General features: G+C 50.6%; 2 protein-coding genes and 5 non-coding genes across 16 annotated transcripts; all 7 read left to right on the top strand.

The window, feature by feature from the left end:
* The first annotated feature begins 12,921 nt into the window (after positions 1 to 12,921).
* On the top strand, positions 12,922 to 104,347 carry PHACTR4 (phosphatase and actin regulator 4). 9 transcript variants are annotated; one of them, XM_090056571.1, is made up of 21 exons: positions 14,053 to 14,193; positions 44,292 to 44,335; positions 46,504 to 46,576; positions 78,041 to 78,217; positions 78,777 to 78,857; positions 82,320 to 82,484; positions 82,623 to 82,973; positions 87,537 to 88,113; positions 88,957 to 89,183; positions 89,702 to 89,858; positions 90,872 to 90,927; positions 92,320 to 92,381; positions 93,224 to 93,361; positions 93,782 to 93,858; positions 94,949 to 99,445; positions 100,216 to 100,331; positions 101,232 to 101,259; positions 102,156 to 102,184; positions 102,784 to 102,811; positions 103,127 to 103,384; positions 103,675 to 104,347. In XM_090056571.1, exons 4-15 carry the CDS (start codon positions 78,076 to 78,078, stop codon positions 94,962 to 94,964), a joined length of 2,049 nt encoding a protein of 682 aa, XP_089912697.1. In that variant the 5' UTR covers positions 14,053 to 14,193; positions 44,292 to 44,335; positions 46,504 to 46,576; positions 78,041 to 78,075; the 3' UTR covers positions 94,965 to 99,445; positions 100,216 to 100,331; positions 101,232 to 101,259; positions 102,156 to 102,184; positions 102,784 to 102,811; positions 103,127 to 103,384; positions 103,675 to 104,347. The 9 variants fall into 9 exon arrangements, with proteins under 9 accessions (XP_089912694.1, XP_089912697.1, XP_089912695.1 ...); XM_090056568.1 differs by lacking the exons at positions 14,053 to 14,193; positions 46,504 to 46,576 and adding an exon at positions 12,922 to 12,995; XM_090056569.1 differs by lacking the exon at positions 46,504 to 46,576.
* Positions 99,086 to 99,291, top strand: LOC149859257 (small nucleolar RNA SNORA73 family). The gene has a single exon (XR_016443706.1). It is a non-coding gene; the product is annotated as a small nucleolar RNA SNORA73 family (small nucleolar RNA).
* LOC149859256 (small nucleolar RNA SNORA73 family) lies at positions 99,743 to 99,948 on the top strand. Its single transcript, XR_016443708.1, has one exon. It is a non-coding gene; the product is annotated as a small nucleolar RNA SNORA73 family (small nucleolar RNA).
* Positions 100,840 to 101,043, top strand: LOC149859255 (small nucleolar RNA SNORA73 family). The gene has a single exon (XR_016443709.1). It is a non-coding gene; the product is annotated as a small nucleolar RNA SNORA73 family (small nucleolar RNA).
* LOC149859254 (small nucleolar RNA SNORA73 family) lies at positions 101,808 to 102,013 on the top strand. The gene has a single exon (XR_016443707.1). It is a non-coding gene; the product is annotated as a small nucleolar RNA SNORA73 family (small nucleolar RNA).
* Positions 102,464 to 102,669, top strand: LOC149859253 (small nucleolar RNA SNORA73 family). The gene has a single exon (XR_016443705.1). It is a non-coding gene; the product is annotated as a small nucleolar RNA SNORA73 family (small nucleolar RNA).
* A 2,443-nt stretch (positions 104,348 to 106,790) lies between the features above and the next one.
* Positions 106,791 to 113,057, top strand: RCC1 (regulator of chromosome condensation 1). Of its 2 annotated transcripts, XM_090057617.1 has the most exons (10): positions 106,791 to 106,934; positions 107,261 to 107,345; positions 107,465 to 107,652; positions 107,966 to 108,145; positions 108,232 to 108,328; positions 108,928 to 109,050; positions 109,568 to 109,723; positions 109,933 to 110,052; positions 110,377 to 110,529; positions 111,567 to 113,057. In XM_090057617.1, the coding sequence occupies exons 2-10, from the start codon at positions 107,273 to 107,275 to the stop codon at positions 111,740 to 111,742; spliced, it is 1,266 nt and encodes a 421-aa protein (XP_089913743.1). In that variant the 5' UTR covers positions 106,791 to 106,934; positions 107,261 to 107,272; the 3' UTR covers positions 111,743 to 113,057. The 2 variants fall into 2 exon arrangements, with proteins under 2 accessions (XP_089913743.1, XP_089913744.1); XM_090057618.1 differs by lacking the exon at positions 106,791 to 106,934 and having other exon boundaries at positions 106,950 to 107,345.
* Positions 113,058 to 123,281: the final 10,224 nt, after the last annotated feature.

The following is a 123,281-nucleotide window of genomic DNA, read 5'->3' as shown; positions in this document are numbered from 1 at the left end:
AGGCCTTGTGACATCTTTCCTGACATAAATCCCCATGTTGGCCCTAGATTTTCCTCCCTGTGTTTCCTGCTGCAGATTTAAAGCACACAAATCAATACAAGATAAAACACCTTGATGATGCCTGATTGCACCATGGTCCATTATTTCATTTGACTTCTACCAGCTTCGAGTCACAAAGTGGAAAAACATCTGATGCCGCATTATGTGGGGGGGAGGGCTTTTTAAATGATTGCGGCTGCCTTTTTCTTTTTCTCCTTAGTTTTCTGCTGGTAAAATCAGGAGGCTAAACAGTTCGTCAGGGATCTCGGTCTACGGCACGATGATAACGATACGATAGGCCTACGGCACGATGATAACGAACTGCTTGGCCCACTTTGCTAGCTTAGTCCCTTTTTTCCTTCTGAGACCCATTATTATAAATTAATAAATTTCTCACTTCGCATCTAACCGAGGTCTGCAATTAGTCTGAATGTGTATTATTTATTGATAGCTTTATTGTCTCTTGCACAGCAGAAAGGGTTTGAATAACCTTGCTAGAGAGGCCCGATGGTTGTAACCGTTCGGCGCAACGTGAAGATGACTACGATTGCCCTTCGCTGACAATCCGGGGGAGTCTTAGCGCGCCGGGAAAGCAATGGGAATACTAATCTGAAAGAGCAGCTCTGAAAGGGCCCGAAGCGCTTCGCACACATGTGGATTACAAACACTCGCAGGCCATTTTCTTCTCCCTGACTAAAGCGGAGCCATCTGTGCTGCAGAGCTATGTGGTTATTTCGCCAGCACCCGGCAACACGACACAATAGGCCGGCTCTGCTGAAGAGCATCCCAGCAAGACGAGGCTGCAGGAGGAATTTTAAGCAGATGGTGGAATTCCCTGGGCTGGGAGTCAGCGCCGGGTGACGGATGCAGGGGTGAGGGGGAAGCTGGGGCCTCCGAGACCGGTGCCTGGTTTTGGGGGTTTTTGCAAGTGTTATAAGCAGTTACTGGAAGGCATCTCGGTGGGTGGAAATTGAATCGGGATAAATCCAGACTAGTGATGAACAGGGAAAGTTGGGGCAGCGAGGGGGATCAGCTAGGAGAAAAACTTAGTGAGAAGAGCTAGGGATTTCTTTATTTTTTTTTTATATATAGTGGATACTTGAAAGTCAAGCGAAGATGCAACTGCTCTCGTTGGGCTCCAGCAGGCGTTCAGTCAGGGTTATGCAGGTGGTCGGGGGAGGCGATCACACCGGTCCCTTCTAACGCCAGCTATGCCTGGCGACGGGTGTTTGTGCCCAAAAGCTTGCAAAGAATTCCTCTCCAGCTATTTAGCTGGTCTAATAAAAGATATCGCACCTACCAAAAGATGGGGTCATACGAGCCCAGGGGTCGTTCCTGCCCAGGGCAGGGGGTCAGACTTGATGGTCTGCTCAGGTCCCCTCCATCCCTACATCTATGCACCTATGGGCAGACGGTCTGCCTGTGTCCTTCGACCAACACGGCTACCTACCGCCAACACCATGCACGGTCCCTTCTTGTGGGGGAACGGGAAGGACTTGGTCTGCCACCTCCAGGACACGCCGTCATGCCATGCCCCCTGCAACCATCCCCAAGTCTGTCTTGCAACTCGGGGAGCTGACCGAGGAGCTCGCTGCATGTCTTGTTTTTCATTCTTTCCTAGGAACAGATGTATTTCCCCTCTGGGCTCAAAATAGGCCGATGCACCCTTTGCGTCCCAGGCAAGAAAAATACCTGTTTTCTTAAGCAATCAACATGATCTTCAGGCTGGATCCGTGAGTAACATCCCAGCTGTGTCACCGCATAGTTTCTGGGGTACGTGCCAGCCTTCATTATGACCACGCACGTGCAAATGGAGCTGACTGCGCCGTGCATTTTAATGCCGGCGCGAGATAAAAGCTCCTCTGACAGTTGCCAGGAACCTAATGCCTTGATATTGTAGCAGGGCTTTGAAGCCAGGCTCCTTTGAACCTCTCCGCCAACTGTGGCAGGCACTCCAAAAACGCCCTAAGCCCCAGTCCATCAAAGAGGTAGGCAGGTGTTTGACTTTCCTCCCCGAGAGCAGCCCGGTTGGAGCTAAAGGGGTGCTCCCGGTGTGCAAAGGTAAGCGTGTATGCAAATCTTCGCAGGCTCGAGGCAGCACCTCGGCCGTCAGTGCCCAGCACCTGTGAAACCAGTGCGGTAATAAGTTTGGTAATAATCTGCTCAGAGCCAGACTGTCGTGTCCAGTTCTGCTGGGGTTATTTAATGGAGCCGTCATGATGGGTGACAAATAAGCAGAAGGGGGGCACAGGAGACTTCAGGAAGATACGGACTATAATCCCCACGTGGGTACCAGCGTGTTTTATTGTCTGAGAAACGGCATGGAGACAATACAGAACCCGGGGACCGCCCGCAAGAGATCGTGTGTCCCGAGTCTTTCTCCTGTCGAGTGAGATCTCCGTGCGCCCGTGGCCAGACAGGCAGCGCTGACGTGTCTCCGGTTGGGCCTTTCCACAGTCTCAGCGTGGATCTGACTGTGGTCACGGGCGGGGAGACCCCGGGTAACGGGGCAGGGGATGCGCTCACGAAGAAGCCTCGGTAAACCCCTGGGGCTGTGCTAAGGTATTGAGTGGATCGTGCAGAATAAATTGCTGTCCAAGTTGCAGCAAGAGAAGTTGAGGTTGGATATTAGGAAAACTGTCTCCCTAGGGGGGCGGTGAAGCACTGGGACGGGTCACCCAGAGACTGGTGGAGTCTCCATCCTTGAAGACCCGGCTAGACAAAGCCCTGGCTGGGATGATGCAGTCGGGGCTGGTCCCGCTTGGAGCAGGGGTTGGACTAGATGTGACCCCCGGAGGCCCCGTCCCACTCTCATCGTCTGTGCTGGCCATGATCCTGTGAAACAGGCACAAAACTACCACTATCGTGGGACTGTAGACTTCGAACCTCAGCGAGCCCCACTGGTTTCGCCCCTCCGCAGCCCTCGCCTCTCTGCGTTGCCACGTTTGTCGTTCCAGCGTGCTGCTTCGTCCGGTCCGGAGGCGCTGGGCCGTAGAGAGGCAGCTCGGAGGGTGCCGCCCTATTCCCAAGGGGACGCATGAAGGGAACCGGACCTGTGCATTGGCTGCTGGACACGCTGAGGGCCCTGCCAGGGGCTCTGATCGGGAGCCGATGATGGGCTGAAATGTGGGAATTTTCTTTTTCATTCCCATTGTTTCCAAGGGGATTTAGGAACCAAACCGGCATGGGAGGTATGGCAAAGCCCACCCTACAGGGGTGAGCTAATTCCCACTGGGAAACGTGCCATGTTCCTGAAAGGGCGGCAGGCAGGCGGAGGTCAGAAACCCCCTCCCCAGTGTCTGTCTGTGCTGGCCCCGAGCCGGCGAGGCCGGCGCTTCCCTGGTCCGGCAGAGCCACCTGCTGGAAGCTGGCCGCAGCGCTGCGGCGGGGCTCAGCACCCGGGGGGCTCAGCGCCGCCCCACAGACGGGCCTGGCCGGCATCCCCGGGGGTCCTGAGCCCCGGCAGAGCCGCCCTTGCACCCGGCATCGCCCCCCCGAAAGCCCCCGCGTCTATCTGTGGGGCCGCCTGGGTTTTGTGGCCGTCCCAGCTCCCCTGGCACCCAGAGCTGCGCGTCTGCCGGGCCAGGGCTGCCCCCGTCTTGACAGAAAGCAGGTCCTGTGGCTCAGGCATGACAAGGACACAGGACGAGGCTCCTCGCCCCTTTCTTGGCAGGCCCAGCTCCTCCTTTCCCGACCTGCGGAGGGAACAGGGAGCTCGGGTTCGATTCCTTCCTCCAGCTCGGCCTCTGCCCTGGCCCCCATGCTGGTTTGGGAGGTGGGGAGGGACGCTCCCCTCCCCTCCGCCACGCAACAGGAAAGAAATGGAGCCGCTCTAGGCCAGGAAGGGCAGGTGGGTTTGGGTGCTTAGGGCAGCCCTCGCAGAGGGAAAATCCTGGCCTCCAGCTCCTGAGACTACATCAGGCAGGGACTAAAACAGGGTGATGTGGGGGCAGAACACGGGCGCCCTCCCCGTGCCCGGACCGGTCTCTGGTGCCCAGGCATGTGATCGCTCTGCCGTCGTGGGCTCTGAACATGTCTGCGCCGTGGCCCCGATTCCCCAGGAGCGTGCTGCGCCTGGCACAGCCTGCAGCTGGTGCTCTGCTGGGAGGTGGGAGAAGGGCTTGAATCTTCACAGGCAGAGGAAAGAAGCCTAACCCGGGTCTTCTGCATCCTGGATTAGCAGAAGGGAGGCTTGTCCCCCAGCCCTATTTTAAAAGCTAGGATGTTGGCACCTATCCTCGGGAGAGCATCTGGCTCCCACCACACGCTGCACAGGCAGCCAACACGCAGCTCTCGACCTTACCTAGCACCTGAAGTGCCCAGTGCTAAAGTTTCGGTGCGAGACGCCTCGTCGGGCCTGCCCCTAGCTCTCCCCGCGGCAGCGTTTCGCCGCGAGCGCGACAGGGTTCCTTCCAGCGCTGCATTTTTGCAACGCCTGGTGCTTCTGTTTTGGCCAGCTAAAATAGTTGTGCTTCCTCTGTGGCTGATACAGATGTCAGCGCAGCTGTGCTGGCACTGCTGAAGCTGTGACAGGGGCACAGCAGTTGATGAACTACCTGCGATCCTCGCCTTTGTGCACGGGAAGACGCTGCTCAGTATGCAGAAGCGGTCGTCGGTTTTTATGCCACCTTCTCCCGGCCTCCTCCTATGATAATGTTCCTGTCGTTTAATCACCCACAGGGTGTGCTATGAGCTGGAAGCCCGGTGCGACTCATAAAATATGGATGCTATTGATCTGCTAAATGCCAGCTAGTGCTTAATGTTATTGAGGAATATTTCAGAGATTCAGCTGGCTCAGTGCTTCTCAGCTCGTCTTGTCCCAGGCGCCCCTTCTCCAGGCAGATCCTCTAGCGAGCGCTTCATCACCCCGTCCTCTTCCCAGACCTTCCCTGCAGCAACTTATAATGCTTGGTTGCACAAAGAAGTCACATGAGGACAGTACCAGGGGAACGGGCACTAGCTCGAGTGCGACAGGCTCGGCTGTTCGGCTAGGCTGCTTCCCTCCCTTCCTTCCATTTTGTATCGGTGCCGATTGCTTCGCTGGAGGGCTTTATGTTGAATACGGCTGTATCTCCCCTCGTTGCCCGCAGCCCCTGCTGCTGTAATCTCTCCCAGGTCCCCCCCTCTTTGCAATTTGCTCCTGCTTTAGGGTTGCCACCTTGGATTGAGTCTATTCCGGGAGGTTTCCCTGCTGCCAACGTGCCCGCGACACACAATGCCAATATGCCCGTGTGCTTGCGTCGATCAGTCATGGCAGTCTTTGTACCTAAAGGTAGACGGCACGTTACTAGTGCATTTTAAAAAACCCACGGGACTACTGTGTACATCAAATTCAACATTTTAATATTTATTTTAATCAATGACCTATCATTTATCTCCCAGGTGACTCTCAGCAGTCTCCTGGAGATTTATATCTAGTTCCTGGGCAATCCTGGAGGGTTGTCAACTCTGTCCCACGTGTTTTGTGTTCATTATAGCTCGGGTGGTGTTCGCAGCTTTGATTGTGGTTGAAGCCAGGCCAAGGGAATAGTCAACAGAGAGAAGCGCATGGTGGGCAGCTGTGCCAGGAACAGCGAGTGATGCGACATTTCTGACTTCAGTTGTCCTCGGAGGCTTCTGGAGTCCTTTCGAGGCTCTTGGGGTTTGTCCAGAGTCGTTACCGGTGTTATGGAACGAGATATTCTGCAACAGTGGGTGTGTTTACACATGCACTTTAATGCACATTAGCCTATTTTAATCCCCATTAAAGCATCACAAAAAACTGGGCTCTAGCTAATGCATTGGTATTAAAATAGGTTAATGCATTGGCAATGCATAGTGGATCTGCCCCTGAGATCAGCCATGTACCCCTGGAAGTGCCAGCTGCAAAACTGGAAGTGCCACCAGAAGTGCACTTCTGGCTCGGTGATGGGCCACTGGGGGACCCCTCCCACCCCCCACTGCTCCCTCCTGGTCAGCGATGGCTGCTGGGGGATCCCCTGCCCTCCCATTGCTGATCTGGTGTCCCCAGACTTGGGAGGCACCAGTCACCCACGGGCTAAAACACATTTTTCTAGTATCCAGGTACTAGATTTAATGGGCATTACCATAAGTGCATTAATGAACATGTACATGCGCCCACCGTTAGTCTGCAATAACTTCCTCTATTAAAGTGATTTAACTCTGGAATAATTAGTACCTGGTTATTAGATGTCAAACCCCATGCCTCCAGTGAGACCCAGTGGCCTCGCTTCTTTGTTCAGAACCACGTGAGTGGTCTGATTCACGGTCACCTGTTGTGAGAGTATAAGCAGTTTTACTGAAACCAAAGGATTTGAGTGTTTACACCAGGGCTAAATGTAGCTTGCAAGGACAAAAATAAAAAAGGAATCCAAATAAGTTAATTATTGAGTGCTGATACTTCTGTAAATCCCATCCCCTTATTATCTGAAGCCTTGAGATATTAGCGGATTTGAAGAAGTGTTATTGCTCCTATTGTATGGAGGAGGAGATGAGGCACGTAGCTGGGTGGCAGCACTTGCGCAAAGTCACCCAGTAGTTGTTGCCAAACAAGTGTAGGCATCCTTCATATCCACACACAGTGATTTAATGATCAAGAAGAAAGGACAATGGGAAAATGCAAGAAAGCTTGATAGGAGTCATCCCTTTCCACCCCCCCAACTTGCAAACTCTGATTAATGTATTTAGATCAAAAAAGTCTTTGGGCAAGGGCTGCCCTTTATTTGTGTACAGCACCTGGCACAATAGGACCCTTTTCCTGAATGCCACCTTCATCTGCCACCATAATGCAACAGGCAAAGACACTATTTCCATGGGGTGGGACATTTCCTGTCGTCCTCTGCTCCTTCACAGTTTTGTAGCAGATATTACTGACCATCAACAGACTATCGTCAGATATCTATCTACTCATATGGCTCCCAACGCTACAAGACGTGAGTGCCTTTGAAGGCGAGAGTGATACGTGTTTATTAGGTTATCAAACAAATAGCTCTTTCTTTGGACAAGCTTTCTAAACCATTCCCAAACACGAACTACATAGAATCCATACTTTTTCACTGTGACACTAAACGGTACAATTATTTAAAAAAAATACATAACCCTAAAATAATCATAATGTATTACATGCAGTACACAATGCACTCCGCAGCGAGCCCTCTTCTAACGGAGGGGTTATACAGACCGCTCAGCTGTGCAGATCCTCTCCAAATCTCAGTGATTTTATAACTCTACCAATTAGTCCTTTACTTCCATATGTGGCTGCTGGGATCAAGGAAGTTGTAATATAATAATATTGCCACGCTGGCCCAGGCATCACCAGAAATGTGTGGGATGCTGCGATAACGAATTGACTAGGACGTGTGCTTAAAATATTCCTTTCAGAGCCAAGCACGTCTATCAGGTTTTTTTTAAAAAAAAAACAACACGGGCATTTCTGGGAAGACGGTCTCATGTTGTGCATCTTCAGAGCTCTGCTGTAGCTCTACAAGGATCTATCCCATGTAAGAGGACGCAATGGAGAAAACTGAAGTGAAAGAAATATGCAGGGGCAGCAGCGGTAGACGGAAAAGGTAGAGAGCAGATCGTTGGGTTACGTCTGCTGGTCTCTGATTTTTATTCCCCCCCCACAGAAGCTGCAGCAGGAAAGGTGAATGATTATGGCACCAGCCTGGGACCCAGGAGATCTGGATTCTGCTCCTTGCTCTGCTGCAAACTTTTTACATCGGGATAAGAGCAGTGCTTCGTCTTGCAAGGGTGCTGGGAGGAGAGATGCATCCAAATCCATAACCAGCAGGGTACAGGTGGCCGGACAAGTGTTTGATATAGAGACCCTACACCTGGCTTTTCCACCCCCTGGGGACTCTCAGTGTCACAGGAGAGAAGGGAAGGCTCTGGAGATCAGGAATGCATGCCTGGCTTTTCCCGTCTGACCTTGGACAAGTCGCTTCATTTTGCCGGGGAAAATCCTGGCCCTGTTTAAGGGATAGTTCATTCCAGTGGTTCAAAGATTTCAGCCTTTATGCCTCAATTGTCTAGAAAAGGGATTAGAGTATCTACTTGACAAGCCTTCGCATCAAATCCTTTAAGCACTCTGAGGTCTCCTAATGCACGGTTTTACCTAGCTGCATCTCTTTGCTATTACCTTTTTGATTGATGACGGGGTCCTTGCTTCTCTTGTCATGTCAGCGAGGGCTTTTTTGGTGCTGGATGCAAGGCTGCGGGGCCTAGGCCAGGGAAATTCATACGTATGCCATCCTTGTGTTGCATGATCCCAGGAGTCCGGGGCTGGGGGCGTAGGGGGAAGCATCACGAGAACTGCAGTAAGAATACTGGCAATACTGTTAAGCTGCAAGATGGCCAAGAGCCAAGCTGCGAGGAGCCCTGCAAAGAAATGAAGACATCTCCTGCAGAGCCCATGAGAAAGCTGAATAGTGGGAGTATGCACAGGAATTTCAACAGACTCCAATCCTTTTTTTTCCCCATCAGGGTCGTGCTGCAGCTAGTGACAGGCTCTGCTTTATTTTCATTTGATTCCGCGCTATACCCTCCATCCCGTTGTCCCTGCCTGGCCCCGTCCCCTTTAGCTTCCAGCTTGCTTGCTCTTCCTGCAGGCTGAGATCCACAGTGCTCACTGCTGCATGAACAAGGTCAAATTGTTTGCCCGGCTCCTTGAATTCTGCTAACAGCGGCAAGTTACTCATTGACTTGCCTGGAGAGAAAGCTGTCCTGAATCTTCAGGCAAGACCGTTGCTGCCCCAATAGGTCACCTTTGTCTGCATTCCTGAAGCTGCCAGGCATACAGATAAGGTTGGAGAGGGGTTGCGTGGGATCAGCAGCATACTGCTGATGTAAAGCCTGCGGCTTTTGCACCCAGGAGATAACTCTGCTCTCCCCAAAACCTCCGACAGCAAGAAGCTGGGAAGTTTCAGGATTTTAGGTGCCTGCGGGGAGCTGGGCCAGCGAGGGGCCTGGCAGGGGAGAAGGGATGCAATGGAGTCTGCGTTCAAGAACTGGGCGGAGTGACGACAAACAGCAATGGGAAACCAGTGCATTTGCAGACATACCAGGAACCAGCTCTGGAAAGCTGTTCATCCACCACTTGTATCCTAACATGCACGGCCCGAAAGCAAGATCCAGCTGCTTTGCAAAACCGTATCTTGGACACCGTATTTTTTATATTTTGGAACATTTTTCGTGTCCCAGGTCCAATTAGCCACCACCTCCAAAGCCTTATATGGCCTTACTACCGGTGACACCTCAGGGACAGAGCCTTTATGGTTTTCAAACCTCTGTGCTCTGGATGCAGCCAGGCAAAGTGCCTCCTCATTAAAGCTGCAGTGGCTTGTGGCAGGGATGGGGGGAGAAGTCCACAGAGCCGGGGCCTGGCTAACATTTGCTCCTGCACCGCCTTCTGCTCCTGTATTGAATGAGAATCTGCAGAGGGATCAATAGAGCAAAAGGCTACTCCGGGGTTTCAAAGGCAGGCTTTGTACCTAAAGCCAGCTCTGCGCTACCGCCCTTTGCTGGCTAGCTCTGTCTGTCGGTGCGGGACGAAGTGTGACCCTCGACCGACAGAGTTGTGCAGGACTAGTCCTTATTAAACAGAAGCAACGGTCGGTATGGTTGGCTGTTTTGCATCACGGGAGTGGGGCAGCTTGTCCTGTACCAGCTGTGTCTGTCCTGGGACGTCTCTGCCAGCCCAGAGCGCTGGGAGCAGGGCCGCAGGGCACCACGGTAAAATCGTCCCTGCTCTCCAGAGCTTGCCGTCTAAATAGGTGTGCGGTGGTGGGGACAAAAACAAAGGAAATGTTTTCATGCCCTGTTTATCATTTGAGAAGAGTAGTTTAAAAAAAAAATACATTGCCTGAAAACAAATGACCCTTTCATCGCTCAGAAATGGGCACGGTGAAAAGTTAAAAATTCGCATGTAAGGCTCGTGCCCTTTTCCAAGCTCATCTGGGATCTGTATCATGTTCTCTCACCGACTTCTCTCCTAGTCACTTGGCTCTTGGTCTTGTTTAATCACCATATTGTGAAGGCTGAACAGGTTCGGGTCCCGCAGTCTCTCACTGTGAGAGGCTGCCCCCAGGGCTCGGTCCTCGGGCCCGCGCTGTTCAATCTCTTTATCAGCGATTTGGACAAGGGGGTGAAAAGCACCTGTTTAAATTCGCTGATGATACCACAATTTGGGGTGAGGTGAGCACACAAATAGGGAGGGAAAGACTGAAGACCCGGATAGGTTACAGGGGTGGGCTAGCAAAAACAGGATGCGCTTCAACACTGACAAGTGCAGGGCGCTGCACGTGGGCAGGAGTAATCAGCAGCACACTTATAAGATGGGAAACTCCCTTCTTGAGAGCATGGAGGCAGAAAGGGATCCAAGATGAACATGGGCCGGCAGTGTGGGGACGCGATCAGGAAGGCCAACCGCACCTTGTCGTGCACCCACAGACGCATCTCGAGCAGGGCCAGGGAGGTGATCCCCCTCAATGTGGCACTGGTCAGGCCGCAGCTGGAGGACTGCGTCCAGTTCTGGGCGCCGCACTTCAGGAGGGACGTGGACAGCATGGAGAGGGTCCAGAGGAGGCCGCTCGCATGGTCAGGGGGCAGCAGGGCAGGCCCTACGGGGAGAGGCGACGGGACCTGAACCTGTTCAGCCTCCACAAGAGAAGGCTGAGGGGGGACCTGGGGACCGTCTATAAACTCACTAGGGGGGACCAGAAGGGTTTGGGGGAGACCTTGTTTCCCCAAACACCCCCTGGCACAACAAGGAATAACGGCCACAGGTTGTTGGAGAGGAGGTTCAGATCAGACATCCGTAAGAACGACTTCACGGTCAGGGCGGCTAGGATCTGGAGCCAGCTCCCAAGGGAAGTGGTGCTGGCTCCTACCCTGGGGGGCTTTAAGAGGAGGCTGGATGCCTACCTGGCTGGAGTCATCTGAGCCCACTTTTCTCCTGCCCAGGCGGGGGTCAGATTTGCAGATCTACGAGGTCCCTTCGATCCCACTTCTGTGATTATATGATCAAATCCATATTCTTTTTATTTGCTATCCATCTGATGGATATTTCATTTTTATTAATCTTGTGATTTCAAGCCTTTTCATGTTTCAGGCCTAGCGCACTTTTGCTGCTCGGGACTGGCAGGGCTGTAAATATGCTAAGCACTCACGTGGCAGAGCTCGCTGCCCTCAGGTGGGGGAGGCACGCCTGGTAGAAGGGTTTTGCGTGGGAAGCACTTGAAATGCATGGGAGCTTTCTAGGAAAGGAGGTATGGAGCTCAGGTGCTCCCGCGATGCAGCCGAATGCACCTGCCTGAAAGGGACCCGGGTCACCTGTGGACAGGGCATCTCTCTGCATTGCGAGAGGCACGCTTTGAGCGCATTAGAAAGGTGTCCTGTACCGGAAAAAGTAAAAACTTTTATTTCTCCCTGGAGCCTGTTCATACACAAAATTTCTCCTATAGGAAAATATGATTTTTGTCAAATTTTTGATTTTCCAGCAGGGAGAAATAACCACAGCTCATCATTTTGCAATACCAGCTGGTTCTGTTTTGCTCAGGCGGGTTCAGCTCTTTCATTTCAGCATTTCAGACTCAACTGTTTTACTCTCTGAAGCTTTTTGTGTCTCCTGTTCTGATTTGGAAAGGCAAGTCATGTTGAAAAGTCAAAAAATGTGTAAGGATTGAGCATGATCTCAACACATGCAACTTGTTTAAATGCGTCCAGTGCAGCTTTTCCAAGCCAGTCTGAGATTTACGGTGCGTTCTTCCACCAACGTCTGTCCGACGCGGTTGGCGCTTGGCCTCGTGTAGCAATGCACCTCGCTTTGCATTCCCCCGCTCCTGACCCCGGTGTAGAGGAGAAGGCAGTCAGAGCGTCTGGCCCGGGAGTGATTCATGCTCTTTCTCAAGCGACTCTAATTCAGAAGGATCAGGGTGACAGCTCTTCGCCTTGAGACGCAATTGAGAGATTGGGCGACAGGATAAAGAAATGGAAATGACCTTCTGGAGGCCTCCTCCCAAGCCTGGCGCAAATCCAGGGTCGGAGGAGCCGCCTAGGACACAGCTCCGGCAGGGCTCAGCCTCCGCTGTCCCTTGCGCCTGCGCCCGAGGAGCTGGTGCCGCTCGGCGCTGCTCCCCTGCGCCCCGGCTCGTCTCCTGGCCCCGGGGCATCGTGCAAAACGATCCGCCCGGACGCCAGCCCCGGCGCCTGCAGGCAGAGCGGTCACCTCCACGCGCAGGCCGGGCGGTGCCCGCAGGCCCCTGCGTTTGCCTCCGGGCGCCCTGGTGCACGGCCGCGCTCCCCCGCCTCGCCCCGGGGGCCAGGCCCATCCGGCACCGCTGTTCCCCGTATTACCTCGTGCCCCCGCCCCGTAGTCCTGCACGGACCCCGTGGCCTGTTTGGCGTCATGGATTCCCATCCGCCCTTCGCGCCCGGGCACGGACTACGTCACCGCCCCCCACCTCGCCCGGGGCCCCAGATCGCAGCCCTGGTCCCGTGTGATCTCATGCCCTAGCTCCGTATGACGTCGCAGATCCCCATATTACCCTAGGCCCCGGCCCCACATGACATCATGGTTCCCCATATGACCTCATGGCCCAGCCCATCACAGACCTGCATATTACCTTAGGCCCCAGGTCCATATGTCATCCCAATTCCTCATATCGCTCCATACCTTAGCCCCCTATGACATCACAGATCCCCGTATGACATCACAGATGCCCATGCAACCTCATGCCCCAGCCCAATAGGACATCACAGTTCCCCACATTACTCCATACCCCCACCCCCACCCCACGTGCCGGATGACGTCACCGCCCCCGCCCCCGCCCCACGCAGCCCTGCCAAGCCCCGCCCCCGGAGGACTACAAGTCCCGGCATGCCGCGCGGCGCCGCCCCTGCAGGGCTTCCGTGGGCTGGGCCCGGGGCGCGGGCGGCGGCGGAGCGGGCGCGGGCAGGTGAGCGGGTCCCGTGCGCGTGTCGCGCTGCTGCTGCGCGGGTTTTGTGCGGGGCTGGGCTGAAAATCGTGACTTGCCCCATTTTCCTACGGGGGGGCTGGGACAGCCCCTCCGTGTCTCGGGTGCGCGGCGCCCCCCCACCCCCGCGTGCTTTATAGACCCGAGCCCGAGGGGCTGGACTGAAAATCGCGACTTCTCCCCATTTTCAATCGTGGGGAGCTGGGCCCTGGCGGGGGGCAGCCCCTGGGGGCCTGGGTGGCAGGGCTGGCATTGCCCCCCAGCTTCCAGGGGGTTTGAGACCCCAGGCATAGGGGCTGCTCTGAAAATCCCAACTTGCCTCCCATTTTCATCCGTGAGGCAGCCCCGCTGCCCGTCTGGGCTGTGCGGCATTGCGCCCTCCCGTCCTCCCCCATCCCTGCGGCTCTTAAGGTATTTGAAGCCACAAGTCCCAGGGGCAGGTCTGAAAATTGCGCCTCGCCCCCCATTTTCATACGGGCTCGCTGTGTCCCTGGGCTACGTGCAGCGTTCAGCCCTGACCTGCCCAGCGCGGTGGCCCATGGCAAGCGCCTTCCCTGCCTTTGGGGTCTCCCCAGACGTCGCGGGGGAGCCGAAACACCACGGCCTTTCCTCGCCACCCGCGCCGCACCCCTCGTCTGCTTGCCACTCTCCTCCAGACTGCCTACCTCCATCTGTCCGGGTGCTGCTGCATCGGGTGGGGGTGTGCCGATGAGCTCTGCGAGTGGTGCTTGGTCATTATAGGGACCTGAAAAGAGTCATTTTTATTTAAATGGGGAATTTCCAGGATCAGCGACAGTCCCGTCTTGCACAGGGGCTGTGCGAGGCGCTCCCCTGCGGCCCCTTCCACGCGCCCCCCCCCAACCAGTTGTTGCACCCATGGACACTTGCAATTGTTGCACTGTTGTCAGTTGTTGCACTGATGGATACTTTTGAAATGAAATATTTCCCCTCTCTTGATCCCTCCCCAATATCCAATTGTGGATTTGCTGTGTTGTAAAGAGAACCTGTCTTTATTTTTATTCTAAAAAAACCCGAGAAGGTCCCATCCAAACACGGACGAGGGAGCGATCAGCTTTTGTCCGTGAAGTGACGAGTTTTCTTCGATGAGGCAAAGAGAAACCGCCTAAAATCTGAGAGCCGGTGCCTCTTAAATCAGGAGTTCTTCGTCTTCGAGAAATAGGTGCGTCCTTGACTCGTCGCCGGTGGCTCTTGCCTGGCTCGGAGGGAGGCACAAGGCCGAGCTGCACGTGCTTCGGTTAAGTGATAAGGATGCGTTGCTTTGTGGAGTTAGCAGGTCGCCCGGTGCTGGCCTAGTTATCTCGGTTTTACAAAGGGGGAAATCCTTCGAGGTTTTTAAAGCCGGGCTCGACAAAGCCTTGGCTGGGATGATGGAGTCAGGGCTGGTCCTGCTCTGAGCGGGGGTTGGACTAGATGTGACCCCCTGAGGTCCCGTCAACCCTCATTTTCTACAAGTCTGTAGGATCTGTAGTTGGTAGTGGTTGAGCTCTGACCCAGGGCTGGCACCTTTACCCCCAGATGAATCAGGGCTACATATCTTTTCCTGGGGAAATTACTTCTGATGCTCTCAAATATTCACTCCGCTCATTTGCAAGTAGCGGTCACAGCACGAGGTGCTCTAGCTTTGCATTTCTTATTTCATTTTTATCTTTATTTCTTTTATTCACTCTTCCCTCACCCTAGGGATTGTCCAGCTGGGGAAGTTCGGCTAGTTTTGCCACTATGGGGTGGACTGGTATAACCACTCGGGCACGCTTTGACGGCAGTGCGAGAACCCATCGGAGCTTGCAGCCAAATGATTCTGCATGTGGACGCTTGTACAGCATAGGAATACCTGTGTGTGGTTAATTAGGAACAGCTATTATGCTTTTAAGCAGGCAAATTTCACGTAATCCAGATTTAATTATAAAGTGGGGAAAAAGCCTAAAGAGGATTTTTTTTGGTGTGGTTCACACTTCTCCCGAGAGGACCCATGTTAAATGTAGAAAGGTACTCTAATGCCAGGCTGTTTCTATTGTGAAATAATGTTGGCATAATTATCTTGGTTTAAATTCATACCTTGGATTATACCCAAAAAGCCTGTGGGTAAAGAAGACCTTAACATGACTTTTCTCACAAGATTGAAAGCATGTAATTTGTCTGCTGTGGGCTAACATGGCTTCAAGTGGGTAAGCCTGAATTTTATTGGAGTTTAACGGGAGGCTCACATGTTAGGAAAGATGTACCTTTTTTGGCCTTCATGGTACACTTCATTTATGTGCAAGGTGGAACAGATTGGTGCCCTGGGAGTGGGGGGTAGTAACACAACTGTAGATCGGGATTGCAGGGGGAGGCATCAACACAGACAGGCAAAATGTGATTGCGTTTTTGTTTTTGTGCTGATGGCTTGGAAATCTGTGCTTACACAGCCTTCTCCTTCCTTCAGGCAGTGGTAAATGTGATTTCCAGTTGAATTTGCTCATCTTGAGAGCTGCATTGGTTGCATTTAAACAAGTTGCATTTGTTGAGCTCGTGCTCGATTGCTTTAGCTGCATATGTAGGCATTACATGTATTAAACATGGCAAATGCTGCCATTTCCAGTTGCCCATTTCAGCAGTGTTGCAGTTGCTTTTCAGGTAAGTTGGTCCAAGCGGGGCTCAGGTATGAATGAGACTGTCTCGATGACGCTTGGAGAAGACCTGCGCGGTGGTGGAAGTTATTCGTACGTTAGTCTGCTGTTCTGACATAAATGGATGCTCAGCCGAGCGACGTGCACGTGCAAGCACGCGGAGGATGCGCTCAGCCATGTCTTTGGAGCAAAGCAATGGTAATGGACTGGGTTGGAATGGGCGGAAGTGCTGTAAATTAGATAGGAAACTGAATGTGGCTGAGGGGAAAAGTTAAGCTCTTGGCGGCCTATTAATTGGACTGAAGTTGATGGGAGAAGGTGGTTAATTAGGAGGCTCTCCGTATTTTGTGGGAGCGGGGCCCTCATTGCTCTCTGACAAACAGGATGACAGAATCCATGGCTAGTGGGTGGGCCTGGAAACCAGCGTGCTGTATGGGTGCAGCGCTTGCTTGGCTTTGTGTAGAGAAAAAAGCCCTTTCAGAGGTCTATTTTTATCAGTTAATTAGTGGCGCTTGCTGATTTGTCATTGCTGGGCGATGACTATTTCCAGTTCTTTCCTGCATGGTGGGGTTAGTCCAGCACTGAACGTGCAAACCAGCCGTTGCACCTTTGTGACTGCTAGCGGCTGATGCGGGGGCACACGCTGGAAGGAGCAGAGGAACGTCTGTACTAGAAACAAAGTCAGCTCTCGGAGTCCTTTTTGCCTTCTCAGATGAGGTTTCTGTGGCCTCCGGTTACCAAAATGTGAGTCTGTAAAACTATGTAGATGCAAAAGCATGCAGGTCTTTCACTCGGAGGATCTCACTGACTTTCGCTAAGCGGCAGAATTAGGAAGCAGAAACCTCCTAACGTGTGTCAAGGAGCTGGTGCAGGGCTCGTGGGCTCCTCCAGTGATTGCCGAGCCCCTTGTCAAAGCAGAGAGGGCAAGTCCGCCAGTGCCGTCCTCCAGCTCTGCCCAAGTCAGGAGCTGCTCTTCTCGTCTCACTGGTAACTAGCTTTAAACAATTAGCAGGCCATCCGAGGATACTGCTCTGCGCAGATTTTTCTGTTGCCTTCTCTGTTGACCATCCTTGGATCTGGGGGGTGCGCAGACCCTGAGGTGATGGGCGCCTTTCAGACCCAGCTGCATCCTGGGTGACGGTGTTGTTTGAATGCCTTCGTGCTATTTCCAAACCGCAGTAGAGGACGGCTCGTCTCCTGGCATGGTACCAGGCCGATGAACACGCATCGTCTCTTGAAGAAGGGTGTTTGTGCCTGAAAGCTTGCAAAGAGCAATTTTTCCGACTGCTTAGCTGGTCTAATAAAAGAGATCGCATGCACCCAAAGAACCTCATCGGCCCATGCTTCGTCCCTTAATTGGATGATAAATGAATGAAGCGTCCCTTCCAAAGGGATGACCCGTCTAAACGAGTATTTTCTCTTGCTCCCAGTGGTTGCATAGCGTGTTATTACTTGGTTAACCCCGTTGGCTGCCTGCAGGGCTGCGGGTGAGGGGGAAAGGGCTGGAATATGGCTTGTTCACTCGATTCTTTTGTGTTTTGTGCCTTTGGCATGCTGATTTCCAAACACAATGGAGAACCGCTTGCCTAACAGCTGCGAGCCAAGTCGGAAGTGGAGATGGGCTAGCGGCTATCTATGCAGTGACCCGGCCTTTTGAATGTCAGGGGGCAAAGCAACACATGGCAACGAGAGCCTGGTCCTCAATCGCACTCTCCCAGGTATTTGTACCCGAAAGCTTGCAAAGAAGAGTGTTTCCAACTATTTGAGTTGGTCTAATAAAAGATATTGGATTTGCCCAAAGAACCTCATCTGCCTCTGTCCTTCGATGGATGTGGCTCCAGCTTACACTCTCCTAGTGTTTCAGTCTGGGATCCCAGGAATCCTATTTTAGGGAAGGTCGGGATTTTTATTTTTTTTGCAAGGGGGAGGGGGAAATGTGGGGAAAAATGTCTATGTGATGGAAAAGCTGAAGTCAGTTTTCAAGTTGGGCACTTCAATCTAGTTCAGGTGCCCAAGTCACTTTTGCAAACGGGACTCTAACTCGCAATTCACTTTGTATTTGCAAAGTTTACCCATGACGTCTGTTGGATTTTTTTTTTCACTTTGTATTTGCAAATTTTACCCACGATGTCCATAGGACTTTTTATTTTGTCGCACCATTTTTACATTGGCAAAAGTGCCGATGGAGGTGTCATTTATATCCCCCAGGAAGTGCTGGTGCTGGTCTGAAGTGGCGTCCCTTGTTTTCCAAAGGCACGTAAGCTGTGCTGGTAAAGAAGCCTTTTGCTGGTACCCGTGCGAGGAGGATCTGCTGAACCGCCAAAGCTTTTCTGGCATTGAGCTGGCCTCGGTGCGGTTACTTAAGAACACGCGTGGTGGAGAAGAACGTCAGCCTAGGGAAGCGATTGATCTTCCCTGAACTTTTTGGAGAACTTTAAAGTGTCTCAAAGCTCTTCTGCTAACGCGATTCGACCGAAAGTGTGGGTGGTGCCAGAGTGTCTTAATTGCCACCCATAAATGTCACCGGTGATACTGGAACTGATTTATCTGGCAGTAGCTATGCTTCATTTTCAGCTGGGACCTATAACAGGATGATAATTGCTGAAATAAACTTAATAGGCCAACTGGCTCAGGCAAACAGAGTTGGTCTCTGCTGTCACGGCTGTTAGTGTAGCCATCTCCTGCGAACACGGTTTAATTAAGTGTTGGATAGGAAAGGGCCTGTTACCCATTTGGGTTCACTTCTGTGTACAGGATGTTTGCACAGTGCCGAGAGAGAGGACACAGACCTGAACGTGGAAACAAAACGTGTATGTGAACAGGTCTGCTTGCTAAGTGATGCCGTATGTCTTGAATTGCTGATGTCTCACGTGTATCTGGCTGTGAACTCGGATTTAAAAGCCTGCTGCTAACCTGGGGTGCCACCCTTTTCTCACCGGTGATACGCCAGGCCCCTGGTTCGGTAGCTGGCCTGGACCAGGTTGGAGCGTGGTAGGATGCGTTGTAAAAAGAAAAGTGGTGATGCGTGGCCTTGTGCATGCGGGCCAGCTATGCCGCTGTGAAGCTGGGACGGCTGACATGCTCCAACATGATTTCTAAATTCTTCTGTGGTTCACGCGCGCTTTTGATGCGGACCATCGGACTTTGTGTGGACTTGCCAAATGAGCAACGTGCGCTGCTCTCTTGGTGGCTCTGCCTTGCAGCAGTTTTGAAACGTGGCTGGGGCTTCAGGCTACGGGTTTTCTATTTGCTTTCTCTGCTTTGGGCTGATGTAGCAAGAAAGGCCAGTCCAGGCATGGCTAGTCCTTTTTCAGGAAGTTCGTGACTTAAAAACACAGCGCAGCGCATGTGGTCAGAAACGGTGGAGCTTGCACGGGTTCTGCAGTTCTGTTGTTGGGTTTCGTCTGTACGAGATGTTATCTTGTATTAGACCAACAAGATTTTTGCAAAAAAATTGTCTTTAATTGCTAGGTTTTGGGCACAAACACCCTTCATGTATATGAACTTGAATCTCCAATCTTATTACTGCAAAACTTCATATATATATTCATATATATATATATATATGAATTGCAGCCTGTTATGTCCCCTGTGCTCTGGGTCAGTAAGCCTGCAGTCTGTGCCAGGCTGTGTTGCTTGCCGTGTTGTTTGATGTTCCTCGGGTCATTTCTCCCCGTGCCTCGGTTTCCCCGCCCAGGCGGTGTCAGCTCTTCATAACCTAGGTCTTACCATTTGTATCCGGGGTGTGATGATTATTCGAGGCGGTGTGTGATCTCCACGAGGCCTTTAGGTACCTGTTCGCATCCTGACAGTAAAACAAATGTGCATCCTAGTGAAAGGGATGCTGACTCTTTGAGTGACTAATATTTTAATTTAAATTCCTCTGAAGCATGTTTAGCTCTAAAATATTTCTTTCTGTTTTCTAGTATTGGTATTGGGTTGAGGTTTCATGTTTGATTTCTCAGCTTCCCTTGCATCTTTCTTTTTGTGTCATGACACGTTTTCCTTTTATTGTCTCTGTCTCTGAAGTGGGAGGTATTTTGAATGCTATCTGTACTCTGATATAAATGTGTTTTATGATTATGCTTTTATTCATAGTGATGTTATGCAAAGTGAGGGGTTGAGTTTTTTCTGGTGCTGTCTTACTGCATTTCAGACCGAAAAGAGAAACCTCCCCCCTCCTTAAGATTTCCCACAATTTTTTTAAAGTTGAAATATATCTAGAGAGAAGAAAGCTTCTGCCATAAGCACTGGTTGCGTTAGCATTTCAGACTGGTAAACTCATGGATCATCTCTTCTTTTTGAAGGATTTATTTCGATGCGAGAGCATTAGTCTCTTGGGAGGGGGAAAATAAAGCTTTTTAAACTCAGCTTGCTGTCCAGCCTGGCAAACTCTCTGAATGTCTCCCCGCTGGGTTGACCGGCAGTGCCTTGTGTTGAACCTTTAGACAGGACACCTTGGTGCCAACAGCCTGGCAAAATAGAGGTGGAAATTTGGGAGGCAGCAGTTCTGCGCTGTTGGTTTGAGGGAGGGAAAAGGATGGTTGTTGAACACGTCGAAGTAATGATTCAGTGGCAAAGAATCCCAAGTGGTCACATTGATTTATTTTAATTGCATGGAAAAATAATCCTGATGCAAGCTCGTGCTGGAGCTGGAGCTGCAGATGGACTTCCAGCAAAAACTCAATTAGCGACAGGAATTGATGATCATTCGGTTTGCTTGATACTTGCCCATAATTCACCTTGTGGAAATTCTTAAAAAGTAGGCGTGTTTTGTAGCTCGAGGCGATTCTTTTGCTGGTTGGTGAATCTGGGCTGTTGAATCCGGCAGGACAGGAAGAAAAGGAACCTTTCTGTGGACGTGGTACCAAACCCCTTTGAGATATTGGGCAGGGGATGGTTCCCAGACCGGAAGCAGGAGAGGACTCCGCTAAGGAGGGAACGGAAATAGTGAGTATCTCGATTTCTTGGCTGTGGCTTTCTTAACAGGATAGGCCTTACTTCCCTGGTCTCGTGTCTGGTGTTTGTAGTCTGTATTTGCACTTCGCTTGCCGACCATTTGTTAAAGGGATTGCGTTGGAGGTTAAAAAAAAAAAACAGCCCGGGTGGCGGCAGGGGATAGCGCCGAGGCTGGAAACTTTATTCCTGTTTTGCTGCTACACTTGTGTAGTGCGCGGATGTGATTTTGGACACCGCTGTTCCTGGGTTTCTTGTGCGACTTGGGAAAGCTAACCGGGTGCTAGGTTTGATTGTGTTTCTGCAGGACTGTTCTCCAGCCCCACTGATTTCGTGGCTGCACGCTGCCTGGGGGGGTGTTTGATTTTAAGATCGGATAGACATGAAATGTCTCTTGATGGCTGCTAATCTCAGGTATGTCCTTGATCACCGAGGCGCGCCTCCGGTTCGGGTAGTTGATTCGTGGCATGGCACATTTAATCCTAGTTTCTATAGCAGCAGCCTCTTTAACAAGCGGGTGGAGTTCACCGTTCATATTTTATGGCTCTTGCGTGTGGTGTGGCTTGCTTTTTTTAATACAACGTTTGTGATGTATGTATTGACCAGAGTTAGATACTACTGACTTTTGGTAATTGGTGAGCAATCACCTGTTGTGTGGGAATTGTACGTAGTCCTGGGAAGTCTGCATGGCGTGCAGGTGAGTAAACGGCTCCGGTTTCCTTATGTCTGTGTGGCGGGGCAGGACTAGTAGGACTACGTCAGTGCATTTAGCTGAATGACTTTCTGCAGATCACGTGTCTCTCCGAAGGGTTGGGGTGTTTTTTTTTTTGCTTTTGCTTGCCCCTTTCTCTTTTTAAAGTTCTTCCATTTTTATCATAAGATTGTAAAGGACACTGCAGAAACTTGCTGGATTGAGTATTGTAGAAAACAGCCCCCACTTCATATTGGCGTGAAATATTTGCCACGCTACTTCTGCAACCCTCACTTCAGCTCTGATTTTAAACGGCAGCAGGAAGCATTTCCACATGTCAAATCAAGGGGATCTGATGGGTGAAGTATGCCTTTTGCATATTTAAAACTTGTAGCCTCCGTGCTATGCTGTGTCCTGTCAAAAGCCTGGTGCTGTTCCTGATCTCGCGCTGTGCGCCTGCCCACGGTGTCTCGGTCAGTGCATCTCTTCATGTGGGACAAGCCCGTTAGCTGGATCTTTTGAATATGGGGAACAATTTTGAGATGGCTAAGAATATTAGCAATGAAATGCTAGGTTAAATGGGGCTTTGGGCTGATGCCGTTCGGACATGAATGGAGCTGGTGGTCGCCGCAGGGAAAACATGGCTGCAGGTGTCCACTGCTACCTACATTTTGAAGGTGCTTGTCTATCAGCCTAAAAAAAAATGCCTCTTTTCCTAGTTTCTTTGGGTAAATGTGATATCTTTTATTGGGCCAGCTAAACAACTGGTTCTTTGCAAGCTTTCAGGCACCCTTCTCCAGGCCTAGGGAGCGTCTGCTGGTGGTTTGTGCTCTCCTGGGTAGAATAAAAGCCACGACGCGAAATGCAGGTCTGTGAAAATGCAGATGCATGGCCGGGAGGATGAAAGGTGCTGGCCAGCATGTGGATACAGGGGAATAATAATAAATAACTCTTAAAAAAAAAAAAAAAGATAGATCTAGGCTCTGAAACCAGTAGGTTTTCCATGCGTGTCTCTTGTTCCTGATAACGCGGAGGAGTGAATTACGGATCTGCTGGGGCGGCTCGGCTGGTTGCACGAGACCGGCGCAAGGGAGGGTTCATTCTTTGCGCTCTTCCTCATGACTCGGGGTTAATTGCTACAGGTAGGATCCTTACTGCTTTTGCTTTATTTGTGGGTTGTTTTTTGTTTTTATTTAAATAAGGCTAATCACTAGAGGTAGGATGCTTAATACTTTTGCTTTATATGTTGGGGGTTTTTTTTGTTTCTTTTTTAAATAGCTTGTCTCCCCTCCAGGAGCTTGAAGAGGGAGGTGCCTCCTCTTCCCGAGCTCTTCTGGGGGCAGCTCCCAGGGTAGCAGCCTGACTCTTGCCCAGGTCCCACATCTCACCCTGCCTTTCTCATTTCTTTTGGCTGACTCGGCTCAACCTGCCTCTGACACCATCAAGGGGCTGATGTGCGTGAGGAGCCGCTGTGGTGCCAGTCAGCATTTTGCCCGGCTGTATTAATTTCTCCTTTTTTAATGAGCCTTGGCTCACCTATGTATTGTTGCATAGCAGGTGTCTGGTTCATGCATTGCTCCCCAGCAGCTTCAGAGCTCATCTGAGAGTTCTGAGCTCTGTTATATTTTTCTCTTACCTTCACTTAAGTTGTCTCTGACCTTCAGTTTTTGTGCTGAGCTACTATACCGGTCTGCTATCCCCATAACTGATTCAAACCCCTTCATTTTGGTACTTGGCATGCAGGGCTCCCGAAGATCCTTTTATTTATTTATTTAGTTATTTTTGAAGAAAGGTGCATTGCTTTTGGTCTCCCAACAAGAGGAGAGGTTAGACCTGGTGCTGCTTTTCTGCTTTCTGCATGTGCTTTCTTCCTGCCACTGTCTCTGGTGGGCTGAATCTGTTGTTCACGTTTTGCACTTAATAGACAGGCGCTATCTGACTTGAGTTTCCTGCTCTTCTGTATAGGAGCATATAGCACAGCCCCTAATGTGTAATAATCAAGTCATGATCTTCTACACCTTTATTTGCAGTAGCGGAAAGCATCAGGGAGGTGCCTTACACATGGCTTTGAAAGCATCTTCATATACATCGTCATATTAACACAGCGATTTTCAACCGGGATGCTGTGAGATGCTTTCAAGAGTGGTGTGGGGAGTTAGCACTGTTAAGTGTGCAAGCACAGCTCACTAGAGAAACCCAGATTTCAGTTACCAATCTGTAGCGTTAAAAATCTCCTGGTCTCTTGAGTTCTTTGCAACAGAAAAATAGGTTTTTTTAAAAACTTTTCTGTAGTCCCAAAAGAAGAGAAAACCAAGAGCTGGCTTTTTCGGAGAGGTGTCTTGCGTCTACAAAGGTTGACAACTGTTGTATGGGCATTGTGCATGTGGTGGGATGATTTCGGTGCTTAAATTCAGCATGCTAGCAGAGCCATTTGGACAAATATTCATTGCTAGGGAAGGGCCAACATTCCTGGGGCTGGTATTATGAGGCGGACGTCGGCGAGCCGCGTTACAATTGCTCTTTGCCCATGTTGACACTGGCCGGAGAAGCTGTTTGCCTTTTCCTAGCTGAGTGCTGTTCAAAGGCTGTTTGAATTCAGTGCACACACTTTCTTCGTAATGTGGCTAGGTTTCTTCACACTGCATGCTGAATGCGATAAGGCTGTTTTGCAAACTTGTACTCACCCACTCAATGTGCGAACTTTTAATTTTGACAGGCAAGTGAAATGCCATTCTGTTTTCTTATGACTCAGTGTGGTTGAAGAATGGCAACTCTTTTGTGCTTGGGTTGGGTCATCTTTATTTTTTCTTTCTTTCCATCTGTCTGTGTTTTGTTTGTTTGTTTTTGTTTTGTTTTTTTTTTTTTTGCAAGGACATTTAAGTCTGAAAATGAAGCTTGAAAGCAGCAAGGTAACGGAAACCATTTTCGATAGGAAGCAGCATCTCGTGCGTTGCTCAGGATGCATCGTCTGTTTGCGTGGACCAATAGAGTTTGCTCTTGTGAGACGGGAAAGCTGAATCTAAGGCATCACGAGTTCTCCCTCTTGCCTGTGCAATGGTAGGGGGACCTTGCCCATAAGTACTGAAGGCAAATAGAGCTGCTCTACCCACTCCAGCGTGTATGCAGGCCTGTCGCAATTCCTACTGCTCCCCGTTGCCGCTCTCGGTGCGGTTGTGATAACATGGTGCCACTTTTTTGGTTGTCTGTAACATGGGATAGCAGGGTAACACAGTAGTATCACAAGCAACAATAAATGCATGGCCCAGAAACATTTGGGAACAGCTTTTTAAGAGCATCTAATGAAAAGGGATATGCATTATGCAAGGATCGCTGTTCTGTCGTGGTGGGGAGATGGGTTACGCCAATATGGTTCTGCCTGGGGTACGTGGGCCCCTTTACCGGTCAGGGCTCTGGTTACGTAACAATGATTAGCAATTATATTGCAGCTCTCATTAACTTAAGCAGGTTGCTTTGTCTTTGTGCAAGTCTGAGCTGGGCTGTCACGGCTGGCGTGGTACAATGTTATAAAATGATCCCTGAGCAAAGCAGTTTTACTAATGTTGTCAAGCCCTGGTGCTTGCGGCCTTCTACCTCTGTCCCCTGAAGTAGAAGTTATTTGCTGGGTATGAGGCAGGATTTCTGTGCAGGGGCTCCTCATCGCATCCACCTGTCCACAGTTGTTGGCCCAGAATTGGGATTTGGAGATGCTCCATAATTATGTATGTCAGGATCAGCATTTCGGTGCCTCTTTGCCGTGTGGGTTTGAACGCAGCTTGCTTAATTAAGTATGGGCGATGCATGGGTCAAGTTATGGGCGATGTTTTGGAGCATGCGGGGAGAAAGCATAGGACTCTGGGTTGTGGTGGACCTTTCGAATTGTTTTTGATTACTCTTGAGATCGTACCAGGAAGCAAATCCAATTCAAAACATGGGGTTTGGTGGCCAGGACTGGGCAGGCACTCCTAGAAGTGTTTGGGTAGTTTATTTGTATTCTCATGTTCATTTAATCATAAGTCTACAGTAAAGAGCTCAGAGGTTTTTTCTTCTTCCCCCAGTGGTAAAAATTCTGATGTGGGAGAAGGTGCAGGATCCTGTCTACACCTGCATTGTGCTAAAGAAAGGCTTGCATTGATCCATCTTGATTTTTATACAGAGTTTATCAGAATATATGGATCTTGACTTTGGCTGGTGCCGTATAAGCTGGATCCAACTGCCTGGTAGATTAAGGATGATAAGGTCAGTGAGCTACTGGACTCTCAAGGGGCTGAAGTCAAGGGCTGATTAAGGTAATCAACTTTATCTGCTGACTTGAGATTGTTATCTGCGCCTCTTAGGGTTTTTTTCTCCTTTGTATTGGGGCTTCTTCCCATACAGATTCTTAGCTGGGCATTTCCCCTGCTTTTATAGTATTATAACTTCTCTGTAGTGGTCACAGAGTAATCCTGCTCCGCGAAATATCAGCGCTCTTGGTACCGAGGGCAGATTTGCTGTCGAGTAGGTGTGTATGTATACATACGGCCACTGGGATTTTACCATGGGAGACCTACCTTAAATAAAGAGCGCTAATGCAAGAACAACTCCAGCTCTTTGGCTGCAGCCTGAGACTAGACTGGAGTCTCTTGCACTGTTAGAGGTGCCAGCAGAAAAAGTAGGACTGTCTCATCCCTGGGGCACAGACATTGGCACCCCGCCGGAGAAGCAGTACGGTTTAGCGGTGCAGCGCTGTGTCTTCCCTGCAAAGTTAAATTGAGGATTACCCTGAATTCAAGCCCTAACCATGCATAAACCCTTCCCTTGGGTTGGCTGACTCATCACTTGGTTACCGTTTTGGTTAAGAAATCTAGTTTTTTATAGAATTAAAAATTAATGTAATTAAAAATAATTAACTAATAGTTTTTAATAGAAGTCTAGTCTAGTTTTTCTCCAGCGATCCATTCATCTGTGCAGCTTGAATGGATCGAGTACACACCAAGTTGAGTAACTCTGTGTGGACACACTTATTAAGGAGTAACTCCATCCCTAGGCAAGTACCAAGACCATTTCACCTGGATGCTGTATGTAACTCAGAATGTATTGCTTGACTAACTTGGTGTAAAAAGGGAGAAAGAGATGCAATTCGAAGGTGCGGAGTAGAAAACTTGGGGATTTGTGAGACAAGGTTCTGCCTGGATCCAGCTTCGGTCGCTGTCTTACAAGAAAACTAGCACGATGAAATCTTTTAGTCTGATAACCCAGGACTCTGAGTTGCGCATTAAAAAAGTGTGGCGGGGAAGAGAGGCAGGGGGATTTCGGGGATCTCGTTGCATCCAAATACAAAGTGCCCTTGGAGGGGAGTCTGACTTGACTTGCAAGAGGTGAGAAATGATGGTGCTCTCAGTGTCCAAATGATGGAGGGGCAAAGGAGATGGGAGAGGATGGGCTAATCTGTCTGTTGGACTAATAGGGTTACTCCGACTGCCTGTAGGGTTGCTAACCTTGTTTGTGTGTCCGGTTGTACCGCGCATGGTTTGAGCTGAGCCTGCTCCCAGGGTCTAGATGGCCAATTTTCTTCCGCAGCAGAATATGGTTTTCTGAGCCTGTGGGATGGAGAGGCTAGGAGTCTCGGCTAGAGCCAGGACCACAGCTTTCTGCGAGTGCCACGGAGGCCTTTAACAGCATAAAGCACCAAGACTGGGCACGCGAGTTGTAGAAAATGTCACCGTAGCAGAGGATAAATCCCTTTGGAAGTCTGGTTTATGCATTGTGCCCGGGGAATATTTCTCCGAAAAAGAAACTGCTTCCCATTTGCTGCCCTCCCTTCTGAATATTTGCACAAGGAGGAGGCATGGAAACAGAGGGCTTCATTTCCGTAGGCTGGCAAACAGATTGCTTTTAAAGCCAGTTCATTCTCCACCTGTTGATACTGTGCATTATTTCGGCTTTCTTTTAATGAGCCCAGCTGTTGTGGTCGGATGCTTTCCTTGGGTGCCTGAAGTCAAGGCTGCAAATTAATACTTGGGCGCGCAGACCAAGTGCCTTCATTTCCACAGGTGCAGAGGAGCTTGCAGCCACCCTTGAGGTTTTGAGAGTTTGGATTTGCTGAAAACCATTGGACTTGGCTGTTAAACATAGAGGAAGCAAAGAAGATGATAAGTTCATTGACCCCCTGGTGAAATTTCAAGTTGTATGTTAGGAAAAAAACCTAATTTTTTCCATCTTGGGCACTTTAAAAATGGTCAGATCGTGGTTCAGATCGCAGTAGGTAGGTTTTTTGTTGTGGTTCAAGTCCCATTCGGAAGGATTTAACAATAGCTCGAACTATACTTTGTTTTAATTTTCTTTTGGGAACATGACTCTAGGTTGGAAGGAGGCGTACAATTGTAACTGGCCCTGCCTGCTGGCATACATCAAATTGGCTTGTTTGCTGAACAGGCTTTCAGTTTTCGGCCTTGTCGATAGTGATGCTGGAGAGAATGTGTTTAGGTCAGTTGGGTTTTTTTGTGAACCTGCTCTTTTGTTCAAGGACGCAGCATTCATGGGGAACAAAAAGCCTATTGAGAGGGTCTGCCTGCAGAAAGATAAACTGGGTTTAAAAAACCCCATTGCTACAGTTCAGTTCTTTTTTTGTTTGTTGGGGGGGGGAGGGGGGGTTAGGATCACTTTGCCATTTTTTCCATTTTAGTTTGCCTTTGTGCTCTTGAGGCTTCCTGCAAATGTTGAGACTTGCAGTTGCCTTTGGAGGCGGTGGGTCTGAGTCTTGTTTTAGCCCAGGTGAGTTGAAGCGACGTGCCCAAGGGCAGCCAGGGAGAAGTAGATGTGGGAAAACCGTCCAGCTAGCCCGATTCCCAGCTTCCTGCAGCAAACTGTTCGATGTAGCTGGTGGGTTTTTAAGTACACTGATTCATAGTTGCTCTTGCAAGCCCCACATTGCGAACCAGGGTTGCTCCTCCGCAGCAGTTTCTGTCCCTGAGTTGGATCTCAATCTGCAGATCTAAGTACAGTTGAAGAGGCGGACTTTTCCCCCCGTCCTATCTCGCTGGGTAATCAGCTGAGTTGCATTTGATGTCGGCTCTTGGGTTGAAACTCTGCTCCTTCTCAGATGATAAATTCTTGCTCGTGGGACCTGCTTATTCTGGCAGCACCATTTTACCTGCCTGCCGGGCAGGCTTCCTCGTTTGCATACCGCGGGGAAGAGCCCTTGTAGCAGGAAGGGGCTGTGATCGCTTTGAGCTTTTCCTGTTCCCGGGACCTGTAGTTTGGAGTCTCGTCTTGCAACAGCGTCATTTAGGGGTGTCTGAATAAAGTACCTTTAAAGAGCAATTGAGTAAAGTATATTTAAACGAAGGCTTCCTGTCTTTGAAAGGCATTTGGGAGGTACCTGTGCACGGAGGAGGGATGGGGTTCTTGCTGCCAGTCTCTTGTTTCTGGGAGGCATGGCACCATGAAGAGGGAGGCTTGTAATGAGCAGGGGTTTTGGGTGCCTTTCTAAACGGTTCGGGCTGCCCTGTGCTGAGCAGCTGGACGTGGCTCTTCCAGGAGTCACAACAGCCTTGAGACATGCAAGGTGCCGGCTTGAAGTACCAGACTCGCTCTGAAGTATTAGATTTGGTCTGACGGATAGATTGAGATCAGATATTGAGCACGCCGCATTGATCATTACCAATACTACAGGCTCGTCGGATGGGTTGCATTATTGCAGCAGCTTTATTCTTGTGATTTGAGCATCCCGTTGACTATGCTGCGTGGGTTGAAGGAACAATTGTGTTCACCGCATTGCTTCAGATGTGTTAAACTGAGGGGGAGTTTAATTTCCATCTGCAACCTTTCACTACCCATTGCGTTTTCTCTGGTCCTAGGCAAAATGGGTGGCAGTGCACAAATAAACATGAAGTTCATGTTGGGCTGGGTTTCTTTGAAAGGTCACTTATTATGATATCATAAAGTCGTTGCTTGGGTAAATCATTGCAGGGAAAGAAGTGGCATTAGACCTGACTGGCAAAACCCAGCTGAACCCTTTAGCCGGCTGCTTGGAGCCCTGCTTTACTAGCCAGGTTTGCAAACCCCTGGGTGCTGCCTGGCACCCTTGCACAGAATTGGTGACAACTTCCAAACACCCAGGATAGAAAATTAAAGTTCCCACAGGCATTGTTACCTGTTTGCAGCATGCTTCCTTGTTAAGGCATGGAGGTGTGGCCAAAAAAAATAGCTCAGCCGTGTCCAGCCAAGGGATAGGGACATGAATATTTTGTGTTTTTTGTTTTGTTTTGTTTTTTTTTAATTCAGCTGCAATGAGCAGCTTTCTGGCATGAATTTTCTTCGCGTGTGCAAGCGAGGGTGCCTTGTTGCTCTCACGTGAAACTCGAGGAGACGTGCCCTTGTGCTTATTTGCATGCGTAGGTCACGCGGTCTACTCCGATTGTGTAAGCCTCGGGGGTTTGTACGTCCCAGAGGGCTGTCTTGTGTGCAGCAGCGGAATATGCAAACTCCGCGGTGTCCCAGATAAGGGAGCTGGCGTGCGGATTCGGTCTGAGCGCCCGCCTGCCGATGCCGAGTCCGGCCGCTGACTTCCGTTTCGCTTCCTGGCGCTTCGGGATTCTCCTGGAGTAGCGTGGTTGAGCATGAGCTGCCGCTGGACTGTGAGTACTTTCTGGCATGGCAATTCTCACTCCATTTTTTTTGAATCTCCATACATTGCTTGCTTCTTTCTGGGCAGAGAAATACAGGGTTTCCTCTTGTGCCTCAGTGTAATATGAAGTGTAACCAACACTTTCTGGAGGGTGTGGCAAGGCCTTATTTGCACACTGGCTCTTTTCGTGATCTGGCCGTTTTGGCTTCTCCTTGCCTGCTATACTGCATATCCGTAGTGGTATCGATTGCATCTGGGGTAAAAGAAAATCTAGGCGACTCTCTCTGCTCTGTTTCTGCTGCAGTCAGAAGTGGAGAATTGTGGGTTTGCTTCTACATGGTGCCATCCTGTGCACGAGAGCTGGCTGACCTGGTTCCCAGGACGTGGCAAGCCTGGCGTGTGTAGACACTAAGCACCGCCTGGCAAGCAGAGTTGATCACTCTGTCCTTCGCTTAGAAGCCAGGTGTTAATGAAATACCGTGCCTGGATGCAAACGGTTTGGAGCGGACTCTGCTAATGCTTAGGGAGAATCAGATGATAAGGTTGTAAAAGAGGCAACGTGCCGTGCTCTGCTGCCATTACTGGGTTATGCAGAGTGAACATCTTGCTATCCTGGAAGTGGCACGGGGTAGGGGTGCTTGGGAACCGCAGCCTGTTTGCAATGCTCTGACAATTTTGGCTGAACTAAGTCTCAACACAGGCAGCCAGCTTGACGTGGTCTGAGGGCGGGAATGGAACAATTTTGGAGTGGAAACTGTGGTTTCAGATAAAATGGTCTATCCAGTCATCACTTGAGAGCCAGTGCCACGGCATTCGGATGTGTACCCAGCCACTGTATTTTCACTGAGTTTGACGAACATGGAAACCACAAAACTGAGGCTAGTGTGGTTTGTGCAAGTTACCCCAGAAGTAAATATGCAGCCCTCCTATTATGCACACGTTGGGTGCACGCTGTCGTGTCATGCAGGAGTGCACAGGATGTAGCCCAAAGGGCACATGTAGCCCACACGATCCTGAAGCACAGCTGAGTAATAGGAGGTTGTGGATGGATGTACAGCTGCAGATTTTCATTGCTGGTGTCATCAAACCAAGACATTTCTTGCATATGGAGGCAGACGAAAGGGTGAGTAAACACTGGGGTTGTGAGTGCAGTTTCCAAAGTACGCATGCACATAAAACTGATTTTTGGCAATTCGAATGCAGCCTTCAGGTTCCTGGTGAGCTGTGTGTGCGATCACCCTGTTTCAAAGGCAAAAGGTTCCTTCCGAAATGGCAGATCTTGCCTTTGTTCCAGTGACAGACAAGGTTCTTGGTTAAAATGTGCTGTCTTTTATTAGACCAATTAAATTGCTGGAAAAATTGTTCTTTCATAGATTTCATAGACATTAGGGCTGGAAGGGACCTCGGGAGATCATCGAGTCCAGCCCCCGCCCAAAGGGCAGGAAGTCAGCTGGGGTCATAGGAACCCAGCAAGATAAGCATCCAATTTGCTCTTGAAGGTGTTCAATGTAGGGGCTTGAACCACCTCCGCTGGCAGACTGCTCCAGACCTTGGGGGCTCGGACAGGAAAGAAATTCTTCCTTATGTCCAGCCTGAAACGGTCTCGCAGGAGTTTGTGACCGTTCGACCTCGTCATCCCTTGGGGCGCTCTGGTGAACAGATGTTCCCCCAGATCCTGTTGGTCACCCCTGATAAACTTGTAGGTGGCCATCAGATCACCCCTGAGCCTGCGCTTTTCCAGGCTAAAGAGTCCCGTGGCTCTCAGCCTGTCATCGTAAGGTCTGTTTTCCTGACCTCTGATCATGCGCGTGGCTCTCCTCTGGACTCTCTCCAGCTTCTCCACATCCTTTTTGAATTGTGGAGCCCAAAACTGGACGCAGTACTCCAGCTGCGGCCTCCCCAAGGCCGAGTACAAGGGGAGAATGACGTCCCGGGATTTGCTCGAGAAGCATCTCTGGATGCACGCCAGCATTTTGGTCGCTTTACTAGCCGCAGCATCACATTGCAGGCTCATGTTCATCTTGTGGTCAATGATGACCCCCAAGTCTCTTTCTTCTGTAGTGCTAGCCAGCGTAGCACTGCCGAGCCTATAAGGATGCTGCAGGTTTTTCCTCCCAAGGTGGAGAACCTTGCATTTTTCGGTGTTAAACACCATCAGGTTCTCGTCTGCCCATTTGCTGAGCTTGTCCAGGTCAGCCTGGATCACTGGCTTATCTTCTGGCTTTGCAAGCTTTTGAGCACAAACACCCTTCTTTAGGCGTAGGGAAAGTCTGCTCGTTTGTGCGCGCTCTCCTGGGTAGAGCAGAAGCCACTATGCAAAATGCACAATGAGAAAATGCAAATGTGTGGCGGAGGATTGGCAGCCATGGGAGAGGGTAGGTGTGAGATGGGTAGGTGGGGAGGGGAAGAAGAGTGGGGATATTGAACTGGTGATGGAGTGTAGCTTATAAAATGTAGAGAGGTTACCTGGGGTTATCAGATGACTGGCAGGTTATAATATGCCATAAATCCAATGTCTGTCTTTAGTCCGTGATTTTTTGTATCCAGACTTGTGAAGTGAAGTTCGTAGGCTTGTCTAAGAAAAGTGTTTTGTAGATATCCTTGGAGGATTAGAACTGAGAGACTGGGGAGAGAGGGTTGTCTTGTGAGAAGCGTGTACCCACAGGTCACTGGGGATTTTTATTTGATAGATTTCCGGTGTGCGTTCATTCTGGTATACAGTTTTTTTTAGTTTTTCCTACATATTTTCCATCGGGGCATTCAGTGCACTGAATGAGATGTATAACATTTCTGGAGGTGCAGGTGTAAGATCCAGGAGGGGTGATGGGTCTGTTGTGGGGTGTAGTTATCGTGGGGGTGGTGGAGATGAGTTGGCAGGTTTTACATTTCTGATCCTGGCCTGGTCTGGATGCACTCGCTGCGTTTTGGACCATAGGAAGTTTTCTTCTGGGGATGAGGTTGGTGAGGTTCGGTGCTTGTTTAAAGGCTAGGATGGGTGTTGCAGGGATGCACTCGACAGTTGAGTGCATCACTGAAACGGTTCCAGTAAAGCACTTAACATTAACTGGAAATGAAGGCAAGGGGGGGAAAACATCTGGCCTGTATTTCATGGGGCAGGGGAATACTTGCTGCAGCTGTAAATGAGAAAAATTACCTTTCTAAGATAAGCGTGCTGCATATGAAATTGCCTTTTCAGAATACAGTAAGGGGCAATTATGTTCTGCTGGAATGGATCTTGTGCACTTGAACCTTGTCGAAAATACGATTTAAGGGGAGGGGGGGTGCTAGATCAAACTGGTGAGGGTGATCTAACTCCTTCAAACCCAGGTGAGCTGTCGTGCTGGTCAAGTTGAAAAGACTAGAGGGGTTTTGGGGGTGTTGGTTGTAGTTGTGTTGGTCTAAGGACAAGGCAGACAAGGTTTTTTGGGTAAATCAGGTATCTTTTATTAGGCTATTTAAATAGTTGGAAAAATTGTTCTTTGCAAGCGGTCAGGTACAAACACCTTCTTCAGAGGTGCAGTTGAATCCAGCCATTTCAGAAGCTGGGCTGATTTTTCTTTACCTATTTGCAACAGCACTTCTGTGACCTGAAGAAGCGTGTTTGTACCCGAAAGCTTGCCAAGAACAATTTTTCCAAGTATTTAGCTAGGCTAATAAAAGATGTATCACGTCTACCCAAAGACCCTTGTCTGCTTACAGGGGCTTTGGACGCTGGGTATAAAATGCATCCGTGACATGTGATATGTGGGCTGGCCTGTGCATGCGGGTCAAGCTAGGGCAGTGGCATCAGAGGGCACCTCCAGGGATTTCTAGTACAGGAAATGCTGGGGGTAATGTGCTGAGTGACATTTTTCAATTGGTTTTTAGTGCATAGTTGGTGCAGTTAAAGTTAACTGGTCAGTGCTTTGATTTTTTGCATAGATTATCCCTAACGATCCAGCAGGTGTGTACGTGGGAACTGATACCTCCGCGGTCCTGGTAGGAGTTCTGGTTCTGATGAGCTCTGCAGACCTCCAGTTTCCCCGTGCTCTGACTTGATACTCCTTATTTCTGCGCGGTGCTATGCTCGGCTTTTAAACTGCTGCCTGCTACCTTCGTTTTAGGAGTAGCAGCAAGTGGGACCTATAACCCTCGCCACCTCCGTCAGGTGGGTCGAGGACAGCGTTGGTACCGTGCTATGCAAGAGTGCGCCAAGTCATGTGGCTGCTCAAAGAGGTGGGATTTGAGCTTCCAAGCAAATCCTAGGAAGCCCTGCTTCCTGTGTTGCTGCAGTCTGCATTGTTGTTTGAGAAGATCGGGCTATTTTAGATGGGAGCGTGACATGTAAAAATCAGTATGTTATCTGGCTGCATATTGATGTTGAATCTGAAATGGGGCGTGTTGGTCTTCATGTTTCAGGCATGCCAGTTGTAGCCGTGCTGGGCTGCAGGCAAAAGGAATCCGAACTCTTGGTAGAGATGATATCTTTTATTAGATCAACTAAATATTTGCAAAAAAGGGCAAATAAAGACTTTATTTATTTATTTTTTGCAAATATCTAGTTGGTTTAATAAAAGATATCGCTTCTACGAAGAGTTCTGAGTCTTAATGTTTGTGCTATACCTCTTAGCATATGCATTCCTCTTAAGTCTTTCAAGGCACTCTGGTTTTTAAGTACTTTTCAGGCCCGTAGGAATGGGTGGCTAGAGAAGAAATCCAGCACAGGGTGCCATTTTACAGAAGGTATTTCCTGATCATGTATTAACAGTTGGTTTCCTTTGTGCTTCTTATCACGGCACTGATTGATTGATTTATACAACCTGTGCTCAGGTGGAGGGCTGGGCTCCGGCTCGAGGATTTCGGAGGCTGGGCTGATTTTTCTTGGCCTGTTTGTAACGGCACTCCTGCGTGTCCCAGCCGCACCTCCGAAGCGCCGGTGGCTCGTTTCTGAGTTTGTACTGTTGGGACTTGCAACCCGGGGGTGAATTTTGTGCTCTTTGGAAACGGGAGGGGGATGAAAGCGCGACTTCGATTTTGGGCAAAGAACTGCCCTGAAATATTTATCCAGTGGCGTTTAGTTACAAAGCAGCGAAGCGGCCGTTGACAATCTGGAGGGGCCGTGCTGTACCGTTACGGTCGGCTGTGCAGAAGGGAAGAGGGAACGTCACATAGGATACCTGGTCGTCTGCGCGGAAACGTGTTAAATCTGTCTCTTTCCCTTCCTCTTGCTTTGGGCCTGCCACATCCGTTCAGGACAGGGATGACACCCAGGAGCTAGGTGGTTTCCTAACACAAGTGTATCCCAGCGTGGTTTTCCAGGGAGAGCAGGAGTTACTGGGTAGCTCTTACGGCCACCCTGAGATCCTTGAGTAGCAGATCGCAGCATCTTCACGCACGTTCATGATTTTCTTTCCACAGCTTGAGCTTGTTGGCACTTTTGGTTCTGATTTCTGAATGTTTCTTTAAGTTACTCATATGTTTCTTGCTCTGTTTTTTTGCTCTGTTGAAAAGAATTTAACCTTGCTGTATGCGGGTGTTTTCTTTGAGCATTGTGATTTGCGTATGCTGCGCAGGTTAAGCTTCCGCAGCCGTCAGCTTAATCCTCCTCTGTTATGAAATACTTTTCCCCACTAAAAACGTCTGTTTTTACCACCTGTTTGTCCATCCATCCCTAAATAAAATAAATAATAATAAAAAAAAAAAATGAATAAAACAAAGCACACAAATAAATACATAAATAAATTTAAACGCGTAATAAAATAGATGAATAAATTAATAAAATAAAGCTCACAAATAAATAAATAAATATATTTAAACCATAAAATAAATGAATAAAATATGTACTAAAGTAAATACATAAATGAATAAAATAAAACGCATAAATAAATTTAAACGCATAATGAAATAAATGAATAAATAAAATAAATGTAAACGCATAATACATAAAAACAAATAAAATACATGCAGTGAACACAATAAAACACAGTAACAAAGTAATAAAATAAAAAATACAATGCATAATAAATGCATCGATAAAACAAAATTAATGAAGCAACATGCATAATATATAGATAAAATCAAATCAGTACAACAAAATGCATAATAATTAAAAAGATAAAATTAAAATAAAGGCATAATAAATACAGATGAATGAAAATCAGTAAATTAAAATGAAAATAAAACTAATAAAAATCAATTAAATAAAAAAATAAAATCAATAAAAATAAATAACATGAATAACAGAAAATAAAATTGCATAACAATGAAATAAATTAACATGGGACTTGAAGAACCTGGTGCACTCGGTCTCACGTGTCGTCTCGGATCGCTCTTGTGCTTTGCAGGTTGTGCCTCCGCCTCAGTTTGTTAGAGAGGCTTTTCTAGATCTGCTCAAGAGACTTTAATGTTTTTCAGTTTCCTTCTCAGTCAGAAGAAGGACACATGGAGAGACTGTTGATGGATTTAAATGATCCTTTGACTACGGGTCAAAAATTTATTTCATACTTCTTGGGCAGAAATCATTTGCCCTGCGGTGCTTTGTAAAGCCTTTCCTGTCTAGATCAATAACTAGTTCACGTGCCCTCCTGGCTGGTGTCCATCTCCAGTACGCCGTGCAGATCTGTGGTAGTGCAGAAATGGGACATTGATTGTGTCCCAGTAACTCTTGAAGCCAGTGAGACCTGAACTAGGGTATAGCCTGCACTTGTGTCGGTACCTCCGTTGCATGAGTCCCACACAACCGCTGGCGTTAGTGTAGCGGGGGTGGAAGAAGCCTGGAGCTACCTCTTGCTCAGTGGTTTCTCCTGGAAGAGATTCAGGGTTTATTTCCATCGTGAGCTTTTTTGGAATAGCTATTTTTGGTCGGCTTCCTGCACACATGGTCTTATTCTGGAGTCCTTATCTAGAAATAAGGATCAGCGCATTCACACAGGAGTAATTTAGCTTCACTCTGCAATATTGTTCGGGAGTAAGAGCACCAACTCCTGGAAGCTAATGAGGAAAAGCTAGTGTTTAATTTCACATCCTACCTTTTAATGCCGTTAACTTCCTGCTCTAGGCTTCTCCTTAAATTACAGTGGCAGGAGAGTGTACAGGGAAATTTATACTGCTGTCATTGTTTCCTAGGTAAATCCAGAACCTCAGCCTCCGAGATGATTAATTCTGTCATTCATCAGCCCCAAATCCTTATGCATGCTTCAGAAAGTATTAAATGGAAAATTTTGATCGATTTATAAAGTGAGCTAGTGACAAATCTGACAGTACTGCCAGCTAACCAAGAGTCTGGAAAGGAGATCGAGGGTTAATTTTGTGTTGTTCTGTCCTTTTAAGTGTTGATTTCTTATTTCAAGACTTGGTCTATGTGGCTGGTGCCGTGAACTGGAACACGTGTGCACTGCAACTGCTGGACAAGGGAAATTGGTTTTTTGTTTTTTTTGTTTTTTGATGGAGACATCCAAAAGCTTGTCGTCTTGATAGGTATGAGCAAAATCTGGTTTGTTTAAAGTGGAATTGTACGCAGCTAGAATCCACTGTGTGTATTTGGCTTATAAATTGAATAAGCCATTCGACACTCCCAGCACGCTGTGCGAATCCCCTGCAGCGTACCTACTAGAAATGGCCCATGTACAAGGCCCTTTACTTTCCGTGATGTGCTGTGCACTAAGCCCTAGCTGCTGTCTAGCGCTTTTCATGAGATCTCAAAGTGTTCTACTGAAGAGGCTGGAATCAGTATTCCCATTTTACAGTCGACACAACTGAGGTGTAGAGGGAGGACATTACTTGCCCAAGGCTGCCTAGCAGGCCAGACCAGAGACCGAGCTTGGTTCTTGCAAACTCCAGTTCAGTGCTCCTTCCAGCATGTGCTGTTAAGTAGTTTCTCTTAAGCTGGTGTTGGTTGTATGGCGAAAACCAGGATCTAAAATCCATTGGACCAGCGAGTGGGAATGCAAACACCTTTCGGTTCAGAGCTGATTTGATCACCTTTGTGTTATCGTGCCACCCACAGGTAGCTGCTGTGCTGCTGAAAGGCGATGTGTGTCGTTTGCATAGGAAGTCAGTGATCGGACTGATCTGTTGTGGAAGTGCTGGCTTAACATTTGGTGCAACTTGCATCGTTTTCAGGTTTCTAAAGCCTGGTTCCTCTGGCTGTTGGACTGGTGCGTGTTGGTGTGTAGCACTCGGGTGCCTCTCGGGTTTACGGTAGCAAGCGCAGCCAGATGTGCTCTTGGCATCTAAGACCCTGCTGTTAAGAACTCCATCCCATCCCCAAAACTTGAACGTGAGGTGCAGATGTGCCTGTTTAAGTGCTCTGAGTTCCCTTAGGTCGGAAAGTTTTTAACTATCAGGTTCTGGTGACTGGATTTGTATTATTGTCAGTGTAGGCTTGGAGGAGGGGAGCACTGCATCGGCAGCCAACCTCCACCTAGAGCAGGGGCGGGCAATTATTTTGGGCAGAGGGCCGCTTACTCAGTTTTAGCAAGCCATTGAAGGCTGCGTGACAGGCAGCCCAGGGCAGATTAATATTAATTTTCTAAACTTTTTAGGGGCTCCATGGGCTGGATTGAATGGCCTGGTGGGCTGCATCTGGCCCCCGGGCTGCATTTTGCCCACCCCTGACCTATAGCTTCCCTACCATGTTGTGTCTCCGCTGACAGCTCCTCCCTCTGTTGTTAGATTATGTGAAACTATCCCAGTGTCCTCGTATGTGGCTAGGCATACCAGGGGGCAAAACTACGTGGTTTGAGAGATGTAATCCTGAAGATAAAATGCCAGTGTGGAGCAGTACCGTCAACGCTGCCTGCGGAGGATCCTTTGAATCCAGGGGGAGGACGGACACGGCAACATTTAGCATCCTTTTGCAAGCAAACCCCTCGAGCATCAGGACCTCAACTTTGCTGGACCAGCCACCTCATCTGGGTGTCTGGCTCCAGACTCCTGCAGCAAGCTTTGTTCTCCCAGCTCAGTTGAAGCATGCGCTCAAGAGGAAGGCAGAGGAGGCGTTACAAGGATGTTCTCGAGGCCAGCTTGAAAAAATGCACCATCAATAGCAACTCATGGGCGATTATCGCCCAAGACCGCCCCAAAGAGAGGAAGAGTTTGTTGCAAGGATCTCAGTACTTCGAAACTTTGCAATGACCACGAGAGATGGAAAAATGGGAGCGGTGGAAAGTCTTGCAGACCGAACCAAGAACCCAGAGCCACCCACCCCGCGTGGAAACGTGCCTGAGCTGCAGCAGAGGCTGATCCCGGGTTAGCCTCATCAGCCATCTTCACCCCTACAGATGAGACGAGCATGGAAGACCATCATCCTCGACTGCAAGGAATTGCCCAGGATGCTGATTTCCAGTGGTTTGTCCATTGGCTTCTAGCAAACTGCCTCCCTTTCCACGCATTAGGCTTGCCTCTGTGCACCAATGCCAGACGTTGTCTCCGGGGAGTATTCGATGCTGCTGAGCTACTCGCCTTTGTAGGGCAGAATTTTAATGTTGTTTTCTCTGTGTTTAATCTTACAGCTGGCAGATTAATTGAGTTATTACAGCCCCTTCCCGTGAGGGCTGTGCATGGTGCGCCGTGGGCAGCATATCTGAGCATGATGCAAGTTATCTCAGCCTTGCAAAAACCTCCTCGCCCGCCTTCCTGTCACGTGCAACCAATTGGCAAGGGAGCGAGATGTCATTCGTTTAGTCACCGCTTGCATAGGAGCGGATGGGCGAGCGGATCTAATGCTTCGGCTGGCAGTTTTTTCTTGTCGCGCTCTTTTTTTTTTTTTTTTTTCTTGCAAGGCTGAATTATCTGCTGTTGGGGGCTAATGCAGTGAGGAGGGCTAGTTGAACGTCTTAACCCCAAGCTGTAGGATGAGACCTTGGAAGCTGCCTCGGACCTCTACGCAGCGTCGAGCGAGTCACTTGGTCTCCGTGCCTCAGTTCCCCTGCTAGCTGCAACCCTTTCCTCTCCCCATTGTCTTGCAAATGTATTTAGTTCTTCCAGGAAGGGGCAGTCTCTTACTTGTGTTTGTCCAGTACTTCATGCAGTGGATGTTGTATGGCACCTCTGGCCACTATCAGAATATAAATACCTTTTAAAATCAGCGTGGTGTGTATTGTAGCGTAAAGCCTGTGATTGAGCTAGCAACACTTAGTTAACGTGTCTGTCGGCACCGCATCAATTGCAAGTGAATCCCTCTGTGGGTGGACCCGGTTGTTATTTGAGAGAGCAGGCTTCTTTGGTAGTATTAACATTTATTAAAAGGTGCTGTTCAGCTTAATGATGTTGCTGTGATTGTGTCTTTCATTAGCTACCGCGATCCATATCGAAGCAAAGCCCTACTTGCCAGGATATTACCTGTTTTCACGGCTTCCTATCATGGCAGGTTGCTAGTGCATCACTACAAGCTTTTATGTGAGCTTCAGTGTGTAAAAAATTGATACTATACCATGGGGGCAAAGAGGCAAAATTTGCAGCTATCAGAATGCCTTTGGTTAGTCAAGGCTGGAGGCAGTTGTGAGCCCTCCGACGGTCCGGACCCAGTTAAATGAATGGGCAATGCGAGGCAGAGCGGACTCGCTGACCATTGGAAACTAACCTGGGTCAGGGGGAACAATTTAAACTGCTTGTGCTATGGTCTAAACTCCCAATGTCAGCTCGAGGGGAAAAATAACTGAGCATCGGTTGCAGAAGGAAGACTCGGGATTACAGCAGAGCATGTTAAGATGCATAAGGAATAAAGTGGAGAACCGTGAAAATGGTGCAGAGCTATTATAAATCAGTTATGCCCTCCTATGCATGACACGACCATCTCCAAATGGTTCTTGCATAATAAGAGGGGTTCAGAAAGGGCTGATGGGAGCAAGACGCCTGCATAAACTGATTAGAAGAGACTGACTCCCGATGATTTGCTAAGGTCCCTTCTGACCCAAGCATCTCTGGAAGACTGAAGCAACTTTATCTTGGAGAAACCCATTAAGAGGGGATGTAATACAATAATTTCCTAGACAAGGAGGACGTGCTCCATTTACCCGGATTCATAACGCAATAACAAGGGCAGCCAATAACGTTGCAAGGTGGTGCATTTAAAACTGATTTAAAAAAAACAAACCTTTTCCATTCAACATACAATTGAACCTCATAGCTACAGGGTGTCATTGAATAGTTGGTTTCTAAAAGTGATGCAACACTTCTGGAGAGCAAGATTGTCCAAAAAAACCCGAACAAACCCAGCAAGACAAACCATGTCTTAAGGACTGTATATGCAGTGGCTAAGGCAACCTCTGACTTTTAGAGGAGGAGGCATTTTCCCTTTGGGGCACTTTTTATGTCTTTTCACAGAGCTCGAATAATTTTGGTAGGAAACCTGCGTCTTTTGACTTGTGGAACAGGCTGAAAGACCCGGGCACCAAAGATGCGAGGTGTGCCCACTACTGCAGGACTGCCATAGGAAAGGTGATAAAAGCTATGCTATATATCCTCTCGCCATTCACGGCTGGCCGTGGGCCCTTGACCATCAGCCTGCGGTAGCAGCCCTTGTGCGCTCCCAAACTTTGAGCCCTGCTGTTGCAGTTCAGTGATAGAGTCCTTGTCTGGCTTAGTGAGACCCAGGTTTGATTCCCAGATGTGCATGTAAATACAGCTGTCGGGGTATCAAACATCTGGACTTGGTCTGACCTCAGTGGTCTGTAGGGGGCAAGGTCTGGGCAGCCTCCACCCCTCCATGCTCCTGCCCAGGCAAACGTGTTGAAGGTCCTGGTGACCTCTCATGCATACGCCATGATCCAGACGGCACAACTGTTGCCTACTAGATTATTTTAGGACTGTCTTTCTGCAGAAGTCCTTCTGAAGTAGTGGATGCTATTGGAGACAGGGAGCTCAACTAGCCGGACCGCTAATCCAGCCCACTAAGGCATTTCCTGGGTTTCTAAATTGAGGCATCCTATTCCCACTCACATAGTTGCATGGGAGATGCAGGAACTTCGGCATCCTGACCCAGCTGTAGCAGTAGACCTCTGTGCCCTTCCCTACCACGTTGTCTTCTGCAGAATAAGAAGACGATTTTTGCCTCTCTGCTTTAGTGTTGTGCTAGGGAGAAGCCTCTCCTCTTCAGGCTAATGTGACTTCCAGCCGTGCTCGTCTGCGGCAGATGTCCTTGGAGTGCAGGCGCTTGGCAATCGGTGGGGCGAGCGCTTGAAGAATTAGTATTCCAATCACAAATGTGCCCTTTGTAGTAAACAGATCTCAGGGAGCAGAGCCAATGCAGAAGCGTCCTTGAAAGGGAAGAGAAAGCAACATCCCTTGGGGAGTGGTGGCGGGAGGGCGGCTGTTTGTCTGACGATGCCCGAGTCGGGAGGGGGCCGTCTCCATTCCTCTCCTGCCTTCGGAGACTGTAGGTATGGAGGCTTGATCTACAGATGTTCTCTACTGTGCCAGCTGAGCTGTGGGGGGATGACGACCCATCCGGTTTGCGGGGGAAGGAGGGTGTAAACCAGCCGGGCTGTCCCTGGTGGGAAGCTGCGTGTGCAGTTCATTCGAGCTCTTGTTTTCTGTCCTTCCAGGTAGTGTCCTCTCCGCCGAGCCCAGCGAGAGCGCGCTTTTGTACCGGTGCTAGCGGGCAGCCTCGGCTGGAATTGCTGCAGAGATGGCGATCTGGAGCCAGGGGACTGACTAACAAAGTGTTTAGCGTGCTCTGCCCTGTTTAGGCCTTGGTGTATTCTGCTTGCTGGGTAGGAGGTGCTATTTCCTATCCTGATACTGTGCTCTCGCCACCCCCGCTCTATGGGTCAGAACGGCTCCAACAGGGAGCTGGGCCCTGGGCTCTGCTGCGGTTTCCCTTGTTCGTGGTGGATTGATTTTCCTGTTGAAGGGCACTGCTGGAACGGCATCACAGAGCATAAGTAGTTTGGCTCTTTAGACCAAGCATAGCATCATAGAAAATGAGGGGTCAAGGGACTGCAGGAGGTCACATCCAGCCCAGCCCCCTGCTCCAAGCAGGACCCGCCCCAACTACATCATCCCAGCCAAGGCTTGGTCTACCCAAGTCCTTTAAACCTCCGAGGATGGAGACTCCCCCACCTCTCTGGGTAACCCCTTCTAGTGCTTCACCTCCCTCCTAGTGAGAGTTTTTCCTAATATCCAACCTCAGCTTTCCTCGCTGCAACTTCCCTGCTCCTCAGTTCAGGGAAGTTCTTGCAGTACCTTGTGAAAACTCTCCTCCAGCCAAGGCGCCGTCTCCTTTGGTAATGCAGCCTTGTGCGGCTTCATGCACCCTGTTGATGCTGCTGCACCTTGTGAGATCAAAAGCAAAAAAAAAAACAAACCCTTAAAGTGGAAAACCTCCTGGGATTTCTGATCAGTAAACTATTAGTGCTTCTTGGCTACCAGAGACCAAGGTGAAATGAGAGTATTTTTAGTTGGTTACTGCCGAAGGTTTGAGCAGAAAAGGCGGACGGTGGCTAAAAGCTGTCTTCTGGAAATCGCTTGTCTAGTTGGGTCCTGAGCTCACTGTGACTCTTGAAATACCTCTCTCCATACCTTTCATTCACTCCTGACTCTGGTTTTGTCATCAGTCCCTATGAATTTGTACTGTAAGCTCCTTTGAACAGAGACTCCAGCCTCTTAGTTTTGCACAGTGCCGGATTTAAGCTTAAGCTACTTAAGCTCCAGCTTAAGGCCTCACAATATGAGGGGCCTCTAAATAAGAAAAAAGAAAAAAGAAAAACTAGACATTTTCGTCCTAATATGACAAACATGGACATGTATATGGCTCCACGGTTCCTATGCATACAGAGTTCTGAAATTTGTGCAGAAATAACAATGATTCATCTTAAAATTTCGTGAAAATCCATTTTCATGGATTTTGTGCTTTATTTTTATCAAATGGGGCCTCTTAAGCTGGACGTAGTTTAGGGCCTCAGCGTGTCATAATCTGGTATTGGTTTTGTGCTTGTTTTTTTGTCCCACTGGCTGCATAGTTGCTTTTGCAGTCAGAGCACATTGTTGTGAAGGGACTTGGAAGTTGCATCTTAAACTTCTTCTTTTTTGAAATGTTGCATGCGTATTATTCTGGGTAGGACTGGTGGTGCACCTAGTACCAGGGTAAGGAGGTGAGGTTTTCTGGATGTTACAGACATTGAACCCATCCCATTTGGATTTGTAACATGTAATGTGTAGAAAAAATGATTGTTGTGCTGTAGTGATTATTTGAAGCTATCTGGGATTAATTTATCATGCTGGGGCTTCCCATTCTGTTACTGCAAATGACTCCTTCATCCCCAACCTTACCGAGTGGGACGTCGCCCAGGTTTTATGGGGATGTACGAAGACCTCTTCTGACAGTGAAGCTAAACTTAGGTGGTGCCTTTGGTAAAATGCAAGGTTTTCTTTTATCACCTTGTGCTTCAATTTTGGTTTTCCTCTTTCTTTTTTTACAGTTTTTCACAAAACGAGCGTACGAGAGAAATGGAAGATAACGCTGGTAAGTATTGTTCTGTTACTTTTATTATGAAATTGCTTATATTAATCTCTCTTCTCTTTGCCCTAGCTATCATGTATTTTTTTTTAAAGAAGTTTCCTTCATTTTGAGGCCTGCTGTAGGATAAGACTGTCAGAAAAGCCCTGGTTAGGCAGAAATGTTAATGTTATAGGAGAGACTAGACTAGGCTTCAAGTAAAAACATTGCCGATCTGGAATGGGTTTATTTACCAGATTTCACAGGCGAGAGATCAGAATTTGCTTCTGCATTCCTAAAGCACGTTATAAATTGGAGCACCTCCATTTTATAGCTGGGAGGAACAGGGTGTGTCTATATGTGCGTTTTAATGCGTATTAGCCTACTATAATGTGAATTAAAGCATCACAAAAAAGTGTGCTTTTGCTAATGCGCATTAAAATAGGCTAATGCGCCCTTTTCTAGTACCTCACAATGGAAGTACTAAATTTTAATGTGCATTAACAAAAGCGCATTAATGAACATGTAAACGTGCCCTCGGGGAAGTGATGCATCCAAGGCCAGACTGCAGGTCTGTGGAAGAGCAGGGATGAGATCGTTAGCTCCTAATGCCTAGTTCCATATTTATTTTCATAGATTGCAACAGGTGGGTTTCTTGCAAAAAAACCCAAGACTTGTAAAGTCACTTCAGGCACTACGTGACTTGCTTGGAGGTAAACTGATCTGTATCTTAGTTAAATCTAACCTGTGATACAAGTAGGATTTTGGCCACAATTAAAACCAGCTGACTTCTGGATAGAGTAAAGACTTTAATGGCACTTCATTCTAGCTTTTGCTTGAATGGCTGCAGATATGCTCCGAGTAGCCGGACGGCTGCTTTTCCTATGGAAACTGCTTTCTTGCGAGTATCTTATCTTCCCTGCTTTGTGAATAGTCTCTCGCTACAGGCACGTTCACCTTACCTCACTCTGAAATGGGAATAGAGGGTTGCCTTGCTCCATTGCTGCCAGCCAACAGGAGAAATTATGAATCGCTTGAGGTGAGGTCAGAGCAAATTCTTCTCAATTCGGCACTAGGGGAGGAGAAAACCCTTTTAAATTTCTGTCGTTAAATTCCATTTAAATGGCAGCCACGTATTTGGATAATTGGTGCCTGTGCTGAGCTATGATATAAGCTAAGTATCCAAGTTGCATGACCACAAAAAAACCGTCTGTGGATCGTGCTCGTCAAGGCAAACGGTGCCACCCTGAAACGGGTACGGCGCAGTCCTCAACTGTCTGGCATTTTGTGCCGCGAGGGCAGCAGCCTGTCACGGAGGCTAATTTAGGACTGTGGAAAATCGGTCTGTTGGATCTAATGGCCCAGCTGGAGCAGTGATGGCCCCCTACCTCTGCCAGGGCAGATGTGCAAATTGCTCGTCGCACTAATGTTCCCGGTGACAGGGGTTACTGCTGTGCCCTGTAATTAGTGAGCGTTTAATTTCTGGTGATCCTGCCCTGTGATTAGGCTCCTTTAGTGAAAAGAGAGCTGTGAATTTAGCTCGGGTTATAGGTGCTTAGTCGGCTGTGGATATGGAAGCCCTTCTTTTATCCACAAAGCACAGCTGAGACGGGGCCGGGGCTGGTATCTGCCATCCCAGCGGCGAGCTTCAGCTTGCACCGAAGGTGCTTCATGGGGACGACAGGGATGGATGTGTCACCATCTGATCAAACCATAGTTGCGAGCAGTTGCAGTTGCTAAGACTGCCAGTGACCAACTGTGTCCGAATGTCATAATCCATCATTGCCTGTCCCCTGGCAGTGGGGCTCGGACCTCAGACTCATTTCACCGAGGCCAGAAACCAACCCTCAAACTGCAGCCAGTTTAGCTTACTCCTGGGTTGAAAAAGTGATCTGAAGGTGAAAAGCTCCAGCTTTTTTTTTTTTTTTTTAAATATATTATCATTTTGCTGACCTGTTTTGTAGCATGACTCCTGTCCCTCCCAGCCCTGAACAAATTTCAGGGTGCGAACACAAACCAAAAGCACCTTTGTTGCACCAGGATTTCTTTTCCTATGTCTTGCTTCCATCAGTTGTGGAGCTCTACACGATAGTTTGCACTGCCCATGTCCGACACACTGGGCCTCTCACATGAGCGGTAGAATAAGCAGATGGGTCTTTTATTATCTATTTTTTAAAAATTACTTTGCTTTTAAGGAGGTTCATTCTCCAAGTGCTGCTAAGTTCAGGACTCGTGGGTTCTGTTCCCGGCACTGTGACCGGAGATGAGGTAAGGCTGAGCCGTGCGGAGGAGCTGTGCGACTAGCTGAAGTGAGGCTGACGCCCTTTGTTCTTCCAAAGCCTGGTGATGTGATGAACTTCTGTCCTTAACCAGTTGTATGTTAACCACGTTCACAATGTTGCATGGCTGGCTTGTGTTTCGACTGCATTGGCACGTGTTCAGAGCTGGTGCACTCCAAACTGCATTGCAACACGCCCCGGCGGCCGCTCGGGCCATACCGTTGATCGTGATTCCTGTGTAGTCTCTGGGCTTTGCTACCAACGTGCTAGATGGGGGAGCTCCTTTTGGCTGGCTGCCTTGGCTGTTGAACATTGGGATTGGCTGCTGTCTTCTGATTTTAATTCGTTTTCACTTCTAAAGGCTGCCCTGTGTGTATAGACAGTGATAGGAGAGTCTTTGGACTAATTGCGGGGCATTAAAGGCATATGGTGTTTTATTCTGGATTAATATTAATGGGTTTATCTGGACTTGTTGGAAAACCTGAGCTCTAATGAGGCAGAGAGGGAGGAATATAAATGCACAGAATAGCCTTGTAGGAACAGTACTAGTGGGTGAGCGATGGTGGGGAACCTGTCAAAGATGGGAAAGAGCTGTAGGAATGGACCCAGGATTTTGTGTAGGCACCAAGGTACTGCCATGATTGGTTTATCACTGTCTCGTGAAACGGGCGGGAACTTGCTGGCGTTCCCTTAGGTGTTGCCCAGTGGAGGAGGAGGAGAGGTGCCAACAAGTGGAACAAAATGTATAGGCAAGAAATGGTGGAGCAAGTTGTCTCCCTGAGAGAGCTTCCAGGATTGCATTTAAATGAGAGCTGCCAAGAAAAGTGACTTCAGAGTCCTCGGCCAGCTCTTCCTTCCCTCCCTCCGCCTGGGATCCTTCCTGCTGGTGCGTAGGGGTGAAGGATTGCCACCCTAACGCTCTGCAAACTGAATATAGATTTCTGCTGGTTGTTGCAGCTCACACATGGCAGTGTCCTGTCCAGTCCACTCTCCAGTCCCTCCTGCTCACAGATAACTTCCTTTCTTTGTTCTGGCCACGCTGCTCTGAGATCTTTAATACAGGGATCTCTTTTTTCCCCTCTGGCATTGAGCTCTAGAATAAGACCTTAAGAAATAAGTGATTTAAGTGTCTGAGGGGGCAGTGGGAATTTTGCCAAAAGCCCATGGTTATTTGGATACATTGCTATGGTGTTGGCGTGAAATAACGTGGGGACAAACCTTATATTCACTTGCCAATAACAATTGAACTGGTTATAGTTTAACAGTTGCATATAGGGCTCATCTGGTCCTTTTAAGCATTTGACTGGTGTGTGGGAAGCATCCCTGTTGGATCCACCTGCCTAACACTGTAGCCTGTAATTATTCTGATGTCAGCTTCTGCCTCCTTCCTCAGCAATTATTAGGATGAACTCCCTGTAGCTTTCCTGTCTCGACTGTGAGCCTGCCTTTCCTATCCTGCAAGGAGGCAATCATGATGTACTGTTCATCAAGCAGACAATACCTACCAGGATTGTATAATCTTGCACCTAAAAGCGGCTTCTTGTGCTCTGCAAGTGGCACTGCAGATGTTCAGTGTATTTATTTATTTATTTATTTATTGGGGGGGGTGGTAAGGGGAGCTTCTTTTCTGTTCCTTATTCAGGATCAACTTTCTCCTCTGTCCTTCTTGGCATACTGCTGTATCCTGTCTTTCCCAGCTTAAAGGATGCAAGAGGACAGGCAGCAAGGAATACATTTTCAAGTGTCTTCTATCAGCACCTCGTGCAAATTAATGAGCAATTAGTTTTGGAATCGTGCATCCTCAGGAATCGAGTGCAGTAAACATCTCTTGCTTTTGGAAGCTTAAACTCCCAAGACTAGTTAAAAAGGGGAGCTAGTTAGAGAGTCGAAACGCCCATGTGATTTTGGTTGCTCTGCCTCTGATTCTGTGCTTGATATTTGGCAAGCTGCTTAATTCCCTCTAGTGTGTCTTCGCCTGTAAAAGGTGGCAATGTTTTGAGGTGCTTTAAGACCACCCCCCTGGGGGAATCAAGAAGTGGGGTATATAATTTAATATACATGTGTGGATGGGATACTTTATTTTTTAGAATCAAAACTTGTGAAAGAGGTGATCTCCTTTTATTAGACCAGCTAGATATTTGTAAACAAATTATGGTATTTATTTACAAGCTTTTGGGCACACTCTCCCTTCATCAGGCATAGAAGAGAGCAGAGGTTGTAAAACTTCTCCTAGGTAGAAATGAAGATTCATATTTTTTAGAAGCTTTCTAATTCAAAATGTGCATGGGGAAGTTGTACTCCTCTAAATACATAGCCACTGCTCCCTGATGCTGAGCGGCCTTCCTGTTTAGAGGGGGGCTTGAGAGTTTGAGAAGTATGGACCTGTTTTGCTTCTACTGTGTCAGGGGAGCTCTAATTGCTGGTTTTGTTTTTGCTTTTTTTCTTCTAACAGAGGTGATGTGACAGGCAGAGTGATGTGACTGGTCAGGTTCGGTTCCAAAGATGCATTGCATTTTATTTGCCTTTGCATCCGGTAGTTAAAAATACCCTTTATTTCACGCTGCTGTTGCTGCCGGCTGCTATGTGGTATGTCTGTGTGTGGGTTTGATCTTGCTTCCCACTGGGATTTCTCACTGCTGCTGCTTTGCCAATATGACCTGCCTGCTTGGTGTCTCTTCCAGGTACAGCAGGGGATGGAGCAGAAGCCCCCAAGTAGGCAAAGTCTGTTCCCAGCAAACAAAAGCCTGCTAGCAGCAAGTGGGAGCCTGTTTGCTGCCTCCGCTCCAAATGCTTTTATGGCTGTTCCTTTGTGCGTGCTCTTTGCATAAGGAGAAAAACCAACATAAAGGTAGATTTATGAAACCCTTTGTTTAGCAGCAGTAAAAAAAGAAAAAAGAAAAAGATGGGGCAGAGGAGGGGAAGTGGCTGGTAGTGTATAAAGGATAAGTGTTGTAGCTGTGTTGGTTTCAGAAATGGAGACGGCAAAACTCGGGTTACAGGTAATAGCTTTTATTAGACTAACTAAATAACAGCAAAAAACCATCTTTCTTTGCAGAATTTTTTTTCTTTTCTTCAGTAGAGTATAAAACACTTGATTTCTGCCTTGCCAGTCTGAATTCAGCCCAGGTGACTGCAGACTGCCGTCTGATGACTGTCACGTGGCCTGTATGAAATGAGATGGGGCCGTGGGTGCAGAGTCTGGTAGTGAAGAAGCCGCCACTTGTAATGGAGAGTAGGGCTAAATTCTCCATGTAGACTGGACCTCCATGTCTGGAGCAGTGCACTATAGGGTCGGGGGGAGATGCTTTGAGCAGGAGAGTGTAAGAAAGCTCACAGAGAAGTAAGAAAATGTCTGTTCTGCTTTCTTATTTAAAAAAAAAAAAGAAAAAGAAATAGAAAAGTCATTCACCTCCGGGGCTGTCTTTGTGACACTTTTGATCTGCACTTTAAAGAGGTGGCCTTTTTCATGTGAAATGAAATGGAAAGAAACAGGGGCAGGGCATAACATTATGAATCACTCCCTGCTCTTTGCATTTGTCGGAGGGATCAGGTGAACTTGCTGCCCTCTGACTTCTGAAACCAGGAGTTTCTTAACTCTGACTTCCGCCTTGCTTTGGTATGGTGAGCAGCAGAGCGGGGATCCCCTTCACCCTGCAAGGGTAACCATCGAGTCAGCTGCCTGCAGGTTCAGACAAAAACAGCATATATATTTTTGCTAATTATGCACAGCTATCTGGAGGAAATCTGGGGGAAAGCTTTTGCACGGAGAGCGTGGGGATGCTGTTCTGAGTTGTTCGATGAAAGTCCTGGAGATGCTGCGAGTCGTCTCCCGTTTTGATCTGTAAAGCCATCCGACTTCCACACCAGGAGAGCGTTACAATACCATGCCTCGTTTAAAATCTACCAAAAGACGATGGCTATTTCCATTGGACTGCGTGGCTTTTTAACAGCATCGTGATACAGAACGTCCTTGGAGGTGTTGCTGCGAGTAATAAAGTTGGCTACGCTTCTAAAATCGGCGGAAGCACATTGCAGCACATTGGCCACTTGGATTTCTGTCAGTCCTTTGAAGCATATCTTCTAGTTGGCTTAGATGATTTGCTCGGTCGTGGTACGCTTGGGGCAGCCAGCTGAGAACTGTACAGCCATCGCTGTCGTAGTTTCGAGCAGAGCAGGGCAGTTATGCAGTAAAATCAAGCCTTATGGACTGTGCTTTTCTGTCTGGATCAGGGTTGAATCTCTAGAGATCCTGAAATGCTCCTGGACCCCATCTCAAGTAACTGCTTCAAGGGGTAGCCGGTGGTCAGGTCTCCACAGCACATGCAGGGGGTTCGCCCTGGGGAAAGGGGTTTAATGGCCAAGCGGTAGAGATGCTGGTGTCCTACGTATAAGTTTTTAATACTTCAGAAATATTTGAAGTAGTGAAAGTAATTTTGGAAGGGAAATCTTGCAGATGCTGAGCAGTTTGTCCAGTGCATTCCCACCTCATTCATGATACTTCAGGCATCAGAGGCCTCTACTAGTAGCTGTAATCTGTTTTCCTGCGGACTCAGGCCTACTCCAACCACAGTTAGGTAGCTGTCATAGCCCTGTAGGAGGGTGTTGGGAGACCTGGACTCTGTTTCTAGTTTTCTTTTTTCACCATAGTTGACGCTGGTTAGGGCGCTTTAGCTCCTGGTGCCTCACTTTCCCCATCTGTAAAATGGAGCAGAGGCTTGTTGCCCTTGGAGGCAACACTCGGGTGGACTTTAGGGTCCGGTTTGGATTTTTTCAAGCCACTGAACATCTGCCCTGTCCTTTTGGTGCCTGTCATGGCCTGGCTGTCTGAAGAATTTAGCTAGGGAAGGTGACGGGATGAGCAGGGTGTGTGGAGGAGGTTTTGTACGCGGACTAAGCGGAGCAAACTGGTGTTGCTCTTTATTTTCCTCCACTGCAGCTTTTCTGCTTTCCAGCTCGTGCTAAATGGCACACAATGGTGGTGGAGCCTTGCCATTAGGCAGACTTGTTTTCTTTTATAAGTGGACTTTGTCTCTGATCGCTATTGCTGCCTTCACGAGATGCGAGTGGCAACACCTGCCCTTGATCGCGTGAGCTGCCTTGCAGGGTACCAGCGTGCTGCCCGCCCCGTGCCAGTCTGCTTGGTTGCTAACCATTCTTCGTCAGCCGCCCTGTTATGCCCTTCTCTCTTGAGTGCATGGTGAAAACTAAGCCTGGTCCTCACTTCTGCAGCTGGCTTGTGCCCCTAAATGCTGCTGAAGTAAAGTGTGGCAAGAAACCTGGAAGAGGCATCTGACACTTTCCTTGGCTGTACAGCGCTAGGGGCTCTGTGCATGTTCAGGAAGATCATCAGTGCCCCCGATGCTGATGAACTTTACAACCATTGATCGCTGCTTGGGGCGGGAAGGACGTTTGATCTTCTTTCTCGTACAGTGTGCTTCTGTCTTGCTTCGGGAAGCGGGCATCTTCCACAAGCTTCCTGGAACAGGAGATTCCAGTTTTACATCCGTCTGTTAATCTGTATGGGAAAAGTCTGCCTTCAAGTTATTCTCCTTCAGCTGCCGGGCTTCAAAGCTTCTTGCAAAGGGTCTGGACGGGAGTATTTATCGCGCCTCTCCACGGTGCCGAACTGTCGTTGGCTTTTGTCCTGGCAGTGCTTCAGAGAGGAAGGGTTACAGATTTGGGAACGGAGACACAGGGCACGCAGGTCTCTTGTAGAGACTTGTATATCCCACCGGTTTCATTTTGTAGTGCTGATATGCACGCATTGCTCTAGACAAGGGCTCCTCCACGCTCGCCTTTGAGGTCCTCAGTGCTTCGTGCCTGGGGGGGTATGCTCCCGTCTCTCTTTTCTCCATCTGAAGCTGAATAAATAATCCCAGCAGCGTTTCTGGTTTGGGTTGGAGGTTGCGTACAGGTTTGTTGCAGAGAGAGCTCGGTCATTTGGCTCCTGAATTGCCCCCTCGGCTGCGTCCTGCATGCAGGAGCCGATTGCAGGGCAAGTGTTGGGGGAGTGCATCGCTCTTCCTAGACGTCTCTTCTCACAGTCTCAGGAAGTCGGAGGACTATTTGCTTGTAGGTGGTTTAGGCTGCATCTCTGCAAAATGGGTTGGTTACCAGTTGGAGCAAGGCTGGCTGGGGAGGTGCCAAAAGCCCAGGTCGAAGGTGGCCACGTGCGTGGGAGGATTGTGTGGTGCCGGAGTTAGGTCTGCGGCGAAGGGAAGTCCTGTGCAGCAATGCGGAGCCCTGTCCCAGGCGCCCGGGACTCCCCGACTTTCCGGGGAGCACCAGCTGGGAGTCCAGGGAAGGTCAGTTGGTTACCTGGGGTTTCTCATTGCTTCTGCTCAGTAGATGCTCGTGAAAACGATTTCAAATGAGCCAGAGGGCTGCCTCCAAGAAAAGATGATCCTGGGCTGGGAAGAAAGTAGAAGCTATTCTTGTCCTTTCCCTTCTTGACCCTCTCTGCCACCCCATCCGGTTTGTACAGCGAAATCTCTGTCTTGAACTGCAAGTTTAATAGCTGCACCAGGCAGCATAGCTCGTGACAGATGAACGGTGACCTGGCAGAGCAGATCTCCCCATTGGGAGCCCAGTAGCAGGCCTGCGGGTTCAGAGGGGGGAAGAAGTTGCAGGAGAAATGATGCATCCATCAGCTTTCCTATGGCCCTGCTCACTGGGATGAAGGCCTTCCGCATGAATGAGTCCATCCTTGCAGTACCTTCCGAGGCAGGGCTCATCTCATAGACAAGGCAAAACTGAGGCACACTAGGGGAAGTTCTTTGCCTGAGGTCAAGCAGGGGGACAGGGGTCCAGGACCTCGATCTGGGCCTGATCCAGCGCCTTCACTCACAAGGCATCTTTGAAAAGCAAGCATGGAGGGGAGGCAGAGATGATTCATTTTCAAGAAGGACTAAAATATCTCATGCACAAGCATCCTCTCTCTCCTTCTGCTGTGTGGCCGCTGTGGCTGCCAGGGGGCTGTCGTGTGACTGCAGACTGGAGAGGAAGTGGCTCACTGGTTTCTCAAGATACAATTTGCATCGTGAAAGTTCAAGATTCCTTACGTGCCAGGCTATTCGAGCACGGCCTCGTGCCCCAAAAGGTCAGGATGAAGCAGAACACAAGGCCCAGTTTTGTGCTCGCCGTTTGCTGTCCTTCGGCAGTCTGGTGCACTCGGGGGTCTTGGGCGAGAACAGATCTGTGCTGGCACGGGACTCCTGCCCCTGCATGTGGATAGCTTTCCTCAGAAATAACCGGCAAAAGAACCTGTGCGTTCGTGGGCATCATCGCTCCGGCACAGCTACACGATGCGTTTGGGTAATGCTGCTCTTGGGACACGAGAGGGCAGCCGTTGCTCAGTTTGTAGCTTCTAGGAAAGGACCAGGTATGCTTAATGGGAGGCGGTGGAGAAAGAGGAAGATCTGAGATTTTCACCTACGAGTTCCCCAGCCGTAACAGAAGGCCCTGCTTTTGTTTCCCCTTTATTTGCCATCTGAAATGCATCCCCTTTTGAAAGACTTGCAGGCTTGATTCATATTAACCTCCTGACGGGGAGACTTCTTAATGTAATGGTGTTCCTTTTTCAGGAAGTAAGATCCCTGCAGGCTCCTTTCCGCATCTGTGTGCTAGGCAACTTGAGCAATTTCTGCAAACCAGCGGTATAGAAAACCTGGTAGCTTTCGTCCCGGGTCTTGCAAGGCGATTTAGATGCAAGGTCTAAATGACAGCCTTGCATTTTAATGGAGGTTTTAGTCCGGTCGATAATTTGAGCTAGCTAGTGGGATGTCATTGTGACATCCCACTGATTTTACTGGGTTTTCAACAGCTGCCCCGTGGATCTGATAGCAGAATCGTGGCCCTTCCTCTGCAGATCGGCTCGCTCACGCCTGCCGTCTAACTGAAACCAGTACTGCCCCGAAAAGCAGCACAGGAAATTTGTAGTCAAACAATAACAGCCAGGGATGTTGACTTAACTGGCCGCTGGCCAGTGCTAAATCTTGGAGTGTGGCTTGAAAGCAGGCTATAGCTTGCGGATAGGGACAAAAGCCTTCCCTGGTGAGCTTCAAAATGTGGAATTTAATAACTTTTAACATCTCCTCTAAGACTGTTGCAGAAAAACAAGGCCAAGTATTTTATTTTTCCCTCATGGTCCCCCCTTTTCTCCCCTTAGGGTAGAAAACAGCCCTATGTACTGTTTGCTTTGCACGGTTTCCCTCTGCTTGCACGGAGTGGCTGCAATAAGGGCATGCATTTCCAGGGCTGGCCTTCCAGTGAGTCATGGCTTGGCAAAGAGACTGGGCTCTCAAGATTAAGTAATGATCCGCACTGGATGAGACTGGTAACTTGATTCACAAAGGGCAGGTTACCTTCTGCAGAAGAGGAGCCGTCATTTTTGTTGTTTTTTTCTATTGCACACTGCATTACCCTGGAATGGGAAGATATTTTAATACAGATCCTTGCTTTTTACTGGCAGGTGGGGGGGCTTTGCATCGGGGGGAAGTAGGGTGCAATCATACTTCAGGCAGACTGTTTTCATGGTATATGCAAACCAGAGTTTAAAATACTATAACCCCCTTCCCCCCCCCCACCAACTTTTTGTTTCAAATGCGGGATGCAGGCACTAATGAAGCTGGTAAGCTCTGGGCAGGCTGGAAGGTGCTTACAGAGGCTTGTTCTTCCAGGATACCCCGTGCATTGCTTGGCACTAAGGAATATTTTGCTTTGGGGAGGAAAAAGAAAATCTTTCTTGGTGTAATTAACTTCAAGATGCTGACAACAGTGAATTGCACAACCTTCGTGCATGGGGGTTATGGGGAGGGGGAGTCTCCTACTGAATCAGTGGGACTAGGGCCCTGGGAGTGCTTCTGCAATTAGGTCCAGATGAGGCTGAACATGAAGCTAATCCTGTTTTCTCTTTAAAATATGAAGCAAACTGCTTGCTCAGGATAACTCTGTGATGGGATTGTTCCAGCAAGTCTGGCACACGCGCTCCTCCCTCCTTGTTGGTTTAGCTGCTGCTTATTTTCTGTCTTCAGAGCAAAGTCGAATCCTTGCAGAGGGAATCATCCTACTGGTCATTCCTGTAGCGCCGTCGTCACTGTTTTTGGAGTTAAATCAAAGTGAATCTGTTGATGATGAGAAATGACCATGGTGTGGTCAGGATTGTGAACAAAACCAAACCAGGGGGGTAGTGGAGGCCCCTTTCGTACTCTAGCTTTATTCTTGCGCTTTGCAGTCACTTGATGCGATTTGTATGCACAGGCTTTAGGGTTACGTGGCTGTTATGCTGGGTTACTCATCGTATGTTGGACAGAGCCACGCTGTGCCGTCAGTCCCCATGGGGCACCCCTGCTGATTTCTAGTTCTGTCCACGGTTGCAGAAGGGTAGTTACGGGAAGAAATCGGGTGGCAAAGCGTCTTGCAGAGAGGCAAAGATTCAGAACCTCGACTGAGTTTGAAAGTTGGGGGGGAGGGGGATCTCTCTTTAACCGAGTTAGTTCTCTGTGGAGGTTGAGACCCAAAGAACTGGATTCCTTGCAAAGCTATTTTTAGTGTCACTGCAGGAGAATATACGATCCCCTCTGAGTGAGCAGATATTTGCGCGCCGCTCCAGAAACGTTCACAAAGGAAGGAAAGTCTCTTTAGTGGGTCAGGTGGCATTAGTCCCTAGCTTTGACTGTAAAGAGAGGATTTTAACCACCTCTAATTTCCATTTTAAATAGTCAGAGAAAATGCAGGCTGGAAGGGACCTTAGGAGGTTGCATCTAGTCCAACCCCCTGTTCCAAGCAGGACCAGCCCCAACTGCATCATCCCAGGCAAGGCTTTGTCCAGCTGGGTTTTAAAAGCCTCCAAGGATGGAGATTGCACCACCTCTCTGGATAACCTGTTCCGGTGCTTCACCACCCTCCTCGTGAGAGAGTTTCTCCTAATATCCAACCTCAACTTCCCTTGCTGCAGCGTGAGCCCATTGCTCCTTGTCCTGTCATCTGCCCCCTCTGAGACCAGCCCAGCTCCAGCCTCTTTGCAGCCCCCCTGCAGGGAGGTGAAGGCTGCTATTCAATCCCCCTCGGTCTTCCTTCTACAGGCTAAATCAGCCCATTTCCCTCAGCCTCTCCTCACAAGTCCTGTCCTCCAGCCCCACAGCCATTTTTTGTTGCCCTCCATTGGACCCTCTCTGATTTGTCCACATCCTTTCTGTAGTGGGGGCCCACAGCTGGACACAGGACTCCAGATGTGGTCTCCCCAGTGCTGAATCGAGGGGAAGAATCACAGCCTCGATCTGCTGGCAACACTCCTCCTGATGCACTTTGGGATGACTTCTCCCTGCTTCACAACAGGACACACTGCTGGATCTCATCCAGCTTATTGTTGGCTGCCACCGAATTGTCCGCTGTCACCCCCAGGCTGTTTTCTGCAGAGCTGCTGCCCAGCCCGTCAGCCCCAGCCTGCCGGTGCAGGGGGTTGCTCCGTCCTGAGTGCGGGACTTTGCACTTGTCCTTGTTGAACCTCATGAGATTTTCTTTTGGTGCAATTTTCTCTACTTTGTCAAGGTCTCTCTGAATCCTAGCTCTACCCTCCAGTGTATCTGGGTATTAAATGAGTATTAACTTCTTGTTTAGAGTTGTGTCCTAAATTTCCTCAACAGTCTAGGAAAGCGAAGGTTGATGATTACCCCACGTATCTTTTTTTCCTTCATATAGAAGCCCTTGAAAGGTCTGTGCAACAAGACAGGAGCATGCTTCACCCATGCTATGGTGTCAGAACGGTGCCCCGTGACTGTCTTTGTGGTAGGAGCAGGATGTGGACAGGAGCTGGCAGCTCAGGTACTGATGCTCTGAGACTTGGGCCCACCTCAAGACTCCCTGCAGCTGGTGAGGTGACGGAGGCATGGGACCCCTCCAACCCCAGCCACCATAGTAGCACCCTGACCCTTCATTGCTTCCTCCAGGGAGCTCCCTCTTGCATGGAAAAAGCTACTATGAGTGAGAACGAAGTAATCGGAGAACAAACCCAAACACGCCAAGTGGGAGCTGCACTTGTGTGCATACCCCTGCCATTAAACACATGCCATGCACCACGTGAAATACCTTGTAATGCCACCTCAAGAATAAACCTGTCAGAAGAATCCAGCTCATCGTCCAGTTATGATGGCTCTCGATGCACACATCTTTTGGGGGGTGACCAGGTGGAGAAGCAGGCACTGTGTTGCATTGGACTGTGTATCTTAGCACGGAGCATTGATCCACTCTCCCCACTCGGTTTCCACGTGGATTTATCGTAACACGAGGAAACCCACGTCTGATAGCACTGCTGTGCTGTAGGGCGTTTCATACCGCAGGGTTGCAAAAGGCCCCTCAGCAGATTGCTTGCATTTGAGGGAGGGATTAGTCTGGGGTGCAGGATTGCCCAGATACCTAGCACCATAGGTTTGAGATCTATAAAGGCCGTGTTTGGGCAGGGGCGCAGTGATTCATTTGGACTAGTTTAGTGATGGGGGATTGTTTGCTGTGCAGCTCGCAGACATAACCTGTGGCTGTACTTTTATTTCATTGGCTTCTAGTAGAACTTGCAGGCAGTGCTGATACTGTCCAACTTTTGCCAAGGTGCGTCTGTTCAGGAGTGATGCTGACGGTCTCCGGAGGGGTTACCCCCTTCTCGGTAGGCGCCTTTGGCTAGGATTTTGGTCAGATGCCTTTGGTCACATCTGGAGAAGGGGTAACTTTGTAGCCAGCTGTATACAAGGATACAATCAGCTGTATCACTTCTTCATCTTTGTGTTATCTCATCTCTAGACCATTTCCTTGAATTATTTAAAATGGCCTTGGCATCGTAAACAGCTATTGTCTATGAGTCTAATGCAATGCATAAGCAGTGTTTGGTCTTTTTGAGATTAAGCCTGCATAATATTTGGCATTTTCCTTCAGTCTCTACAATGCTTGTACAAACAGCTGGAAGGAACCTCAAATGATCTAGTCCTCTCCCTTCCTCCAGGCAGGGTCATCCCTCCCAAAATCATCCCAAGCAAATGTACATGTGCCCAACCTGCACGTAAAGGTTTGCAATATGAACATTTTGCAACCTAAGAAAGCTGTTCAGTTGGCGTTAGTTCCCTCTGGACACAGAATAGTCTCTCAGCATCCTCCTTTACAACAACGTCATCTTTTGGATTGGGAGATGGTCATCTCCCAGTCTTCTCGTTTCCAGACCGTGCAGAGACACTAGACGCTAGGGTTCATAGATGCTAGGGCTGGTAGGGATCTCGGAAGATCACTGAGCGCAGTGCCAGTTCTTCTGACCTTCCTTGTTTGTTGTGTTTTCTAGACTTTTAATTGCTTTTTTTTTTGTTCTGTTTTGTCCATGTGTCTCTTTTTTTTCTTTTGAACACTAGGAGCCCACTGGAGCTCTGCTCTGGGCTCCAGCACGGCAGGCTAAATGCTTCATGTGGACGTGCGTCGCACAGGGGAGCACTCTGAAGTTTTATGAAGTGTGCTTAACTTGGCCAGATCAGCTCCCTAAGTGTTATCTAGTTCCTTAAATAAATATAGAGTAAGGCGTGTATTAACTTGAATTGTCAAGTTGATAAACTGGAATGGTTCCTCTCCTCTTGGAGCTGTCTTCGCACTGAGCAAATATTTATCGGTGCGGTTTCCAAAGGCATATTTGTGCAATAGAGAGGGAGGTCAGACCTGTAATTACCTGTTACATCCATGCTGGTAAAGATGCCTAGTAACAAATATACTACACTTCTGGAGAGGGAAACTTGTGTAGATCTAAAACACTGTTACAGCTGCAAATTGGGATGCTCAAGTGTAATGTGAGGGTTACATGGCTCCAAAAAGTGTTTTAAAGTGTAGAGATTTACAGAGTAAAATGAAAGCTTTAAACCCGGTTGATCTGTGTTCCTTTTAATTGTGAGACGGTGGTGGGAAACTCTTTTTTTTTCTTTCTCGTTTCTCTTCCAAGCAGTCAGGAGCTGAGACTATTTGTCAGATTTGCCTTGCATTTTAATGGAGGTTTTAGTCCGGTCAGTAATTAAAATAAGCAGGTGCAGCGTGGAAGTTGGTTGGTTCCCAAAAGTTGAACCAAAGCGCTTTTATAACATTTCCACAGACAGAGCCAAGTGAAGTGAAGGATGGTTGTATTCCCTGGTACTGGCTGGTTTTGTCTGTGCTTAAATAACTTGCAAGACGTGGAACTTGAGTGGATCAAATGCTGGGGCTTTCTAGGTGTGACGGCCAGCTGAGTTTGTCCCAGAGGTGTGCCTCGACCGAGTTCACGTAAGGTAGCAGAGGAAATGCTATAGTATTTCAAGTTGGTTTTCTTTTCATGATGAAACTTGTTGAGAGTATTCCCGTAAAATCCCAATAAATAATTGCCATTTTATGAGATCGTAAAAGGAGGAAATCCAATTTTTAGTTTGTATAGAAAGCTCTTCCCGTGGGGGTGAGGCACTTGGCTGAGGTTGATAGTGCCATCTGGAAGCCCTGCAGGTTTACAGAGCATTTTTGATGGCATCTTAAGCATTTTGGTATGAGATGGTGGATAGCCTTGTGACATTGTTCACAGCAACTAGCCTGTAGGGTTCAAGATGCATCTCGACCTATACTTGTCTTAAGAACCTCACAAATGACTCTAACAGATTTCTAGTTATTCCCATATTTTTTGCATGTTTAGTGCTTGATCAAGCTAGTCCTCTTATGGTCTTAAATGCTGCATAGGAAATATCGCATCTAGACTAAGGGAGTCCAGTTTTGTGGACTATTTCTGCAGCCGATTAACTGCTCTTAGGAACACATCATGTTGCGTGTGTTTTATTTCCCCGTTTTTACAGTGCCTGAGTCAAAGAAGTGTTGCAACCCTGCCTGGTCAGCATCGTCTTGTTTTGTAGCAATTCATTTTCAGCAAAAAATGCCACCTTATTTGCGTGACTTCCGAAAGCTGGTATGCACGTTCATGCTTCGGTCTGTAAAGGAAAGAATACATTTTGGCTCCACGCTACAGTCATGTGTGCTAACGGTTCCCGTTCCCGTTCCCTGACCCGGTGTTACAGTAGGAGGAATTGGATGACCTCTGGGTTTGTCGAAGTTTCAGTCTGAATGTCCTGCAGTGGTGGTTCGAGGGAAGTGGTGGTGATGGGAATGCACATGACCTTTCCCTATTTCTGCTTGCTGTGCTACCACTTATGTAACGCGGAGGTGGCAGATGGGCACCCGACATGCAACGGCTTGTTTTTGAAGAAAGAAAACGCTGTCTCTCTACAGCTTGAACCGGTGCTTTGCTGGAATGTATCCTGCAGCCGTGCTTCAGTTGGCTTTGGCCCAGCATTCACTATGCTGCTACTTCAAGATAGTCTGAGCAGGAGTGGAAAGTACTTTGTCTGCTTAAGAGATTCCTTGGCGAAGAGATGGGACCGCCACGAATTCCCGAGTTGCTTACGTTTTAGCCACGGGCGGTGGATATTGCACACTATCAGTCGGGCTGTCTCATTGTGTTCTTAAGCTGATAAACCTTTAAAAATATTTTGCATTCACAGTAAGCAACTTATGGCTGGAGAGGAGGTGTGGGAGACGACGCACAAAACGTGTTCTGCTTGAAATCTGGTTTTATTTGAAGTTGTGTTTTCAAGCCATACAGCGCAGGGCTGGGAAATTTAAACTTTTGTTCACAGAACTGTCCGCTTGACACCCAGGCATCTATGCACAAGAGTTTAGATGTCAGCCATTTGGATTTTGATGGCTGAAAGGATTGGGTGGCTAGGAAGCCAGAATCAAAAGCAGTTAACCGGCACATGTGAAAGATCACTGGAGCACCTTCCCACCCACCCGGCCCTCCCCAAGCATAGTTATCTTCAGCGTGTCCCCCCACCGCCTCTCCTCCTCCTTGCATTCCTGAGATCAAGCTGGTTCCTTGCTGACTAATCATCTGATACAAGGGGAACAAAATGCTCCAGGAAATAGGAGTTTCCCATTTGGGAGCTTAACAGGAAATTCCAAGGAAAACATGTGGCCGGTACGGGCTTACTTCCCTGCCCTTTCTTGTGATGGATGCATGCAAGGTAGGGCCAAAGGATGCAAACTCTACACGAGGCAGTGCCGGACGGAAAGGGAGTAAACCCTTTCCAGCCCCGCACCGAAGAGGGGTGCACTTCAGCCCAACCTGGGAACAGAGGAGGGGTTACAAGTGGCATTGCCTTGTGACCTTTTAAGGTCTCCCCTGCCCTGGGGGTCTTTAAGAGAAGGCCGGATGGGCATCTGGCTGGGGTCATCTGACCCAGTGCTCTTTCCTGCCTAGGCAGGGGGTCGGGTTCAATCTGTTGAGGTCCCTTCTGACTCTAGCATCTATGAATCTACCCCCAATTTCCTAACCCCCCAGGCTTTCCATCGGCTGGTCATTGGGACTAATATCCTTTCCGAATGCGTGTTTTTCATAGCCGGTGCAAGGATGCTGGGCGCTGCGCCCGTGACTCTAAGGGAACCTGGCAATCTTTATAGACATGCCAGACCCTGGGAGCCTTCATTGCTTTGCGTTTTCCTAGCGATCTACAAAAGCCTGCTGTCAGTCTAGTAGGAAGTACCCAAAGCCTTGCGATTCAACCCAAATGAACAATGCCGACATGAAAAAGTGACGCTTCCTTAAAGCACCCAGAATGCTGTTGCTTCCACCTCCCTTCTCACCTTCGCACCGAAAAAGTCTAAACCCTGGGCCCGAGTGTCTTTAGACAGAACTGAGCTCTCACTTAATCTTCCTGAAACTTCAGTTGTGACTGTGTGCGGCTGGCTGGCTCCGAAGGGAAACACCCAGTATTGTTGGTATCGGAGGCACAGCTCAGTCGTAGGTGGGTTGGATAAGGCAGTCCTCCCTACCTCTGCTGTGGCTGAATCACGGAGCGGAGGTCTGAGTCACTGGAAATGAATGCCGTGTTTCGCACTGTGCATCCGAAGTCTCAAGGACCGGGTCCTGGAGCAGCGAGTGCTCGAGTTCGTTCTGGGGCCTTGGGCAGGACAGTAACGGACTCGCGCTCTCTGGAAGCAGATCTCAAGCAACCGAGCCATTAATGCCGGGTGCTTGCTTTTAACAGAGAGGTTTGTACACACAGCGTGTGCGTGGGGTGCTGCCACCCTGCCCAGCAAGGGCTGAAAACATTTCACCGTTCATAAGGGGACGAGGGTCTTCACGGGTAGACCAGACCCCGGGTCAGGGCTGCTGGGCTCGGCTTAGACCTGCCGCTTTTGGAGCCCGACCGTCACCCCCAGCTTTTTCTGCCCGTCGCCAAGTGCTGCTGAGGTCAGCAGGACCCGCGGGGGGCTCGGTGCCCTGGCAGAATCAGGCGGTCGGAGTCGTGACATGGATGTCCAAAAACGAGATGCACCCTTGGATGTTGGTGTTGACTCGAGCTGCCTGGAAAACTTCCACTGGAACAAAAGTTGAATTGAAAAAAGCTGGTTTGAGCCTGAAATAGGTTTTCAAAGGAAACCATTTGATTCAGCAACCTTTTCTCTTTTTTCTGAATCCAGCGCAGGGTTTGGATGAGACCAGGCTGGATTCCTGCCCGTTTGCCCTGGGGCTGCGGCCCCGGGAAGCCCCCTCTGCCTCCTGCACAATTGACATTCCTGCCTGTGTCCCTGCTCCGTGCTTGGGACCTGATGTGCATCTCCCTTCAGTAGCTGCAGGGCTCGGGTCACTTCTGCTAAGTGGGAAACTTGGGGGGGGCGGGGACGGAAAAAACGTTTTACTCCCATTTAAATAAAAGTTTTGTGAACCACAAACCCCGTTTTCTAGTCTTGAACCTCTGTATTTCACTCTACTGTTGTGTAAAGCCCAAGTAATACCCTCCTACCTAGCCTGGAGGTGTGGCGAAGGCTAATTTAAGTGGGTTTAAGTATGGGATTCCTCTGAGGAAAGTGCGGTAGAAGTAATTAGTAAAATTGTATTCCTCTTTAACTTTCTTGTTGAAAGCTGCTCTCTGAAGTGAGCTGTTCCTTCTCGCTGCCGCTCTCTCCCCAGCCCTGGTGAGGCCAGTGCTATAAATAAGTTTGTTCTAATTGTTAGCAATCAAAGCTGGGCTCCAAACACTCGCTTTGGCATTACTCTGGGTGTTCAGTGCATTTGTGAATTAACAACGCTTGAAACCTCGAGTCCTTTGGTTATATAAAGCACACGTCTTAAGCTGGTGCTTCTGCCCTGCTTGGTGGGGCACCTGTCCCTAGCGTCCGGGGACCCGTGCTCTGCTCTGGGACTGCAGGTCCCCTGACCTTGGGCAACTCACTTCACCTCCCTGCCCCATTTCCTAGGAATCGCAGACAATGAGGGTGTGAAGGGACCTCAGGAGGTCACATCTCGTCGAACCCCCTGCTCAGCCAGCCCAGACTAGATCATCCCCTCCATGAAATAGTTATTGCTTAGCATCTCCAATGCTTTAGAAGATCTCATTTAATAGTAATTTCTTTGATGCTCCATCCTTCTTTTGGAGACTTCAGGAGCATGACAGGCTTTTTTTCCCTTCTCCTTAAAAGACGTTGTGCTCTGATGCATCTAGCACAGCTTCCCAGCTTGCATGTGGTGCATCTTCTAGTCTAATTAGTTGATGTTTTTCCCATTGCAAGATGTTGGGTAGGTAGCTGATATGGGGGGGAGAAGGGCTGTCATCAAAGCACTAGGAGCGTTTGCTCAGTTTTGTCAGGTGTCTTGCCCCACTTTTGGGGGGCGATCATTGCTAGATCTCTGTTGTTGCAAGGACTCTCTCTACCTCTGTCACTCGCAATGTTGCCTTTGGAAGAAAACCAATTTGATTTCAAATAGAAGGCACTTGTGAAATCTTTTTTTTTTTCTTCCCTGTGCATAAGGTCCCTGAAACCTCTCCGAGCTCCACACCCAATTGCAGCTTGAAATACCAATTTGCAACTCCTGACTGCATAAACAGAGCCCACGTGTTTTAGGAGCTTTTTGATTAAGGGCGTGTTTGCCAGGCAATGCTGTTAGCTTCCTCGTGGCTGGTAAGGGGTGGCGTGCACATCGTACTCTGGTTTGACTCTGGCTTTGAAACTTACCCTTGGCATAGGATATTCTTCAGTATAAGTACTTTCCTCCTGTGATAACAGCATTCAGATTGGGGAATAGCACTGATGTAACTCGTTCTGTTCCATTTTGGATAGTTGACTTTTTTTGCAGGAAGCTCAAGGGACGTTTCATTAGATTCAATTAGTGCCAGTGAAATGGTTTTGAAGGTTGAATGCTGCCGTACGACGGCTCCTTGTACTGTTCCAGCACTGATGTTTGGTTGGACTAAATTCAGCTCCCATCGAACTCAGCCGGAGTGCCTATGAGACTTGGGTGATGGTTGAAATCTGGCTTCTCCTTTCACTGGGAGATGCAGTTTTTATTCCACCTGTGACCAGGTGCCACTGTAGGGTTTGAGAGCGTGAGTGGATCCCAGGTTCAAGCTCTTGTTGCTTTTTTCCATCGCTCTACCCGCCGCATGGAAACTCTTCCCAGATCTTCTCCCAGGCCACGTAACTCATCTGCCGATTCAGAGAGAATTTGCAGCCCTGCAGCCCTGGATTTGGTGTCTCCCCTTCACGCAGCTATGCATCTAAATGACTTTCTGCTCGCGTTGAAGCAAACGACTCTTAAAATGAAGCAGAGCATCTTTGTGAATCAGACTTCAGGTACCTAGAACTGAATCCCCAGCGCGGCAAGGACACGATACTTCGGCATCATTCAGCAGCAAGAAGTAACAGAGACGTACGCTTAAAGAAGTCTGAAGATGCATCCAGGGGAATTGAGGCTAGGGGGTGGGGGGGAAGCAGTGCTTTCAAGAGTTGTTTTTTGAATCAGTTCTCCACAGGGGAAGGGAGGGAGGGAGGGGAATTTTGTCCCCTTAGGACACTAAATCCCTTGCTTCACCTGCTTTTGAAGCTGTCTTGAAACTGTCTGTAAAAACATGGGACATCCGTTCAGCCAGTGCAAATTAATGGAAAACAGGTTGCAGTGCAGAGACAGGTGATTCCCTTCCCACGTGTCCCTGCTGTGGTGCACGGGGAAGGAGCATGTCGCGTGCGATTGTGCATGTACCTTGCTGGCCTAGGCCAGAAGGGGACTATTGCTTCTTCCTCCGTGTCTTTGCACCTTTGGGGGGGTTTGTCTCCCCAAACTTGATGCCCGTCGACAGTCAGTGTAGCACGCTGTCTGCTGGGTGGGGAGAAGGGGAGGCGCACGGGCCAGGGATAGCAGGGCGAGCCCCTCGCTCTTCCCTCCATTGAGAAACCATCCGTCACATCAGTGCATGGGTGCCGGAGCGTGTGCGTTTTCCGTCTTCGGTGGCAAATGCTCCGTGCTATTCGTGCACAGCTCTAGCAGGTCTGCTTTACCAACCGAAGTCAACTTTCTCCTTCTCTCTACAGCCTTTTTAGGTCGTATTTCAGTTGCAATAATATTTGCCTTGAACTATTGGCTTGCAGCAGACTGGTCCAAAGGAGGAAAGTGAGCAACACATCCGGCTTGACGGTGGAGACCTTGCTTAGAAAAAGGCAGTGTCCTTTTGCTCTGGGTCACTGCATCCTTCGAGCAGGGTGGATAGGGTGATTTTTTTGTGCACGGGAATAAAGCTGTGACATTTTTGCACTAGGTGGTCCATTGGGAGCAGCTCCCAAGATGATCGCTCAGAAGAGAAAGGGCTGGGTTAAGAGCAGCACAAGAGGATTCGGTGCTAATTCATGTTTTAAGGCCCACCCCATCATACAGTGATACATGTTTAAAACACACTTTCAAGCTTTGTCAGAAACAATAGCGTTTGAAAATGCTGGTTGCGCTTCTCCTCGTTTTCCGTTCTTCTCTTGCATTTCGCTCCCCTTGAGCATGGCGAATTCCCAGTCGGCTTCGTTTGCCTTTGCTCGCTGACGAGGCTGTTTGAGTCCCGGCCGCGGGTGGGGGGGGGGCTCTCGTGGGGTCTCTAGAATCGCTTCTACTTCTTTTAAAGCTAGATCTTCTGAAAATAAATAAAATATGGACATGTGAGGATTTGCCCGCCTGCTTTGGTGCTTGATCGTTTTAAAAGGGCCGCTTTATATTTTTGCTTCAAAAATGCATATTTGAGTCAATCTATTCTAAACACCAAAGGATGCTTTTTTTAATTGCAGCATGACTCTGCCCTGCCAGTGTTTTATAGCTCAAACCTGACAGCATCATGCGAACCTCACCCGGATTTCACTCGGACTGAATGTGCTTTCAAAGAATAAATAGCGTAACAACCACAACGAAAAAATGCATTTAACCGTCTGTGTCTTTGGCTGTAGCTGTGTTGGTCTAAGGATGTAGGCTCTTCGGGCAGATGTGATCTTTTATTACACGAACTAAATAGCTGGAAAAAAAGTTTGTAGCAAGCTTTTGGACGGTCACCCTTTGTCAGGCTTGGGGGGGTCTCTGCTATTCTGAGACTCCAAGGAGTCTGTACTTATTACTTATTTAAAATCTGTAATTATTAATGTTTTTGTGTGTGAGTATGTATAATGCTTTTACTTCCTCATACTCTGACTTTATTTTTGAGACTCTTCTAGGGTACTTTTGGGTCTGAGAGTGCTTTCAGCTCTCTCGGGCTCGACTATACTGGAGCATCTGCTTTTTTTTTTTGACGGGGGAGTGGCACCGCTGCAACTGCTCGGCGCTCTCGCACAAGCTGTCAGTCTCCCTCTGCCCTCCTTCCTCTCCCTCCACGTCTCGGTTCGTTCCTGCTCAACTTGAAGCTAGAAACGAGGGGTGTTGATGATTTGGATGATGCAGCTAGCGTGGGGCTGGCCGTCTCCTCCCCTTCCTGAGCTGAGCCCGAAGCCGTGTGCGCTCAGGAATGACAGGCATTCCTGCTTGAAGCGAGCTGGCACGGGAGCTTATTTGTGAGAGTCACAAGTGCCCGGGCCTGGGGTACAGGAAGAACAGGAGCTACGGTGGATCGAGTGACACCCATGCCATTTCCTGAGTCCTGGCAGTCTCTGCGATCGTGCCGGGCTGGATATCTCCCCAGCCCGACTCATGGATTTATCACTTTAAAGGACTGTAGTACTTGCACCGGGCAGGCTGCTTTTTAGAGAGCTCCCCCTGCCAAAAAAAAGTCTAATCTAATCATGGGGCAGACGCTGTACTCGAGACCAGTAAGTCCAGCTGCATTCGGTGAGTAACGGGGGGAAGAGGAGCAGAGCAACCTGGGGCTGAACCGGGGCAGGATGCAGGTGTGCACGGGAGTGGACGGCTAGGATCGTGTCCCCTGTGTGGATCACGGGACCCGGGGAGGTCTCTGGCTCAGACAGGAGCAACTAGAGTGAGAACTCGGTCTCCTTCCTCCCCTGTTCGTGCGCTTGCTGTGCAACACATTCCTGCCAGTACAGTCACTTGGGACAGACTGTGCTCGTTTGTCGGCGATGGTCTGTGATCCAGCAGTTAATAGGCAGGTGCAGGGCCGTGGGTTAACAGAGATGACAGCAAAATTTCCCCAGACCTCGCTGGGATATCGAACCCCTCATCTGGCCCCGGCGGGGACTTTTTGGGACGGTTTTACATCGCAGAGTTGCGACGCCACGCTGCTTGGAGCAGCTATCGCAAATTGAAAAATGGGCTCGGCTGGCTTGCATCAATCTCTGCCATTTCTTGAATCGGTGCAGGACAGCCGAGCCCATTTATCGCTCTTGGCCGTTTGTTGCTACATAAGGGGGCAGCTCTGATTTTGAGCGTTGGGGAGCTGGTGGACTTCACCGAAGAGGGGAGAGTGCAGGTGGAGTCGGAGGGTGTCTCTAGCAACCGCAGAGTTTCAGATTTGGAAACCTGAATTTGATTGCTTTGCTATATCCCAGCGGTTTGTGCCCGGGGCTGGGATTTCCCTTCCCTGCCCGGGAGTGAGGGTCAGCGAGAAGGCTCCTGGGCTGGGTGCTGCTCCCACATACCCGTCACTGCCTTGCGGTGCGAGCCAGAGGAAGTCCTTTAATCTTGGCGTTTCCTCTTTGATGGATAGAGCTGTTATACTTGACAAGCACCTCTCTGATTATTTGCAGATGCAAAGCTCCTCAGTGTAAATGTCTGATTCCCTTTCCCAGGGAATCCGTTTTGCAGCCATAACTTTCAACTGCCCATGTGCTTTGCAAGGGGCCTGATCAACTTTTAGATTAAACTAGTGCTGTTTTTTTTTTTTTTGTTTCTTCTCCTTACTAGTCTTGTTCAAGAGCTGCTAAAAATATGGTATGAGAGGTGCGGGGGTGGGAGCAGCAGTAAAACATCTATCTTGGGTGATCAGTGGAAATTTAATAGCACCTCACCCTTGGATTTATGAAGGGTTGGGAGGCAGATTTGATCCGGCTTGCGCTGCCCTCTAGTTAGGTGCCGGAGATCCACAGTCTGAGCGAGGAGAAAGGGGTGATTTGGTGACATGATGCTATCTTCCTCTGCCCATAAGTCAAAAAATCTTGTGCGACTTTATATCTGAATATTAGCTCTCTATTATACTTCTTTATTAGGCTTGAACAAGGTACCAACTTGCTGCACCAATTCTGAGTGTTAAGGCATAGTCTGCATTGAGCCTGATAGGATGCTGCTGAGAACAAGAGTCCTGTTAAGTTACTTTGGGGATCAGGGATGTACGGAGACAAAGCTATGGAGGGTCTGAGGCTCTCGTTCCCCATCTTGCCCAGTTGTGATGGAAGCAGTCGGATGGGGTAATGCAACGCATTACTTACTGCTTTAACGTCAAGCCTGCTCCTCTTTGCCGGTCCACATCCCAGGATATTAGTGGGATTTATTTATTCTTTTAGTGTTGGAAGTTAGACACATTTAGCTCAGTATGTGCTGTTATGGCTTGACAAGCGACTGCTGCAAAATGACGTCCCTGTAATCATTACTCTGGGACTCATTTGTGTTTTCTGTCCTATCTGCCCGTGGCTGTCTTTCCTGCTTTCTACACCGTAGTTCACGGGGAAGGAGACCACTTGCATCTGGAGTGGCCATTGGCATGGCGGTGCTAGGTGACCTGGAAAGGATTCAGATCGGGCTCCTAGGGGCAACTTTGCAGTGTGGACAGGACCCTACAGCTGTCCTCGCAGCCAGCCCTGCAGGCGGCTGCTATTCGGCCAGCGTTGGGTAACAAAGCTGTGTCAGTAAAAATCCGGCAATGGGCTCAGGTTGGCAAAGCAGCACTTGGCTGGGAGAGCTTATTTGAGTGAAATGAAGCTCTAGAGGCAAAAGCCATTTTTCCAGAAGGGGCTGCATCTATATGAGGGGTGCTTTGTTGGCCTAGCCGCACCAGCAAAGTCTTGCGCGCACACCCCTGACTCGACTCGGGAGTCATCGAAGGGTGATCAGCGCTCTTCAGAGCATAACCGAGATGCAAAAGGCTGAGAGAGGGGTGTGTATGCAGCGGGGGTGGAAGCAAAGTCCGGTTTTCCAGGGTGTAGCAGTAGGAAGTAAGAGTCGAACCTATTTTCCTTTCTGTAAGTCATTCCAGCAGTGTGAGTAATGGAAGTGCTAGAGCTGCTCCTTGAGCACGTGGCGCGGGACAAAGCTGGTGGCTTCCTGGTCACGTAGGGCTTTGTGTCAGAAACTTGCCCATGAATCCTGCTGGTAAAAAGCTGGCGAGGGGGGCATAGAGATGGACAGGGTGGGTGCCAAGCGTGCGCACCTTTCCTTGCCGATTCCCCAGGTACTCAGAAGACCTCTTGAGAGGTCCCAACTGCTTTCTGCTGCTGGAGCAAATGTACGTTATATTTTATATTTTATAACATACATTTGCTCCTCTGTGTGTGTGTGCGCGCTCTCCATATATATATCTGTATACACACATTTGGGCATTTTAACATGGCCCACTGTACCCACGCAGTAACTTTTAATACAGCCACCTAGCAGCATGCATCGCTCTAGTTTGACAGCCCCATATATCAAATGCTTGTTAGGAGGACAAGTGAGATGGAGCTTCGTTTCCAGTGCAAAACCATGTAGGCCTTAAATTTTAAAGAGCATGATGTTTTAGTTTAGTCCCATACAAGAGTAAATGCTAGATCGTAAGAAATAAAGGATGTTGGAGTTATAACTATGGCAGTTAAAAGTAAAAATGCATTGGCTGCTATAGCGGAAACCTTGTTTTGTTTTTTTCCTGTGAAAGATGAGCTTTTTTTTTAAGCACAACTCCCTGAAATACAGCCTTGTTTACACGTGTGCATGTGCACTTGTACCAGGTGAATCGGTGCAAACTGCTGTGTAGACCAAGGGTGGGCAATTATTTTGGGCAGATGGCACTTACTGAGCTTTGGCAAGCCATCGAGGGCAGCATGACAGGCAGCCCAGGGCAGATTAATATTAATTTTCTACATTTTTTAGGGACCCCGCAGGCCGGATAGAGAGGCCTGCATCTGGCCCCCAGGCCGCGTTTTGCCCACCCCTAATGTAGACACGTGGGTGTGGCTTAAATCTCTCCCTAATTGACTAAAGCTGACATAAGCCTGCTTTCAGAGAATACGTTCGGGACCTTTTTGCATTGACTTTTAAAATATATTGATGCAGTTTAGCATGTTGATGAGCTCTGAGGCTCATGAATAGAAGAAAACTATGGCATTTCCCTATAAATGGGGAACTCGCCTAGATAGACCTCTTGTGACTGCCATAATGGAGAGAGAGGTTTGCCTCCACATGACCTGTGGTCTCGGAGCTTGAAGCAATACAGGCCGGAAACAGCGCCGTGAAATGTATGGTACAACCCCAGCTCACAACTGCCCATCTGTAGTCGATCTTCGTGCAAAAGTGAAGCAGTACTATCTTCTGAAAGTGAAATGAGAGAAGATTATCTCTTGATCGAGGCAAGACTAGCATATTTGCTCCATCCTTGTCTTTATGTTGGCAGCCTGCACTTGATACGTATTGCACTTGGTGCGATCTATCGGACTGGGCAATCGCTAAGTTCCTGGGAAATATTTCGCTGCTCATATCATAAAGTACAGCTACCATTTAAGACGCCAAAGGTAGGAAAAATGACCCGGGAGAGCATCTTTCAGTCTCAGGTCAGTCATCGCTGAGCTGTTCTTGCAAGAAAACCTTTGTTGGGAAGTTGCTGCAGCGGGGAAGGCAGGATGCATTCCCTCTCATGCAAAACCTGATGGTAGAAAACCTGTATGAAGTCCCATGCTCGGTTCTTCTACTACGTTCCTCTAAAGGATTTTCATTTTTCTTCAGGAGCAACTCTGCAGCTGTGGTCAGCTGTTGTGTCCGTACGACTCCATCTCTGCATCTGAGATGAAATTTTGTAATGTTTTTTCAACTCTTGGCTTCGCATGGAGCTCCAGGTTGGGTCTCGGGGGGAACTCCATTGGATAATACCAGGTTAAGAACCCCGATTCAGCTCCTTTGTGTTCATGCCGGGTGTTGATAGCACGCGACCCGAGTTCAGCTGGCATTTCAAAACTTCCCCAAAGCTGCACTCTAGTCTAGGTGTCTCCCCTACTTATAAGACTTACAAAAAACTAGAACTCTTGGTTCCTGAATGATACCTTTTATTATGAGCACAGTTTGGCTTTGATTTTTGGTGCCTTGATCCCATTCCTTCCAAGACCCCGTATCCTGGGTGCCCACCACTGAAAAAGGAGTGTCCACCAGTGGATTAAGGCAGTGGTTTTCACCCTTTTTTCATTGCAGACCCCTTCAAAAAAATTTGAATGGAGGTGCAGACTCCTTCGAATTGTAAGTGGGTATCCACATACTTCTGATTTGATTATAGTCATCTTTCATGGACCCCTTAAACATAGTCTGCAGACCGCCCCCCCCCGGGGGTCCATGGACCACAGATTGACAACCCCCGGATTAAGGGATTTCATAATTCCCGGTCTGCTCCTGGAGCGGCTCCCATCACGGTAGCTGTGGGGCTTGCAGAGTTTCTCCATGTGAAGGGTGAAGAGTCCTTTAGGTAGAATCCAGAGATTCTCGCTTTGCAGGTTTTCATCTGTTAGGAGACCCGACTTTCTCTATGGTAACAGAGATAAAAAAAAAAAGCCTTCACTCTGGGAAATATGCACTAACTGCTTTTGCCTAGATGACAAGTTGGTAGTAAAACATGAAGCCATTTGTTGGCTGTGCTGGAGGCAATAAGCTTGGAGTGCATCTGGAAACTTAGACCCTTAAAGAGCTCCTTTGAAGAAGCTGGTTTCTGTCAATGAAATGAGTACTGCTGGCTGGAAAAAAACCCCATATGAATGAGAAGTGAAAGCTATCCATAACCCATCGCTGGCTTTCTGTGTCTGAACACGATGCAGGGAGAAGAACCCCAAGCGAGATGATTGCAAAATACCCAGCGTAAATGAACTACAGAGCTTCTGTTTAGGCACTTGTGATTTTAATCTGTGACATGCTGCCCTCAATAAAACTGCTTTTAATAGCTCAGTCTCTCTCATACAGTTTAAAATACAGTCTGAATTGGGATGTCCTAAATTGTGGAGTGGTCTGGGGTGTGGGGACCCTGCTGTCGGCCCAGTTGGTACAAATGCATTGGGGGAGTTGCAGTTGCATTGCGTCACAAGACCGCTCCATCCCTGGAAGAGCAGATTGGACAGAGACTTGGCTGGGACGATTTAGGGGCTAATCCTGCCTTGAGCAGGAGCCTGGACTAGGTGACTCTGCGGTCCCTTCCAGCCCGACTTTGCTGCGTGATCCTGTTCCTGCAGTGGGACCCGAGTGTCTGCTCCTCGTGCGAGCAAGCAGGTAGAGTGGTTGAGTGCTGGTTAAAATATACTCGACTTCTGGTAGGTAAGACCCACAGGGAGGGAAGGATTGTGTCACGCTAGCCCGGGATTCTTCGGTACGTGGAGAGCCAAGTGTTAAACCATGGGATGTCAGGGGTCAACTACAGCAGTGGCCTCCAAACTTTTTTGATCGCGCACCCCTATCAGTAAAAAATTTTTGAGCGTTCAACCCCAATATATATAATATATATATACACTACTGTACTAATATATTATATACTTTATAAAACATGCACAAAAAATAGAAATTAAAGGATGAGATAAAGATGAAATAAAATAAATAGAAATAGAAGTTCTAATGTTTTCTTCCCGCACCCCAATGGATCGTCTTGCGCACCCCACTTTGGAGACCACTGGACTACAGGGCCCTAGGACTCTACTAACGGGGCTGCAACACCAGTGCTTGCCCGGGGGAGCGTGCTCGTTTGAAACTGGTTCGAGGCAATGATTTTTATTTTTATTTCTTTCAAACATAAACTTCCATGCTGGTTCTGCAAAAAACGGTTAGACAAGGTTACAGCGGTGGGCGTGGGTGGATGCATGTGAAAGGGGGTTTTCATTCGAAAGTTCCTGACCGGTTAGTGAGGACACTGCTGTATTCACGCAAGTTCAAACTTTAAAACCTGGGTCCCGGCCTGGAAAGTGAGAAGCTTTTGAGGTTCTGTGGTCTCGCAGCTGCCCTCGGCGTCGACTCGAACGTGCCACCCTGAGCGAAATCCCTGAGGCAGCTCCTTCCGAAGCTCGCGCCCTTGCTTGTAATAATTTCCAGCTCCCGTGCAGCCAGCCCCTTCCCAGCGCGCCGGGTGCAGCTCCCCGGCTCCTGACTCAAAGCAGGCGTGTTTGGGAGAAGACCCCGGGGTCAAGCAGCCCTGCACCTCGCTCTGCAGCGGAAGAGGGAGCGGCGGTGAGCAATCGTCTTGCCTGGAGGACTCCCGCGGTAGCTCCGCAGGCACCAATACCAAGTCCCTTCGCATGCCGCCTTCTCGTTGCTGCCCGCTGATTCAAAAGGGAATTGTGCTGAAACCGAACGTGCCCGTGAGTCTGGATTCTTGCCTTGGCCGGCCTGGGAAGTACATGCCCTACCTAGCGTGAACAACCGCTGAGCAACGCGGCTGCTCAAAATACATGTCACTCTTAACACACGGCCGCGTTGCTGACCCACCCTCTAATTAAGACAGAAGAACGAATGCCGTACCGGGTTGCATCATAGCCGACTCCTGGCATGCCTGGCTCCACATGCTTATTATTGACAGCAAGGGGAAGAGCAGCGCGGGTGATTGCGGCACCTTGCAAAACTTGCTGGATGTGGTTGTGGCTCGGTAGCGCTTGCAGTCTGACCCCGTCCCTCCCTCCCGTCGCCCACGTGCATCGCGCGGCAGATAAACGAGGCATGAGGCAGGGACCTGTCTTCACGACACGCTCCCCGGGTGCGCAGAGTGTTTCAGCAGGAGCTGGATAATGTAATAACGCAACGCAGAGAGGAGTTTTATCCTGCCAGGCCAAAGGGACGAGCAGCTCCAAGTCAAGTCGGTCCCGAGGCTGCAATAACTTTCTCCCCTTCTTCCCGGGCTTTTTCAATCTTTGTACAATTGGCCCCTTTTTAATCTCATCCTGGCTTTGATGTTGGTGGTCCAACTTGTCCTCTTCCTCGTCCGTCCACAGCATCCTGCAGGACGGTGTTGGCCTTGTTACATGTCCAAACCACTGCATCCTTCTCCTGAGCCAGCTCAAAGTAGCCTAAACAAAATCTTCCTGAAGTTGATGGGAATCGTGTCCACTTGTCCTGGGCCGGAGTCAGACCTGGGAGATTTGATCCGACAGCCAGCAGCGAATCTTAGGAGAGTTGGACTTTGCTTCAGTGAGCGAAGCTTTTCAGCCTTATGCTGCCTTTACTTGTCTTTCTAGCTCCCGGCTGGTTAGCAGGGAGATGGCGTCTTCCTCTGGGATTTCTGCTTGTCACCCAGCTCGTCCATCCCCTGCTTCCAGCCCTCCAAAGGCTGCTGCAGAAGGAAAAGCAAGCGTCCCTTCCTTGCACTGGAAGCGGAGAAGCTGCCCTTGCCGAGCTGTGGCCTCGAAGCACTTGATCTGCGGAGCTGACGGGTGGTTCAGTTTTCTTTTAATAAAGCTTTTATTTTGCTTAGCGCAGCACGTGGAAACCTCAGCTGACGGAGAGCGCGAGTGCTGCGTTCCTCCGGGCGGCCCGGGCTGCCGCCGTACTCGGACCCGGCTTTCCGTAATGCTCCCACGGCTCTCCCGGGGGCAGGTGGGCACCAGCACGGGCTCAAACGCCCGGCTGGCGCTCCGGTCCCAAATGCAACCCAGTCTGTCCCTGGCAAGAGTTGTCCCTTGCCCCGGCAGCTTCCGAACGTGCTGCTGAGCGAAGCGAATGCAGCTTTTTCAAATGGCCACACTTTGCAACGCTGCGGTCTCTAAAAGAAATTGCCTTTCGACTTCCAGGCCGTCCGCCATGGTGTTTGGAGTCTTAAACTCCCGTCTGATCTCTCTTCCCTCCCCTCCCCGCTTTGTCCCTGTTGCTTTCCAGGTAAAACCATTACACCGGTGTCTTGTGTGCTCCTTTCATGCAGGTGTCCGATTCTTCCTCTGGTCTTACGTGCTTGCAGTAACCAGCTAAAACTTTGAATTTACCTTTGTGTCTGAAGTAGATGTTAACTGTGACTGAGATCACCTATTTAACTGGTGCTGACTGAATCAGACTTCCTAATGGAGAGGGCCAATAAAAAAAATTTCCACATCAAAGCTGGATTTCTAGTGAGTCAGGAGAGAGAAATTTCTATAAAGCAGGGAGAAACATGCTGTTTGGCATGTGGGTTTTTTAAAAAAATCGGGTTGGCCTATGTTTGAGGCCAGGATGTCAGCTTTGCAAATACTTTCCAACTAGTTCAGGCAAGGGAATATTTGAAAATGCATGGATATTTTGACCTCCTTCTTTCCCTTTCCAATCCCTGCCGCCCCGGCCTGTTGTGGCGTGGACTTTTCTGCAGAATTTCAGCTGTTCTGGCATTTCACATCAGGTTCTTCGCAGAAGTCTGGTTTCTGATCACTCTTCCCTGCCGGCGTTGCCGCAGTCATTAAAGTTTGCTCTTCTCCCGTTGCCTTTTCCTCCACCCCCCATGTCCCTGTAAGAACCCCTTGGGTACTTGTCCTGTTCCTCCTGATTTATTAACATGCCTTCTGTCGTCCCGTGTCCGTCCGAAAGCTTGTCCCACTGCTACCTTGCTCCCAGGGGGAGCAGCTGGGGACCTCGGCCCTATGGCATCGCATTGTAACGGGGGAGCTGTGTTGGCACCAAGGGGGTGAGACGGCGGTCCCTGCCTGCTTAGCCCTTCTTCGAACGTTATGTGATGTGTGGAACCAGCGTTTGCTGGATGAAGCCCTAGCAAAATGGATCAAACAGTGCTTTCCTGTTTTGTTTTTTTTTCATTTTTCTCATGTCCTTGCTGTTAAAATAATACCCTGACCTTCAGGGCGGCGTCGTTTAGCTGTTCCAGGAAGGCTGTGACCAAATGTATGATGCTCTTCTTTTTTCACATGCTACGGTCTTCCTAGAAAATCCCCTTTTTCAGCTGATTCCTTTCCCCACCTGCAAGGGTGAACATCCTGCGAGTCCTGAGTCCAGGATCATTTCGAAAAGGCCACTGGGGTACATGGCAAGCGTAAGCTGGTTGAGAGGTTCTCTCATGAATCCAGAAAGTCTGCAGACCTCTAGGAAGCTTAATTTACAGTTATCCAGAAAAAAGAAAGAGAGGCCCCGGCGTGCTGGGCTGGGCAGTGCCCTCGAGTACTGTGCTAGGCTCTTTTCTAAGTGCTGAGCCCTGTTGTGGGGTTTGTAGCGTGACTCGGGTGCTCTCCCTTCCTGCACACCAGATATCCTCAGCCTGTAAGTTGTGCCCATGAAGCATCCTACTCTAAGTCCTTGCTGCTTGTTTGCAAGCTGCCCCTACCCTTGCAATAAGTTCCCAGAAAGCTGCACGCTCCAGCAGCTTGAGCTTGGGGTTGAGTTGTTCCTTTTATAAGGGGGCTTTTTTGATGCACAGAGTTGGGGAAATATTTCTCCTCCGCCGTGTGCTGCTGAGAACTGTAAGCACGGTAGGTGGAGTCGGGGAGGCTGTATTGTGTTGCTTTCCTGAGCTTGTTGCTCTTGGCCCGGGGTTGCCGTCATTTTGTGCGTGCGTGCAGGATGGGTGGGAGCGGGGGGATCGGACAAGCTTCTTTAATGCGTAGCGCTCTTGTGATGGGCTGGTAACTTCAACAGGGGCTGTCTAGATGCATTCATGGAAATCTGCCACCCAGCACGAGGAAAGGCATTTCATTCATGCAATGACTTGTGTTCGGCACAGTTGCTTTCAGCTGAAGAATAGTGACTACAATTAAAGGGTTTTATTTGTGCTCCGAGGCCTGAATTATAACATGGTATAGCAATTCGCTAATCCTCATTTTGCTTGGGGGTCTCTTAACCAGTCACCCTTTGCCCACTGCTGTATGTTAGAGCCTGTTGATGTCGAAAACTTGGCTCGCACGAGATGCTGACCAGCTCTGTGAAGGCATGGAGTCCCCCTGCATGAACGTGCATCGTTGCTTCTCCCTTTTCCCGGGGTCCATGGTCTGGCTGGGTGGGAAGAAGACCTAGCAGGTCTGTTTTGGGGAGCGCGCATGTAACCTCTTGCTTTCTCGTCCCGTGTAGCTGAGGAAGTGGATCATCCGTCGGTGGACGCCGGGATGGGGGTAGACGTGCTGGAGTCTGGAGACGCTACGCCCCCCACGAAGAGGAAAAGCAAGTTCTCGGGCTTTGGCAAGATCTTTAAGCCTTGGAAGTGGAGAAAAAAGAAAAGCAGCGACAAGTTTAAGGAGACTTCCGAAGGTAAAGGCTTGGGCTCGTTGGGGGTCTTTTCTCCAGCTGGGATGCCTGTCCCAGAGGTGCCTCCTTTGCAGCTAGCCAGCTGAGCCCTGTCTGCTTTAGGGAGCTATGGCAGCTGGCAGCAGCTTTGCCTCAGTGCTGGCATGTGTGAGGCCAAGCTTCATGCCTTGCTAGAGATGGGGATAAGCTTGCCAATCGGGGGACTAAACCAGAGACTTTAGTACCTGGGTCCTTCAAATCTCCCTATAGCCACCTTTCCAGTGATACTAGTCCAGACAGACGACATGAAACCACAAGAAAACTTGGTGAGAAGGGGAAAATAAACCCCTTATCAGTGAGATCTGCCATTTTCTATGCCCTCTCTCTCTCTTTTTTTTTTTTTTTTGCTTTAATATGTAAATACAGGTCCCAGCTAACCTGCTTTTAAATCCCACCTTCCCCTCCTTCTCAACACCCAGTTAAGTGACTTGAGCCACTTGAAGGAGCAAATATTTCTCAGAACGATTCTTCCGCCTCCAGCTTGCCCTGTGTTTCTGAGTGCTGTTTCTCGATTTAATGTCAGTTTTAGAACGAAAGATTTCTATGCGAAAGCCGAGAGAGGAGCTGGTTAAAAGAGGGGTTCTCTTGGAAGACCCTGAGCAGGGTGAGTTTTCTCTTGCACATGAACTTGTCATCCACTTATCTGTGTCCTCCGCAGCTGACCTACGTCTGACCAAGTTTGTTCCCTTTATAACCACATTTAAATGAAATGCAATCAAGGGCTCTTTGCTAATTGTGACCCCTTTGTCTGTCCCTGTTAGCTCAGTCCCTGTCTGGCTCCTGCACCTGGTTAGGAAGGCAGCCTATTCAGCAAGGAAGAAGTTGCTAATAATGTGGATTGTGCGTCTTGCATGTCTTCCTGTCTGCTGTCAGCGGGGGAGCCTCTGTGTCATTTCCTCTCCTGTCTTTGCTGTATTTGTGTCTCTGCCCAGCCTTTTGTCTCGTCCCCTGTGTCCCTCCCTGTCACATTCATGCCGACAGTTTGGTCCTGTTTTGAATTACAGACTGTTTCATACCGCGGCTAGGATTGAATGTGGGATTTTATTGCTTTCAGGGCCTGCAAGGTCAAATGAAATGCAATGGACCAAAAAAAAAAAGTTAGCCTAGCTTTTGGGCAGTCTGGGGAGAGTCGCGGAAACAAGGAGGCAAAGGTTGTTTTGGAGATGTATAAAGGACACACCGATGTGACGGTGCTCATTTCCCGGCTGCTTCTTCCCAGGCGGATGTAGACAAATGGGAGGAAATCAGCAAAAGGATTAAAGTGAGTGGCGAGGGAGGAATCCGATAGAGTTAAGAGAGGGTTAATTACAACTAAAGAAGAGGAGAGGAATTGCTTAGACTGGCACAAAGGCAGATAAAAGAAGAAGTCGTGGGGTGAAGCTAAAGAGAAGAGGGTAGATGCCCTGCATTTCCGGACAGCAGCGGCAGGGATGGGAGAGTTTAAGGTACAACAAGGGTGTTGATAAGGGCGCAATTTTGTTTCCTGGCTGCGGTGACCTGGCCCGGTTTAGGAAGCAGAGACCGTTACGGTTAGCTTGAGCAAAATGCTAGGAAATGTATAATGAAGGGGAAATCCAGCCTGGTTCCCGGGTAGATGAAAGGTTTATAACCTCTTCCATCTCTTGATTTCCATGGTTTGTGATGAGCATTGCAAGTCCGGGAACCACTGAGTCTATTTGCGGTTTTAAATCCCGTATTTTGTAAGATCAGTTTATTGAAGATGATTTTTGTTTTGTTTTGTTCTTAATTTAAAAAAGGCCGTAGTTGTCCTGTAAGGGGGGAGGGGGGAAGAACTGCTTTAACCTCTGTGGAAAGCTCGGGGTCCTGATACCGTGGTTCCCCTTGGCATATATTCTTTGCTCTTGCATGCACTGGAGTGGTCATGCTGGACATTTCAACCTGCCCCTGGATTTCAAAGGCAAGCACTTAGCCGGACGGCAGGGGTGCGATGAGATGGGATTTGGAAACAGGTGGAGCAGATGAGGTGAAGATGCAGGGAAGAGAGAGGGGGGTATCGGTAGTGGGGTGGGGTGCGGGATGCGGGTACATCCTGGGTGGGCCATTCTCAGCTCGTGGACTTGGATCCTGACATTGTGATCGAAAGCCGCTGGAGGTGAAGAGCCGGGAGGAGAGGTGGTGCGAGAAGGCAGACGGTGGTATTCCCCGCGCGACTGGGGCTGGGGCAGAGTTTGAGTAGCTGTGGGGGGCAGGTGTATTCCTGTTTTGGACTTGCAGAGTGTTTTATTAGCTATAGGATTTCAGCTGGGGTTGGAGCAGTCAGCTGAATTTCAGCTCTGCCCGGGGAAGGAAACCCCCCATGCTGCCTTCCAGCCTTTTTGGCATGGGTAGTCAATCCCAGCTGCTCCAGGCACACCTCTTTCTTCTCTCTTCGGGAATCCCGTTCCTCTCAAGAGGGAAGGAAGTAGATAGAGAGGGAGCCAGGTGGGCTGTGCTTCCCTGTGGTGCCTCGAGACGCTAGCAATGTGACTTTGGATGCGGACTCAGGAGATGAGAAATGACTGGGAGCCTGGGGATAAGTGCCTCTGGGTGGTTCTGGCATCCAAGTTGTAGCTGTATTAGTCTAGAGGAAAAAGCAACCTGGGCTCATGGGAGTGGTGATACCTTTTGTTAGACCAACAAGATTTTTGCAAAAAAAAAAAAAAAGAAAAAGATTTTTTACAATTTTTTTTTTTTTTTTTTTTTTGCAAAAGTCTTGTTGGTCTAACAAAAGATATCACCTCTCCCATGAGCCCAGATTGCTTTTTCTAGGTGGATCTTGGCTTTAGAGACTTAGATTTAAAAATGAGTCTTCAGCTGCCACGAAAATGAGGCAACATTGAAGTCTGGTTCACTCACCCAGACAAGATAACATGTGCCTGAATATTCAGGGTGCCTAAAACTGAATGACTGAGAGTATCTTCATCTTGAATTGGACCAGCTGTGTGTAATTGGGGTCAAGTTAGAGAAGCTTTCAAATGCAAGACGTTCTTCATCAGGCCTTGCATTCAAAAGTGTGTCTGACTTCATCCCGACTTCGTAGTGGGTCCAGTAAAAGATCTCACCCTAAGAAATTCTCATCTCTTGAATAATTTCTGGACCATCGTGGCTACATCATTGGTCTTAAACTTCCTTATTCATGTAATGTTTTCCAACTCTGATAGCATCTATGTCAGGATAAAGAATTGCATAGCTCATCCAGGCCTGTAAAGTGGTAGGATCTTATTAAGATCTTCTCATTTTAGACAGACCTTTGCTTGCTCCTTGGAGCGCTCTGGTATGTCTGATGAACTGAGTGGTGGGCTTCATTTCCCTGAACCCGCTGTGCAAGATGTCAGGCTCTAGAAGATGTGCTAGCAGAAGTAGGCAAGGTTCAAATGGACGGTGCTTTTAGAGACATGGCCAGTCTGTGGAGGAGAAATCGAACCCTGAGGAATGGCCTCTACCTCGCTGTTCAGACGTTTTGGGCAAAACGTCATTCCTGGTGGCAAACACTGCTGCAGTGCCGTGCACAAACAAATGTTTAGACCTCTGAGGGCATTGGCCGTGTTCTGCACATTGTCTTCGGGACAAATCTGGTGCACCCACCACGGAAACTTAGCGAGCAATTCGAGTTCGGCCATGTCGTGTAGCGCAGAGACTCATTCAAATAACGGACCCAGAAGGCTGCCGGAGATTGCATTAGCTGTAAGTGCGGCTTCTGCTGGATTGCAGTTCATGGCGTAGTGCTGGTCTTTAAGGCCGGGCTAGTTTTGCTTGCTGTAAAGCTGGTCGCGTTCCCTCCTGCGTCGGTAAGAACACGGGATGGGAGGCGAGGAGGGAATAAACTAGTTGATGGAATAACTCTTGCATGCTAGGATTGTAGGAGGCTGGCCATATGCTGCTCTTGAGCATGCTAGTGTGGCTGATGATCTAGCACTGATGTTAATGTGCTATTCCAGAAGTAATGGGGAGTCGGTGGGAATCCTGTTGTCTGTTTGCTCTGCCCGGCCACCTTTGTCCTCTCTCAGGTCTCTTGCTGTGTCTGACTGGTTTCCATTTGCTCCTTTCTCTTCCAACGCTCTCCCAGATGGCGAGGAGCCTGACAAGCTCGGTCACACGGCACTGAAGAATGGGCACACGGTCCCCATTAGTGGCTCTGGGATGTCTGACCTCGACCACTTGGAAGAAGAGGTTGCAAAGAGGACAACCCTCAAGAAGCCTGTTCCAGCTGAGGAGCCAAAGAAAAGGCCAGGTGAGGAGCTGGATGCCGTAGTGCCCTGCAAAATCCAGCCTAGCTTTGCCCTCTCGTCATGCGGTACCAGCGGAGAAGTCTCCTTTCTCAGCCCTGCATGTCCCCGTCTCTGACACGGTTTTGTCTTCCACTCCACAGGCTCGTCCAGTAGCCAGCCCAGCTCAGAAGTGGAGCTGCCTCAGGAGCCACATGTACCCAAACAGCCTTTGCTTCCTCCAAAAAGACCCTTGTCGTCTTCCCAGGAGGCAAATGATCTGCAGGCGAGGGATGTGGCCCCTGCCAGCAGCACTGCAAGGACTGCATCCTCCGCTGCTGCTGCTGCCACCAGCATAGCAAGGACAGCCCCTACCCCAGCCCCCAGGACTGCGATATCTGCTCTTGCCAACACTAATGCGACTGCTACTGCAAGTGCCGGCAGCGGAGCGCCTGCTAAACAGCCCCCTATCCCTCCCCCCAAGCCAGTCAACAGGAATAGCAATCCCTTAATAGGTAAGTGATGACCTTTGTGCCTGCTGCTGTCTGGTGCGGCTAGTGGGGCTCATTACCTCCTGCTTCTAGGCTTGCCATCCCACGGGAAGGGAAGGGAAGGGAAGGGGGGTGTTTGTACTGTGCACAAGGTGCGGCCTGTGTCTGGTATGCGAGAGCCGGCAGCCTTACAAACTCGAGCCCTGGGCAGACCTGGAAACTAAAAAAAGAAAGGAAAAAAAAAGGTCTGGTGGTCGTTTCATCAGCATCATGGCTGCTTGGAGTGGGGGCAGATTACTTTAAGATTTCACCGCAAGCTGAAAAATCTGCCAAGCAGAAGTGTGTCTAGAAGCCAAGTGCCTCGGAAACTTGTTTTGGGTGCTGGTGGTTGGGGGTGGTCAGCAGGGAGAGAGGAACCAACTATCTCTGTTTAAAACAACAGCTTTTATTAACTTCCTGCTCATCTTCCACGGAGGTCAGAAGAGACCTGGATGATGCAGGTTTCTTAATGACACCAGGGGCTTCGCGCCAATCTCCGTAATGGGCAGGGAAAGTTTTTTGGGTTTGTGTTTGGTGTTCTAGGGAGCCGGTAGACCAGGGCAGAAAATGTCAGCATCGCAAAACCGCTGTCACAGTTGGTGCAGCAGAGAAGCCCAGGGCAGGGGTCTGAGCTCCTCAGATCCCCGAGGTGGGGCATGAGCCTGTACTGGAAAGGTGGTTGGGATATAGGAAACTTGTTCCCTTTGCTCTCCAGGAGATGCAGGGAATGTAGTGCTGGCGTCTGGTAAGTGCTGCCAGCTCTGAAATATCAGCTGATTGGTTTTCCTCCAATGTTGGGTCAATAGAGAATTAAATGTGTCTGGCCATACCCTGTTTTAAGGACTGCAGGCTTAAGAGGTATTATAATTAGTCCGGTAGTGTGTGTTTAATGGCTTAGAGGCCTGCCTTACCCATGACCTAAATCAGATTTAAATGATTTAAGTGGCCTGAGTTAAGTCATTTAAAGAGCAGTTGCCATCTCACAATCGTGGCCTATCTTTGCCTAATCTTCAGAGCGTGCTAGCAAAGTGCCCCACGTCAGGATTGAAGTTCACAGACAGAGCAGTGGGATAAGTCCAAGATTGTAATTATGGAAGCTGGGGGCTTTCTGCAGGTCTGGGTTTGAGTCATTGGCGGAGGCGTCGGGTTGTGGACAGATCTCCTACAATCTGAAGCTGAGCTTTCATTTCCCCTAACAATGCTTTTTCTCCAGACTGAAAAATAAATACAGAACAGATGTTTGCAGGGTTGTGCTTCAGGCTGTTCCTTGCTGCAGCAGGTTTTGCAGCTGAACTTTGCATGGTATTAGATTTCATAGACATCAGGGCTGGAAGGGACCTCGGGAGATCATCGAGTCCAGCCCCCCTCCCAAAGGGCAGGAAGTCAGCTGGGTCATAGGAACCCAGCAAGGTAAGCATCCAATTTACTCTTGAAGGTGTTCAATGTAGGCGCTTGAACCACCTCCGCTGGCAGACTGTTCCAGACCTTGGGGGCTCGGACAGGAAAGAAATTCTTCCTTATGTCCAGCCTGAAACGGTCTTGCAGGGGTTTGTGACCGTTCGACCTCGTCATCCCTTGGGGCGCTCTGGTGAACAGACGTTCCCCCAGATCCTGGTGGTCACCCCGATAAACTTATAGGTGGCCATCAGATCACCCCTGAGCCTGCGCTTTTCCAGGCTAAAGAGTCCCATGGCTCTCAGCCTGTCATCGTAAGGTCTGTTTTCCTGACCTCTGGTCATGCGCGTGGCTCTCCTCTGGACTCTCTCCAGCTTCTCCACATCCTTTATGAATTGTGGAGCCCAAAACTGGACGCAGTACTCCAGCTGTGGCCTCCCCAAGGCCGAGTACAAGGGGAGAATGACGTCCCGGGATTTGCTCGAGAAGCATCTATGGATGCACGCCAGCGTTTTGGTCGCTTTACTAGCCGCAGCATCGCATCGCAGGCTCATGTTCATCTTGTGGTCAATGATGACCCCCAAGTCTTTTTCTTCTGTAGTGCTAACCAACGTAGCACTGCCGAGCCTATCAGGGTGCTGCAGGTTTTTCCTCCCAAGGTGGAGAACCTTGCATTTTTTGGTGTTAAACACCATCAGGTTCTCATCTGCCCACTTCCTGAGCCTGTCAAGGTCAGCCTGGATCACCCTCAGGTGTGGATGCTTTACCCCAAAGTTTGGTGTGGTTGGCAAACTTGGCCAGCCTGCTTCTGACACCAATGTCTACATCATTAATGAAGATGTTGAACAGTATGGGTCCCAGGACAGAGCCTTGAGGGACCCCACTGGTCACAGGGCACCACGATGAGTGACTGCCATCAATTACAACCCTCTGGGTCCGACCACGGAGCCAGTTTCCCAGCCAGCGGATCGTGGTGGAGGCAAGGCCACAACTGGCCAGTTTGGCCAAGAGGTGATCATGGGATACCAGAGGCTGCTATCTGCTAGATAACCCTGTTAGTCCAGCCATTGCTGTCGTGCACGCAACGAAATACTTTCTTGCTTATTTAAGCATCTCGTGCACAGCATGGAAGGTGTTTGAAATGCGCCAGCGCTGATTGCAAACAGCACTGAAAAAATGTAAGTGAAGATAGCAAGCGGTCCAAGATCCCTTTACGCATACGTGCGCGTGCACACACGCCGGGATTCAGTGGGTGTGGAAGGGAAGCAGAGTGGGAGAGTTTGCACCTGTTTTGTTTGTGTGGTGGAGATGCACATCCAGCACAGATTTCACAATCCTGGCTACAGAGGGGGGGCACGTCTGCACGCTCAGCTGCGGGTGTGAACGTATGTGCTAATACACTCGAATCTTGAGCTGCTAGTCTGCGCTAAAGCCCGTTCTGTTGCATCTTCACTTGTCTTATCCACGCTAGCTGGGTGGGTAGGCTGGCTCACACTGTATTCACACCTTCAGTTCGCCTTGGAGCATTTCAGCACTCAACAAGCCTCCGGCTCCTGATGCAAGTATTGAAAAATGGGCTGGGTGCAGTGTGATTAGGCGTTATCAGAACTGCATCATTTCAGCTCAGTGATCAGATGGAAGTGAGTTGCTTGGATCGCGTAGGAAGGGTTGGAAATATTGAACAGGATAGTAAGGGTGTGATGAGAGCATTGATCTGAACGATGCCAAGGAAGGTACTGCCTGAAGATCAAGAAGTGCTGAGATCTATTAGACTGCAGAGGAGTCTCCTGCAGGAACGGGTGAAAGTCCCATTAATTGGGCTATGAAAAATGAGAACAGAAAGCGTCGGAACGGAGGGTTCTGGTTCTGCACTGGAAGTCTAATCGGTCTCTGTATCTTGGACTTCGGTGATGCCGGTGTCTAAAATTCTTTGGGTAAATCCGGTATCTTTTATTAGACCAACTCGAAGAGTTGGAAAACTTCTTCTTTGCAAGCTTTCGGGTACAAAGACCCTTCATCGGGCTGAGGAAGCATTGCACTTAGACCGACACGGCTACAACCTGTACCCACCTAGCAGCACGGGCTTGGGAACGGCTTTCCTGCGTGGAGCTGGTGCTTCGCCTCCAGCAGTTCACGATGTCAGGAGGGCAGTCGGTGCTGGTCTGACTTGCAGGGCCCCCAGCAGAGCTCATGCTTGGTGCGGCATTGACAGAACTCGTTGGCTTTGGAAAGGAGGCAGAGTAAATTAAAAGGATGTTTTAAATTGGGGGTGGTCGGCTCATCTAGACGCCGCCCTGCCCTGGTTAAGGGAGGTGCTGGTAACATCCTCTGTAAATCCAGCTGTTAGTGCAGCTTGACTTCTTCAGGCCTGATCCTGTGTGGCTTTTTAGTACCTGCTGAAGTCTGTGAGCTGAGGGCAAGCAGCACCTCGCAGGGCTTGGGCTGTCATCAGCAAGAGGAAAGTCTAGAAATGCTAAACATCCAAAAAATGCGTCCACCTCTCCGCAGGCCTTTCTAGACGGACGCTCACTCCTGCTCCTTGCTCCTGTCCTACCTGTGGAGGACGTGTTGATACGGGTGGGGAGGGACCGCTGCGATAAACCAGGGGAACTTGAATTGGACCTTTCCGAGCAGATTGGTAACTTCTCCATCATGAGAACCTGCTCCTTTTGTATGTAAGACTAAAAAACCCAGTGCAGCAAGAGTCCCGTGTCCTTTCAAACGCTGGGTGAAGATGGAGGGACGTACTGTTGCGGGGCTGCACGGTTTGGGGAGTCGCTGCTTGGCGTTCTGCGCTTGCTCTTTGGCTCTCGTCCCCTGATCGCTTCAGTCCTTTTGCCCCGTCAAAATGCAGGGGCTTATAGTTGAAGGCGTTTCTGCAGAGCAGGCCCTGCGGGGTTCATGGGTTCGGTCTGCGCTGCCGGGTGAGTTGCACGAGGCGGCTGTGCAAGCTCCACGTCAGGAGCTGGCCCCTCGCACGGCACGGGGCAGGGTGGGCGCGCTCAGGCTGACCCTCTGAGTGCACGTGGAGAAGCGGGGCCTGCCTTTGCCCGGGGGCTCTCGGGTGCTTTCTGATGCTCAAGCAGCCTCCGTGCAAGGGAGGGGGGCTCTGTGTAAAGCCCCAGTAAACCGTGGGTTTCTCTCCTTTCCCAGCGGAGCTGTCTCAAGCCATGAGCAGCGGTACAGTCCTCTTGAAGCCTTCCCCGCCTTTGCCGCCCAAGAGAGGCCTCCCGCCCCCCGCGTCCTCCGAGCCGATGGCTGCACTGAAACCACCCAGCGACAGGATCGCCACCGCTAATCGCCCCGTGTCGATCCCAGTGCACGTGGCCCCGTCTCACCCGCCGCCCTCGCCTTCGCCGCCGTTGCCTACTCACATACCTCCTGAGCCTCCCCGCCTGCCCCTGCCCGCGTCCAGCCCCGCAGCCGAGCCCCCGCTCTCCCTGGAAGTGCCCAAGGAGACCTCTCTGCAAGACGATCTCAGGTTACTGGAAGTGTCCAGGAGGACGCCGGAGCAAGGGTTCAGGGAACCGTACGTGCCTGCGCGGGTGTCCCAGGTCCCCCTGCACATCCGGATCCAGCAGGCTCTGGCAAGCCCCCTGCCCGCTACCCCGCCTGCCGAGGGATCGCACAGGGCTCACTCGCTGCTCTTCGAGAACGACAGCTCCAGTGAAGACAACGGCACCCTGGGCCGGACCAGGTCGCTGCCGGTCACCATCGAGATGCTGAAAGTGTGAGTACCGACTTTGTGCGTGCAGATGCGTGGCAGTGCCGTCACCTTTGCGGGCAGGGGGTGGAGAGCCAGGCGTGCGGTAGTGTGCAGCGGGATGTTCTGGTGCCCTGTTGTCTGCTCCCTGGGGGGGTAAGCCCTCTCATTTTGGAAAGAGCCCTGGGACCTTTGTGTTCAGGGAGCATGCCTCTGATGGCACTAAAGCCAAAAGAAATCGTGGCTCTTGCACATGCCCGCTCTGTTGGTGATGGCCTGGGGAGGGGAGGACTGCCGGGCAGTAGGTTGGTGGAAGGGTTGGGGGACTCTGGCAGCATGTCTGACCCTGGAAGCCCTGTGGGGGTTGGAGGACAATACTCCCCTTCTGCACAGGTGCTAGTGGAGAGAAAAGCCATTCAGATCCAACGAGGTAGGGCTGGAGGAGCGATGATAGCATGGAGGCAGACAGCTCTCTGCCTTATCCTGCGTCTTCCAGCTGTCCTGGGCAAGCCAGAAGCATCCAAGGAAGGGTGGTGGGCTCCTGCATGCTCTTGGGTGCCTTTGAAAATCCCACGTTCAATCTCTGCGCCTCAGTTTAAGCTTTTATTGACTGAGTGTTTGACAGCAGCTGCATGAGTGCTGCTGTTGAAGAACAAGGGGGTGTGAAACCTGTTCATAGCTCAGCAAGACCTTGCAGAATTGTGGGGTAAGATGGGGGCTTGAGGAAGACCCCTGTGTGCTACAAGGAAATCTTTTAAACTGTGGGCCTGTTTAGTTTTAGTTGCCGTTGTCAGGGATTGGCATGTTCTCCGGCTCCAGAAAACTGTGCTTGTATGAAATGCTTAAGAGAAATAACATGTGTTTTGTTAGCCCAGACGAGGAGGGGGAGGAGGAAGAGGACCCGGAGGATGAACGGCGTCCAGCTCCTCGCGTGTACATCGGAGAGGCGCCGTTGGTCACAATTATTCCTAAGCTTGTGCCGCAGCCCCTGCAGGAGGAAGAGGAGATGGAGGAGGGCATGAGCGATTCGGACTCGGAAGGACCCATCCTGTATAAGGACGAGGAGGAGGATGAAGAGGAAGATGAGAGCCTCAAGAGTAAGGTTTTTTGCTTTGCAGCTGCTTCTCTCCTCGTGCACACACATGCACATGCATGACTGCACTTGGCCGTGTCGCGGGCCAGTGACAGAGCTAGTCGGTACAGCCTCCCGAGGTGTCATCCTCTGGCTTTGGGACAAGTTGTGCATCCACCTCCTTCCCTTTCTTTCCCACTCAAATGCAGTGCTGAGCAACTGAGCCACCTCCCTAAGGGGACACACTTGCTCTCCAGCAGCAAATGGCCCAAATGATCGACTGCACGTGTCTAGTGCCAGCTCCAGAGAGGCGACACCAGGTTAACAGGCATCAGGGTTCAATCCTGTGTAGGTTGCACAGTGTAAATGGGGTGTATGGTCCCCACACCCTGCAGTAAGCATCTGACCCTACCTGCTTGGCTGTGAAATAGCCCCCTGGTACTTGCAGAGCCGTGAGCCAGGCTCTGGATCTTGCTGCTCATTCCTAGCTTGGATGCACAGCGATTGCTACTTGAGTAAGGTCCCTTCTCTCCTCTCCCAAAGGCACGCTAGCCAGCAAGGTGAAGAGAAAAGACACGCTGGCCATGAAGCTGGGGAGCATGGCTACCCAGCAGGAGCAGGAGGCAAAAAACAGCTTCCCACGTAAGAGCAAGGAGGAATGGAACGAAATTCGGCACCAGATTGGAACGACGCTAATCAGGTACGGCGGCCGCGGGCTGGCGTTTCTTGTGAGTCTTTGGCATAACCAGTAGTGAAATGAGAAGCACGCGTCTGATCTGATCAGACCGTGCTGGATTAAGGCATCCAGGTGGTAGGGAAAGGAAGCTTTTTCTTCTCTTTTGGATTTGGGATCCTAGGGGCCCACGTCTCTTTTTTTTTTTTTTTTTTTCTCCCTTGGAAGAGGGTGCCCATTTGAAGTAGAGGCAGCTCCTCCTATCCCAATAGCCACCCATCAGACTCCTCTACCGGCACTTTCCAGTCCTAGAGAGTGAGAAGAACTGTCCCAGGGTGCTTTTGAATGCTGATATGAACCGCTCAGGCTGCCTGCCACTTGCACTTGTCTTCTCACTTGCTGCACTTTGCTGGGTGAGGCTCCTGGATGAGCCTGATGCTGGAGTTAGTTCCCCCTCCTCAAATGCACCCAAGGGCTGAAGCTGGCAGAGTGAAAGTGGAGTTCATCGGGGCTTGCCCTGTGAGGGGTACATCCAGGAGCATTGTTGGGCCTGGCCAGATCCTCTCACATCCTCTTTAGGTCCCCTGGCAGGGACGTTTTGTCATGTGAGACTCAAGGAAGAGAACTGCCTTACCACAGCACATAGCAGTCCAGCCTCCTGACTGCAGCCAGCTCTGCCTCCTCGTCCTGCTCCTCTTCGCTCACAGGCACGGAGGGATAGCAGGCAGAGAGCACAGAGACAAGCACAGGCTGCCTTGTCTGAAACGTCAGCAGTGCACACTCAGTCCAACACACTAGCTGCGCTGTCCCAGAGAGCTGCCCTCACCCCGCGTGAAGGGTGTAAGTGGGGAGCTGTGCTGGTGAGTGGGGGCACGCTACGAAATGCAGGGCACTTGAGCGGTAGTGGTAAGTGGAGAAAGGAGAGCAGGGAGGCTGAAGTGACTGCGTTTCCTGAGGATGTTTGCATTGTGTCATACGGGCTATGACTGGGCAGCGCTCATGATGGGCTCTTTTTTTCTTTTTTGCTTCCTCTTGCTTAGGCGGCTAAGTCAGAGACCGACAGCTGAAGAGCTGGAGCAAAGGAACATACTTCAGCGTGAGTAACACTTCTGTGTAGCTCCCTAGGAAGTGATGTACTGGGAATCGATCGGTTCAAGTTCTGTGCTGGGGGCTCTAGTGACAAGGTGGACTTTGCTTTGCTTACATCAGTGCATGAAAACACATCCATTAGATCACCCAGGTACACTGTCACCAGTCAGAAGTGGGCTGAGTTGTGCATTATGAATGGGGACCCACAAGATCCAATGTCCCGTAGCAAAAGCCTTGCTTTTGCTTAGGGGCAAGGGATGGTTGCAAGTGGTTGGGGGCAAGGGGGCAGGCTGTGGGGGCATTCAGCTAGGACTTGGGGCCCTTGTAAACTGAGCCAAGGCAAATCCGTATCCCTTCTGCAAACTCCACATCCAAAATTGTCCAAGGAAACAGCGTCAGCACTTGGGTATAGTTGAGAGGACGCTCCTCAGAACTTGCACGCGAGGGATTGGGTTAAATGAAAAGCATCAAATCTTTGACTCCTTTTCTAAAGAAACAGGTATTTTGGGGTGTAAACCAGTATCCACGGTCTAGGCCTTGCAGCATTGTGATCCTAAGCCCACTGTGGTCCATCTGCTTCTGTCCAGGGTGAATGGAACGGTAAAAGCCGAGAGCAAAAACACTGTAAAGAGGAGCAAGATATGTAAAAATTAACTTTATAAAAGGAAAATGGCAGGAGAAGTGACTTGAAGGGAAATTCCCTTGTCCTGGCGACTTTTTCTTTAAAGACGTTGTAGGAGGCAATTTAAAAAATGCCCAAGTTTTAAAGTGTCCTCCATATTTAGCAGTCTTAAGTCATATGGATGCTTTTAAAGACTGTCAAAAACCTGAGAGATGCGGTTTAGCTAGTAAAGTATCCTGAGATATGCCCCATTTCGTCACTCTATCAGTGATTCTGATTGAATAAGGAGGTCTGGATTGGACCATTAGCTGTATGTAGGCTTATTGGGGTAAATATAGGATACAAGAATAGTGTACTATTATGAAAGGTATATACAAGCTAGTGCGCTATTCTTGTATATAGCTTGTATTCTTGTATAGCTTTCATACCAGTACGCTATTCTTGCATATAGCTTGTATATGATATGAAAACTGAGGGCATGGACAGGGAAGTGAGGCCACTTGGTTGCAAATGGTCAGTAGATGCTTGCTTAGCAGTGTTGTTTAGTCTGTTCCTACCCCATGAGAACTTAACCATCTTTCATTCTGGGGTAAGCTGTCCTGGTTTAACATCCACTGATCGCAGGATACGAGCAGACAGATGAGTTACAGCAGATTGAGCGCAGCTGTGAGAAATGTTTGTCCGCACCTTAATTTTCTGTGCTCAGGTCTTGAAAGCACTTTAACAAAATAGCAGCATAGCTGTTGCTTAAAAAGAACTTGTCTTTTCCCTTGCCAGAGAAAAATGAGGCTGACCGTCAAGCTGAGAAGCGAGAGATAAAACGCCGGCTCACCAGAAAGGTACTGCCGCGCTCCATGCTGTGTTCTCCATCTGTCCGAGCTGCTGCAGATGGTGGCAGCATTAAGCATCTCATTGGTACCTGGGTGGGTGGAGAAGTCATGGGGCTGTTGTGTTGCCCGGATGCCCCCTGGCAGTAACAAGTTTGGAAGTTGTCGGGTCGGTCCAGGGATTCACACTGTAGTATCTGTTGACTGGAGCTGCAGCTGTATTTAGCTATCGTCGTCCATGGACATCAGAACAAAGCAACCCTGTTTTATATTTGGGTGCCTTAAATACGGATTTAGGAGCCTAATTTCCTGCAGCTGGGTTTTAAATTTGTGCCCCTTAAAAGCCACAGGCTGGAACTAAACGGAGAGGTCGTCTCTGATTCAAATGCTTGCCTCTCCTGTGTATAAATGAAATTAAATATTCAATTGGGGGGGGATACGCTATGCTCACTGCCTTGCATGTGGCTGGGAGGAAATCTCCTGCAGGAGATGTGTTATGGGTCTTGTATATGTGTTGCCATTCTCTGGAAGAGCGAGCAGGGCTCTTCTGTATAAGAATGAACTTTTGCTTTTCACGGATAGTTGGCTCCCTACAGCTGCAGGGGGAGAGCATTGCTGTGCTGAGGTCTGTCCACCCTTGTAGCTCACTTGAAATGCCATCCTAGCACACAGGGCTTGTTAAATTACCAGTAGACTTGCTTGACTGATGGGGTAATTAGCAGTCCTTGTGTGGGGGGTGCTTTTTGTGTTCGATTGCATCCACACCTGGTTTAGTGATGTCCTTTGGTAGAAAGGATGAAATGCGGGGGCACAGTTGAGATGCATGCTGCTAACTTGCTTTCTGTTCTCTTCAGCTTAGTCAGAGGCCCACGGTGGCTGAACTGCAAGCCAGGAAGATCCTGAGGTTTAATGAATATGTAGAAGTGACGGATGCTCAGGACTACGACCGGCGAGCAGATAAACCGTGGACCAAACTAACACCTGCTGACAAGGTAATGGAGGGGGAGGGTCCTTTTCTCAGCCCTTGGAGTCCTGGATTAAGGGAAGTGAGCAAAGTCAGTGTGCTGCTGCTCTGCTTTCTCCACCTCTTCCAGCCCACCAGTGTGCTCCCAACCTGCTTAAGTACTACCTCACTCAGCTGCCCACTCCCATTGCACTGCCAGCTTCCTGCACCCTGCCAACTTCTCTCCCTCTACAAGGCCCATGTACGAATTCCCTCTTCCCCCAAGGCACTGTGCTCAGTCCTGCCTGTTTCAAAAGCAAGGGGACTCTTCGTTTAGCCATTAACTGGTTACCAGCACAGTGTGGGATTGGCCATCCTAGACCCATTTTAACAGCCTGAAATTGGGGAAGGGGAGCGGGGAGAAGCACGGTCGAGGGGAGCTGAAAGTAATTTCTCTCCGGTAATGCAGGCTGCCATTCGCAAGGAGCTGAACGAGTTTAAAAGCTCCGAGATGGAGGTCCACGAAGAAAGCAAACAGTTCACCCGGTGAGTTCGATGTGTCTTCTTGCAGGCCTCTGCTGCTGCTGATCATCTTCACGATGTACTGGGATGTGCGATAACAAAGCTGAGGTGCAATGCTAAGCAACGAGCTTGCAAGTCATCAGAGAAATGATCAAATGTGGCTTTTTCAACTGTTTCTTTACTTCCTGCTTTGAGGGGGAGGGAGTTTTGGGGGCTGGACCTACCGGTCAATGATATGGTTCAGAGGACTTGGTAATGGGATGTTGTGCAGTTTACCTTTAGACTTGTGGGCTTCTACCACGGTGTCATTGAGAGCGAGCAAAAGCTAGTAGGTGCTAGCAGGTCAGGAGAAAGTATGGCCTGGTGTAGGGGGGCCACAAATTAGCCCTGCATCCTCCTTGAGTGCCACTCTGATCCCCTGCCCCTGCCCAAATGGCCACTCTGCTTTCTGCTCCCCACCCTGCACTCCCTGCCTGATCCACTGCTCTGCTTTCTGCTCCCGTCTCTGTTTGCCATGTCCTCTCTCTGCTCTGCCACATGCCACGCACAGGGGCATGCCTGCCACAGTTTGGCCACTGCTGATCTACTGAATAAAGCACTGCAACGCAGGAGGCCTGGGTTTAGCCAGCAGGTCAGTAGCAGAGCTGAGAACAAAACATGGATGAGCCCTTCTGTGCCTCCATTTGCTCATCTTTAAAATGGGCATCATGATTCTTCACTTTGTGAAGCGCTGTGAGACCTCCTGATGAAAAGCACAGGGCGAGGTGGCATTGGGGAAGGGCAGCGGTGGTTTTTCAACAGATGCACACATCACAAAACCCCTTTGCAGTTCCCATTTATACATTGTCTCTCCCAAATGGTCATGGAGCCTGAGCAGCATGTCCTTGGCTGCAGTCCTGCAAGGTTGGGATTGGGACAAAGATCACCTTGGCAGGGCAGGAGTCTCAGTCCCTGCTGGGGTGGGCTAGAGGTCTTGCAAAGTCATTCACAGCGTGATGTGATTTCACATGCCAGACAGACAGTCCTAGCCATTCAGCAGCATCCCTATTGTGTCATTGTGGTCCCGTCCCCCCAAATCCAGGTGTGACACCTCCCGTTTCCTCTTCCTTTCCAGGTACCACCGGCCATAATCCTTGGAAAGAGAGAGAGGAGTTTAAGTGCTTGCTATTCCCAACTCCTGAGCAATACAGTGAGGGTGCAACCTTGAGGCTCATTCAAGATTTGCCTTCAGGAAAAAAAAAAAAAAATCCCGAAAAGGGCTCTAGCCCAGCTGGGGCGGAAGGGGATCCTGTCTGAATGTAGCATTTCACTGGAACAAATGCATCTCAAGTGCCATCAGGCCAGAACTGAACACTATACCTCGCACGATACAGCAATACTCAATACTCCCCTTCTCATCCTGACGTCCTAGCTCACCTTCCAGGGGACCACAGCAGCATTTGAATGAGCAAGGCCTGCTCCCGGCCCCCAGCTCCCTTCACTGCTCAAAACGGACCACGTTCTCTGCTGTAAATAGTCCTTATGAACTAGCTGGAACATTTTTTTTTTTCCTTTTCCCTTTTGGAAAATGGAGGGGGGAAAACATATCGTATGCTCTGATGCTCAAGAGCTGATGCATGCAGAGCTGGTGAGCTGGGAAGCATGTGTGTATATTAGCTGTGTACAAAGGAAACCTTTAAAAAATGCTGACCTGGCAGGAAACTGACACGTGACTCTATTATTCTGGGGGTTTGCTTGCATCTCTTTAATGTACCTACTACTCTGAATCACTACTGACCAATGGTATGTTGTCTGGGAAGGGAATTGTACAGACCTTAATAACACACATGCTGCATCCTTAAAACGTCATGTTTATTTGACCAAACCTGTCGCCCTCCCCTCAAACTTGCTCCTACGTTAACAGAACCGGTCTCGAGACGATGAGGTTTGGATAACAGGAACTGCAGAACCAGGAAATGACTGTTGCCTTTTAAAAGTTTTTGCTTTTAATTTGAGGAAGCTGTGGTGTGTGATGCTCTTTGACTGCAGCTTTCTCTTTCTGTCTCTAAAATCAGGGTGAAACTTTGCCTTTGCCTAATCTCACAGCAAAACCTACTGGAAGTTTTGAGAATTTCACTGTGGTGGTGGGGAGGACATTCAAAAAGTGACCTTAAAACAGTCCGTCTTTCTCTCTGAAGAGTGTTTATCAGTTTTTTGGGGGTTTTTTTTCTTTTAACTGAATGTGTTTTTAAATGCTGGCATAAGCCATGGCTGTGGTGGTGTGTGCTGCACAGCACTTGTCCTTTGAGTATAAAATGTCACTTGGGATGAGGGGAAGATGGAGGGAGATGGTCATGAAGAATCAGGGGGTTGGGAGTTCATGGGGGCGGTCATTCTGCATCGTTTGATCACGGACTGGTCTGGTTTGTTGCTTGTTCACTCTGTCTTGGTTGTAGCCTGTGCCGGTTAGCAGTCGGCGCTAGCTTGCATGAGGTCTGTGCTCACTGCAACCTATATATGCCTGCCTAGTGTTAGAGGCCTTTTCACACTCAGTACTGCCCTTGCTTCCACAATGTGCCAAGTATCTGCTAGGCCAGGCTCTGGCATCCTGTCCTCTGGGGTGTAACAGTGTACCTTCATCTGCCTTCACACCACAGAGCATGGGTCATGATTTGTTTCATCTCAGTCACTCGAGAGCAAGGGTTCACTGAGGATACCTACTCCTTTCTTCAGGGTTCACTCATCCCCGCCTCCAACCAGTGGTTCACAAGCAAAAGGCAGAGAGTGATGTTCCCTTTTATAGAAGACGAGATGAAGCTGGTGCATCGTACTTCTGTACGGCTTCCCTGATGTATAGAATGTGTCGGACTGAATCATTGCATTGTATATCTGTCTTCCTGTCAACAAATTTTAATAATTAAATAAAAGTATTTTAGGATTTTTTTAAAGGAAACTAGCTTGATGTTTGATGTTAACAGGGAGAGGGAGACGCGTGTTGAAATGCAGTCTCTTTGGGACCACATCACATTTCAGCAATAGCAACTTAGCTTCGTCCACTCTCTAGATGGACTGATCTTAAGACTTAAGATAACTTAAGTCCAGTAGATTAAGCTCAATTTTATTCTTGCAGGCCTTTCAGATTCTTCTTTCGTGTGGCCGATTTGGAGCATCAATTCTAAGTCTAGTTTAAAGTTAGTTAATCAGTCTAATGCTCTTGAGGAAAGGGAATGCATCTCTGCAATGTCACTGTCAAATTTGTTTAGAGGGCAAAGTGTTACGTGGTCCATAGTTTGATCAGGACTGCCACATTTTGCAGAACTCCTAATACACCATTTGTGCATCAAGTGACCGCAGCAGCTGTCTGGTTTGATCTGATTTGGTCTTTCAGATAACAGCATAGCCCAGGTCCTCCCTGCCTTCGCTGGACACTGAAAACCCTTGGAAAATGCTGTGCCAGGTGTCTTTGGCCAGGGCTTTCTGAGGATCCAACTTTGTCCCTGTAGGCTTCGGTCGACCCTTTCCAGTTTTATTGGCAAAACTCACCTGTTGTCAGTGCAGTCCTGAGAGGGCTCAAGTCTGAGTCAGGCTGACAGTGCTGAATGCTTGCCAGGAAAAATTAAACCAGTATTGTGCTAGCAAAGGAACAGGAACCAGTGCTGCAGTGATGCACTGTGACTTTGAACTCCGCTGCTGATGGCTGCATCCACTGCAAACCTGCTACCATTTGAAAATCCCCAGGATGTGATGGAAATGCTGCATCTCTGGTCCTAAGGCTCTGGATGCTGCCGTCCTCCTGCTCCAGTGAGGCCTTGAATTCCAGAGTATTATGCTTGGGAAGATCTGATGAAAGAAATATTACTGGCACATCTCAGAGCTGGGAGGGTAGAGCAGATGGTGGGAGATGGGATTTGGATGCGATTTAACTGGACAGCCAGAGGGATAGGGGCCATTTCGGCTTTCCCTCAAAAAACAAGAAGCTGTCCCCTGCAAATAGAGGCCATGGGGGTGCAAAGGACCTGTGCTTTGGGTGTGCGAGCAAGGGGTAGCGAACTGCATGGTGGGGGACAGAAAGAGCCTTGCTCTGCCAATCCAACAGCAGGCAGGCAGGTGATGAAACTGATTTGCAGTGAACAGGCTGCTCCCAGGATGCATCAAAATTAATTAGAAAAAAAAAAAGTAAAAAAAGAAAAAAGCAATTGATTTACTGAATGACTGACACTTAAAACAAGGATGCATTAAAAATAATTTTAAAGAAATTCTTTGCAAATTTAAAAAAAAAAGTTAAAGATAACTTAAAGAAACATTTTTAAAGAAATTTTTTTGCAAAAATCTTGGTCTAATAAAATATCTCCACTACGAGTCCTGATTGCTTCAACAAGACATCTTCGCAGCAGTGCCCCTTGCCGCCTGCCCTTGCAAACCGCCGCCAGCAGGGGCTGCTGCGGCGCCAGCCGGGAGAACGACACCGCCTCCCTCTGTTAACCTTTGTAGTGCGCATGCGCTCTAAAGGCACCGCCTCGAAGAACTACGCATGCGCTTCTCGTGTCTCCCTATTGCGCATGTGCATAACCAGAAGCCGCGATAGCTTGCAATGGAGCTACAGCGCATGCGCCAGCGCTTGGCCTTTTTTTTTTTTCCCGTCGTGCTTTGCGCAGTATAAATTCGCCCTTCCCGGCGGTCTCGGTCTTTTCTGCTGTGGCGGTGGGTGAGTGAGCAGTGTGGCTCTACGGCGGGGGTAGCGGGCTGCAGGCCTCGCTGAGGCTGAGAAAAGGAAGGGGGTGGAGGGACGGTGCCCTACGAGGCTCACGATACCTCGGCTTTTGCGCGCGGAATAAGGAAGCTCGCAGGGGTCAGTTGGAGCGCAGCGACGGTGGCCTCGCTGGACCATCCGCAGCGCTTCGCGGGCCAAGTAGGTCTATAGGTCCCCATCGGAACCTTGAAGGCAGGGGCCAGGCTGCTGGGGGGAGGGGCAGTTGCATCTTCTGCACGTGATCGAGTTGGTCTACAAGGTTTTGCAAGTGGCAGCTGAGCAGTGCCTGCTGTTGGCAGCCTGTGCAGCTCAGGCTTAGTCAGTCTGCAAGGTGCAACCCTAACTCGGCTAGCCGTCGTCCCCCTTGAATGCGTGCTGCTCCCTTAGAGACGTGTCCCACCTTGGTTTGCACCCGGTGTCAGCTCCAGGTCATGCACGGCACTTCCTCCACGCATGAACGGCCTTACTAGGCGTGCAGCAGGGATCTGGTGTGCATCCTGCATATTCCTAACAACTTGCTGTCCAATGTGGACATCCGGAGAGGTTGCTCTCTCTCGGCTCTGTCCGTGTGGCGTACGGGAGCGTAGGCCTTCGGGCTCCATGACGTATAGTCCCCTTCCACGACGTTGGAGAACAAGCCGGGCCTCTGGTCTGCAGCCTGCATATTCCTATGGCTTCTCTGAGTCCTTGGACCATGACAGAGGAGACAAACCATGCAGGAAACAGCACATCCAGTCAAACAGCGTTTGAGTAGTACTGTTATGTGAAGCTATGGCAAACTGCTAATTCAGGTAGAGTAGCCATTGTTTCACTAAGCTAACATGCTTTTTTTTTTTGCCTCTTGTGTCAGCATTTTGCAGACGGTGCCACTCTACGCACAACGTAAGTATTTGTGTTATTTTATAGGTTCTTTGCAAATGTATTCTTCCAGGATGTAATGCTTGTGTGATGGGGCTGGAGCTGTGAAACCAGTGCACTTCATATGCGGCTCTCAAGGCCAGTGCCCAGTTTATCTGACATTCCTGGTTTCATGTGTTGTGTGGTACGTGACACATCCATGCATTGGATTGAGGTTACTGAGCCACTGACATTGTGAGCTACTGGTTTGTATCTGGGAGGTGAATGTGGGGGGTGGGGCAGGGTAGGGAATAGCCTGTTGCAGTGCATTGAATTCGCTGTCCAACGTGGACATCCGGAGAGGTTGCTCTCTTTCGGCTCTGTCCGTGTGGCGTACGGGAGCGTAGGCCTTTGGGCTCCATGACGTATAGTCCCCTTCCATGACGTTGGAGAACAAGCCGGGCCTCTGGTCTGCAGCCTGCATATTCCTATGGCTTCTCTGAGTTCTTGGACCATGACAGAGGAGACAAACCATGCAGGCAACAAATGTCCCTGAAACAGCGGTGCTTGATGCCAGGGAGCATTGAAGGGGCTGGATCGCTCCAGATGTTCCCTGTTCCCAGTGGCGGGTGCTTTAAAGAGTGTATGAAAGGGTCACAAGGGTCTGACCCTCACTGCTCTGTTTATGTCTTTAGATTGGTTGTTGAAACCACTTCCTGATGGCAAGGGTGCTGTCCTGCTCTGGTATGCTGTCCAGCCTCATGTGTGTCTGTTTTGATCTCACTTGCTCTAACCTGCTCTTTGTCCCATGTCAGCTGTGCAGATCTCAAAGTGAACATTTGTGCCATTGGGTTCCTGTGAAGTGATTTCCCCACTGGAGCCCTCGCCATGAACCCTGTGATCAGAGTCCAGCATATATCTACATCCACCTGTAAGAAAACTTTTGTCGCCTGGGATCCCTTTGTTGCAGTGTCATGCATTTGGAGGAGTGTGAAATTGGTGTTTTGAGTCAGTAAGCCTGTTTTGAACACACGAACTATGATTTTAAAAGTATCCCAGTATTTATATGTTGCACACCCTGCACCTTTTTAGTGACTTTTTCCTCATTATATTCTCTTAAAACAAAAATCCACTTTGGCTTGTACTAGACATGAGTTCTGGTTGATGTACATCACGCCCTCTCTATGTGCAGCCTGAGGATTGTTAAGGCAGATTTCTCTTGGGCTTGTACAGTCTGATTAGTTTTCCTGACATCATTGATTGCAATGTATACTATGTGTCAAATGGAAAAGTCCTCACTGAATTGAACTGAAATGAAGTGTTTGAGCCATTGCACGCCTGCGTTTATTTAAATAGGTGGGTAGTGTTTTGGAGGCTGACGTGTGCTTACTTTGTGTGTGGATTTAGCAGGGCACCGCCGCAGTTTATGGATATGCTGTCTAACGCAGACATCCGGAGAGGTTGCTCTCTCGGCTCTGTCTGTGTGGCATACGGGAGTGTAGGCCTTCGGGCTCCATGACGTATAGTCCCCTTCCACAATGTTGGAGAACAAGCCGGGCCTCTGGTCTGCAGCCTGCATATTCCTATGGCTTCTCTGAGTCTTTGGACCATGACAGAGGAGACAAACCATGCAGGAAACAGTACGTAGTCATGTAGCATCTTGTTGTATGGGTAGGGTTATTTATCCATATAACCCTACCTGCACACAATAAAAGATACTACATAATACAAGCTGTTATAGAAGGTTAATGCAGATGTTGCTGATACCTTTGGGGTATTCCTTTGGGATCTTGCTAATCTAACATGCTCTCTTCTTGTTTTGTTGCAACAGCTTTGCAGACTACTACTTTGCTGACAGAGTGAGTATTTGAACTGTTTTGTGGTTTCCAGTGTATCTGCAAATGGAGCCTTCCAGCCTGTAATGTGTATGTGGCTGTCCAAACTAACAAATCCCACTATCTGGCTGGTATAGAAGGATCCCCCTATAGACCTTTTGGAGGAGCAGGGAGGTCTGTTGACTTTGGACTTGTCTCCTCTTAAATTCATACCCACTGATGTTTAAAGATTCCCTTCTTTGTTGTTGGGCCTGTGCAACTTGTCCCATGAGCTGTTTTATCTCATAAAAGGTTCCTTTTTGTTGCACAAGGTATGACTTCTAGTACACCTGCATCACCCTTTCTCAGTACTGATATCCGTGGTTCAATGAAAACAGTAGATTTCTTTGTGACTCTTAAAAGTCACTGCTGAATTTTCCTGACATTCCTGCTTTCATCGTGTGTTGCTTGGTGTATGATAAAACCATGTATTGGATTATAGTTATTGGGCCATTGACCTGATGAGCTAAGTTTGCATCAGGGAGGTTAATGCATGCTGGGAATGGCCTAATGCAATGCATTGAATTTGCTGTCCAGCGTGGACATCCGGAGAGGTTGCTCTCTCTCGGCTCTGTCCGTGTGGCGTACGGGAGCGTAGGCCTTCGGGCTCCGTGACGTATAGTCCCCTTCCACGACGTTGGAGAACAAGCCGGGCCTCTGGTCTGCAGCCTGCATATTCCTATGGCTTCTCTGAGTCCTTGGACCATGACAGAGGAGACAAACCATGCAGGAAACAGCACATCCAGTCAAACAGCGTTTGAGTAGTACTGTTTTATGAAGCTATGGCAAACTGCTAATTCAGGTAGAGTAGCCATTGTTTCACTAAGCTAACATGCTTTTTTTTTTTTTTTTTTTTTTTTTTTTGCCTCTCGTGTCAGCAGTTTGCAGATGGTGCCACTCTACGCACAACGTAAGTATTTGTGTTATTTTATAGGTTCTTTGCAAATGTATTCTTCCAGGCTGTAATGCTTGTGTGATGGGGCTGGAGCTGTGAAACCAGTGCATTGCATAGGCGGCCCTTGAGGCTAGTGCTTTGGTTTTTCTGACATTCCTGGTTTCACGCGTTTTGTGGTGGGTGATGCGTCCATGTATTGGATTGAGGTTACTGGGCCACTGCTTTGTATCTGGGAGGTGAATGCATGGGGGGCAGAGTAGGGAATAGCCTGTTGCAGTGCATTGAATTCGCTGTCCAACGTGGACATCCGGAGAGGTTGCTCTCTCTCGGCTCTGTCCGTGTGGCGTACGGGAGCGTAGGCCTTTGGGCTCCATGACGTATAGTCCCCTTCCACGACGTTGGAGAACAAGCCGGGCCTCTGGTCTGCAGCCTGCATATTCCTATGGCTTCTCTGAGTCCTTGGACCATGACAGAGGAGACAAACCATGCAGGAAACAGCACATAAGTCGACATCTTGTCTGTCAGGACTGTTGATGTGTTGCAAAGAATTTATAAAGAGATCTGATGGGATTGGTGACTAATCCATCTTGATGGAATGTTTTTTTCTTTCTTAGGCTCAGATGCTACACTGCACCACGCAAGGTGAATAATATTCTTCTATTGCAGCTGCTTGCAATGGAGATGCTTGAAATCCTTATAATTCACATCTGCTTATTGGTGGTAGCTGTCTTTTTTTTTTTTTTATTGGCTTATGAAAGAATGATAGTAGACCAACTGTAGATACTGCAGTAGACTGTAAAAGTTATGCTTCAGGTGTCTGAATTTGGTGCTCTGAGCCTGTGCTCAGGGAGTGGACCCTGACTTGTTTGCTGTGCTAGGTTTTAACAGCTGCCGCGGGTCAAAATACTTGGATGCATTTTGGTGGTGGCAGCCAGTTTTTTGTTTTTATTTGTGTAGGACTGTATGAGGGAGGTGCCAGTTGTCAAATGTGACAGATGGAGAAGACCAAATTTGAAGTGGTGATTGAGACTCCAGGGGATAAGTCTAATGACAGCCCTGGAGCATGAAGCCTCGTCAGATGTGGCAAAAAGCTGGGCAGCTGAACGCAAGTCTGGGAAAATCGGCACCAAGGATGAGTGACGGTCCAAGCACACCAGAGAAAGCCACCATGATGTGAGCAAGATAGGTGCCCAGAAGACTGAGCCATGAGCAGAGGTGAGCATGACCTGATACTTTTGGGGAAATTCAGGGACAGGTCCAAGTGATATGCAGAAGACGGACAATGTGGTAATGCATCCTATATAAAAAGGTTTATGAATTCAGTTTTATGCTGTGATGGATGTGTGTTAGCCCAGTCTTCCTTTTGGAGAAACAGAAATGCCTCTCATCACAGGCATTAGGCAGCTGGGTTCTCCTAAGTTGGTTCTAGGCTCTGTCCATGAATTACATGAAAAAGGGGTATAGTCTTGTAGAGCAGACCACTGATATGTCATTTTTCTCCCCAGGTAAAATGAGGAAGCAACCAGTAAAGAGGTTCAGCCTCCCACTTTGTTTCCAGGATCCCTGCCAAGCTTCTCAGAAGATGTCAGTCCCGTTATGGGGTTGTATTTTAATCCTTCTCATTTAATGCGATGAACGCAATACGTTCCCTAAAGCGAGACGCTAACTCCTTAGCATCTAGATTTAGGTCTGGGAATAGGAGTTGTCGACCCAGCTAGGCTCAATGAAAATGTGTTCGTAAGAAACGAAGAGGTAGAGCTGGGGTAATCGAAACAAAGCTGTAAGCACTTGTGCTTACTTTTTATTTGTGCTCAGCTGATTGAAGTAAAGCTGTGGCTTACCTCACGTGGGTTTTAACTTGACCAACTTTAGCACAAAGTCTCATCTACGCTGGGTTGGGGGAGTGGAGGGGGGACTCGCTAGCTAATGCAGTCTAACAACCTGCCTGGGCTCTCCTCTCCAGAGAGCCTTGGCAAACCCAAATGTGAAAGGGAGATAAATGGGAATGAAAAGATTGTGGTGCAGTGGTTCTGTGTCACGAGAGGAACGATGGAACTTGAAGCCAGTCTCATCTATTGTTTGTAGCATTTAAAGGACAAATACCTGTCAAGGAAGGCCTGAAAATTCCTCAAAGAATGTTATGAAAACTGTCTGGTGAATAAAGGAATTGGTTTTAAAGTGTTTTCCTGGCTCTGTCCTTCCAGTCGATCGATGAAGCTCAAGAGTGCCTGGTCACTTAATATTTCATGCAAGCAGCAAGGGTACCCAGCTGGGTTCTTTTGTGTCTTTGGAAGATCTCTGATGTGAGCTGTCTTGTTTTCACTGTTACCAGCCTTTGTCGGGCCTGAAAAGACTGACTGGAGGCTCAGTGTAAACTTTCTTTTAAATACCTGGTTTTAATCATTGGACGTATCAACAAAATGGGGGAGAAACTGCACTTGGGGTTTCTCACGGTGACATTGCCTGGAAAATGCAATCCAGATGGTAGCTCTGCTCAAGGAAACACAAACGGGTGCAATCCAACTTCATCAAATCTGCCACAGTCTCTGTTGCCCTCTGCTCTGTTTCATGATGATAAAGGCAGAAACAAATACGAAGTGTGATGACTGGGCTGATATTTGCTAGGTTAGTGGTTCTCAAACTTTTTTTTGACTTTTTTTTTCAGCCCTGAGTTGGCTGTACTTTATCTGTATCATGGAATAGCAACAGTAACATACGGTCACTAAAACTATAAAGTAACCACAGCCTGAATCCTTTCAGCTTTTTTGCTTTGCTTCTAATGCCGTGTGTATCTGCAGCTAGAAGCTTGCGGCATGCTCCTAGTGGCACGTATGACATTCTGAGCGGACATTTGTTGTGCCTTGGTCACCAGGGCTGTGCGCCTCGGACCTGCTCAATCTCAAGTGTTTTAGCAAATGGCTTTTTCTGAATGAAGGGAAACAAGCATTTGCTTGAAACGAGAATGATAGGGATATGATCCATCCTCTCCAGAAGAGTCCCAGGTCATGTCCAGATGAGGTAATATCCCCAGAGGCATGGTAGTGCTCTGGGCTCAGCCTGTGCAGCAAGGGAAAACTTGTGGGAGATGCTGCTTTTCATCCAGGCCTGTGTGGGGGCCTTAAGGAGGAGAAACCCAGAGCAGTTGACTCATATAGACCCTGTTGGAAAGGAAACATGTTTAAAGCATGTTTCTGGCCAAAGTTCTCTTTATTTTGGCTTTCTCTCTGTTGGTAAAGAAAAAGTTGACTTTTTTTTTTTCTCTGTTTCCACTTGCAAGATACACAACTTAAATGCATATATATTTATATAATGCATATATACGGGTAGGAATACCGCCTATTGAACCCTAAGCTTCTGAAATTTTAATTTTATTTTTAAAATGATTTAAAAATTTTTTATATATAATTTTAAAAATAAAATTACAATTTCAGAAGCTTAGCATCGAATAGGCAGTATTCCTGCCATTGCCCTATTCAAGCCCTTGAGTGCAACTTTAATGTGCTTATAGCAGCAATAATGGGTGTTGGACTAGATGCCTTCATGAGTTTGATGTGTAGTCAGCTGGCTTTCACCTGGACAGTTAACTGCTTCGCTGCAGAGGGAGGGGGCTGAGTTGGATGTTTTTGGTGCACGCAAGGCAGGGATTTAACTGTAAAGAGCTCCCCGCTCGCTGTGGTCAGTGGGGGCTGATGATGGAGCAAGGAGCAATGGTCTTGAGTTGCAGCAAGGGAGGTTTAGGTTGGGTATTGGGAAAAATTTTTACTAGGGGGAACGAGTTACCCAGAGAGGTGGCGGACTCTCCATCCTTGGAGGTTTTTAAGGCCTGGCTCAAAGCCTTGTAGTTGGGGCTGGCCCTGCTTGGAGCAGGGGCTCAGACCAGTCGTGACCCATCGCTGTGATCCTCTGAAGTGGAGCAGGGCCAGTAGCTATGCCGCGTGAGCCCTGGTTGGGAAGCTCCTTGCCCTACTGTGCTCACCTATGCATCAATGAATGATGATTTGGGACTTTTGTCTTTAGCAGCTGGGGGCTGTTGGGTGTTTGCCCTTGTTCTGCTCCGGGGGGCCGGTTGGCATTTGTTTAACAGGTGGGGAAAGCTGAATCACAGAAATGACTTCGCAAAGGCTGGGAATTTTGACTTGCTCTTCGCAGAGCGTGGGGCCCCTGTGCATCTCCTGCAAAATCCTTTGCGGGCCCCACCTTCGGAGGCCTGCCCCAGCTTCCCACCCACGTCAAGCGCCACAAAATCCAGGGCGCAGGGCTACTCGAAACCCCTTGCTCCTCGTCTTCCCAGCGGGAAGCTAAGACCAAGAGGCCCGTGGCGGATCGGGTGAGCGGCCCGACGTCCGCGGGCCCTCCTCTGCAGCAAGCGAGGCCGCGTGGGCAGGGCCTAAGGTGAGGCGCAGGCCAGGGAGCCATGGAGCGAAGCGGCCTTGGCTGGGTGGCGGCGGCTGTCGGCTCCCTGAGGCCGAGGGGCTGCTGGAGGCGCGGCTGCAGGGCCCAGGCTTGCTGCGGCGGCTGGCAGGAAGCAGGGGGAGCTTCAGGCCGCCTCGGGGGGCCATCTGCGCCCTGCACACCTGCCTCCCCCACCCGGGGCCGGGGCCGGGCCGCGGGGGCCGGGCTTGGCCGGGCCGGCGCTGCAGGACCCGGCGGCTGCCGGCAGGGGGCGCCTAGCTCTCCCTCTCGGGGCAGGCTCTCGGGCGCATGCTCCGGATTAAAGCGAGTGGCGGCCGGCGGCGGCGGGGGGCAAGCAGCGCGGTGAGGCGAGGTGAGCCGAGGCGAGGCGGGGGGCGGCGGCGGCGGCGGCTGCTCGGGGTCCCCGCCCCCGCTCGGACCGGGGTGCGCGGGGCGGCGCGGCGCGGCGCCGGGCCACGGCACGCGGCGCGCCCTGCACGTTGCGGGACGCGGCGGGGCCCGGACGTTGCGTGGCCGGAAGCGGAGCGCGGCGGGGCCCGGCAGGCTCGGGGCCTGCCCCGCGCGCGAAGTTCAAAGCCGGGCGCCGCCCGCGCGCGTCCAGCCGCCGCCAGTCCGGGCAGCCGGGGTTTCCGGGAAGCGCCTCCCGCTTCCGGGCGGCCTCTCACGTTCCTCTTCCAGGCGCGGAGCAGCATGTCCGGGAAGCGCGCGGCGAGGAGGAGCCCGCTGCCCGAGGACGGCTCTCCGGAGAAGAAGCGCGTCAAGGGTAGGTGTCGGGTCTGCTCCCCGCCCGGGCGCGGGGGCAGGAGGCCGGCGTCGCTTTCCGCCGTCCCGCGGCGCCGGCTCGGGCTCATCGAGCCTTCCCCTTGCTTTCCTGCGGCGCAGTCTGCCACCCGTCGCACCGGGCGGAGCCCGGGCTGGTGCTGGCGCTGGGGCAGGGCGACGTCGGGCAGCTGGGCCTCGGGGAGGACGTGATGGAGAGGAAGCGGCCGGCCCTGGTGCAGCTGCCGGAGAAGATCGTGCAGGCGGAAGCAGGCGGCATGCACACCGTCTGCCTGAGCGTGACGGGCAAGGTGAGGCCCCGGCGCCGGCGCCGGCGCGGGCAGGGGGGCTCCTTTGGGCACCGTCGCTTGGAGCTGGCGTGCGTCGGAGGCTGCTGGCATAGGTGCGTTGGCTGCCGTGCTGGGGGATCGTACTAGCTCCCTCCGCCAAGCCACCCTGGGGTGTAGCGGGCTCGCAGACCCAGGGTAAGTGACCCCGTGGACGCGCGTGTCTCCATGCCTGCGATCATCCACAGTGGGCTGGCCGGTAGGCCTCTGGGTTGGAGCCAGGCGTCTCCGTGTGGCACCGGGCACCTTTCCCACTGCGCCACGTCTCCACGTGCAGGTGTACACCTTCGGCTGCAATGACGAGGGGGCCTTGGGCCGTGACACCTCCGAGGAGGGCTCGGAGACCAGGCCAGGCCTGGTGGAGCTGGAGGAGAAGATCGTGCAGGTCTCTGCTGGCGACAGCCACACGGCAGCACTGACGGACGACGGCCGCGTCTTCCTCTGGGGCTCCTTCCGGGTAAGCTGGCTGCCTGGGCACCGAGAGCCTGCTGGGTCTTCCCGAGCTGGGAGCTGACCCTCCTCGTGTCTTGTCCCCGCTCGCAGGACAACAACGGCGTCATCGGCCTGCTGGAGCCCATGAAGAAGAGTGTGGTGCCTGTGGAGCTGCAGCTGCGGTCGTCCGTCATCAAGATAGTCTCAGGTGAGCCCAATGCCTGTGCCTCGGGGATGAGCTGCTCCTGCCAGGCCTGGAGTCCACCTCGCTGCTCTTTGCTACCGGCCGTGCTGAGCATCCAGCATCGCTCCTGGGCTGCTGTGGCTGTCGAGCCGAGCCCAGGCGTGCAGCGCCTCTGTCCCTGGGAAGCAGGGGGCCAAAGAGCCGTGCCCAGACTAGGACAGGGGCACTGGTGGCTGCTGTCAGGCCCTGCCAGCACAACTGTGTCAAGTCAGGACGTGAAAATTGGGCGTCTCTCTGCCTGCAGCTTCAGCAGCTGGTGGGCTTGGATCAGCTGGGTGTCTGTGGCACGCAAGGGTGAAATGCCACTGGGTGTTAGCATCACACGCTCAGTGCAGATAATGCGCCCTGGCTCTTCTGGCTTAGCTCAAAGAGGAAAGCTTCTGGCTTCTCTCTGCATAGTGAGGCTTTACTGTGGCTTTTGGAGCTGGGCATGGTCTCTGGCAGTCTCCCAGCATGGCGGTTCTCCAGGGGGACAAGCAGAGACCCGTGCGTTTAGCAGGAGGATGGGAGACTGCAGCAGGAAAGGCTGTTGTTTACCCCCCCTTCCCTCTTTGTCACCCCAGGAAATGACCACCTGGTCACGCTGACCACCGACGGGAGCCTCTACACATGCGGCTGTGGAGAGCAGGGCCAGCTGGGCCGCGTGCCGGAGCTGTTCTCCAACCGGGGAGGACGGAAAGGGCTGCGTGAGTTATGCTGCACGGTCTTGGGCATTAAAGACTGGCTTTAATCTTCCCGGGCAGGGGCTGCCTGTCTGGCCAGTCCTTGGCCCTTGGCTCTTCTGTTCATCCTCGGTAGCTAACAGCAACGTGGTGAAGTTGGTGCTACAGCCCTGAGGGCCCTTGGTGTCTTGGGAGTTGCAGTGTAGCAGCAGCATCATTGGGTGAAGTGGGGGTAGGTCCGAGGGGGTGGGTGTACTCATGCCCATCCCTCTGCTAGCGATGGAGATGGCAGTGGCAGGTTGGGTGTGACGCCTTCGAGCAGGTACTTGGTCATGAAGTCTTTAATTGTAAGGGAAGGGGATGGGGCAGCCAGGCTTCCCTTCAAACCGGCCATTGCCAGACCTGCTTCCAGGGGCGAAGCCTGCATGGGCACGTGGGGGCTGGGCACCTTCCGGCAGCCAGGACGCCGCTCGCCTGCGAACGTCGCCCCTGCTGCTGGCGGGGCCCGAACCAATGCGCTCGCCCTCCTCTCCCGCTGCAGAGCGGCTGCTGCTCCCTCAGCGCGTGCCCCTCAAAGGCCGGGGCGGCAAGAACAAGATGCGCTTCCAGGACGCCTTCTGTGGGGCGTATTTCACCTTCGCCGTCACCCAGGAGGGACATGTCTATGGCTTCGGTCTCTCCAACTACCACCAACTGGGTGAGCCATCCCTTGGGGTGCTTGGCAGCTGTCAGCGGGCCCGCCTGGCCTGTGGGAGCTGGGCGCTGCCTCTCCCTCGGCTTGGGCCGGTTTTCCTAGCACTCTTGAAGGACTTGCCCCGGGTCTGGACAGGGTGGAGGGGAGTGGGGAAGGCCAGTGCGCCCCCCCGCCCCGTGATGTGCCTGACCTGGTTTCGTTGCCTCCGGCAGGGACCCCGGGCACCGACCCCTGCTTCTCCCCGCAGAACCTGACGTCCTTCAGGAACTCGACCAAGTCCTGGGTGGGATTCTCGGGCGGGCAGCACCACACGGTCTGCATGGACTCGGAAGGTGAGTGGCAGCTCGTGTTGCCTGCCCTGCCCTGTTCCCAGCCCTGTGGGGTTGACAAGGGACGAGAGCAGTCCGGGAGCTGATCTCCTGCTAGCCCATGCAGGTGGTGAGGCTGCCCCGGGGCCGTCCGTGGGACCAAACGCAGGCAACCTGTTTCCCCTGGACCTCAGACAGGCAGCGGGGAGGGTGCAGGGCTTGGCCTCCATGGCGTGCATGCTGCTGGCTTGCTGCGATTCGGAGCCTGCTGTCAGCTCACATGGGGAGACGCTTTGTTGTTCCCTGCTCGCAGAGCACAATGCTTTTCTGGTGTCTCCCCTGTGCTAGGTAGAGCCTACAGCCTAGGCAGGGCAGACTACGGCAGGTTGGGCCTGGGAGAAGGTGCGGAGGAGAAGAGCGATCCCACTCCCATCCCGGGGCTGCCGAGCGTGTCCTCAGTGGCTTGCGGGGCGTCCGTGGGATACGCCGTCACCAAGGACGGTAAGTGCATATCGGGGGCTGGTGCCACTGCTCGGGCTGCCTGAACTCCCTTCTCACCTCCGGGGAGCACAGTGGGGGATGAGTCTCGGCTGCGGTCGGAGAGGTGATGCTGCTGCGTCCTCTCCTCCAGTGTAGGCTGTCTCAGCTCTCAGGACTGCAGTCCTCCCAGGGCTGGCTCCAGCTTTCCCACCTGTCCAGGGTGCTTCAGCCTGGGTCTCCTCACCTTGTCCGGAGACTACGAGCCCAAGTGTAGTCCCTTTCTCAGCCTGATTGCTGGTCTCGGGTGGGATGCATGGCCTGGGGCATGCGCCTGGGTCCAGGAGGGAAGCCACTTCGACGTGCCCCATGTGGCCTGTTCTGTGCTGGTCTCCATGTGTGGAAATGCACAGGAAGGGGGTTTTGGGTGGACGTTCTGCATTCCAGCTGTGAGTGCTGGGAGCCGGGGCTATGGCCATCCCCTGTCCCCTTGCTCAGTTGGTAACCACGTGGGTGGTCGGTCAGCGATTGCAGCTAGGCCAGGATGAGAACGGCTGACCTCGGCATGCTTACTGCCTCCCTGGGCATCCTAGCTCAGCCTTTCATGGAACCGTAGAGCAGCAGAGCTGGAAGGGATCTCCGGAGGTCACGGCTAGTCCAACCCCCTGCCCGAAACGGGATCATCCCAATCCAAACTCCATCATCTATAGACTTTGTTTTGCTGGAAGGCAGACTGGGGTGAAAGCTGCAGAAGTACTGGGGTGAACGTGGCAGTGAGGCCGGCAAATGGGCAGTGAATAAGCTGGCAGGGTCAGGCTTGAGCAGAATAATCCTTCAGTGGGTGAACCAGATGTTTGTAGGTGGCTCAGCCCTGTGCAAAGGGATGCTTCCCCCGCAGCCTTGCTCTGTGCACGGTGACTTCTGGTTGGACCTGACCCTGTGCCCAAGTCTGCGTTTGAGTCTGCTTCCCCAGCTCAGTGTGGGGACGCGCCCACTCCTGTCTCGGGTCTGCCCTGTGCTTTCTCCTGCCTTATAGGCAGACGGTTTCTTTCTCTCTGCAGGGCGAGCCTTCGCCTGGGGCATGGGCACAAACTACCAGCTGGGCACAGGGGAGGACGAGGACCTGTGGAGCCCCGTGGAGATGACCGGCAAGCAGCTGGAGAGCCGTGTAGTCCTGTCGGTGTCCAGCGGAGGACAGCACACTGTCTTGCTGGTCAAAGACAAGGAGCAGAGTTGATGATGCAGTCGGGCCAGCCCAAGCACGGCGATAACGCAGGATGGCTGGGGCTGGGCCTTGTGGGGACTGCGTTGTCCGGGCTCCTCCAGCCTGCTGCAGCGTGGGGAGGCATCCCGGCTCCCTCCAGGGCCGGGGGCAGGGGCTGCGTGGCTGGAGGGAGCCTTTTCCGGGACCCCTGCTCTCTCTGGAAACAGGCACCTGCCCCCCAAGGCTCCTCTTCTTCCTCACCCCTGTTTTAACTGTTTCCCTGGGCCAGCAAAGCTGGGGCTCCTGCAGCTTCAGAGGCCTTGGGCGTCTCAGGTTTGGCCTCCATCTCCTCCTCTACCCCAAGCCCCTTCCTGGCCTTGAGAGATCAGGGTTTTTGTTCCATGAATATGGCCAAGCCCATCTCATTTGAGGTGAGGTTGAGGCTGCCTGTGCCCCTCACCTTCCTCTCTGCTCCCCCGGGAATCCCCCGTGCTGACCTGTGTCCTGGTCCCGCATGAGATCTGTGTGCAGACCAGCTGGGGATCTTGGGGAAGGAAGAGCCTGGATCTCTCTCTTCTCCCCCATCCCTTCTCTCATGCAAGAGCTTTGCAGCGGCTTGGGCTGAAATGTCCCAGCATGGGAGCTTGGAGCTCATCTGCAAACATCACCCCCGGGTCCAGTCACTGGCAAAACCAACTGGCTCCTGCTTCCTGCGTCCGAACACAGCGGCCCTTGGGGGAATCGGTGCCTGGAGATCCAGTTTCCTTCCACAGGCAGACGAGGGCTGGGAAGAGGCTTGTCTTCCTGTTGCCCCTGTCTCAAGTACCTGCTTTTAGATCTGTCCTTCCCCTGTTCCCAGCAGGTTTGCAGACAGGCTGCAAACCCCCACCCTCCTCATTTTTGGTAGTGGATGGTTTTTCTTTTGGTAGTTTTTTAGTTTCTATCCCCTTGCCCGGGGGCTGTGATGGATGGCCACCATCACTTCTGCCCTGGCATTAGATGACTCGCCTCTACCAGCCCTGCTGTAGGCCACTGGGTCGCAACGACTGCTGTTCCCGTGCATCTAACCAGCCTGGGGGCCGGCCTGTCTCCTGCCCCGTTGTCCCATGTGCCCGCTTTCCAGTACCCTGCTCAGGAGCTGGGGTCCCTCCATGAACGTTTTACACGTTAAGTTATAGCAATATCGGGAAAGGGGGGTGGAGATTGTACAATAGCTCAACCTAGGCTGGATTTTTTTTAAATAAAAAAAAAAAAAATGGAAATTGAAATATTTTGGTGGCTTGGTGTAAAAGAGAGGCAAGAATGTGGAACTTTTAACATTTGGAATAAAATGAATCTTGTAACCTCGGGTCTGGATCCTCTCTCAGGGCAAAGGTGACATCCCAGGATCTTTGGTTAGGCATCTAAAGTGTCTTTTTGGCCCAGGGCCTTTGTGAAGATGCTGGCATCTGATGTTGGAGCTGTTCTGCTTCTTATACTGAGCTGTCGCTTCTAAAATGAGAGGTTTGGAGCATCCCGTGATGCCTGCTGGCTGCCCCTCGCTGCAGCGTCTGGGCTTGTGTGTTCACTGACCGCGCAGCAGCTTGGCCTGAGCCACTCGGGGTAAGTGAGAGCCCACCCGGGAGCACTGGTTCATGGTTTTCCAGCTCTTACGGGTATGAGTAGGGTCCAGCTGCAATGCTCTCCCCTCCCCTGGCCGACCAGAGCTGCATTCGGGGATTGAAATGCATTCCCCAGCCCTGTGTTTGAAGGGAACCCAGGACCAGAGCAGGGTCTCACGTGTCAGGCTCGCTCTCAGACCCATTTATTCTTTGCTAAAACAGCCTTGAATTCATAACTGAGCTAAACAGGCTTCACAGCTGGGAATTGGGAGGGGGATGCAGTTGTTTTTGGGCCGGAGCAGATGCTACCGACCCCCTGATGCTAAAGGAAAGGGACAGGTGCTTGCTCCTGACAAAGCCGGTGGCTGTTTCCTTCCTGAGAGCCTCTGCTGAAGCCCCCCCAGATCCGCTGAGTGATCCCAGCTGGCCCTGCATGGCTCAGGCCAGCTTGGCATGGTGTTGTTTGCTCTGCCAGAAGTTGGCGCAGCTGTTAAAACTCATGTCTGGATATTACAGGGTGGGTCCTGTCTTGGATCCTGTCTCTTGTCTGTGCAGCGGCTGCTGCCTGTTGGCTCGCCTTCCCCGGCTGCCCCTCTGGCACTGCCTTGCAAGGGGAAGCGGTGCCCAGAGTCCCACAGGTCCCAGGCAGCTGCTTGTGTCCCTTGCAGGGCTGTTCGTGGGTGTAGTTCTGGGATGCGGCCACGACGTGGCAGCAGCTCAGCAGGCCTTGTCCTGCATCAACCCGTGCGCAGCACAGGGCAGTGGAATAGGACCTATATTAAAACCTACCATATTTGATATGCAGGTGCTTATACCTGGTCCTTCACCCCAGGCCTGTCTGAGCCCAAATGCTTGGCTTTTGGGAGCGAGGTAGTAGCACCCAGCCACCCCACACCCTTACCCAGGGAGCTGGCCTGTGCCCCCAGGGAGCTGACGGGACTGTAGAGGAGCTCAACCAGCCAGTTAAGGGAAATCGAGGCACAGGGACAGGAAGCAACTTGCCCCGCTCACCCAGCAGGCCAGTGGCCACAATGGCTATCCGTGGTATTAGCTGTGCTTTGGTGCCTGGAAAATGCTGGTGATTTTGGGGGTAAGATGTAGGATCACAAGAGGCAGCCAGATGAGCTGAAGGCACTCGGGATCATCCCATCCCTTGGGTGGGAAGGGTTGGGGGGATAGCTGCTGTCCAAGTCTGAGCTGGGTTTTCAGAGTAGGGCTGGCTCCTATACAAGGGGCCAGGAGGGGGAGCAGGAGCAGCTCCTGATTTGGGCAGGGAGCTGGCCTGGGCCTTAGCAGCAGCGATGCGCTTGGGGAATGAGGGCTGACTTCCTCGTGGCTACTGGTGCTGGCCTTTCTGGCCCGCGGGGAAAGCCGTGTAGGGGCTGAAGGGAACATCGAGACTGTCTTAGAAAAAGAAACTGCATCACTTGAATGAACCGATTCCCATGCCAGTGTCCGGCTCCCAAAGCTGTCCTTCCTTGCTCCATCGGTCAGGCAGCGGCACACTGGGAGGGCAGAGGTCTTCACCCACTGATGCTCCCTCCTGGACAGGGCGCTAGAGGCAAGCGGTTTAATCTTCTGCATCTTCTGAGGCATGACTTTGAGTCTGGCCCTTCGCTCTGGGCAGAGCCAAGAGCTACCCAGGGGTCCCTGCTCGTCTGGAGAGGTAGAGGTGGCTGGAGCTGGTGGTAGTCACCATGCAGCAGCTTCAGAAGCTGGCCGGCCTGGCTTGATGCCGAGTGCATGCAAGGCCGGGGTCAGGGTCGCCGTTCTGTCGGCTTTCCTCTCTGAGCACAGCTCTGGGATCCTCCAGGACCTGCGTGTGGGTCTGATGGGGTCTCAAATGCCAAAGCTGCTGGCAGTTCTCATCTGGGTCTCGCTCTAAATGCTGCTGCCGGCGTATCTAGCACAGACCTCCGAACACCCGGCTCACCTGGGGTAACGAGGCAGATTTGTTCCCCCCCCTCCCCAATCCCCTGCTGCTTACAAACAGGCAGGGCTGGGAAGAGGACCCCTGCCGCGGGGCTCCTTCTGGCTCCTTCCTTGCAAAGCTGCTCTAGAAGATCCCAAATGAGGAAGGGCACAGAGGTGAGGGGAAGGGTCTGCAAGATGTCAGGAAGGGCGAGGGGGCAGGATGAAGGTGCTCCCCTCCACCTTGGGCTGTCGGCCCTCTTGGCTGGATGCTCTGCCCCCCTCCTTCCTGCCGAGCTATCAGCATGCAGGGCCCTGGGAGATCAGCATTGCTGTGGGGGCTGATCCGTCCGAGGGGCCGTGGTGGAGCAGCACCACGGCCCCCAGCTCTTGCAAAGCTCGATGCTGTTTACTGAGTGCAGAACACCATCCAGTGCACGTCAGCCACTTGCACGAGAGCGCGGTGTGCTGTGCGTGACCTCTCCAGCCTGGCACCATGCACGAGCTGGCTGGAGCTTGGTGCCACCCCTGCCCACTTCTGTGGCCTTATAAACCAGGCCTCCCAGACTGGCTCTGGGGGAGCAAAGGGCTGAGGATTTGCCCACGCAGCCCTGGGACCATGCAGTTTATTGGTGCTGCCAGTGTCTCCGCAGGAAATGGGCACCAAGATATAAATCCCCAGTATGGATGCAGTGGTCTGTGACTGTCTCACAAAATGTCCAGAGAAGCATCAATCCAGTCACTCCCTTCTCCAAGGCCTTTCAGCTGCTTTCCTGGACCCAAATTGGCAGTTAGACACAAGCTGAACCCTGCACCTAGAGCCCAGGAAGTGGTGCCTATAGCTGCAATTCTTTATTGTCTCTGTACAGAGATGGGCATGGCCAGGCCGGCAGAGAGGGCTGCAGGAGACCTGGGTCTGGTTCCTGGCTCTCCCCAGCTTCCCTGGGTGCGTGGGTCTTGCGCTTACCCTCCCTGCCTGGCCCACCCGGGAGAGGTGTCCACTGCAGCCCTCTCTGTTATACGTGTTGGCTGTATAGAGGCTTCTTTGCAATGCCTGGAAGAAGCCAGCTGCTGCACCCTGGGCACGGCGAGTAAATGTCAAGCTATTGATCCAGCTGGTTCCTAACTGGCCTGGCGCTCGAGCCGGGCGTCCGTGCGCTTCAGCTGCATCGACCGCTCTTTGTGCCGGGGACCGCGGGACTCTTGTCTGGCAGAAGCAAACAGCGCAGTTTGTTTGATATTTTATTTATGTGTCATTTAAATTAATAAAGAGATTATCCCCCGAATAGTACGAGTGCAGCCATGCTCACTGGGCGACCTACATTCCCCAGCCCCGATCCTACCGTGCCCCTGACCAGGCAGACGGTGGTGGAATTGCTGCCAGGATCGGGGCCTCTCTCCAGGTGTATCAGGTGGCTGTGAGCAGCTAGAGAGCTGCCCTGCTCCACTCCAGAGATACCTGCATTGCAGTGATAGGGGACACACAGGGCAGCTCCCAGAGTGGCAGCAGCAGCTGTCTGCTCAGCCGGCTCGGGGCCCGCGGATGGACACGGCTGGTGCATTAGGATCAGGCCCCCGCGCTGGAGGAGCACGGCGGGGGCACGGGGAAGAGAGGTGCAGCAGATGCGTGCGGTTGGGTCCCTGGCCTCCCCACCCTTACCAGGCGGCAGGGATCTGGGTGCATGCATAGCAGGGTGAGAGGTTTGGGGGTGGGTTTTGTGGAGGATTAAACCCCACTCCTTCCCTTGGGGAAGCATTAAATCCTCGGGGTCCAGGGATGTCAGCTGGGCTTCAGGGAGGAGGACTGGAGAGGAGACACCAGGTGTCCTGGCTATAGCTCACACTTCATTACTAGCAGCGGGGACAGGACTGCAGGTTTCTCCCAATACAAACCCTTTCTTGCTGGATGGGCCCAGGGGTGACCTGTCCTGAACCCCACTCCCCATTCAGCGAGGGTGGCTCTCCTCACCTTAATTAACGCCGGTGCTTCACATCTCTGACACCTGTTGAGGCTTTGGGACTGGGACATGGTCCTTGGATGAAGCCTGGGTCTTCTGGCCATCAAGGGACTCACCTGCCCCATCACTTTTGTAACCCTGCTGCTTCTGGGGTGGACACAGCAGTGCGCAGCAAATTGCAAGTGCAGGAAGGAAAGGTGCTGGGGCTCAGGCTGACCGTCCCCTGCGTGGCAGCCCCTCTCGGGACCCTCGCTGGCGTGGCTGCGACGGCAGCTGTGGAGCGCTCTGAGCCAGGAGCCGCGTAGCACCGGCGTCCCCCGGGTGATGGGGAACGAGACCTGAAATAGGCACTGGGCCACCTCTTCCAGGCAGAGCCCAGCATAAGGTAGGGTTAAACAATCAGGCCCTCGTTAACCTGCTAATTGCTTTACAGGAAGTAGGAAACCTGCTGAGCAGCTACAGAGCAGGGCCAAGGAGGATTCCTCTGGACTGGAGCCTTTCTCTCTGGATGGCCAAGATGCCCGGGTCTGTCTCGTGTTGTTTGTACTGGGGACTGAAGTGCAGGCGCTGGGGGGCTCAGGTCTTGCTGGGTTCTCCCTGCTCCTAGGATCTAGCTTGCTGAGGACTTGTCTGGGGCCCGGCACAGCTTGAGGCAAGGGGCTCCTCACCCTGAGTGCCGATGCCCCAGGGCTCCTGGGTGCCCGGAGCCGGGGTGTGGACCTTCGTGCTTGTTGGGCGATGCATGTCTGCAAACCGTCACGGTGACACGGCCAGGACCTATCTCCTGTGCCCCTTAGGGCTCGGGATGTCTAGCTGGCCCCGTGGGTGCTAACAGGAACTGGGGGCAGCGTCCGGCACGGACCGAAATGCCTTTTGCTTGCTAGGTTGTTTGCCTTTGTGTCGTCCATCGCGGCATCTGAGGGGCTGTATCGCGTGGGGGGCTCTGGAAAAGCCCTAGATGCGAGGGCCTGCTGTGGTTGTGGCTCATGCCAGGAGGCCTGGGGGCAAGGGCATAGCTGAGAGGGGCGCAGCAAAGCGTCCTCTCGAGGGCAGCTCGGGGAAGCCTCGCAGCCCCCGTGCGTGCGGACGCCGGTGCGGGGTTCAGGGGGGAGGTGCAGCCTGGCAGTGGGTCTGGGATTGAGGGAAACAGGCTCCTTTTGCTGGGGGCTGGCTAGCAGCCTTGGCTAAGGGGCCGTGGAGCTGATTCGCCCCTCTGTGCGGTGAATGGATGGGGCTGGGCTCCTGCCTGTGGTGGCAGCACGTGCCTTGGAGCCAGGGCATGGCCACCTCCTTGTCCGTCCCCAGGTCCTGGGCTGGGAGCAAAGGGCGCATGAGCCATCTGGCATGGGGACAATGACAAGAGTGGCCCGTGGCTTCTGTCGTCCATCTCCCCCTGCCATTCGCTTCCCGTTCCCCTGCAAAACGCTGCCAAATCCAGTTCTGCTTCTCTGCTTGTGGTTCCTTTTTCTGCCTCCCTTCTCCTTTCGAAAGGGAAAAAGAGCTGTGTTAGAGCATTTGGGGGCTAGTCTGTCTATGAAAGACTTCCAGCTCTGCTATCAGGAGATGCCTGGGTTAGTCTTCCTCTGCCACAGTCTGTTCGTGTGGCCTTAGGCACATTGCTTCATCCTTCCAGGCCTTAAGTAGCCCTGCCTGCCCCTGCTGAGGGGAAATGGTTTCTTTCCGAGAAGCTGCCTCCCAGGATGGGGCTTGGATCTGAAGCATCCTCCGTCTCTCGCCGTAAGCCAGGATGGAAAGATGTCTCTGACCGGCAGAGGCGCAAGCGGTGGCTCTGTGCGGGTGGCATGAAGCATATGCATCTTGGGGAGGGGGATGCCTGGAGCCCTTCTTAGGATGCATACAATAAAACCCAGACAAACCCTAAACAGACCAAATGCTAAAATACCGCCATCAATGTAAAACTGTGCCCACATGTGTAACCCCTCCAAAACGCCTGCCCAAAGCAGGTCTTGCAGCTCCCGGGGAGATGCATCGGCCAGGCCCCGAGGGGGAGGGAGTCCTAGAGCTGGGACACGACCGAAGAGCGACCTTCCTCCTGTTTCTGCAGGCTGAACTTGGGTCACAAGGGTACTTGCGGGGGGTGGGACGTGGCCGATCTCGGGGATCGCGGTGCAGCGCAAGGCAGGAGGTAGGTGGGCTGCATGGGTCAAAGCCAAGTACCGTGAGTTGTTTCTGGTAAGCGATTGAAAGCCTTTTGGAGGCTGACACAAGCAGCAGAAGGCTTTGGCTCTGCCGGCTGGAAAACCGGCCAGTTCAAATCAGAGCATCCTTCTCCCCGCTCCTGCTGGGGAGGTTTTGTTCAAAGGCTACTGAACAGGCTTGAGCCCTCGTCGTGCGGGGACGGCAGCAATCTGTGGCGCCTGGGTTATGAATCCCATTTCGGGGAAGGCTCCTTCGGAACAGGCCTGTTTCATCCATTTTTAGAAGGAAAAAGAAGGTTTTTTTTTAAATGCATTTGAGCCAAGCACGGCAGAAGCCCCTTTGATATCGTTTGCTTCTTTCAGCATGACAAGCATGAAGGATCTGGAGAGTCTTTCAGCACAGGCATTTCAAAGCTGCCTAAACATTTAATTAAAAGTGCAGCTCTCCTTTGTAAAGTGGATCTGTGGGGAGGGAGGGAGATGCATGGGCTTCCCAGCTTTGCATCTCTCTTCTCTTGGAGCAGCCTTGGGTTTTACGGGAGGAGAGGGGGTGGGAGATGTCTTCTCAACCGGCAGCCTGCCGAGTTGTCCTGGGCTCCGGGTACCATGCTGGTGCCCGGGGAGCAACCTTGGCCTTGCTCGTTGTGACCCCAACTGGGGGCACAGAGTTGTGTCCTGGGTCTACTTGTGATCCTCGCTGATGCCGCGAGGCCTGGGTTGAAGGGTTGTAATGGTGACCCAGACACCTTGCAAGGACCCGGGCAGGGATGGGGCAGACCTGAACGAAAGGACTCAAGGATGTGGGCAAAAAGCCACAGGCAGCAGCTCTGCTTCGTTCATCAGCAGGGATCCTTGTTTCCTCTTTTAAATCAAATACCCAATTTTCAGGTTAAACAAAGTAACCCGAAATCCACATTTTTTTTCCATGATTAAAGTGAAATGCTAGTAATAGAGAGAGAGAGTGGTGTTTCAAAATGAAATGCCTCTCTCTATCAGTGGCACTTCATTTTAATCATGGAAATATGGATTTGGGGTTACTCTCTTAATATCTGAAAATAGGGGTGTTGTGTTGGTTGGTGGCTTTTGCTTAATCGGAGAGAACCAGGATCCCTGTTCATCAGCCCTGGGGAGACTGCGGTTGGAGGCTCTGGATGGCTTCTTGCTGCAGCTCGTGGCTGCCCCTCCACACCTGGTCCTGTGGATCCTTGGCTACGCTAGCACCACTCCCCATCCTCCCCATCATCCGGAGGAAATGCCAGTGCTGGTGCCGTATCCCCAGGCAGCGCTGGTGAGACCCCTGTGCGGGATGCTGGGAGCCAGGCATCTCGCCCCCGCGGTGCACGCGCCGCGTCTCCAGGGCAGAGCAGAATTACCTGGAACTCTGAGGCCAGGCTTCCCTGTGGGCAGACTCCTTCATTAGCACAGTAATTAAAAAAGAGACAGCCACTAATTACATTAATTACACAAAGAACCCAGCAGCCAGAAGCAAACCAATGTTAGGGGCTCATCCGATTTGCAATTATTCTTTCTTTCTTTCTTTCTTTTTTTTAAAAATAACTTTGCCCAACATCAAGGACTTCTTCAGCCAAAGGAGCAAGAATGGATTAATGCCGACTTCTCTTCCAGGAGAGGGGGAGAAATCTTTTCTTTATCCCAGGTGTGTGTGTATATATGTGTTTCAAACTGCTGGGCTTGATTCACTGCTTCAGCTGAAAGCCTTTTGTCTCGGAGGTCAGCCCTCTAATACTCTGCTTGGTTTTCTAACTTCTCCGGCTTGCAAAGACGTTGTCCTTGCTTTTCCTGGCAAGGATGGCAGTCGTCCTTTCCTGCCTTGTTACAGTCGACTTAACAGCTGCAGGTCTGAAGGGTTCAGGCTGTTCCTTGCATTTTTTAAATTAACATTGGTAAAGACTTAATTGTTCTGACCCTGCTGTCTCTTCCTCCATTTTCTTGAGTTTCTCAGAGCCAAAGGCTTGCTGCCCTTTCTCCTCATGGCTGCTAGCCACCAGTTTCTTGGGGCTGAAGGCTATGTAGCATGGATGCATCATGCTTTTGAAAGAGGGAGGGGAGATTTGAAACCCCCTTCCCCTAACTTCGATAAGTTTTTAGAGCCAGTTGCAAGGGGGTGAGCACTTCCTGAGCAGGTAACTGTTCGTGTGCCTGCACATGGGGTCAGCTGCTGGGGTTTTAGCTTCCGCTGGCTGTAGGCACGCAAACTGGTATTATGGAGCAGCCCCCCCCCCCCCCCCCCCCCCCCCGTTTCCCAGCTGGGGAGTGGGACAGGGTTTCCTGGAGGGCTCACAGCAGCTCTCAGCCCCAGGATGCTCCAGCTTGCTCTGCTGTCAGGCCTGGCTGCACTCTGTCCTTGCCATCTGAATGCCGCAGCCTGTCTCCTCGGGGGCGTTGCGTGGAGGCAGCGCTGCGGCTCTGACGTCTTCCTGTTGCTATTTTTTTCTTGGTACGTGCTTGGCGAAGTGGCTTCATCTCCCGCTAATGGAATCGGTTCCTCTCCTTGCTTCTGTAATGAAGGCCCACGCAAACTTGCTCTCACCCCAGTGCACTCGGCAGCCGGCTCCAGTTTGACTATGTACTGCCAGTACAGGCACTGGCTGACAGTGCCATGGGGTCTGCCACCATCCCACAATAAATACCCCCCTTGGCTGCTGGGTCCTGTGTCCTACCTGGCTTTGCAGAGGCCCGCGGCTGGCTTGAAATCTGTACTGGGAGCAGGCAGCTCATGCCCACGTTTGTACATGTGGGCGCTTGTACGCGCCACGAGATTTGCCCTTTCAGGCGTTGTGCACACTTGTACATGCCACGAGATTTGTATCCCTAACTCCGGCACACTGCCAGGTCTGCTCTGCAGACGTGCCGGTTAGGATGACTCGGGTGTCCATGGTTTAACGACAGCCTGTACTCCTAGTGGAAGGTCGTAATGCAGTGTTTCTGAATTAAATGCATCCCTCTTCTAATAGGGTTGCATGCCTCATTTCCCACACTGGCTCATGCTGGCAGGAGGGGTAGGCGTGATCAGCTGTTTGGAGCCAGAGCTGGTAGTGCCTATGCGATGTCTGAGACAGGCTGGTTTGCTGAAGAGGAGCTGACTGCCTTGCTTCTTGGGGTCCGGGGGCCCACGCCTTTCCCCACTGGAGAGATCAAGTCCAGCTCTTAGCAGCTGAGCCAAGTGGTTGCTCCTGGAAGGAGTCGTGGGTAACCAGCGATGGGGGATGCATGTCAAGGCTCGAAAGGCTCGGCCTCCGAGTCCAAGGGGCCAGGGCTTTCTCTAGAAGCTGTATCTGGGTTGGCTTGAGACCGTGTGAAAGGCTTGGAGGTCCAAGCCAGCCCTCCCCTGAGGGGAACTGGATGCAGATGCCTTGGAAAAGCCCCATCTTGGCTGTCCAACAGAAACCTCCTCCTTGTAGCTGGTGCCATCGGGACGAACTCTGCAGGTTCCCATCTGCGGTAGCAATCTCTGTGGCTTGGCACGCGTGGCACAAATGAGCCCCTGGCAGTCAGGCAGCTCTCCTCTCCTTTATGAAGTTGCTGACGCTGTGGATGGGGTCTTCGTTCTCCATCAGGCAACCAGCAGTAAAAGGAGGGGGGGAAAAGCAAGCCATTGTTGAGCTAAAGCGGCTGGTTTTCTGCGGGATTCAGCGCTAGCTGCGCTGCTGTGAGGTTGGGTGTTGGCTGCAGCTAAAGCTGGAGGTGTTGACTGGGGGGACGGATACTCCTGCTGGGCCTCGAGAGCCTGGAGGTTTCTGGCTGGAAGGTCTTGGCCCTCCGCTCGGGGTCACGTTGATCGCTGCTGCGGGGATCGGAAAGAAAAGTTACCCCACAGTCGGATTCACGCAGACGCTGGAGTTTCACCTCCTTCTGTAGCCAGGCGCATCGCCCTCTTCCTTGCATCTTTTGAGTGCGTTTAAAAAACCAAACAAACCCAAAA

This window comes from Crocodylus siamensis, chromosome 7 (assembly GCF_052110815.1).
Source record: "Crocodylus siamensis isolate JL-2025a chromosome 7, ASM5211081v1, whole genome shotgun sequence".
Classification (NCBI taxonomy): domain Eukaryota; kingdom Metazoa; phylum Chordata; order Crocodylia; family Crocodylidae; genus Crocodylus; species Crocodylus siamensis.
This window is presented reverse-complemented; position numbering and strand designations above follow the sequence as displayed.

Bases quoted from the DNA above. Each gene is read 5' to 3' on its own strand.
- PHACTR4 (XM_090056566.1), top strand. From the start codon at position 67,699: ATGGGGCAGACGCTGTACTCGAGACCAGTAAGTCCAGCTGCATTCG. The intron at 78,218-78,776 runs GTAAAGGCTTGG...ATTTAATGTCAG, and splicing joins GTTTAAGGAGACTTCCGAAG to TTTTAGAACGAAAGATTTCT. The intron at 88,114-88,956 runs GTGAGTACCGAC...GTGTTTTGTTAG, and splicing joins ACCATCGAGATGCTGAAAGT to CCCAGACGAGGAGGGGGAGG.
- RCC1 (XM_090057617.1), top strand. From the start codon at position 107,273: ATGTCCGGGAAGCGCGCGGCGAGGAGGAGCCCGCTGCCCGAGGACGGC. The intron at 107,346-107,464 runs GTAGGTGTCGGG...CCTGCGGCGCAG, and splicing joins GGAGAAGAAGCGCGTCAAGG to TCTGCCACCCGTCGCACCGG. The intron at 109,051-109,567 runs GTGAGTTATGCT...CTCCCGCTGCAG, and splicing joins GGGAGGACGGAAAGGGCTGC to AGCGGCTGCTGCTCCCTCAG.